This window comes from Sceloporus occidentalis, unplaced genomic scaffold (assembly GCF_023333645.1).
Source record: "Sceloporus occidentalis isolate IW3139 unplaced genomic scaffold, rSceOcc1.0.p SCAF_1, whole genome shotgun sequence".
NCBI classification, from domain to species: Eukaryota; Metazoa; Chordata; class Lepidosauria; order Squamata; family Phrynosomatidae; genus Sceloporus; species Sceloporus occidentalis.
In genome coordinates, this window is record NW_028316981.1 from 297,408,854 (window position 1) to 297,538,695 (window position 129,842).

The 129,842-nt window shown below is 40.9% G+C and overlaps 5 protein-coding genes across 6 annotated transcripts in view; 4 read left to right on the top strand and 1 right to left on the bottom strand.

The window, feature by feature from the left end:
• The window catches only part of C1QTNF3 (C1q and TNF related 3), a 21,220-nt gene extending 5,912 nt beyond the window's left edge, over positions 1 to 15,308 (top strand). For both annotated transcript variants that reach the window (XM_089513340.1, XM_089513349.1), the window contains exons 3-6: positions 3,448 to 3,602; positions 12,593 to 12,722; positions 13,947 to 14,046; positions 15,143 to 15,308. In XM_089513340.1, the coding sequence (XP_089369466.1) occupies positions 3,448 to 3,602; positions 12,593 to 12,722; positions 13,947 to 14,046; positions 15,143 to 15,302 (545 nt within the window). In that variant the 3' untranslated portion in view covers positions 15,303 to 15,308. The remainder of the gene's footprint in view (positions 1 to 3,447; positions 3,603 to 12,592; positions 12,723 to 13,946; positions 14,047 to 15,142) is intronic.
• A 7,479-nt stretch (positions 15,309 to 22,787) lies between these two features.
• LOC149324123 (alpha-methylacyl-CoA racemase-like) lies at positions 22,788 to 36,665 on the top strand. Its single transcript, XM_089513363.1, has 5 exons — positions 22,788 to 23,040; positions 26,382 to 26,525; positions 28,111 to 28,271; positions 31,289 to 31,475; positions 36,256 to 36,665. The coding sequence occupies exons 1-5, from the start codon at positions 22,788 to 22,790 to the stop codon at positions 36,663 to 36,665; spliced, it is 1,155 nt and encodes a 384-aa protein (XP_089369489.1).
• A 4,023-nt stretch (positions 36,666 to 40,688) lies between these two features.
• LOC149324124 (alpha-methylacyl-CoA racemase-like) lies at positions 40,689 to 65,360 on the top strand. Its single transcript, XM_089486572.1, has 5 exons — positions 40,689 to 40,947; positions 46,036 to 46,179; positions 49,574 to 49,734; positions 52,269 to 52,455; positions 63,702 to 65,360. The coding sequence occupies exons 1-5, from the start codon at positions 40,689 to 40,691 to the stop codon at positions 64,109 to 64,111; spliced, it is 1,161 nt and encodes a 386-aa protein (XP_089342698.1). The 3' UTR covers positions 64,112 to 65,360.
• Positions 65,361 to 68,388: 3,028 nt separating this feature from the next.
• Positions 68,389 to 103,589, top strand: SLC45A2 (solute carrier family 45 member 2). The gene is made up of 7 exons (XM_089513376.1): positions 68,389 to 69,731; positions 79,013 to 79,189; positions 85,405 to 85,727; positions 93,886 to 94,029; positions 96,164 to 96,287; positions 100,729 to 100,937; positions 103,353 to 103,589. The coding sequence occupies exons 1-7, from the start codon at positions 69,284 to 69,286 to the stop codon at positions 103,581 to 103,583; spliced, it is 1,656 nt and encodes a 551-aa protein (XP_089369502.1). The 5' UTR covers positions 68,389 to 69,283; the 3' UTR covers positions 103,584 to 103,589.
• An 8,840-nt stretch (positions 103,590 to 112,429) lies between these two features.
• Positions 112,430 to 115,761, bottom strand: RXFP3 (relaxin family peptide receptor 3). Its single transcript, XM_089496779.1, has one exon. It carries the CDS (start codon positions 115,425 to 115,427, stop codon positions 114,075 to 114,077), a length of 1,353 nt encoding a protein of 450 aa, XP_089352905.1. The 5' UTR covers positions 115,428 to 115,761; the 3' UTR covers positions 112,430 to 114,074.
• Between the last annotated feature and the right edge of the window lie 14,081 nt (positions 115,762 to 129,842).

Below are 129,842 nucleotides of genomic sequence, written 5' to 3' on the forward strand. Positions count from 1 at the left end.
ACTGTATAATTAATATTTCAGGGTATGAAATGGCCTGGACCCTCAGGCCATCCTATTTAGGGCAAATGATAGTTGGCTACTTTGGAAAGTCTCTTCCAACCACTGAAAACCTTGCTTGCATGGCTCCTATAAACTGTAATTTTTCCAGTGTCTGGCCTTCCCAGACTCTTACAATGCTGCCATAAGTGGCCATAACAACTTGAAGACTGAGAACCATGGTGCCTCTAATTCTGCCTTTTCCCCTTTTCCATGCCTTTGATTCATAACTCCTACACCAAGTACTTGCTGGGTCAAAGCTTTCTAGTATGCCATGTCTTCATGCTAACAGGTATGCATTTCTGGTCCTGATACTTCTGGTTTAGGGTGCATCTACACTGTAGAAATAATGCCATTTCTCACCACTTTGAAGTGGATGAAACATATGGAATCCTGGGATTTGTAGTTTTATAAGGTCTTTGCCAAAGAATGCTGTGCCTAACAAAACTACAAACTCCAAGATTGTATAGGATGGAATCATGGCAGTTAAAGTGGTGTCAAACTGCATTGTTTCTACAGTGTGGCTGTACTCTTTAAGACACATCATTTAAGTAGCAACCAAGTCCTTTCTTGGTTATTTAATTGTTCTTCTCTTTCTATTCCCCTGTGAGCCGCTGGAAGAAACAGTGATTTGAAGGCCCTGTCCATACAGCTCAGTAGATTTTCTTTAGCTTTTTGTCACTATTCTAATAATAACTTTTTCCAGTAATAAAAAGGATGACATAGCTGTATAAAGTGCTTTCATAAGCAGCTTTGGGTGGCAAAAATGTACAAATAGTATGGTTGTTTTGGCAAAAGTCCTAGGTGATGAATACAGTTTATTACTGGAATAACCACCAAACCTTTCATTCTATAAAAGGCTTCTTTTAAAGTATGGTATAAGATTTTAGTCATCAGCACAGCAATGACCATTAAGACCTGTCATGCATTGTGTGGGTGTCTGTCTGTATCTGAAAGTATCTGAAATTATGAGGGATTAGGCAACTAAAGAAAAAATGGTATAGTACTGTGGTCCACCAGTTCCCATTTGATCTTGGAAGCTAAGCAGGGCCAGGACTGATTAGTACTTGGATATGATACTTCCAAGGAATAAAAGATGCTGTAGGTTATATTTAGAGGAAGGCAATGGAAAACTGCCTCTGAGTATTCCTAGCCTAACACATAGTAACATTAGTCTATAAAAATGTTATTTTAAAAATGACTGAAAATGATTTGTTCAATTTGACCTCTTAATTTAGAAATATGGTGTGATTTTTTTCAGGCAATTACCTACTTTCCAAAATATGCAGCTGAATTAAATCTGTTTCTAGTTTGATGGATCAACTCTACACATATTCAGTATGCATCTCAATGTAAAGACTAACAACCTGGTTCAGGTTTGTTAGGAATAATTTAATGAAGTCACAACTACATTAATCACAATGCATTAGCAGTTTCTTCAGACGTGGATTAGTGGATAATTGTATTCCAGCACTTGTAGTATCCCACTTATTTCCTGAACATAGCAATGCAGTTGAAAACAAATCTGGATTTCAGAACCAAACCATCCTTTCACAGACCTCTATGGAGGTATGAGAACTTGGGACAAGTGCAAAAATGAAATTAACTATGGTGTGATAATTCAGTCTGCAACACTGGCTGAGGCCTCATGAACTTTATAGAGCATAATTCTGAAGGTTTGGAATACTTCCAGATTAGAAGCAAGGGAATTCAACCATAGCCATGTAAGGATAATTACCATGATAATTGTTTTATATTTGGTAGTGAAAACAGTTTTATTTCTTGTGAGGCCATTAGCAGGTGGCCTATGTGGGAATTTTTTCTTTGATACTGAGGGGCTTGACAGACTGGCCGTTAAGGCCGGCTTGGGGGCAGAGTCGGGGCATGGCATCCACATGACACACCGCGACTGTGCCCTCAGGCTGGTGTGATGCCATGCGCCACTCCACATGGCACACTGTGTCATGGCGTTCCTCTTTCAGTGCGTCTACATGACGCTGTGCCAAAGGAACGCGGAAAAGCTGTGCGCCGGTGGCTATGGTGCCTTTTCCGGGGCACAAAAAAGGAGCCACTTTTTACGGCTCCTTTTTGCACTGCGGAAAAGAGAGATCAGGGCCCCAGCGTGCTGTTGCCATGGCCTTGATCTGGCGCAGATAGAGCCGGCTGCAGGCCGCCCCTTAGGCCAATCAGTTTTACTTGTTGTCTTATATTCCCTTTCCCAAAGACCCTAAAAAACTGGTAGGAAAAGTAAAATCACATACAGCCCTTCATGAATATTTTTGTGGCCTTCACTAGGATTGCCATACCCCCTTGATAGAGAGGTTCCCCCATATTTTAGGCATGTCATCCAGTGCTCATTTAGGGGCTGTACAGATTGCCCCAAGGGGCAGCCTGCAGCCACCTCTATCAGCACTGGATCAGGGCCATGGCAACCACATGCTGTGGCCCTGGTTTCTTGTTTCCGTGGTGCAAAAAAGGGGCTGCAAAAAGCAGCCGGTGCACAGCTTTTCCATGCTCCTTTGGCGCTGTGTCGTGGAGACGCAGTGCCAGAGGAGCTCCATGACATTGCACACTGTGTGGAGCAGAGCACAACATCACACTGGCCTAGTGGCGGAGTTAGGGCATACATTATATGGATGCTATGCCTCGACTCCACCTCCAGGCTAGTCTTAATGGCCAGTCTGTCGAGCCCCTTAGACCATCACTTGGTCTGGATTCCAAGTTTTCATTTTTTAAATAGTAATTCTCCAGTCCTTGTAGAAATTATGGGGCAAAATATGGAGTGCAAATGCATGGGCAGGATACAATGGCCCAATCCCATCATATTCTGCTTGCAAGTCTAGCCCATTCCACCATCACCCAGCACTTACCTGGTCCAGTGTGGTGATGAGGGTTTGTTCAGACACCTGCCTGCCATCACACTATGAAGCCACCATCATCACTGCCAACTGTTTCTCCTTGCAGGTCCCTGCCATAGCCTATAAGGGCAGAAATGGGGCACCTGACCCAACCCAAGTGGCCAGGCATCCCCTTCCAACATCACAGGTCATAACTGGGGCCTGCAAGGAGAATGGCAGTGTCTTAGCATAATGTTGGGGAGCCTTATGCCAACCCTGTCGTGAGGTTTTCTTGGAAATATTTATCCAGAGGAGGTTTTGTCATTGTTTTCCTCAAAGGCTGACAGAGTGTGATTTATCCAAGGTCACCCAGTGAGTTTTCACAGTTAAGCAGGGATTGGAATCCTCATCTCCTGGAATCCAATATTACAATTGAAAATTATATGTGAGCCCTATTATAAATTAGTGTGATCGGAGGAGAATTAGAAATTGTAGACCATGGAAGATGAAGCTGGATGGGGCTGTCCCTTTAAACCTGACTTCGATGATCAACTCGTTCCTTGATTGTTTTAAGGAAACCATGGAAACAATGGAAATAATGGAGCACCAGGTACGGAAGGTGCAAAAGGTGACAAAGGAGACAAGGGAGACTTGGGACCCAGAGGAGAGCGGGGCCATCATGGACCCAAAGGAGAGAAGGGTTATCCTGGCATCCCACCAGAACTTCAGGTAAAAGCCTCATCATTTTTTAACAGGGAGGGCCCCTCAATCAAGGAGCCATAATATAATTATTAAATATGCCTATAAATTCAAAAGTGAGAATGCAGTCTAATTCCATTGTCATGTGGGCCGTCCTATTCTCTAGACCAGCTGCAGGAAAACATGAAGTTTGTGAGATCTAGATTGACATTTTGTTTGTTAGCCTCAACTAGAATAGACCCATTCAATCAACTGTAGAGTGGTGAGTCAATTCATAGGTAAATCTAATGGATTCAATGAATGAAAAGACTCCGCCCTCCATAACTGCCATCCACCGGCCTGAGAGGAAGGAGACTCCACTCTCCATAACTGCCATCTGCTGGCCTGAGAGGGAGTTCGCCAGGCAAGTCCAGCTCCATCAGGGCTAGCCTGGAAGAAGGAAGAGCCCCCCCTCCAATCCATTTGCCTTGGTCCAGGCGTCAGAGTGAGTGAAGAACCACTGGACCTCATCCCCTTTCCCTCCACCATTCCCTTCTCCTTTTGTTTCGTGTCTTTTAGATTGTAAGCCTGAGGGCAGGGAACTGTCTGATTAAAAATAATTGTAAGCCGCCCTGAGAGCCATTAGGTCTGAAGGGCGGGATATCAATACCTAAATAAATAAATAAATAAATAAATAAATAAATAAATAAATAAAAGCAGTGCTAAAATAGCTCTTTATTTGTGGAATAATGATGTGATTTTGGCAATGTCGCACGATGTTGCTTGATAATCTTCAAGCAATTGCGAGATAGTGACAGGAGCATCCCGCTATGCTCCCATCACTTTTCACTCTGTGAAAGAGTCCAATAAAAGATAGGATTTCCCTTTCAATTTTATTCCCTGCAAGGGAAAGAAAAACTGCAAAGTTTGTAGCTAGGGTTGCCATAAGTCAGGAGCTCCAAACCGGGACAAATGTAGGGCAACATTTTCAAATGTAGGACACATTTTTATAAAAATGGAGGACGCGCAAAAAATTGAGAGTTTTTTAAAAATGTTAATATAAATGCATGTTATTTAGGCATGATCAAAATGGAGGACATTTTGACATTATTCCTAGACAGATGGCAGAAATGTACTTGCCCTCGGGTTCAACTGTACTTCTCAGAAGTGTGTACTTGGGCAAGGGACTGTGGTTTTTCTTCACTGGGCATGAGCTTGTAAAAATCACAGCAAGTTACATTGGCCGTGCCTCAGAGGCTTGTTGATATCAATATCACCATCATCATCATCATCATCACTATAATTGTCCAGGAAAGGCAGACTTGTTAGCATTCAAAGTGCCATAAATACACAGAAAATGCACTTGCATATATTTAATAATAAAAAATAATGGGGAAAAAATAAAAAACAAGGCAGGGGTGTATATATTTCATAATAAAAATTAATGTAATAAAATAAAAAACAAGCAATAATAAAAATTAATAAAATAAAACAAAAACAAGCAATAATAAAAATTAAAGAAATAAAAAAATAAAAAGCAATAATAAAAATCAATAAAATTAAATAAATAAGTATTTTATATTTTTAAAAATAATTTAAAAACCCCAAAATACCAAGGCAGACCTAATGGCCACTGACTCAGCTTTCCTCCTCCTCCTCCTCCTCCTCCTCTGGCCCAATTCTGCCCTGGCCTTCAGGCACCCTTCCTCCGGCTCCTTCCTCCTCCTCCTGCTTAGGCTGGTTGGCGCGCGCGCGCGGAGGGAAGCGGGGCAGGCGCGCGCGCGCACACAGAAGGAAGCAGGGCAGGCGCGCGCACTGCCGCTGGCCCCTGCTGAGGCCTGAGTGGCGCGCGCCGAGGAGCCCGTCCTCTTTGGCCAGCTGGCCAATGGCTGGCTGGCCAAAGCAAGGGACGAGCTCCTGTTTTGGAGCCCCGTGCACGCGCGCGCGTGGGTGGACAAGCCCTGACGCGGTGGCGGCGGCGCTTCTGCCGCCGAGGAGGAGGAGGAAGGCGGAGCCGGAGGAGGAGGTGGGTTGGCACTGCCCAGCCCACCAAGAAGAGGAGGAGGAGGAGGTGGGTTGGCGTTGCAGCCAGCCGTATTAGCAGCAGCGGCTATGGCCGCAGGAGGAGCAGACCCCGAACCGGGAACAAGGCATGGGGGGCCCCCAAACCGGGCCGGGACCGTTAGGGACCCCCCAAAAGCGTGATTGTCACGGGGGCCGCCGGGTTATGGCATCCCTACTTGTAGCTGATGGAACTGTCTTCATTGGAGGAAGCAGGCACCAAGCTACTTAATAGGCAGAGACAGTTCCAATTAATCATCTGCAATTCCACTTTGTCACCTGCTTTTAAAATGTCCTCCTTCTCCCACTTTCCCCCTTTGTCTACTGCTTACTCCAATAGCTCCAAACTGAGTTCAAATTGCAAAAGCATTTTTGCAGTCAGTTAACTCAGCAGAAGAGAGAGGAGAGGAGGAACCAGAATCCTGCCCTTTCCAATATACTCAGGCTTTAGTAAACTGCTGCAGCCTCACCTAGTTTGTGCGTTCTCTCTTAATAACACTTGCCATTTTAAGCAAACTCTGATGTTGCTTGGCTACATGTATCCTGGTTTTCATGCATGGAATGTGCAAAGAGGAAATAGAGTAGACAAGAGAGAAACTCCCTGAAGGCCCTTGCTAACTTCTTTATCATTACAGCCCCCTGTAGGCACATGCACTATTCTGCAAAGCATTGTTGTACCTTTCTGAACCTCCAATAGTTCCCCTGCTCATTTTTGGATTGGGTGCATTATATATTCTCTTCTCTGATGCAGTGTTTTCCAACAAGGTTCTTTTTTTCTCACAGAAGGAAAGGGAAGAGACAGATAAGAAAGAAAGGTGATGAGACTCAGTGAATGAAGCTTCATTTGGGGACCAAAAGACACTGGAACCTTTTTTTTAGCGAGAATCATGCAGTCTTCATTGTGTTACTTAGTCTACCATCAGAGTAGACAAAAATTATTCTAAATTTTCTAGGAGAATGAAAGCAGTAGACATCTTTATTGTTTCTTTCATTTCACAAACAAAAGACTGAGCATGTTCCCTTTAACCATTGTTTCTGATATACACAATCTTTGCTTGTTGATTTATTGTCAGAATCCAACCATTCATATCAAACTTGTGGTGCCATATTTTTCCCAACGCCATCCAAATTGTTTCAAGTATTGATTTACCACGTTGTTTACTAACATCTAGTGCTGCAATTGCTGAATTCTGTCAGCTCTGAATTAACTACAGTACTACTGAATCCCTTGAGGCAGAAAAGTACATGGTGAACTCCTTGGAGAGGTCTATTGCTCAAGTCCTCCATAGATGTCTCAGTAGCACCTGCCCATACATTGCCGTGGTCATTATTTTGACACTGAAAAACAAAAGCAAAACAAATCCTTCAGTGAACCTGGAAAAATTTCCCTCTACCCTTGCAGTAAGTCCACAGAAGCTTGATGACATTAATAAGCATTCCCATTTTTACAAATCTACTCAGAACTGATGGCAGCCTTCTCAGTTTCACCATATTTAACCATCAATGTGATAACAATAATTGTTATTCTCTTTTAAAAATCCCTGCTGAAATTAGCAATGCTACTATCTTCCTGCCCCATTGCTTCCTGTCCCTCTTTGTAGCAAAATGAAATATTTCTGGACTACCTGATGAGGTGATGAGAAAACTTTCACTGTGACATTCCAAACAATGTGCAAACAACAAAGAGTCTTATGTCACTTTAGAGACTAACAAGTTTTAATGACCTCACCTTTCATGAATACTAGCTCACTTCACCAGATGCATGAGTATGTGCTATCCATGCAAGCTTATGGCAAATTAAATCTGTTTGATCTCACTCCAATTTCTAACCCAGAGTAGGTCTGTTGAATCAAAGAAGTTTACATATGTGCTGACTTCTCATTCTGCTGATATTCTTATGGGTCTATGCTAGTTTGGGTTAGGAATTTGATTTAGGACTTAGTCTTGAAGGTACCACAAAACTCTTTGTTGGTTTTGATGCCACAGACTAACACATCTACCTCCCTGGAAACTTCTAATAAAAATTAATGGTGGCACGAGAAGGATATGTGCAGATGCAGCTGTGGTGAGAGCATATTATCCTACATGTGCTCTCTTGATCCCGGTCCCTCCTGGCTGACCGCCCAGGGTGGTGATGCTGTAACATCATTATTGCAACGCATAATTAATGCATCATTCAGGGAGAGTAAATTTCCATCTGGTTTAAATTTAGCAACAGTTAAACCGTTGCTCAAAAAACCCTCCCTGGATCCCCTGGTGAGAAATATCTATAGACTGGTCTCATTATTGCCATTTTTAGGTAAGGTGATCGAGAGGGTGGTTGCCTTCCAACTCCAAGCAGTCTTGGATGAACTCTATTATCTGGACCCATTTCAAACAGGCTTCAGATCGGGATTTGGAGTTGAGACTGCCATGGTCGCCTTAGTCGATGATCTCCGTCTGGGCATCGACAGGGGAAGTGTGACCTTGTTGGTGCTATTGGACATCTCAGCGGCTTTCGATACCATTGACCATGGTATCCTTCTGGAACACCTGAGGGAGTTGGGTATCGGGGGCACTGCGCTCCAGTGGTTCTGTTCCTACCTCTTGGGAAGATTTCAGATGGTGCAGTTGGGGGACACTTGCTCCTCTAAGAGGGAACTAACATCTGGGGTCCCTCAGGGAGCTATTTTGTCCCCCACTTTGTTTAACATTTACATGAAACCGCTGTGAGAGATCATCCGGAGACACAGGGCGCGGTGTTATCAGTACGCTGATGACACCCAAATATGCTTCTCTGTGCCTCCGACTGCTGCAGTGTCTAAGGATGGCGTCTCTCCTCTGAAATGCCTGCCTGGAGTCGGTAATGGGCTGGATGAGGGAAAACAAACTCAGTTTGAATCCAGAGAAAATGGAAGTACTGGTGCTAGGTCCCCCAGGCCCGGGGAAGGAAATTTATCCACCTGTCCTGAATGGGGTCACACTTCCCCTGAAGGACGAAGTTCGCAGTCTAGGAGTACTTCTGGACTCGTCCCTGCAATTGACTTCTCAAGTAAATGCGACGGTCAGAAGTGCTTGCTATCAGCTTTGGTTGATACGCCAGCTGTGACCCTACCTGGGCCAAAGGGACCTTGAAACTGTGGTACACACTCTGGTAACCTCTCGTTTAGATTTCTGTAATGCGCTCTACATGGGGCAACCCTTGTACCAAGCCCGGAAGCTTCAGTTAGTACAAAACATGGCAGCCAGACTGGTCACCGGCGCATCCACGTTTGACCCCATAACACCTATTCTGAAAAATCTTCACTGGCTGCCCATTTGCTTCCGAGCGCAATACAAGGTGTTGGTTATTACCTATAAAGCCCTACATGGCTTGGGCCCGAGTTACTTGAGGGACCGCATCTCCCCATATAATCCGCCCCACACACTCAGAACATCCGGGAAGAATCTGTTGGAGATTCCATCTTCCAAATATGTCTCCACATCCCAGACGGCTTTTTCAGTGGCGGCCCCGCAGATTTGGAACAGTCTCCCCGAGGAGCTCCGTCTCATGACCCCCCTAGAAACATTTAAAAAGAGGCTTAAAACCTTTCTTTTTTGCCAAGTCTTCCTCCCCGAGGAATGAAGTTGAGTGCTCTTGATGCCATCGATTCTCTGCCTTACCCTATGAATGATTGTATTTGTATAATTGTTTTATTTGTTTTTATCTATTTTTATGAGATATTTTTAATAGTTTTATAGTCTGTAAACCGTTTTGATCCTGGGAAAAATGGTATACAAATAAAAATTATTATTATTATTATTATTATTATTATTATTATTATTATTATTACAACATTCCAAAGTATTGTCTTCCTCTTCACGCAGGATCTAAATAATGTGTAGTTACCACCAAGTAGGCCCGGTACTATTATAATATATTTTAAAGGTTCTTTCCCCCTAGTTGTCTGAGACCACTATATAGGGTTGCCAGATCTCAGGGTCTGGCCCTGAGTCTACAGTTTTTGTGTGTCATCTCCAAGTGGAATACAAGGGCATAAATTCTCCAGTTTTCGGGGATCAGCACCAAGCTAAAGGAAAGGCCTGTGTGTGAATCTCCAGCTCAGCTCAGAGCAGCACTTTGCCCTCATTCACAACAATTCATTGATTTGTTGCTGAAACTTCCAAACATTCTCCAGGGAAGTCTACACATTGTCTTAGCTTCTGCCTTCCCTCCAAGTTGTGGTGCCAAGATTCAACCTCCACTCTGCTCTGCATCCACTTTCTGTCTGGAAGCAAATAGCCTAGCTTAAATGTTCCTTATCCTATCTCCCTAAGGAAGTGAGAAGGATAGTCCCCTCATTTCACCTTGATTAGTCAAAAGGCCAGACTTTAGTAAAGACTTCTATCTTAATTTCCAAACAGGAAAATATGTTCTCTCCTCCACTCCCTCCTTTCTGTTTGAATGATACGCTGTGGCAACTGTGGTTGGTACTTAATGCATAATGCTCAGAGCTATCAACAGGGGTCTTCCTTAGGTCTCAGGTTTTGGCCCATAAATCTCAGGATCTGGGATGATTCTAAACTGGCAACCCTAGTACTATACCAGGACATACTAGGTGGAAGAACCTGAACAAATAATATTCAGACATTTGCATACCATATTATAGCACTAAGCAGTCTATATAACTAGCACTTGACTCTTTCACAGGAATAATCTTCACTTTTAGTAAACTCAGTACCCAGCCAGGACTTGACAAAAGACATTGAAACAGAGCCTTGGTAAAAGAAGAAGATAATAATATGCCAAGTATAGGAGTTTTGATTTAAATTTAAGAATCTGTGAGTGACTGTCATCTCCTGTGGAGTATTCTAGTTGCGCCACTTCAAGCAACTTTCTAGAAAACCTGAAATAGTGCATGTTATTCTAGCCACATTAAAGTATTATTAACCTTCGTCAGTGATACTCCTGGCCCAAATCCACATAATGGCCCTTTCTGGAATCAGTATGATTGTTCATTTATGATAGATTAATAAGATATACCGAAGAACAAAAACTTGTTAGTATGTGATGCATGGATGGGCAGAATTAAAAGTCTGTAAGTTGACTGAACTGGAGAAAGGAACCAATTTGAATACTATGGATGTTTTATTGATAAGAACAAAGTAAAATGCTTGTGAAAGGGCGTTAAACTTTTATGTTAACTAGTACATTTCCAAACCCTCTGTACTTGATCTACGAAAAAGAAATGGTGAAAAATCTGATGCTATGCTGGTAGAACTGCTACATTTAAACACTGAAAGAGCACTTTTGAATTTGTATGCTAAATTAGGTTTCCCCTATCTGGGGAATGATGACTAAACTACAAGGCTTTTAAACAGAGTTGTTTAAACAGATATTTATGCTTTACTATGACTAAATGTAACCAGAAAGGTGGAAATGTATTCAATTTAGGATTTATATTCCAGATAACCATACATGGAATTAGGCTGCAGTTATTCCCCCCCCCAAAAAAAAAAAAAAGAATAGGAAAGGTTGCCCTCTATGCTTATTGTATAGACTAAACATTTTTGAAAGTTATTTATGTGATAATGTGACACATACGTGCCTTGTTTTCATTCCATTTCACACTTTTGCAGCGTGCTAGAGGTAGTTTGGTTAAAGAATTGAGAATATATGGTAGGCACACTGTAAAAGGAGATGAAAACAGGCCCTTTTATTTGAGAAGTATAATGAACAGTGTTTGCTAAGACTTTCTACACTTAGACAAGAATTTCGAAGGTTTTACTTCTTGATTTCCCTTATCCAGGTTAAATATAGCAGTTCAATTAAATTTATTTCAGAGGTGTATTTTTGCTTAATAACCATAGCTAAAGCATTAGACACATCAACATAATGTTTTTCTAGCTTCCCCAGAATGAGCCTTACAGAATTATCTTAAAGATTTACCAAACAGTGTAAGCCTGAATGCAGAGGTACAAACCAGTGAGTAGGGGATGCTGCTAAATCTTATTAAATTAAGTAAAAATAATGTGAGGTGAGTCACTAGTGTCAAGGATTATGTGTCTGTTCCACACTAAAAATATTTTTAAAAGTGTGCCCACAAAAGCTGAATTCTGCAAACCCATGTGCAATGTCTTATGCAATGAAGCCCCATCCCAAAGCTAGCTCAATCCTATTCATGGGAAGTAAATCCCACATTCTTAGGAAGTAAATAAGTGTGCATAGGAATGCAGCTTTCTTATAATGGCCTTATAATGTTATAATGTTGTTATAATTTTGCACATAGTTCCAAAGGCTTAAGACAGAGACCTTTTTTGGAAAGGAGAATGCTGAAGCATAAAATAAGTCCCATTTCTTCATCCAGTTTTCTGTAGCATAATGGAGGCTGAGAAAACATTGGCCTGTTACAGACTGCCAAAATAAAGCTGCTTTGGGCCTTGTTGGAGGTATGCTATTTTAAATGATGCATGGGTCCTAAGAGTCCGGAAGTGGCGCCAAAGCCACACTACATTCCTAAGCACTGGAGAACAGCTTTGGTTCAGCTTCCGGATTCTTCTGATGCATGCATCATTTAAACAGCATACCTCCAAAGAGACCCGAAGCAGCTTTATTTTGGCAGTCTGTAACAGGCCCTAATTTCCTCTGAACTATTCAGTGGCTTAAATGGTATTTATTGATGTGAAGATTTCTGTAAGGAGCCAGTCATTACAGTGGTCCTTGTGTTGAAGTGCAACCTCCGACAGAGATGTTTATCCTTCCAATGTGCATCTATATATTTTCTTTCTGTACATGAAGAGGTCTCTGTCCATATGTAAATCAATGAGTCTTATGTCACTGGAGTCTGCTGAGAGCTGGCCCATATCCTAAAAGTACATCGATAGGAAATTAAAGCAAACATACCTCAGAACATACTGGAGAGGAAGCCTGTATGGAATGAACAGTTCCAAATATGTCTAGTAATTTGTCATTTTCCAACTTGCTACTTCCTGCTGTCTAATCATGAACTGTATTTTTATAGGTTGCATTCATGGCTTCAATGGCAACACACTTCAGTAACCAGAACAGTGGAATAATCTTCAGCAGCGTGGAAACCAATGTGGGCAATTTTTTTGATGTAATGACTGGCCGATTTGGAGCGCCAGTGAATGGTAAGTACAAAGAAAAACACAGTTGTGCATAGAAAACAAAACAAAGCCATTAGCTTGGAAAATGAAGGAATATCTGCATTACACAGATAAACAGTTTCATACCTGTTTCAGTGTCATCTTAAGGGATACTAGGCTTGTAGTTTGCTAGAAAATCTACTAGAGGGCTCTTGTCTACTCCCCTGAAATACAATTTAGGTACCTATCCCTGACTGCCTGTCTAAATTACAGCATTAAAACTGATTTCATTCTCAAAGCTGCTCTTCTTGGAGTACCTTGGGAATTGTAGTAGAGGAGAGTAAATGACAGCAATGGATCAAAAACTTTGGTCTTCCATGTATTTTGGTTTTCAACATCCAGACTCCCCAGTCAGCTTGATCAATGCTTAGGGATTCTGGAAGGTGAAGCCCCAGATCCATAGAGCACCAATGAGGACCGCTGGACAAGGCTTCTCTAGAAGAAAATTCTAAGTGTCTCAGCAAACTGTAAATCCCAGGATTTTGTAGGCTGGAGACATGGCAGTTAAAGTGGTACAAAATGGATACAACTGTGTAGTGCAGATACACTCCCAACTTTTACAAAGTAGCTGTTTGTTAACTTTTAAGAATTAATTTCTTGCCATTATTTGTGATTAAAATAATAGAATGCAACTAGTAAATTGCTTTGAAGATGCCTTAAAAAAAATCAAAATACAAAAATGACCAAATTCCCGCCCCCCACTCCCGAGCAAAAAGATTTGCCAAAAGCAGCATTATTCTTTGCACTAAAAGAGGCGGGGAGAAGAAATATTGCCAATTCTTACATTACTTTAAAAAAATATCACTGCCTGTCTCCACCACTACAAAAGTAATGCATTACAGGTAACTGTTCCTTGTAACACATTATTTCCAAGCTCTGGAAAAAGTCTTTGCCTCACAACCTGGCTTTTTGGGCTGGCTTCTTCCTGCTCAGAGTCTTGGACTGGCATCATGTTTCATCTCAGATATGAGCCAGAGGGCCTCTTTATCGGTTTTTCCTCCCTGAGGCCATAAAGAGGAATTCTCAGAAGTTCTTATAAAATTGTAGGATAGGTTCATGAATTTGTTAATGAAATGTTTCTTGGTAAGCCCTTTTGCAATTGTGATTCAGGCTGCAAACTGAAGGGAGGCTTACATAGATTTTAACTAGAATTGTCCTATCTCAGTAACCTTTTGGCACAATTTAATCAGCCGAATGTTCCTTTTTCAGGAGTGTATTTCTTCACTTTCAATATGATGAAGCATGAGGATGTGGAAGAAGTGTATGTTTACTTAATGCACAACGGCAATACAGTTTTCAGCTTATACAGGTGTGTTGACTGACATGGGTGAACCTTTTACATTTACAAAAATAAAAATAAAGTTTGGAAAGAGACTATACCTCAGTGGCAGGGCATGTACATCGCAGCAAACAGACCTTGGTTCAATCCCTATCATTGCAGGTTTAAGAAACGAATCAGGTGACAAGTGATGTGAGGAGTCTGGCTGTTAACCAGAATATACTGTAGAGGAGTGTGATAAATGGAACAACAGTCTAATTTAGTGTAAAACATTATCTTTAAGGCCAACATACCACAAAGGTACTAGATCCTATCTGATCCTTGAAGTTAAGCAGGGTCAGCTCTGGTTAGTACTTGGATGGAAGACCACCAAAGAATACCAGATGCTATAGGTTATATTTCAGAGGAAGGAACTGGCAAAACCACCTATGAAATTAATAAGGTTGCCCTAAATTGACTGGCGATTTGAAGGCAGGCATGGATACATACATTATCTTTAAATGTGGTTGACTGACACTGGAACTATCCATTGCTAGTGAGTTTATTCTGCCAAAACCCCAACCTCGTGTTTCCATGTTGCAAACCTAAATGTATCTGGGAAGAGTGATCTGTAAGTGAGAACAGGCAGAGAAAATGGGTGCTTAACCTTTCCTATATCTTTGAACTATATCCCAATTGCTCCTCTGTTGTTCCATTTTTCCATCTGCTTTAAAAATAGCCTAGTTTCTCTCCCCTCCCATTTCCCCACTTTATCTTCACCTTAATTCCATTGCTGAAAACTGAGTTCAAAGTGCAAAAGTAGTTTCTGCTCAGCAGGATGGAGACTGGTGGAATATTGCCATTCCCAGTGGTCTCAGGCAAAAACAAACTGCTGCAGCCTCTCCTACATTGCATGCACTTCTTGGTTAATAACTTTCCCCATCTTGACCACACTCTGAGGTTGTTTGATCACACGAGTCCCAGTTTTCAACTTTAAAATATTGAAGGGTGTTTTTTCTCCGATTCACTACTTTCCCCATAACCTCCTCATTGTTTCATTAGGATATTTTTCATTGGGAACTATTTGTTCAGTTTAAAACTGAAATTAGAAACAGAAAGTTGATTTTTGTCAATTCTTTATTCTTAGCTATGAATCAAAAGGAAAAACAGACTCGTCAAGCAACAGTGCAGTACTCAAACTTGCCAAGGGAGATGAAGTTTGGCTGCGGATGGGTAATGGGGCACTACATGGAGATCACCAGCGCTTTTCCACCTTTGCAGGATTTCTTCTTTTTGAAGCCAAATAGATAAACACTTTAGAGTAGATATTGCTGGGTTTTGTTTTTTTTTACTCCTGTTTTTGGGACAACATGGTAATAAACTAAAACTGCAGGTCCTTTACAGATACCAGTACTATGGGGGTCTGTGGAGTATGATAAAACAAGTGAGGCCTGAATGTATATATCACTTTGAATCACCTTATCTTGATCTAGTCTTCATAATTCCTGAGCAGAGTTCTTGAATAGTTTTACTAAGATTCTTTTCCAGAAAAGCTAAGAGTATGATGGTTATAGTCTATTTGTCCCAGCATATAAATTGTTTTGTTCATAAAGATTTCTTGCAGAAACAGGTTCACTGCAACTGCTGGATAAAATCATGTCGGGAGCTTCATATATACTCTGGAGAATGTTCATTCTTTAAAAAGAACAAAACAGATGCACACCCAATCTTGCAGTCATTCAGCATTCGATTCAACACAAGAATGTGCTGATGGAAGCTACTTCTGCAAATAAATAAGCCTTGCTTAACTGAAGCAAGCCTATCTAGGACCAGTCTTTTAACTGTCAGATTTTTCCTTTGCACTTGCTCATTATAAATATACTATGGCTCTTTAGGTAAGCCCAATAATTGTTAAATGTATTGCTAACCTGAGTATGAAGCTTCAGTTTACTCTAATAATAAATGATAAAGTCTTTTAGTTCCTACTAATGTACTCTACAACTACATTAAGTTGAACTGGGAAGATTAATCCTACATTGGTACTGAAAAAGTCTGTGGTACAGCAACCACCACTTCCCCAGTCCTTCTGCCATTTGCCAAGAGGAGGACACACTACTTTCTAGGCATAAACTAGTCAAAATAAAACCCCAGACTTCATAGCATTGTGGTTATAAGTGTATGTCATTTTTAAACTGTAGGCTTGTTTAAGTTGTATCAGATAAGAGCTTAATGTTTTAAATATAATAGGAAAATTTTGGCATGCTTTAAAAAAACCATAGAAGCAATATTGTTAATTCCTGTTAATATTATTTCTGACTCTAGTCCTCAGCGATATGAAATCTTTTTGCATTTGTTGTTATGATTCTGTTTTGTAAACTGAACCTTAATTAATTAAAGGTCTTTTTGGATAAGCGTCATGGATAATACTGCACACACAAAATTCAACTAAGAAAGTCTACAGATTTAGCTTTTGTTGGACTTTTCATAATATTCTAGTAGCAGAAGCGAAATTAGAAAGACTTTGAGTTTCATACACAGAAAGACATAAAGAACTTTGGAGAAAGACTGAAGGGGTGGCAGGAGGGAAGATTTCCACTGCAACCTAAGAGAAAAAGAAAAAAAAATGACTTCAATCAATATATAATTACATTATTTTGCTGCTAGCAGCAGGAACAGAAGGTGTTTTCAGACATACCATACTATGAGAAATGGCCAGAATTTGGGAAACGTACTTTCTGGGTTGTTGTTGTGGGTTGTTGTGTGCCTTCACATCATTTCTGACTGATGGCAGAGCTAAGAGGAACCTATCACAGGGTTTTATTGGCAAAAGTTTTTCAGAGGGGTTTGTTTTGCCTTTCTCTGAGGGTGAGAGAGTGTGACTTTGTCAAAATAACCCAGTGGTTTTCTTTGGCTGAGTAGGGATTCAAACCCTACTTTCCAGAGTCATAGTCCAGTGCTCAAACCACTACATCATGCTGGCTTTCTTGGTGGGAGGAGTCTATGCCCTGCACTTTCATCTAATTTTTTTAAAATTGCCTGATTGTATATTTCAATAAACATATTTCCAGGTTCTTTAATTTGGCTCCACCATACTTGTTTGTAAAAAAATAATAAAAAAAATAGTCTCTATGAAAAATAACAGGAAAATATTATTAAAGCCTGGATCTTACTGCCTATTGCATTAGTCAGGCATGGAAGAAGATACAACCAGCACAGAAAATCTTCTACCCAATTCTGTCCATAATAATTACTTTTACATTCCATGCACTCTTATCCCCTGGTTTTACGAAAACAATGAATGACCAGTGTCCTCACTGGTATTCTCACTGGAGAATGGTATTCTCTCTTATCTTGCTATCTTGTGTATTCTTTCATATGAATGCTCAGCTATGCATACCTATAGATCTGCTCTTCAGCTGGAAAACCTCTTTCCATGAAGCATGTTTGCCATGCACATTTCCTGCTTGCTGGGTTTTGTGGCTGAGCACACTGGCAGCATAAGGGCCATACTGGTGGGCACAGGTCTGAGACCCCATATCAAGGGATCCAAGTTGGTCCTAGCAGTGAACAGTGCCATCTTTTCAATTCCTTTTTTTGTTGCAGGGATCACAGGGCTATGCTGCAAAGGGAAGCCATTTGTGTTGCCCTATGAACAGGGTGACCCAGAGCCAAACTAGATATGATCTTGTTTCTGCAAACTATAATTGCATTTAAAAAAAGTAAATAGCAAAATAGTCATGTATGTGTGGAGATGAGGGAATTAACCTTTCACCATCATCTTGGAACCAATCTGGAAATCTCTACTACCACCATCACCACCATACACCTTGCTCCAGGCATTTGCATCAAGTCTCTTTGAAACAGGTTATTATCACAGCCTACAAGGGAAACAGGTTCTTGTCAGAAAAAGCCATCTATGTAAAATGAGCATTCTGCTTCTTCCAGAAATGCTACATTCTCTGACAGGCTGAGGGAGTGCTGATAGCATGCCAGATTTCCTCTTCTTTGTCCTTCTGAAAAATAAATAACTGCTACTGAAGGTTGGCAGATGGTTACTCCAGTCTTGGGTTGCCGCATTCCTTGCTTCTCTTCCTCTGCAACCCTGGATCCCCTGAGATCCCCACTAGGGGATTCAACTGTATATAAGAAATACTGAAGAGCTTGCAAAACTAATTAAAACATGTCAGATGGATTTTTCTGCATTGTAATAAAAAGACGAAAGAGAAAAAAAAGCAGGAAAGCACAGTGTAAGAATCAAGCAAAGCGGCTAAAAAGATTAGAAAATAGGTAACTATGGAAACATTAAAACAGATTCTGGTATCTGAGGGGAAAATAATAGTGCAATAAGGGTTCGATTTCTCATTGAACTTTAATAAGCACACACTGTTCTTTCTTCTACATCGCACATAGCATTGTAGGCTATTCAGGAGTGTATAGAGAGAGTTGAGACTAACTGAAATAAAGATGTTGGCAGCATAAGCTTTCGTAGACTTCAGTCTATTTCTCAGATGCATTTAGTAGACTGAAGTCTATGAAAGCTCATGCTGTCAACTTCTTTCTTACAGTTAGTCCCAAAGGTGCTACAAGAACTCGCTACATACTGATTCTACTGACTAACACGGCTATATCTTTGAAGTCATAATGTATGGCAGACAAGTTAGCTACTGTCAAAAGCCTTGAACCTTTGTGGAAAGTCTTAACACTGTTTTGCAAAATGGCTCATCTCCCTCTAGATCCTCACAGGGATCTAGAGACCTTTCTGTCACTTGATATCCTAGACACAGGACTGGGAATCATGCTTATTAGACTGCAGGTCCCTGGTTAGGATAGTCAATGGCAAGGAATGCTGAGAGCTACAATCCAAAATCATCTAGAGAACTGCATAATTCCTAATTCTTTACTAGACCTTTCTAGGGACAGAGCTAAAATAATATCCTTGCTGAGTGAGACTAAGGGCTCATTGCCATTGCAGTTTGCTCCGAAGCAGGATCCGAAGCAAACGACTCTCGTTCCCATTTGAAACCACTTCTGATCCTCATTGGATTGATTCCAGGAGGAAAGAAGCGGGGCAAACACAAATAACCCAGGGTTACTTGATAGTACTTTTTTGCAGTACTTTTTAGAAGAATCGATTCTGAAGCAAGGCAAAAAAGTGGGAAAGCCAGCTAAGGATCCATTTAACCCTGTATCCTGTTTCTTAGAATGTGATGGTAAGAAATGAAAGGGACCCAGGATTTTATCACATGTGGGTTTTAAACTGCATCTGCAGCAAGAGTATTTGGCAGTAATCATTGCACAACGTCACTTCCAGGCTGTTGCTGCTGTGCTGCTGAAGAATTGTTGTCTTTGTGTGCCTTTAAATTATTTCTGAATTATGGTGATCCTAAAGTAACCCTGTCATGGGGTTTTCTTGGCAAAATTTGTTCAGAGGAGGTTTGGCAATGCCTTCCCCTGAGGCTGAGAGTATGTGACTTGCCCAAGGTCACCCAGTAGGTTTCATGGCCGAACAGGGAATCGAACCCTGGTCTCCGGAGTCATAGTCAAACACTCAAACCACTATGCCATGCTGACAACTGGGACACTGTTAGAGAACATCCTTTCAATTGTGCTGCCATACCATTACTCCACTGATGTGATACATGACAGTCCACAGTAATCCTGATACTGAGCAGACACATGGAAGTTTATCGCACGAGCCCTAAACGGGCCCGTTGTGTTACAAAATGAGTGCGCGCAGCGGCACGCATGGAACAAAATGGGGCTAGGGCCGGCATTTTACTGCATATTGGAAGATTGCTGCTGCTACCAGGCGTTCCAATCGCATCCTCCCTCCATTCCAGAGGGTGTGATTTCTGAGAACTGTTCTAAAGCGTTCTCAGAAATTGTGTCCTCTGGAACGGAGGGAGGACACGATTGGAATGCCCAGCAGCGGCGGCGGCATTCCAGTGTGCAGTAAAATGCCGTCCCTAGCCCCCTCTTGTTCCGTGCGCGCCCCTGCGTGCACTTGCTTTGTAATGCAACGGGCCCGTTTTAGGGCCCGTGCAATTAACTTCATGGTGTCAATCTCCTTCTCATTCCCCTCCTCTTTCCCATAACTATTCCCAGGCAGCCTGTTTTCTTTTCTCCCCATTTTTTCCCTCTTTCTTTTTCTTTTCTTCTTTACTAAATCTCAATCCAGTAACTCTAGAATTACATTACAAATTAATAATAGAAAATAGAAATACATGCTGGATAGGCAAAGGGCAGGGAGCCAGGGTTAAGGGGAAGAGAAACATTTCCATGTCACTATTGAAGAGAGCTGCAATAATAAAATATCCAAACCTGGTATGTTTCTGTTCTCTTTAAATAATGCGGTTGCATCAAGACCAAGGCTTCTGTGATAAACTCTGTGGAGGCAATACCATTCCTCTGTTGTCTGTATACTTACCCACACTGACAACTAATACACAATGCCACACAGCTTTGGTTCTGAGTCAAAAATAAAGAACATCATGAGAATCATGCTTATTCTCAAGGAGGATTTTGACTCATCCCCTCCAAGCTTTCTGCTTTCTATCTTGAGATCTGGAATGCTGACCTTCTTGGATGCTGCATGGAAAAAGAGAGTAACAAAATTGTTGGGACAAGGAGGGCTTTGCGTTCTTGAGGCCTTTTCAATTCCCAACCACATCAACTGCTAAACTGGAATAACCCAATGGCAAAAAAACGATCAATTGTTGGGATAATTATTATCTCTGCAGTTTTTTTTGTCCCTGACAAATGGCTGGAGTTTGGTACAGGTGTGTACTGTGTGCCTTCAAGTCATTTCTGACATATGGCGACCCTGAGGCAAACCTATAATGGAATTTTCTTGGCAACATTTGTTCAGATGTTTGCCATTAGTCTCCCCTGAGGCTGAGAGCATGTGCCTTGCTCAAAGTCATCCAGTGGGTTTCATGGCCAAGGTGGGAATCAAACCCTGGTCTCCAGAGTCATAGTCCAGCATTTTAACGACTACATCAAATAGTGACAATGCCTTCAAAGTATCTGTCCTCTAGGTCTAATTCTGTGTGAATTCTGCAACAGAATGTGAATTTGGGGAACTAAAATATCCTGTTCAAATAGATAAGGTTTAAGCTACTAGCTTTGTGTGTACCTCTTATTACAGCTCTGTCTCTTGAAACTGATTCCAGCCACATTGCAAATGTGATAGGACCAAAGGAAGCTACCATATCTTGAGCTAATCCATTAGTTCATCTGGCCCACTATTTCAACACTAATAGACAGCAGGAACCATCTGTGTGCAAAACATGCTTTAATCTTTAAAGAGTGTGTGTGTGTGTGTGTGTGTGTGTGTGTGTGTGTGTGTGTGTGTGTACCCTACAACAAAAGATATTTCTGTTTCAAAGAAATCAAATGCTAACTTAACATCTGCAGGAGAGTTCCTGTAAACAATATAATTCAAAACTAATGAAGCTCTAGGCATGCAAATGATTCAGTCTCTTGCTTTGACTGTTTTTACTCCAAAATTTTACAAATACATAATGCCAGTACTTCAAAATATCACAGAACAACTGATTGAGCCCACTGGGCTATCAGATGAAGGGCTTCCGCTTTGTGGATTGACACCATAAATACATATATTTATGATAGAAGGAAAAAAGAGATAGAAAGGGGAGAAAACCCTCACCTGCCATTTTAACATTTGCCCAAACCCATGAAAGAAACCAGAACTCCATTTCCCCCAATTATTTGAGGGCCTCTCCACATATAAATATTTATATAATTTTATCATTTATCAGTGTTGTAATAAACAACATTGATTTGCCTTGGGCTACGTTTCTGGCAAATGTTAGTGAAGATATGAAAGTAAGCATCTTACAACGCATTCTCAGAAGGAACAATGATGCACCATCTCAGCTTTTATTATCAGTTCTCTATATAGTACCATGAATGTGCTAAGTCAAGGTTGGTCATGCCCTCCATTTGCTTGGACTTCCTCCATTTTGTGTTGTCTTGTTCTACTTTGTGGTTAGAACACTTGCTCACCTTGACATACACACACTGCTGTAAATATAATACTGCCGTAATACCTTATCAAATTAATACATATTTAGACAGGTGTTTTAAGGGTCTCTTTGGTCACGTCCTCCTCCATTTTTGTGGCACATTTTGTGCATTTTAAGGATCTTTTCTAGTTCTTTCATAGCTGCCTGCCCCATTCTTAATCATCTTCTGATATCCTGGCTGCAGGCCTCATTTCTGTCATCGCTGGATCCCAGGAATGAGAACTCTTTATCTATTTCTATTTCTAATTCAGTTGGTCATTATTTTTGGGTTTTTTTTTATGTTCAGAGGTTTGCACTTTCTTCCTTGATCTTCCCCAGTAGCTGTTTGAGGTCTGTGAGGTTTTCAGCTAGTATTATGTAATGCAATAGTGCAATATTTACATGCAATAGTGCTATAAGTATAATGCTGCCATTAAACCTTGTCAAGTGAATTCCTATTGAGACTGGTGCTTTGAGTGTCTCTTTGGTCACATCCTTCTCCACTTTGTGGCACCACTGGCCCCCTTTTGCTGGGAAGGCAAGCAGCTATCCCTGAGGAGGGATAACCCTCAGAGCAAAGGATTGGCAAAGGTTGGCCATCCTTCACAGAGGTCTGACTTTCTCAGGTTACAGCCTGGGGGAAGCCATAGCCCTTAACCTGCAGGACTTTAAGGAGGCATTTGGGCCAGCCTTTCTGCCTTTCCCTTCCCTCAGCTTTCATCTTCTCCCCTTCTTTGCCTGGGCCCAGTTCGGACAGTGGCCATAATGGCGCTGGGAGGTGTGCGGGTGCTGGAGATGGCAGGCCTGGCACCTGGCCCACTCTGTGGTCTCATCCTGGCCGACTTCGGGGCGGAGGTGGTGCGGGTTGACCGCACTCCTCGGATGGTGGCCATCGTGGCTGATGTCCAGGGCCGTGGGAAGCGCTCGGTGGCAATGGACCTGAGGCGGCCCGAGGGTGTTGCTGCATTCAGGCACTTGTGCCAAAAGGTTGACGTCCTCATCGAGTCCTACCGACCAGGTGCGTCCCATTGCAGGTTCAACCTTGGGCTACGAGCCCATCCACACTGCAGAAATGATCCGGTTTGACACCGCTTGAACTGCTAGGGCTCAATGCGATGGAATTCTGAGAAGTGTATTTTGTTGTTCATCAGAGTTCCTTAAGTAGAGCATAATCCGATTTTAGCATGCTTATTTAACTTTTACTGTATTTACTAAACAAAAGTTGGCGTCTCAACAGTACAAATTTGAACCAAAATGTCAGTTTAAGGAGAAAAATGCTCTTAATGTTTTTAGCTATTTATATTGAAAGAAATTCAGAGTTTTATGTGGACATTGTTTAATGAGTAGATTTGTCTGTAGGAAGATTTGGACTAGGATCGAGAAATGAAGCTGCTCTGGTGTCACAACAAGCTACACTTCCCAGAATTCCATCACATTGGCTGCATAGGCACTGGAGATATTCCAGTTTGGCACCTCCTCAGTGCCATGGAATCTGGGAACAGTAGTTTTGTGAGACATTTAGCCTTCTCTGTCAGAGAGCTCTGACACAGTGGACTACAAATCCCAGCAGTTCCCATCAGCCCTGAGAGCCAGCATGGTGTAGCGGTTTGAATGTTGGACAACTTTAAAGAGTAGTGTTCAAATCCCTGCTTGGCCGTGAAACCCATTGGGTGTCCTTAGGAAAGTCACACTCTCTCAGCCTCAGAGGGAGGCCATGGCAGATCTTCTCTAAACAAACCTTGCCACGACAGGGTTGCCCTAAATCGGAAATAACTTGCAGGCACACAACAACCATGACAACCTCACCATTGTGGATTTCTCAACCTTCCTCAATGCCTCTCTTCTTCATAATCCTATCCTATTGCTTTGTTATTTTTTTTATTCATAATTGCTGGAAGATTTTTACAGTGTTGTTCACGGTGCCTTCAAGTACCTACAATATTAACAGTTTTGTCGTTGATGTTATATGCCTTCAAATTATTTCCAACTTATGGTGGCCCCTATCATGGGGTTTTCTTGGCAATATTTGTTCAAAGGGAGTTTGCCATTGCCTTTCCCTGAGGCTGAGAGTGTGAGACTTACTCAAGGTCACCCTATGTGTTTCGTGGCCGAGCTGGGAATCAGACCCTAGTCTCCAGAGTCATAGTCCAATGCTCAAACCACAGTGTTAATGAGTTTCTAATGCTGATCTCATCCTGGGATTTGTAGTTTTGAGAGATACTTTAGCCTTGTCTTTAAGAGACCTCTGGTGCCACAATAAACTACAGATCCTAGGATTCCATAGGATGGATCCATAAGTGTTAAAGTGATGTCTATCTGCATTAATTATGCAGTGTGGCAGAATAAAATAAAATGGCAAAATCATTATATAAAATAGGAAAATCAAGGTTTCCTTTTTAGAATTTATATATTTTGGAATATTTTCAGTCTGTGGATGCTTGAATCCGTGGATGAAAAATCGATGGATACTAGAGGGCCAACTGTGAATTAAATGGAAAGAGAAAAGGATTTTTTCCCCCTCATGTCATCCCTAAAGTAGGTACTCTTCCTTCCCAATCTGGGTTGGAAATGATGGGGATCACAGGGACGTAGCCAAGGGGGGGGGGTTCTTGGGGTCCAGACCCCCCCCTTCCATTAGAAAAATGAATGGTGTGTGGTGCTGCACCGCCGCACCCAAGCCCCATTATAATGGTGGCACTTAGCCTGGACCCCCCCTTCCTAAAATCCTAGCTACGTCCCTGGGGACCAGCTTGTTCCTATAATTCATATACAGCCCTTAAGAAAGGGATATTTTCACAGGAAATCCATTAGCTGAGTGTTTATAACATTTATTTATAACATTTATTGCAGGGGCAGCACTCATGTGACCTTCCCAGATAACGTTGGACTGCAGTTTTCAGAATTCCTCACCATAGACTGTGGTGGCTAGGACTGTTGCGACATGCAGTTCAACAACAGCTGGAGGCTATTTTATTCCCAGTCCTGAATAGAAAAGTCATCTCTTTTCTATATTCTAGTTCTGCTTGCAATATATTAAAACCCAGTGACAGACCACAACACCATAAAACAATACAAATGGCAGATAAGTCAGCTGAAGACACTAACAGAATTTGAAATGTCTGGCTGATTTTTTAAAAGGGTTTTTGCTTGAATCAGATCCTGACTGATCTTGGAAACAAAAGGGCCTTGGTTAGTACTTGGACAGGAGACCACCAAAGAATATCAGGTGCTGTAGGCTTTGTTTCAGAGAAAGAAACTGGCAAACTACTTCTGAGCATTCCTTGCCTAAAAAAACCCAATGGAGTTCATGGAGTTGCCAGAATTCAACAGGTGTCATGAAGGCACATGTAAATGCACGCACACAGAGCAGTGCTGTTTTGGGGGGCATAGAATTCATTCAGCTGCTTCAGTGTGGTGGTGGTTTATTTGTGTTTCATTTTAATATCTTATGGGAAGACATCCGAGACAGATACTTTTCCTACTAACAGATGCAACTCCCACAATTTTCTGTTTGTCTTTGAAATTTTTATATTTAGAAATATTTGCACAGACTGTGACATTGCTCACATACATAGCCTGCTCTCTTGTACTTTTTTAAAATGCACGTGGATGGGCTTTTTCATCAAATGGGAATGTGAACTGATCACACTTTGCAAGTTATAGACAAGGTTGGAAAGAAAAGCTTGACTAGCATTCAGTCTGCTTCCATTTGTATGAAATGTCAAAAGCCACATAGAGAGCAAGTAGGAGGAAGTAGAAACAGCTTCACTTCTGGTGTCTGCCTTCCCTTGTCATGTTTGAAGTCAAAGTTTTGCATCTCTTCCTCCATGGGAATGCACTTGCTATTAAATCAAGAACTTGTGAGTCTCCCCATGGGAGAATGAGGATGTGGATGCTCTGATTTGGACATGCAGAGAACCACAGAAACAGAATGCTCAAAGGGCTTGTACAGTCTGTTCTTCCTATCTCAGTGCTATTCTGGGCTCCCTTTCTTGAATATTAAAAATAAGAATGACAGCAAAAGAACTGGCTATCTGGAATATGCCATTATAGGGCATCAGTGTTAAACAACTGGCCAAGCCAGCCAAATCAGCCATTATAATCCACCTATATGCATTTACATACTAATGTATTTAGTAGTAGTAGTAATAATAATAATAATAATAAGCAATAAAAATACAGAGAATACAATCAAATAAAATACAAAAAATAAATAAAATAAAAGAGAGCAATGTGACAGAATTTACAGTTAGACCTGATGGAATTGGGCCTGTCTTTTTCACTCCCTCCCAGGTCTGATGATGACAGTAGTGTTTTTACATTCACACTTATGGATATTAATTTTATCTTCCTGTTCAGGTGTCATGGAAAAACTGGGTCTTTCTCCAGATATCCTCCTTCAGGACAACCCCAAACTCATCTATGCTAGGTTAACTGGATATGGCCATGAAGGAAAATATGCCAAGTTGGCAGGTCATGATATCAACTATTCAGCAGTCTCAGGTATGCACGCACGCACACACACATGTAGATGTGCTAGATTGTAATTTAGCAGTGCTAAATTTTCTGTATTTGTCCAGCTGAGTAAATGAGCCAGTTTATGCCTGATTGTGATATCAGCTTTTTGACATGTTGGTAAAGTTTTGCTGGTGAGCACTGACCTTTGGACATCAGAGTCCAGCTGTCCACAGTTATTCCTGGAATAGTTGTTACTATACCTCAAAATGTTTTGGGCTATGATTCTATGCACAATGTTTTAGGAATAATCCCTGTTGAGATTTACTTTTAGTGGGACTTACTTTCAAATATATTTACATAAGCTTGCACAGGTTCCCCTTCCCATATCTGTTTTTATTGATACTGAAAGCAAACTGGCAAATGAAATCAATAAGTAAATATCTAGTGTCAACAGATTAAATATAAATAGATTTGACAGTGTACCTAATATAACCCATATTATATTATTACAGCCAATCATGGTCAACCCATAATTAAATATTTGAGAGAATAAAGCAAGTGATCCTCTGTCAGTTCCATTAATTATTATGAAGACTCCATCCTTCCCAAAAGGACTGAATAGCACTCAACCAGCCGTTCCACAACAGTTTAAAAACTGTGATTTTATGCACTAGTGGGAACAATACATCACGTGAGGACATGGGAGAACTCCTGCTATGGCATTCCAGTTGTGGAAGGACCCTAATTCATGCTGATGCTAGATGCCAGAATAGGATATGTCTTTATATGAAATAATATAAAATCAAATGATTTTGCCCAATTGCAGATGCATGGTTTTAAACTCATGTAATTTGTTTCAAATTTTAATATGCTTTAGAGTGACTGTTCAAATTATTCCTTAATGGTTAAATAATAATAACTTTATTACAGCCTTTTGGTCAGCACAATCTTAATGGTTAAAAAACCTGAACTGTCTGAAACTATTTAAAACTGATTCCATATGTACATGGCCCTGATAACTTGTGATATAGGTTGTAATATAATATATTTTATTAAATAAATAATAAGCATATCTCCCTACAGTTTTTCATACTGTTGATTTTACAGACCCAAAGGGGTGACTTGAAGCTGCCCCCACTGAAGATGGATTGGGGCCACAGCATACACACACCATGGCCCCAATCTGCCTTGAACCTGGCCCAAATAGGAGTGGAAAAGATCCGCTCCTATTGGGCTGGGAAAGAGGTGCCTTTCCCAGCCCTGCCATAGCCCAGGACAACTTCAAGATGCACTGGCAGCGTGTGGTACATAAAGGCCATTCTGCTGGAGCATCTCAAAGCTGGGTGGCTTCCAGATGTCTTTGGAGCATTTTGCTCATTTGACTCTACAGCGGCATATAAATGCCGTGCTCCTATAAAGCCTTTGAAGCAGGCTTTAAACGGCCATCTGTTTTGGCCCCTTGTTTATTGCCACACCTTAGCTAATGGCACATGTGCAACAATCAACACATACAAACTTATTTTGTAAGTTTTGGATATCTGCTTTGAAGTGTTGCCTAACAGTATTTTAAATGGATGTATAAATATAGCAACAGCATTGTGTATTTTAAAATGTGTTTAATTCCATATAGGTATTTTGTCGAAGGTTGGCAGAAAAGATGAAAATCCTTATCCTCCAGGCAATGTTCTGGCTGATTTTGCGGGTGGTGGTGTCATGTGTGCGATGGGCATCATTATGGCACTCTTTGAACGTACTAAATCTGGAAAAGGACAAGTCATTGATGCAAGTATGGTAAGCTGAAAAGGAAACAAAGTACAGACTCTAAAAGGGCAGGTAGAACTTTGTTTACTTGGAAACAAGAGCCTAATGTCCTTTGTTCTTATAATTTGTGTTTTAATCCAGTTCTGACTAATCTGGAAGATGTGATGCATAGCCCTAGATGAGGCTATACATTCACCTTCAGGTGCATTAGCCAGATTCTGTAGAATCAAATGAGCAAAATGGTCAGGTCAGTTGCTTACTTGGATTTATTGTATTGGCTGATTATTTGAAAGTTTCCTGATATTATTTTCTTTTGGTGGCAAATCGATAGAAGAGTAAGCAAAGTTGTTTCCTGGTCATGATTCTATTACAAGTTTTTTTGTAGATTACACTCTAGCAATAATTTTCTTTGGAGTGAGGCTATTTATACTAGTTCCATCCAAAATGTTTTTTCCTGCACTTGCTAAATATTAATGTGCATTGACTAGAATCATTGAATCATAGAATCATAGAGTTGGAAGAGACTACAAGGGCCATCCAGTCCAACACCATTCTGCTATGCAGGAACTCACAATCAAAGCATTCCCAACAGATGGCCATCCAGCCTGTTTCAAAACCTCCAAAGAAGGAGACTCCACCACTCCCTGAGGCAGCCTATTCCACTGTTAAACAGCTCTTACTGGTTCCTCCCACTGTTTAGGTGGAATCTCTTTTCCTGTACCTTGTATCCATTGTTCCGTGTTCTAGTCTCTGGAGCAGCAGAAAACAAGCTTGCTCCATCCTCAGTATGACATCCCTTCAAATGTTTAACAGGACTATCATATCACCTCTTAATCTTCACTTCTAATTAACTAATTAATTTCATGACAAGGGAAAAGAGACAGAAGATTCCATAACTGTAGCAATAGAGCTTGAAGCATACAGTCAGGATTCGGTATCCATGGGGGATCCATTCCAGCCCCCCCCCCCCTCAATGGATACTAAAATCCACAGATGCTCAAGCCCACATTGTTCCCAATAGTGGTGCAGCCATGTGGCCACACCACCATTAGGAACAACAGGGCTTCCTACCTTCCTCGCCATCGAGGCCTCAGAAGGCCAGAGAAGCCACTCCTGGCTGGAGCAGAAAAAGTTAACTCAGGGTCTAAAGGGCTGCCTGTGCCCCACCTCTTTCACATTCTCTTTAGCCAGTGGTAGGAGGGAGCCATCAATCACTTGGGGACAAGGACTGGGTGACTGACAGCTCCCTTTGAGCAGAAGCCGAAGAGAATGAATATTTTCACAGTGGCGCTTACCGTGGGTTAAGTGCCAGTAAAACGTCCCTGAAGTGCGAGGGTGTGAAAGCTGGTTGCGCTTCTGAAATGTCAGTGAAGCATCCCTTCGCCTCTAACATCCTTGAATCATTCATGGAGCAGCCATTTCCTATTCTGTGAACGATTCAAGGATAGTAGGGGCGAGGGAATGCTTCACTGACATTTCAGAAGCGCAACCAGCTTTCACACCTTCATGCTTCAGGGACATTTTACTGGCATTTTACTGGTGCTTAACCCATGGTAAGTGCCCGTGTGAAAATCTTCAATGTGAAAGAGGTGGGGCAGAGACAGCCAGTGGTAGGAAGGAGTCATCAATCACCTGAGGAGGAAGACTGGGTGACTGACAGCTCTCTCCAACCAGTGGCTGAAAAGAATGTGAAAGAGGTAGGGTGGAAGCAGCTCAGCAGACCCTGAGTTAACTTTTTCTGCTCCAGCCAGGAGCGGCTTCTCTTTTCTTCTGAGCTCTTGGCAGGGAGGAAGGTAGGAAGCCCTGTTGTTCCTAATGGCGACATGGCTGTGTGGCTGCACCACCACTGGAAACAATGTGGGCTTGCCATTCACAGATGCTTAATTCTGCAGATGGCAAGTCTGTGTATACCAAGTGCCAACTGTAGTTTTTAAAAAGTAATGTCTTGGTTATTACATGTATACGTCAGTTAATAAAAGGGATGTGTTCTTGGACATTATTTTTGTAAAATTTGATACCAGAGGTAGGAATAACAAGAAAAGAACTGAGAGGTTTCAGCATCACAAAGTAGGAAGAATACTTCTACATGTTTCAGCAAACTTTTTATTCTAAACTATCTATATGTACATGTCAAATGAAACAACCAAGTCAGGTATGGATTGCATAAGTAAACAAAAACATTTTGAATATTCTAACGATCACTTCAAGGCTTCTTCTGAAATGCATCCAGGATGACATTTTTCCTCCACTTTTCTTATGAATTCCATGGTGATATTATCGGCATACCTCAATTAAGAAAGCTTTGGACGAAAAAGCTGCTTTTTACCAAATAATAATAATAATAATACCTGTCCAGTCTCTGGTTCCTCCTTGTCTTCTGGCCACCAATACTGGGAAGATAGTGGAGGACTGGAGAAGCAAACATTTTCAGTGCCAGGTTGCAGCAGCATGTCTGCAGTAAACAGTGTAAATAAAGCTTGAGCTAGGAAAAAATGGGATTCTACTCTACCCAATCCTACTGTAGTTGTGTGCGCCTGCTTACGACAGATAAGGCAACAAATAGGTGCTCCAGAATCCCTTATTTAATATGCATTTGTGGTTTTTGGCTGAAGCTTCAGCTGACCAAGGCTGAAAAGGAGCAACCGTATTTTTAGATACCAAGGGTGGAATCCTACTATTTCCAATGGCAAGTAGACCCATTGAATCAGATGCTGAATGGTGAATCAGCATGTACTTTAATTAATATAGAAGCTCTACTCTAGGGATTTAAGCCCATGTCTTTCTGCAACAACTATACTTAATGCTACCGGCCAATAGAGAGTATTGCAAAAATTCAAAGGCAAGATTTAAAAACAATATGTACTTTTTAAAAGTTCAGGAAGCGTCTGGAGAAAGGTAAAGAAAGCAAAAAGAAAGTTCTTATCAGATTAGAGTGTTGATTTCAGTTACAGGAAGAAACATCTAGAAGAGAAATGCCCTGTTCCTATGAACACTATTTGCTGTATAATTTTACTGATTTATTATGATTTTTTTATTGTATCTTTAAGGTAGAAGGTTTAGCATACTTAAGCTCCTTTTTGTGGAAATCACAAAACCTGGGTCTTTGGAACAGACCTCGTGGGGAAAACCTGCTGGACAGTGGAGCTCCTTTTTATGAAACGTATAAGACTTCAGATGGGAAATACATGGCTGTTGGTGCTCTTGAACCACAATTTTACAAGCAGTTCATCAGTGGTAAGTTGTTCTACATCAAGCAATAGTAATAGCAAGTACATTTCTATACTGCTTATCAGTGAACTTGCACTCTCTAAGCAGTTTACAATCTATAAATCAATTGCCCTCAACAAGCTGGGTATTCATTTTACTGACCTATAAAAGGATGGAAGGCTGAATCAACCTTGGAGCCCTTCAGGATCAAACTGATGAAGTTGTGAACAACTTTGTAGCTGCAGTACCAGCATTTAACCACTGTGCCACCAGGGCTCCCTACATCAAAAGTGGTTTTAAGAAAGGAAGGATAGTTTGGCTTTTGTGTTTTAAACACATATGTGAATATTATTATTAATAATACTGCCAGCATTTTAACCTGCAAGTTGCTTTACTTTATCTATCAGCTGCACAAAAATCATTACTCCCATTTTACAGATGGGTCTACCGAAGTGTGAAATCCCTTACATCAAGACCACATAGCAAGTTTATTAGCTCATATTCAAATCCTAGCATTAAAAAATCTGTTAAGCTACTCAGGCTGAACTTCCATCTTCTCCAAACAAATGGGAGCTTTTATTTCAGTAACCAAGTCCCCCCCTAAAATCATCTTGTAAATGTGCACTTGCCAATGTAGAAAAAACAAGAACATTTGCAGTCCTTGTAAAGAGAGATCTTTATTATTTATTTAGATCATTTATATCCTGGTCCTTCAGCCAAAAAAGACTCTTGGGCAGTTTATAAACCTTTAATTTGACAGTTTCCTGCCTCACAGGCTTACAGTCGATATAACACAGGATGTATAAGGAAAAGTGGATGGCAGTGAGGAAGGGGACTAAGTTCAGAAGACACTGGCTGCTATTCCCTCTCTCAGAGGCCAAAGCAATGGTAATTATAATCTGGAGGGGCAACTCTCACCAGCCAGTGGGCAAAGACAAGATGGAATTGTGCCTGGCTGTTCCTCTCTCTTTCAGAGGCCAGAGAGAGAGCTGCTGGATCAAAGCATGATGGAGCTGTGCCTGGCTGCTCTTCTCCCCTCAGAGGCCAAAGTAATGGCAGTTGAAACTGACAAGGAGAGCCTGTCACCAGCTTCTGCTCTTCTCTCCTCCAGAGGCCAAGGCAATCATAAAATCCAGAAAACAGGCTCAGAATTTATTCTTTCTTGCATCACAAGAGCAGTGACCGAAAGGGAGCCTGTTGCAGGCATAGTGCAGTAGGAAATGCCGAGCAAAACCTTTGTTTGCTTATAAATAAAATCTATTGGAACTATAGAGGAGAAAGGCCATTGCGTATAAACAGGATAACAGTGCATAAAGACAAAAATAACAAGATACTATGCGTACAGTTCTACTCTTATTTAGGTAAATTCTGTGCTGGCTTCCTCGATCATGTTTAATTACCCTATCTAAACTAGAGAGTTTAATTACCCAATCTAAAGCAATTTGTTAAGAAACTTATCCCTCTCCTTACCATTATTGCTTTTTAAAAAGTTGATGCTTCTGTAATTTAAACAGCCAGTTTCACGCCCACCTGTAAAACATCTCTGTTAAACATACCTGTTTTGGTTTGTTTAGAATATTAAATATGGGGTAGCAGTAGCCTAATGAGTAAGCATTGCACGTAGAGTGTTTTTTGCCATTTTCTACTTCAAAGTAAAGCTTTCAGTTAATTATATTTTAAATGATAAAATGAGCAACTGCAAATAAATTGATGTTTTAAATGAGTAATAGAAGAGAGTAGGATGAGGACACAGAGGGTTGTTCAACATGGAGCTCCTGCCTGGTGTGCCGTTGCTTCTTCTGAGGGCAGAACAATGTGCCCCTGCAATCTATAAGGAGGGGGTAGCGGCTCCCTCTTCGTTGATCACATAACAGAGTATCCCATTCTGACCTTTTCATAAGCAATGACAAGCCAGGCATGCTCTCACAGGGAGCTTCTGCCCATAAGGAAATGGTGTTTACAAGGGGGACAAGCCAGCAGAGCCAATGTGGTGTTGGCCTGGGACCTGGGTGCACAAAGATGTGGCGTTACACCAAATTCAGCCTGGTGTGTGTGGTCGCCACTGTGGCTGCTCCAAGGCATAATGCTCCAGACTGGCCCCAGATTAAGTAGCCAATGTAGGCATGCATTTAGGCCTGATTTACATGCTAGAGGACAAGCTAATACAAGAATGCAACTTGACCTGTCAGATATCATTTCCATTTCTTTTATTGCTACAAGCCAACACATAACCTCTTAAGAGGTTGCTCCCTGACTGCCTTGTAACTGTAATAGAGTGGTAGTTTGAAACAAACAGATTCTTTTACACACACACACACACACAGAGTAATATCAAATTGGCAAGGAGTAATTGTATTGCCACACATCTTGAACCTAGCTCAGAAGTGGGTGTTTAATATCCCGCCTTGCTCTGTGCAGGTGGAGAGAATGTCTATTACATTCTCTGTTGTTAGTTTAGCTTTAAAGTAGGGAAGTTTTAGGTTGTAGATCAGTACCTACCTCTGTGACAGCAGTCCTTGGTGATTTCAGTGGAACTTTCATTTGAGACATGTTTAGGACTGCACTGTTAAAGCTGAGGGAAGAATGCCAATCAAAGAACTACAGGATAGCTCTGAAGGCCTTGGTGGGGTGGGTTAAGAAACTGGGCTTGATATATAGTGCCTTGCAGAAGTATTCACACACACATATCCTTTGAATTTTCCACATTTCTTTGGAAACCTGGAGTTGACATGGATTTAATTGGCATGGTTGCCACTTGATGTACATAAGACTCAACATTACGAAGATGCAAAATAATTTTATTATGATGAAAAAATCAAATAAACAAAAGCAAAATGGCGCCTCTCAGTAGTCTCTTCTCCAAGATAAACATATCCCACTTCCTAAGCCTTTCCTCATAAGACTTGGTTTTCAGACCTTTGATCGTTATTCCATGGCTCTGGATTCTGTAGAGGGACAGAGTAGGGAGGAGGCAGTAGCTTTCTTGCCCAGCCAAGGGAAAATACCTGTGACTTGGTATGTCCTCTGAAAAGAGCATTTGCAAATTTCCGTGAGTTGACTATGCGATGTTTACTGCAGTTTGGCTCGATTTTAATTGCTGCTTTAATAGATGCTACTGTACTTATGAAAGCTTCTATAGAAGGATAATTTTTAGTCATCTCATTCCAAAATGTTTCTTGCTCACTGCAAATATATTTTATAATATTTATCCACAGGCACTTGTGGCATGTTTACACTATAGACTGCTTTGCTTCCTTTCGGTGCAGTATTTTCAGGGCCAACTGTTCCTCTCAGCATTTCTGCACAAATAGTTCAGCCTGTTTCAAAATACATTTGGGGGAGCTGGGTATTCCTAGAAATATTGGGGTATGGCTTGCATCCCATGTTTTCACATTTAAACTATCTCTCATGGTTGGCTATGAGAGCATGGATCACTTGCAGAAAATGACAAAGGTCACTTGCAGAAATAACACAGTTGCGCAGAGCTCTGATATTCTCTAGGAGAGGGGTGGGAATCCTTTGGCCTTCCAGATAATGTTGAACTGCAACTCCAGCAGGTTAGACATCACAGCCAATGGTGAAGAATGCTGGGAACTGCCGAGCAACCCCATGTGGAATGCCACGTGGCTCCTAGATGAATAATGCTAACTTGATACCTTCAGGAAAAAGAAATGGCAAGCCTGGAAGTCTTTGACTTGGAAGCAAGACCTAAAGCTTATTTGTTTGCTTCAAGGCAAAACATCACAAATGTAACTGGTCAGCCTCTGTCCTGCACAAATAGAAGAAGACAGATATTGAGAACTAATCTCATCAATCACTGCTATAGCTCTTCTTTCTCAGAAATATGGTGAGGGAACAAGAACAGTGGTAACTGAAGGGCTTGTATCCTCTGAATGGAGTATTTGGAGTATTTTTGTTCAAAAAAGTTTAGTAGTGCTTGGAGTGAAAGTATGTTTTCAATATCCTCCCAATTTATGTTGTGAATAGATCAGCTATTATGGGATAATATATCCCAAGTTCATTTCAATTGGTCACTCATTCAAGAGATAAACCAGGGCTTGAAAGATGAAAGAAATTCAATGGATTACCTATCATTTCTGGATAGAATAATATATTTAGACATGTGTTCAGTAGTTTTGAGTGAGATTCATTGGTTCTTCTAGTTCAATAGCATTTTCTATGATAAGTCATCAGCATCTAAGGCTGGGGAAAGGTATGCAGAGCAGAATCTAGGGCACCAAGTGAGTGAACATCACATATACAGTAGCAGAATTAACATGACATGAGCTTTCATTTAGAGCGTGTTTTGTCTTCTGCAGTTGTATATATAACTGCGTTGATCTTAGTCTCTGAATATTTGTATAAATGTATTATCTGAATATTTATACCACAGGAAATGTATTAAAGATGCCACAATGCATTCTGCTTTGATACTATAGACTCTTCTTACACTTCCAAAATAGCAGAGCTCATTTTTCTAGTGGGTAGGGGCCATACTTTCCCTGAGAAGTGCAGTGATCTGGGAATGATTTGTAGATGATTCACGACACTCAGGAGGTAAAATAATCCAGACTTCTTTTTTTTTTTGCATGGCTAGATACGGTTGTAATATCATGAGTTCAGTATGATTGTGCAAGAGCATTGTGTATATTTACAGGTAAACATGCAATGTGCGAATACAATGTTTTTGACATTTCCACTGTCTTATTTAATCTACATAGTTCATACTCTTTCTCCCTGCTAATAAATGTAATCTTTTTGGCAAAGGTCAGTGAATTGTCTTTTTTCTTCTCATAATCTCTTTCAGGTCTGGGGCTAGATTCTCAGAAACTTCCCAGTCAGATGAGTTTCTCTGATTGGCCTGAAATGAAGAAGATCTTTGCAGATGTGTTCTCAACAAAAACCCAAGCAGAGTGGTGTGCAATCTTTGATGACATTGATGCCTGTGTGACACCAGTTTTGACTTTGGATGCTGCTGCCTTGCATCCACACAGCAAAGAACGAGGTTCATTTCTTAAAAATGATCAGGATGAGATAAGTCCTAGACCTTCCCCCATTCTTTCTAGGACTCCAGCTGTCCCTTCTTCCAAAAGGGATCCATTTATAGGAGAACATACCAAAGAGGTCCTCTTGGAGTATGGTTTTTCCAAGGAAGAGATTTCACAGCTCCTTTCTCTTAAAGTTATTGAAGTCAACAACCCAAAAGCTAACCTGTAACATAAAACTACAGATCAAGAGTCAATACAAAAATATTCTATTTTTGATGCAATTGGTGCTATATTCTTAGTAACAACAACAAAAAAGAGAGAAATGGACAATATGTTTTATTCGGACCTCTAAAGTCTTAGATTTAGTAACCAAAAAAGTATAGTGAAAAAACAAGAAATAGATGTATTTGTAACATTTTGGTGATCCTAATTTTTTCTTTGTTTCAGTTTTCAAAATGTCTCCAGGACATTTGGTTGGGTAATATTTAAAGATCCTGTAATAGCCTTCTCATCGTATGTCTGTGGAGCAGTGGAGACAGTGCATTTCATATTGCTTGTTTTATAGCCCTATAATAGGGGTGCATAATGTACAAGCATCAGATGTTGAAGGGATGTGAATAATGGCCCCTCCCCCTCCCTCCAAGCAAGGAATAGCTCCCAACATTAGCCACATGGCACTAGAACATGACATATATTTATGTGCTAGATTATGATTCTAGTAAATGATTTTATTCTTTACCTTTTTATTTAATGATCCCAATGAATGAGTTGGGTCTAACAAGTTCGGCCTTCCCTATTTTTGATTTTTATATTTAGAGTTTATTGTGTACATTGGTTATACCTTATGGCCTGAACAAACAACTCAGTCTACAACTTATCTACCACGCTGTTACAATGCTCCCAAAAACAAAATATTAGCTTTTTAAAAAAAATGAGTCCCTGGAGCTCCCTAAAAGCCTTTGTTCATGTTTAGGTGTTCAAACTAAAGCCGAACAATGCGTTGCACAAAGCTTTGATTCACCTCCACCTCACTCTCAGAGTCTACTGAACAGACAACTGGGCTTTAAATTTTAAAATTACAGTTGTCCCTCCATATTTGCTAGGGTTATATAACTCCTTTGGGTGTTTTACTACTTTACCATGTTTGTATATGTGGATATTTTAAAGACATTAAACCTGACACCTCCAGTTCTCTATTTGATGCCATTTAGAGACATTTAAATAAAAACAGGTAATTAGATCTTATTTTTCCCACTTGCTATTGGATGGCATTGCTCCATTGGCATGGCTGAGATCTCAAGAGGAAGGAGAGAAGAGACCCTGCCTGACTTTTTCTTCATTCTCTGCCTTGGAAATTTGGCTGACAGGAGCAGGCTTCGGAGGGTGGCATTCCCAGAGGCTGGAAACACAGAGGCTGTTCAGACATAATGCCGTAATGGTTTGACATTACAGGGAAGAACAGACCAAAGCTTCTAGCTTGTGGACTCCTTGCTTCTCTTTTACCTCCCACTTCTCCTTACATTATGAATTTCGAAATGAATAATTTACCTACAAAGTGACATAGCAATGCAAACCACACCTAAGCCATGGTTTACAATCCTGGTTTTCAGCCAAATTGTTGCTTACACAAACCAGTTTGACTTGATAAGCTGCATTTATGAGGAGTGACTAATGCAATGTGAAGTTGAAGGCTTTCATGGCCGGCATCCATAGTTTTTTTGTGGTTTTTTCAGGCTATGTGGCCATGCTCTGGAAGAGTTTATTCCTGACGTTTCGCCAGCATCTGTGGCTGGCATCTTAAGATGGCAGCCACAGATGCTGGCGAAACGTCAGTTATAAACTCTTCTAGAACATGGCCACATAGCCCGAAAAACCCACAAAAAACTATAGTGACTTATGCAACTGGGGATATTACCCTGCAGAAGAGTAGGTTAAGCTTAAATATCTGAAGGGGTGTGTCATTTGAGGGTGGAGCAAGCTCGTTTTCTGCTGCTCCAGAGACTAGGATACAGAGGATGTCAGGTTCTCTGCTCAGTCAGCTCCCTCATTGAGAATAACCAGCTCACTGGAAGGTTTCTCAGGATAGATTTATTGAAAAGAAAGAAAAAGGAAACATAGCAGGCATGCTAAGACTTTAGCACTGTTGGATCAGACGTTACAGTTTACAACACAAGCATGTATACAGTTCATTGAGGATCCTACTGCTAAAACCCAATTAACTCCCCCCCGTATTAATCTTGAATTAATAGTTCCTACAAAGACAATTTTCTCACCAATATGTTATTTACAGAAGCATTTCAAAACACCACATTCTTTCACACAGGAGAAATGTGTTGTTCTCATGTTCCCCCTCTCACTGAGATTAATTGACCTTTGAACATTTGGAACCATAAACATGTCTCTTGTTCTCAGGCTAACAATTTCACACCTGGCTATAAACCAATCCCACAGTCACACCAACATCCCCTTTATTCCAAGGATTGAATTAAACTTATAAGATCTTTAATTCACTGAATCAATCAAACACATATACTCATCCACATAACATATTACAGTTAAGCATCAATTCCCTTATTAAATATAATCAGACAATTAACAACCTTTATTTAAACCACCCTCCAACCATATATAACTAACTTATCTTAACACACTAATGCATACATCTTATCCCTTCAAAAGGCACTTATGATACAGGTTTGTTCTAATACATGGTCATCATTGGCTCATAACACTAAAACAAAACAGATAATATTGTTGTAACATTTAACCCCAAAAGCAACAAATCAAAACCATACAACATGTCAGCAAAACCTACAGCAGTCAACAATTACTTCAACATATTAATAAGCTCTTTTCATGATCCATCATCCCCACCTTGGAACAGACCCTTTACATTTCTATGTAAACACACAAAACCCTGTGTTAGGTTTTGAAAACACACAACACACACACACACACACACACACACATATATATACAATATACACACACACTCATTCCTCCACATTTGCTGGAGTAAGGGGCACAGGACCCCCGTGAATGTGGAAAAAACCACAAATAACAAAAACAGTACGTTTTTACCTAAGAGAATACCCCTCTAGGGATCTCTAGGTCCTCCAGTGCAACTCTGTGCTCAACATCTGCCAGACATGTATATACACACACATATACTCAATATAGATATATACACATGTATGCATTCACAATATACAATACATACATACACACACAAATATATATATATATATATATATACACACACACACATATATATATACACACATACATACATACACATACATACACACATGTATATGTTCACAATATACAATGGAATAGACATACAGTTGGCCCTCTGTGTGAGGATCCATTCCGGAGCCTCCTGTGAAAATGGAGGCTCACGCGTATTCCATCTTGAACAGGGTGTGCCCCTGTGCATATGGCCTGTGTGCATGCACCGGGCGTGTACACGTCTCCTTCCTTAGAGGTCTTTAAGCAGAGGCTGGATGGCCATCTGTAGGGGATGCTGTGATTGAGATTTCCTGCATGGCAGAATAAAGGGGCTGGACTGGATGGCCCTTGGGGTCTCTTCCAACTCTGATTCTGTGAAATGACAGAGGTCACCCCTCTGTGCAGAATCGAGGCTGCGGATCTCAGATCCACGACTTAGGAGGAGCAACTGTACAATATATGTACACACACAATATATATAGATATATACACATGTATGCATTCACAATATAGAATGGATTAGGTATACAGAACACACACACACGTATATAAACACACAATATAGATATGGACAGATAGCTTTCCTGTAACAGTGTTTCTTCGAATGGCATCTGCGAATGCACACAAATGCTCCCTTCTGCGCCTGCGCAGTAAGGCTGGGAAGGCTCTAGAGTAATAACTGGGCAAACTTGAGAGTGAGACCTTTTGGCAGTAGCTCCGCCCCCCTTCATAAAGCCCCGAGTGTGTACCTACACAGGGATACATTCACAGTATACGATGGAATAGATATACAATACACACACACACACACACACTGTGAATGTATACATGTGTATATATCTATAGTGTGTGTATCAGAAAGGCCTTGAAGGCCCCCCACATCAACCACCAAGAAGCAGAGTGCAGCCAGGGCCCTGTTGTGGCGGAACTTAGGGACTTGGGCCTGAGGCGAGGCGGAGGAGGCGGCGCTGGCGCTGGCCCTTTCCTCCCTCCCTCTCTCTCGTCTCCTCCTTCCTCGGCGATGTCGGGGCTGCTGGGGGGCGTGCGGGTGCTGGAGCTGGCGGGGCTGGCGCCGGCCCCTCTCTGCGGCCTGCTGCTGGCCGACTTCGGGGCGGAGGTGGTGCGCGTGGACCGGGCTCCCCGGGCGGCCTTCTCCGGCGCAGACGTCCAGGGCCGCGGGAAGCGCTCGCTGGCCCTCGACCTCAAGCGCCGCCAGGGCGCCCAGGCCCTCAGGCGCCTCTGCCGAAGGGCCGACGTCCTCCTGGAGCCCTTCCGCCCAGGTGCCGCTCTCAGGGGCCGGGCGGGATTAGAACCCAGGACCCCGCGCGGCAGGGATAACGCCGACAACCCACTTCGAGGCCGCTTCGACTGCCCTGGCGCCAGGATTAGGAGCTCTGGGAACTGTAGTGTTTGCGAGACATTGAGCCTTCTCTGTCAGGCAGAGCTCTGGGCCACTATAAACTACACTTCCCAGGATTCCCCAGCACTGGAGCCAAAGCAGCCTCAGGCTGAACTATGTCATCTGCGGTGTGTTTTGGACCCAAGAAGGCTAAGGACCTTATCGCACACAGAAACATAAACGTTGTAGGGACGGGAGCAGGACTCTCGTGTGCGCGCGCGGCCGCCCAAAAACGGATTTTATCGCACACAATTCAGTCCTCCAAGGAGCCCCGTTCCGTCCCCCGTCGCGCACCCGTTCGCGTCCAGTCCTGATGGGCGTGATTTTTGCCTGACGGATTACCTTCCGTCGGCAAAAAATGGCGCCCGTCAGGACTGGATGCGAACGGGTGCGCGACGGGGGACGGAACGGGGCCTCTTGGAGGACGTCTGCGTGTGCGATAAAATCCGTTTTGGGGCGGTCGCGCGCGCACACGAGAGTCCTCCTCCCGTCCCTAGAACGTTTATGTTTCTGTGTGCGATAAGGTCCCAAGTCTCTCACAGAAACTGCAGTTCCCAGGATTCCTGGCACTAGAGCCAGGGCAGTTAAAGCGGGTTTTGGACCCTCAAAACGTCCTCCCTTTTGAGCATGACTTAAGAATTTGTTTGTTTATATTCATATATGCATGTATTATATATTATATTTATTCATTTATATTTATATATTATATTATTTGTTGTTGTTCTTCGCTGCTCTTCAGTTGGCTCCAATAGATAATATGAGGCAGAATATATATATATATACACACACACACACACACTATGTAATATATATATATATATATATATATATATATATATACTAATTATATAATTAGTATTAATATATCTATATCTATATCTATATATATATATATATAATGATAATTATATATGGTCAGTGCAAGGGAATCCTGGGAAGTGTTGTTTGTTGTGACACCAGATTGCTCTGACAGAGAAGGCTAAATGTCTCTCAAAACTACAGTTCCCAGAATTTTTATATACTATATATAGCTATTATAGTTATTAAAATATATTATAGTTAATATAATATATTATACAATATAATATGTTGTATAATATACCAAAGCCTTCACTTTCAGAGAGCTCTGGTGCCATGGCAGACTTCAAGTCCCAGGATTCCATAGCATGGAGCCATGGCAGTTAAAAGTGGTGCCAAACCGGATTGTTTCTGTAGTGGGGATGCAGACTACAAATCCCAGGGTTCCATAGCATGGAGCCAGGGCTGTTAAAAGTAGTGTCAAACCAGATCATTCAGTGGGGATCATGCAGCCTCTATCAGAGAGCTTTGGTGCCACGGCAAACTACAAATCCCAGGATTCCATAACATGGAGCCATTTCAATTAACAGTGGTGTTCAATCAGATTGTTTCTGTAGTGTGGGTGCAGCCTCTGTCAGGTAGCTCTGGTGCCACAGCGGACTATAAATCCCAGGATTCCAAAGCATAGAGCCATGGCAGCTAGAAGTGGTGTCAAAGTGGATTGTGTCTGCAGTGTGGATTATTATTATTATTATTATTATTAACCTTTATTTATGAAGCGCTGTAAATTTACACAGCGCTGTACATGCAATCTTTTTAGCTAGACGGATCCCTGCCCTCGGGTTTACAATCTAAAAAGACATGACACAGAAGGAGAAGGGAGTGGTGGAGGGAAAGGGTAAGAGGTCCAGCAGTTCCTCTCTACCTCCGAGGCCTGGACCAAGGCAGATGGACTGGAGGGAGGGCTTGGCTTCATAATGGATGGTTAATCATTTTCCAGGGAAAATACATACTCTCAAGTAGGATAATGCATATACAGTACATAGCAATACAGGAAATGGTTTGATAAACAGGCACCAAAAGAACATCAAATAGTAAGCGACAATTATGCAATGCCTGGGAAGGCTTCTCTGAACAGGATGGTTTTCAACTCCATTTTGAAGCTGGTTAAAGAAATGATGGCTCTTGCTTGTGGGGGAAGAAGGTTCCAAGAGTGAGGGGCAGCGAGTGAAAAGGGGCGAATCCGGGATGGGGCAGAGGAAATCTTGGGCTGGGACAGTGGATGCAGCCACCTGTGTGTGTGAAGTTGTTTATGACAAGCCTGTGAGAAGACTCCTTACTGGGAAGGAGTTGTGTGGCTGTGGCAACATTTACCTCAAGAGTTGTGGGGGTCTGGCCTGCCAAAGAAGAGAAATGTGTATTTGTGTGTGTGTTGTGGTTGGCCTTCACACACAGGAATGGTCTTTCACACACACACTGCACAGTTGTAGGATACTATGCATAGACTCCAGCAGGGATTCCAAGGTCCAAAAATACACTACAGAGATAATCCAGTTATTCAGCTATTGAGGAAAGTTGAGAAATCTGCAGTGTTGTTGTTGTTGTTGTTGTGTGCCTTCATGTTGTTTCTGACTTATGGTGACCATACTAAGGCGCACCTATAATGAGGTTTTCTTGGCAAGATTTATTCAGAGGAGGTTTGCCATTGCCTTCCCTTGAAGCTGAGAGGTGGCCTAGTGGGTTTCATAGCTAAGCTGGGAATCGAACCCTGGTCTCCAGAGGCATGTTCCAATGACCAAACCATAGTGTTAGTTTAGTTCTAGTATAGATCTGATCCTAGGATTTGTACTTTTAAAGAGATATTTTAGCTATCTCTTTCTCTGTCAGAGAACTCTAATGCCTCAGCAAACTACAAATCCCAGGATTCCATAGAATGGAGCCATGACAATTACAGCACTGTCAATTTGCATTAATTCTGTCGTGTGGCAGCAACCTTTCTAAACTGCAAATCCCAGGATTCCACAGGATGGTACCCTAATGATACAGCTGTGTAGTGTCTTTTACTGCTTTTCTACTCTTCTGTTTCCAACTTTTGCTGTGACAGGCCTCCTCTCTGCCATTGAAAGCTGCGCAGGCCCCTTTGCATGCCTCCTAGTGCAGCCAGTTTTGGGGTGTGAGCTTTGAACCTTTAGATTGTTGGATTACAGCTCCCAAAAATCCTCACTCCAGTCAGGGCTTTGGTAGGAACTCTTCTTTCCCAATCTGTGTTGGAAATGGTGTGGAACTACTTGTTCCTATCATTCAATACTGCCCTTAGGAAAGGGATAGTCTCACAAGAGTTCCATTAACCCAGTGTTTATAACATTTATTTATAGCATTTATTGCAGGGGTGGCACTCATGCGACCCTCCAGATAATGTTGGACTGCAGTTTTCAGCTTTTTTCACCATAGACTATGGTGGCTAGGACTGCTGGGACATGCAGTCCAACATCTGGAGGGCTGCTTTATTCCCATTCCTGAATAGAGTGTCATTCCCTTTCTGTATTCTGGTGCTGTTTTCAATAGATTAAAACCCAGTGATAGATCACAACACCATACAACAATACCAATGGCAGATAAGTCAGCTGAAGTCCCTAACAGAATTTTAAATTTGGTTGATTTTTTTAAAAAGAGTTTTTGCTTGGACTTTCAAGAAGAATATGCTCTGCATACAGAGCATCCCAAATTTAATCCCTAGCGTCTCCAGACAGAAGAGGAAGGCTGCTGACTGAAAACCTGAAAAGCTGCTGCTGCTGCTCTGCTTAAGCCGAAGTGTCATAAATAGACCTTATTCAGTATAAAGGAGTTTCCTCTGTTGGCATAAGTGCAGATCCTCAGGGAGGACATTTTATATACCTGGGGTGCTACATCTGAAAATACTGTCTTCCATCTGCCTAACCTATGTTGGTTGAAGCACTGGAAGATGAAATTTGTTCAGTGATTTCATTTCACAGGTAGATTAATTAGGCAATTTCCCACATACCTGGAACCCACATTGTTTATATCTTTAAAGGGAAGGGCCTAATAACCTAAAAGCACCAGATCCTGTCTCATCTTGGAAGCTAAAGCAGTTAGCACTGGTAAGTACTTGGATGGGAGACCCTCCAAGAATACCAGGTGCTGTAGGCTTTATTTCAAAGAAAGGAACTGGCAAACTATTTCTGAGTATGTCTTGCCTAAGAAAACCCAATGAACTTCTAGAACATGGCCACATAGTCCGAAAAACCCACAAAAAACTATGAAGTTCAAGGAGTTGCCATGAGTCAACAGGTGTCATTAAGGCACGCGCACACACACACACACACACAGCAGAGCTTTCTTTCGGGTGTGGAATTCGCTCAGCTGGTTCAGTGCGGAGGTGGTTTATTTGTTTGTCAGTTTAATATCTGATGGCATGACACCTGAAAGTTTGGAACAGATACTTTTGCAATTAGAAAAGTTGCATCAGGTTTTTCCTCTTACTCACAGATGCAACCCCTACAATTTTCTGTTTGTCCTTCAAATTGTTTGTGTAAAGAAATATTTGCAGTAACGGTTACATCTCTCACATACATAGCCTATTCTCTTGCACATTTTTAATTGGCTATTTCATCATATGGGCAAGTGATGAAAGTTATAGGCTTTGCAAGTTGTAGGAAAGAGAAGCTTGACTAGTATTCAGCCTGCTTCCATTTGTGTGAAATGTCAAAAGCCACATAGAGAGCAAGTAGGAGGAAGTAGAAATGGCTTTGCTTCTGCTGTCTGCCTTCCTTTGTCATGTTTGAAGTCAAAGTTCTTCATCTCTTCCCCCATGGGAATGCACTTGCTATTAAATCAAGAACTTGTGAGTATCCCCATAGGGGAATTGGAAGGTGGATGATCCACTTTGGACATGCAGAAAAGCATAGAAACAGAATGTGGAAAGGACGTGTACATCTTGTTCTTTCTACATCAGTGCTACCCTGGCCTGCCTTACCTGAAAGTTAAAAATAAGAACGGCAACAAACAACTGGCTATCAGGAATATGCTATTATAGAGCACCAGTGTTAAAACAACTGGCCAAACCTGCCAAAATCTGTCCAGGAGACAAATCAGCCATTATAATCCATCTACACTTGCAGATCTAACTTCTTAATTTTATCTTCCTGTTCAGGTGTCATGGAAAAACTGGGTCTTTCTCCAGATATCCTCCTTCAGGATAACCCCAGACTCATCTATGCTAGGCTAACTGGATTTGGCCATGCAGGAAAATATGCCAAGTTGGCAGGTCATGATATCAACTATTTGGCGGTTTCAGGTATGCATGCATATATATGTATACGCAGATGTGCTTGATTGTAATTTAGCAGTGCTAAATTTTCTCTTTGTCCAGCTGAGAAAATGAGCCAGTTTATGCCTGATTGTGATATCAGCTTTTTGACATGTTGGTAAAGTTTTGCTGGTTAGCACTGACCTTTGGACATCAGAGTCCAGCTGTCCACAGTTATTCCTGAAATATTTGTTACTGTACCTCAAAATGTTTTGGGTTATGATTCTATGCACACTGTCCTAGGAATAATCCCTGTTGAAATTTACTTTTAGTGGGACTTACTTTTCAGTATATTTACATATTTACACACTGTCCTCTCCCTGTATCCGTTTTTATTGAGATTCAAAGCAATCTGGTAAATAAAACCAATAAGTAAATATCCAGTATCAATATATGGAAAAAAAGGCATAAACAGATTGGGTACTGTTACTATTATAAACCATATTGTGTTGTTATAGCCCATATGGTCAACTCACAATTAAATATTTGTGAGGAAAAACCAAGTGGGTCTCAATTCCATTAATTATTGGGAAGATTCCATCCTTCCCTAAAGAACGGAAGAGCATTCAACCAGCCATTCTACAACAGTTTAAAAACTGTGATTTTATGCATTAGTGGGAACAATACATCATGTGAGGACAAGGGAGAGCTCCTTCTATGGTGTTCCAGTTGTGGAAGGACCCTGATTCATGCTAATGCTAGTTTCCTTCTGGTGCCAGGATATGGCTGCAAATGCATAGTTTTAAACTTTTATAATTTGTTTCAGTTTGCTTTAGAGTGACTATTCATATTATCCCTTAATGTTTAAAAATATTATATTGTCCAAAATAATTTTAAACTGATTCCATCTGTACACTGCGCTGATATCTTGTGATACAGGGTACAACATATATATTTTATTAAATAAATAAATAATAAGCATATCTCCCCACAGTTTTTTGTACTGTTGATTGGCTGTAGGCTTGTCTGTTGCCACACTTTAGGGAATAGCACATGTACAACGATCAAAAAGCCATTATTCTACAACTTTGGGTGTCTGCTTTGAGTATTGTAACTGGATGCAGTTGTACATTCACATTGGTATTTTCTTGATCGTAATTACAATCATGGTTCAGCATTGCTTTATTAAAGGGCAGCACCACCAAAAATAATTTTTAAAAATGTACAATTACTGTTTCTACAGTGCTATGCCAACAGTTTAGAGACAGTTGGAAACAGTTTAGATATTTTGACTGGAGTATGATACCATCTGTACTTAATAAAATTAACCCATGAATTAACATCTAATACATAACAACAACAACAACAATTTTATCACTTACCCGTCTCTCCTCACGGCTCGAGGTGGGTTATAACATAGTTAAAACACAATCATTACATAAAATACACATATTAAGATGCATCTTAAACTGTACCTGGTTAGACATAGACTAATCTGTCTGTACAAATGCTTTCCCATCCTTCTTGAAACACTTCTGTCCCTGTTGTAACACCTCAAACCTGAAGTTTATTTATTTCCAAGACCATATAATAAATTTTGAAAACAGGCCCTTTTGTAATCAAGAAATAAATTGTTACAGAATGTAATTACAGAATGTAATCTGTAGACACAGCCATTCCTTCATTTGCTTTCTGAACATCACTCCTCATCTGAAAGTACTAGAAAAATTGCATTCCTTTGGGTCAATAGAACATGTGAATTATAAAGTTAGATTGTCCTTTAACTAGAATGAATGAATACACACACACACACACACACACACACACACACACACACCCCAGTTAATGAAGTAGATGTATTCCTGGGCATTAGTTTTTTAATGGAAAATTTAGTGCCAGAGACAAAGGTAACATGAAAGGTGTAGGGATAGGTTCCTGCACCACAAAAAAGAAGAGCAGTTCATCATGTTTTAGCAAATTTTTAATCCAAAATAAACACTATGCACATGTGAAATGAAGCAACCAGGCAAGCATCCTCTGAAGATGGCAGCCACAGATGCTGGCGAAACGTCAGGAAGAAACTCTTCTAGAACATGGCTACATAGCCCGAAAAACCCACAAAAAACTATTCATTTTTTTTATTTCACCAAAATCCACTTTTCTTATGATTTCCATTTCAGTGGCCAGCCTTAAAGATCTGTGGTTTACTGTTTTTGTTTTCAATATGCTGCGGGCACGTGGTGATTCAGGTTTATCTGCTTTCCCCCCTTTTTCCTCTGTTTTGCTGTCTACACACAGTAAGGGATTTTGGATACAGCTGCAGTTTACCTTGTTTGTTATAGCAGGCACTCAAGTTACAATAGGATTAGTTAGAGTGGATTATCACTCTTTCCCAGTTTAAACTTTATTGCATTGTTTACTGCAAATATTCTGCTGCAACCCAGTATCTACAGCTTGTGTTTCTGCAGTCCTCTTTTACATTCTCCCAGTGCTGCTGCTGCTAAAAATCTTCCAGCTGGACAGAGGGAAAAGAGAAAAAAAGGATTTGGATGGGTTTAAAAACATTTTGTAAAAAGGAGCTTCTTTTTCAGAAGCTTTGTTAACTGAGGTATATCTGTACTTATCTTTCTCTTGGCTCTTTTGAAACACTCTGCTTTTAATAATGGAGCAACACAAATCTATAATAGAAGATAACACTGATCTGTAGTTGCTTCATACCTTGATTACAAAATTCCCAGTTAGATTTTGATGTAAAGTTTTTTTTATTAGCTAAAAATAGATTTCTGCTAAAGAATATTCTTTGGTTTTTTAAGCTAAAGAATAAATAATAAATCTGTATTCTTTAGCTAAACTATATCCAGTCTGATAATTGATATTCCATTCCCATTTGTTGGCTCAGCCATGGTGGGGCTTTTAAATGATTGAAGACATATTGCAGCCAACCTAGATACATGGTAATAATATAGAATACTGGGCAAGACCAAACCACCTTTGCAATTCTTTCACTGTAAAATACTAGACTTTTCTTCTGGTGGTTTATAGTTCCAAATGTTCTTATTGGTTGATTATTGAATTGTATTTAAAAGCATTGGTAGAGCTTTAACTGGTAATGTAAGGAAGAAAAATAATGTTTTAGATGATCATAGGATTGCACTGTTGATTGGTAATGTGTTGTGTTGTAATACCATAATAAAGTACCAGTAATATTTTATATTTTCAAAAAATGTACCATGCCTACTGATTAGGATAATTAATTTAGATAGGCTGCTTTTTAATTTCTGTTAATTAGGAAGCAAACTGTAGTTATTGATTTGTCAGTGAAAAGGCTGGATGTCAGAACTTAATTGTCTTCTTAACTGTCTTTATTTTGTTATTGCATAAGGAATGCTAATACCATTATTACATTGTCTATGTAGTTTAAAATGTGCTTAATTCGATTTAGGTGTTTTGTCGATGCTTGGCAGGAAAAATGAAAATCCTTATCCTCCAGCCAATCTTTTGGCTGATTTTGCTGGTGGCGGTGTCATGTGTGCAATGGGCATCATTATGGCACTCTATGAACGTACTAAATCTGGAAAAGGACAAGTCATTGATGCAAGTATGGTAAGCTGAAGAACAAACAAAGTACAGACTCTAAAAGGACAGATGGAACTGTGCTCACTTGGAAACATGTGTCTAATGCCCTGTATTTTTATAACTTGTGTCTTAATCCAGTTCTGACTGTAATCTGTTAGGTGTGACATGTAGCCCTAGATGGGCTTCAGGTGCATTAGTCAGATTCTGTACTGTCAAATGAGTAAAGTGGTCAGGTCAGCTGCTTACTCAGATTTATTGTCGGCTGCTTATTTGGAGATTTCTTGACATCATGTTCTTTTGATGACAAATTGATGTACTGTAAGTGTAATCAAAATTGTTTCCTAAAGCAGTGCACCTGGTCATGATTTTATTACCAGTTTTTTGTAGATTACACTCTAGCAATAATTTTCTTTGGAGTGAGGGTGTCTATTCTAGTTCCATCCAAAATGCTTTTTCCTGGATTTGCTCAATATTAATCTGCACTGAATAATTACATGACAAAGCAAAGCAGACAGAAGAATCCACAGTTGTAACAACAAAACTCGGAACATGTTTTTTTAAAAAAGGAATGGGTTGCCTATTATATGTATAAGTCAGCTATTATATGTATAAGTCAGCAATAAAGTGGGTGTGTTGCTGGGCATTATTTTTGTAACAGAAAATTTGGTACCAGAGGCAGGTTTCCTTTACCACAAAGAAGATTTGTAGTTTTACATGTTTCAGCAGATCTTTTATTCCAAATCTCTATATGAAAATGTGAAATGTAACAACCAAGTCAGGTATACATTGCATAAGTAAAAAACAACAACAACATTTTGAATATTCTAAGGAACACTTCTTAAATGCATCCAGGGATGACCTTTTTCTCTCCACTTTTCTTAGGATTTCCATGCTGATATAGTAAAGGCATACCTCAGTTAACAAACATTCTGGGGGGAAAAATAAACAAACCAAACAGCTTCATTTATATACCACTTCATACTGAACTAACAGTGTCTAAACAGATTTACAACTGTAAGTTCTTTGCCGCCAACAAGCTGGGTACTCATTTTAGCGACCTCAGAAGGTTGCAAGCCTGAGTCAAGCTTGAGCCCTATCGCTGGTATTGAACTCGCAACCTTACGGTTTTGAGTGAGTGGCTGCAGTGCAGGCATTTAACCAATGCACCACCTGTCCAGTCTCCCCTTCTTCATTGTCATCTGTCTAGCTGGCTATATTTTTTAAGCATTTGGGAGGATAGTGAAGGAGGGATGGAGAAGCACACATTTTCAGTGTCAAGTTGCAGTCACATGTCTATGTTTAACAGTGAAGTAGAGCTAGGAAAGAATGGGATTCTACTCTATGCAATCCTACTGTAGTTGTGTGTGCTTGCCTACGACAGATAAGGTAATCAGTAGCTGCCTCCTTTACTTAGCATGCTTGAAGAAAACAGAGAGTAAAGGGGGAAACATGCCACACCAACTACCCCCAACATATTAAAAAAAAGGATAGATCTGTAAATTTGGCTACTAAAATGGAGATCATGAAAAAAGTGGAGGCTGATAGAAGAAGGAAAGCATCATCCCTGGATGTATGTATCACCACTCTCGGGGGGGGGGGGGGATTAGAAGGGTAATTTTGATTCATGCTATCGCCTTTGGGGTGTGTTTCCCAGGGCCATGTGTTCAGAATCTAAATTGGGAAGGTTTGTTAATTCAAAGCTTACATAAGAGTCACTCTTATCACAGTGTGTTATTAGGTTGTTCATTTATGGTTTTTGGCTGAAGCTTCAGCTGACTAAGGCTGAAAAGGAGCAACCATCCTTTTGGCTGGAATCCTGGTAGTCGTGCAGTAGACCCAATGAATCATTGCTTAATTATGAATCAACGTATTTAAATGTAATTAATTCAGAAACAATACTCTAGAGATTTAGGCCCATGTCTTTTCTGCAGCAACTATACTTAATGCTAGCAGCCAGTAAAGAGCATTGTGAATATTCAAAGGCAAGATTTAAAATACTGTATATACTCATGTATAAGCCTAAAAACTTTAGTCAAAAAATTGCCCCAAAAACTGAGTCGACTTATCTACGGGTCAATGTAAGAACTGTACTTTAACTCTTATTTAAAAATGGAACCATCCCTTGGTGAAAGGCAAGAATATAATCTGTCCTGGAAGCCCTGAACCTGCTCTACTGTCTTATTCGGCCAGACTTTAGTGTGAGTACAAATAGTTACGCCTGCTGGAATTTTGTAAGTTCTTTGGCATCATTTCCCTTTGTTTCATCCTTCAGATCCTTTGTTACATGCCCTTATGTTTTAACCTTGACTTACCCATGGGTCATTTCAAAATCCATGCCCTTGACTTATACACGAGGTTGATTTATAGTTGAGTATATACAGTAATATGTACTTTTAAAAAGTTCAGGTGGACTCTGGGGAAAGGTCAAAAAAGCAAAAAAGAATTTCTTGTCAGATTAAAGTGTTGAAGCAATGTCTAGTGGAGAAATGGTTCTGTTCCTATTAACATTATTTTCTATATAATTTTACCCATTTAATATGGATTTTTATTATATCTTTAAGGTGGAAGGTGCAGCATACCTAAGCTCCTTTTTGTGGAAATCACAAAACCTGGGTCTTTGGAACAGACCTCGTGGGGAGAATCTGCTGGACAGTGGTGCTCCTTTTTATGAAACATATAAGACTTCAGATGGGAAGTACATGGCTGTTGGTGCTCTTGAACCACAATTTTATGAGCAGTTCATCAGTGGTACGTTGTTCTACATATTTATTTATTTATTTATATCTCACCTTTCTCCTACAATGGGATTCAAGGTGAATTGAATCCAGCAAGAGTGGTTTTAAGAAAGGAAGGTGACTTTGGATTTTATGTTTTTAACGCATATGTGAATATTAGTAGTAGTAATGCTGCCAACATTTTAACCTGCAAGTTGCTTGCTTTACTTTATTTTATCTGTTGTCTACACAAAACATTACTCCCATTTTACAGATGGATCTACTGAAGTGAGAAATCCCTTACATCAAGACCACAGCAAGTTTTATTGCAGCTATACTAGCTCATGTTCAAATCTTAGTATTTAAAAAAATCTGTTAGGCTACTCAGGTTGAACTTACATCTACTCAAAACAAGTGGGAGCTTTTATTTCAGTAACCAAGTTTTTTTTAAAAAAAATCATCCTCTAAATGTGAATTTGCCATTGCAGTCCTTGCAAAGAGAGATGTTTATTATTTAGTTAGAACATTTACCATATATACTCGACTATACGTCAATCTCACGTACAAGTCGAGGGCAAGTTTTGGGGCCAATATTATGGACTTTGCTATGACCCGTGGATAAGTCGAGGGTAAAACTTAGGGGCATATAGCAAAGGATCTAAAGGATGAAGCAAAGCAAAACAATGTCAAATAACTTATAAAATGAACTCCATGTGCTTACTCTTAAGACTGGATGGATGAGAGAGTAGAGGAGGTCAGTGCTTCACATATTATACTCTTGCTGGTTCCTTCTTTTAAATAAGAGTTAAGATACAGTATTTACATTGACCCGTGGATAAGTCGAGACAGTTTTTTGGGTCAATTTTTTGACCTAAATTTCTAGACTTATACATGAGTATATACAGTATATCCCGCCTTTCAGACAAAAAGGCTCCCGGGTAGTTTATAAACTGTTGATAGTTCCCTGCCTCACAGGCTTACAGTCTAAATAAGACAGGACATGTACGGAAAAGGAAATGGCAGTGAGGAAGGGGATTAAGTTGTTGTTCCCTTTCTCAGAGGCTAGAGCAATGGCAGTTAGAATCTGGAGGGAGCAACTCTTAACAACCAGTGGGCAAAGACAAGATGGAGTTGTGCCTAGCTGTTCCTCTCTCCTTCAGAGGCCAGAGAAATGGTGGTTGGAAGGAGGACCTGTCACCTGCTGCTAAACTAAAGCATGATGGAGCTGTGCCTGGCTGCTGTTTTCTCCCTCAGAGGCGAGAACAATGGCAGTTGAAACAGGCTTGTCACCAGCTTCTGCTCTTCTCTCTTCAGGAGGCCAAAACAATCATAAAATCCAGAAAACAGGCTCAGAATTTATTCTATCTTGTGTCACAAGTGCAGCGACAGAGAGAGCCTGTTGCAGGCATAGTGCAGTAGGAGATACTTAGGAGAACCTTTGGCGCGTTCCAGACATGCCAATAGTAAGTGCTCGGCACGTACTAGGGTTACGAAAGGGCGTCCTTTCCTGATGCCCTAACCCTAGTACATGCCAAGCACGTACAAAATGGCGGCGCCCATTCTACATGGGCACCGCCATTTTGATGTAGCGGACGCTTAGCGTCCAGACGTCGCGGTGCGGAAATTATGCCACAAGTGTGCCATTGGTGCCTTGTGTCATTACTGCGCCGCAAAAAGAACCAGCTTTTTGTGGGTTCTTTTTGCTGCGCCAAGGAATCGCGCGGTTTGTCCGGTGCGGTTCCCTGGTGCAGCAAACACCGGCGCTGGCAATTCACCCTTTTGGGCGGTCTGTAAAGCGCCTTTGTTAGCTTATGCAGTTGGCCTTCCATATACATAGCTTTTTTTATCCACAAATTCAACTATCCACAGCTTGAAAATATTTAAAAATGATAAATTTCAAATAGCAAGCCTTGATTCTTCCATTTTATATAAGGGGCGCCATTTTGCTATGTCATTTTATTTAATGGGACTTGAGCATCCACTGATTTTGGTATCTACAGAGGGTCCTGGAACCAAACCCCTGCAGATAGCAAGAGCTCACTGTAAATGAAATCCTCTGTTGGAACTATAGAGGAGAAGGGTCAATGCATATAGACAGGATAATGGTGCATAAACCCAAAAATACCAAGATCCTATGTTCAGAGGTTTACAGCCTACACTTACTGGTAATTGGGTAGCTTCTATGCCGGCTTGGTGGGTCACATTTAATTAAACTGTGTAAACTAGAGAGTATCGTGTTAAAAAAAAAAGCAATTTGGAAATAAACTTGTTCCCTTCTCTCCACCATTATTGCTTTTAAAAAAGTTGATGCTTCTGTAATTTAAACAGCTGAGCTTTGTGCCCATTCTGTTAAACATACCTTCTTTGGGTTTTTTTATAATATTAAAATGCACATGTGGTAGCTTAATTAATAAGCATTACAGATAGAGGGCTTTTGAGCATTTCCCCCTTCAAAATAAAGCTTTCAGTTAATTATATTTTAAATGATAAAATGAGCAATTTGCAAAGTAACCAGTGTTTTACATGAATGATAGAGGAGAGTAGGATGAGGACATAGAGGGTTGTCCTACATGGAGCTCCTGCCTGGTGTGCCATTGCTTCTTCTGAGGTCAGAACGTCGTGCCTTGTGCCCCGGCAATCAATGAGGAAGAAGTTAAGAGATGCCTTCTTTGTTGATCACATGACAGATTGCCCCATTCCGACCTCAGCAGAATCAATGTCATGCCAGGCAGGTTGTTGCAGGGAGTTTCTGCCCATAAGGAACTGGCAGCAACAAGGAGGACAGGCCAGTGGGGCAGATGTGGTGCTGGCCCACATGCACAAAGATGTGGCGTTACACCAACTTCAGCCTGGTGTGTGTGGCTGCCATCATGGTTGGTCTGGGGCATAATACTCCAGAGTGGCTCCAGATTAAGCAGCCAATGTAGGTACACCTTTAGGCCTGGTTTGCATACTAGAGAACAGGCTAATACAATAATGCAACTTGACCTCTTCTGTCAGATCTCACTTCCATTTCTTTTGTTGCTACAGCCAACATGTAACCTCTTATTGAGGAAAGACTAAGAGGCTACTTTCTGACATTCTTGTATCTGTGAGTGGTAGTTTGAAACAAAGAAGTTGATCCTTGTAGAAGACAGACAGACAGACAGACACACACACACACACACACACATTAATATCTGATTGACGAGGAGTAATTATATTGCCACACACGTCTTGAACCTAGCTCAGAAGTGGATGTTTGTTTATTTAATATCCCACCTTTCTCTGTGCAGGTTGCTAGTTTACCTTTAAAGTAGGGAAGTTATCTACTTCTGTGAGAGCAATCCTTGGTGATTTCAGTGGAACTTTCATTTGAGACATGTTTAGGACTGCACTGTTAAAGCTGAGGGAAGAATGCCAATCAAAGAACTACAGGATAGCTCTGAAGGCCTTGGTGGGGTGGGTTGAGAACCTGGGCTTGATATATAGTGCCTTGCAGAAGTATTCATGCACACATATCACTTGAATTTTCCACATGTCTTTGAAAACCTGGAGTTGAAATAAGACACTCAACACTGTGAAGGTGCAAAGTATTTTTATTGTGATGTAAAAAGTTAAATAAACAAAACCAAAATAGTTTTTTGTAGGTTTTTTGGGCTATGTGGCCATGTTCTAGAAGAGTTTATTCCTGACGTTTCACCAGCATCTGTGGCTGGCATCTTCAGAGAATGCCAAAATCAAAATGGCACTTGTTGATTGCACAAGTTTTCACCTTCTTTGTTGTGACATCCAAATAAGTTCTTGTGCAACTCACTGTCTACAGAAGTCCCATAAGTAATTTAATTAAGTTCATCTGTGTGCATTTCAAACAGCTGTCCAACTTCATAATGGAGGGCTCCAGATCTTCCAGGAAGATCCTTTGCAAAGAAGGAGTTTTAAAATACATTTTAAGATGAATATAGCCCAGTTCTGATGCTGAATGTGCTGAAACAGAACACCTTTGGGCTACGTGTCATGTGGACTCCCTCCAGAGAGGACGGGGGCAGACTGCTTTATTTGGTCCATGCAGACAGGGCCAAGGGCATTAGAAACAACCAAGAGGCTGATGAGAACACTGTCCACATAGGAAAATATAGTGCTGGCAGTATCATGTTATGAAGTTACACAGCAGATGTTAAGAAACTGGTCAGGATTGAGAGTAGGACTGATGAAGAAAATACAGGGTAATTCACTCTGCAAGCAATCTGAGACTGGGGTAGAGGTTCACCTTCCATCAGGACAATTACTTTGAAGATTCAGCAAAAGTAACATTGGTGTGATTTAAAAACAAGATCATAAATAATCTTAGAACAGTCCAGTCAACTCCCAACCTGAGTTCAATTGAAAATACAGTATGTGGCAGGATTTGAAATTTTTTCTTCATCAACAGTCTCCATCCTATCTGATAAGAGCTGGAACGATTTTGACAAGAAGACTGGGCAAAAATTGCTGGATCCAGGTCCACAAAGATGAGAGAATCTCATCCAAGAAGACTTACAGCTGTGATGGTTGCTAGAGGTGCTTCCACTATGTATTGATTGGGGGGGGTGTGTTGTGTTTGTGTGTAAGAGAAAATACTTGTGAGGCCAACAAGTACAGTACTAGTTTATTTTTTGTTAACGTTTTTGCCACAATAAAAATATTCATGGTGTTGAGTATCTTATGTATCTCCAATATCAACAGTGACAGTTGAATCCATTTCTATTCCAAGTTGCACAACATGTGGAAAAATCAAGTGGTGAGGATACATATTTCTACAACCTATTATAAGTGGAGCTACCAGTTATGTCTAGGTGGACACATATGATATACTTAACCTTGCATTTGATTTTTAAAAATTACTTGCATTGTGCACTTCATGACTCAGATGCTGACAAGATGGGATGGTGAAGACGTAAGAAAAAAGGAAGAATGGTGTGGGGGAAATAATGGGAACACAGGGGTACAAGGAGACCTTGGATTCCTGGGTGTTGGGATTAGCCCTTTGTTTTATGCTTGAAGGACATGCTCATTTTTATATTGATATCGATATATGTATAGTTGCCCCTCTGTTTTCATGCACTTCAGATCCTCAACCTTCACCTACTCACAAGGAGCAAACAGAGGGAGTTGAAATGGGGCGTGTGCCCGAGATGTGCGCCCACTACCACTCTCAGGCACACATCCCCATTCACGCCTATGGAGCTTGAATATCTGCGAGTTTCTGTTTTTGTGGGAGGAGGTGTCCGGAATGGATCCCCTGCGAAAATGGAGGGCTGGCTGTATTTTGGATTGTTTGTAAGCAGAATAGCATGTACCCAGGAGTTGCATGAAGGAACAAATTGATGATTAATCAATTTGAGCTACAAGAGGAGTGAAAACAGTAATTTCCAGTGTTTAGATGAAATCTCTTTTCATGTAATTTGAATGCATTGGTTAGTGTTCTAGTCTCAGGAGCATCAGAAAACAAGCTTGCTCCTTCTCCTATGTGACATTTCTCAAATATTTAAACACATCCACTATGTCACCTCTCAGTTTTCTCTTCTCCAAGCTAAACATGCCCCGCTTCCTAAGCCTTTCCTCATAAAGCTTGGTTCCCAGACCTTTCATTTTCTTCCATAGCTCTGGACTCTGTAGAGGGACAGAGTAGTGTGGAGGCAGTAGCTCTCTTGCACAGCCAAGGTAAAGTGTCTGTGATTTAGTATATCCTCTGAAAAGAGCATTTGCTTTATGAATGGAATAGAAACCTCCGTGAGTTGACTATATGATGTTTAATTCAGTTTGGCACAATATTAATTGCTGCTTTAATAGATTCTACTGTACCTATGAAAGCTTCTATGGAAGGATAATTTTCAGTCGCCCCATTCCAGGATGTTTCTCGCTCATTGCAAATATATTTTATAATATTTATCCACAGGCACTTGTGGCATGTTTATACCATAGACTGCTTGGCTTCCTTTCGGTGCAGTGTTTTCAGGGCCAACTGTTCCTCTCAGTATTTCTGTATAAATAGTACAGCCTGTTTCAAAATACATTTGGGGGGAGCTAGCTGTTCCTAGTAATCTTGGGGTATGGCTTGCATCCCATGTTGGTTATGGGATAACTACCTCTCATGGTTGGTTATGATAACATGGATCACTTGCAGAAAATGACAAAGGTCACCTGCAGAAATAACAGTTGGGCAGAGCTCAGACATTCTTTAGGACAGGGGTGGGAATCCTATGATCCTGAACTGCAATTCTGGCAACTTTATTCATCATAGCCAGTGATGAAGAATTCTGGGAACTGCTGACCAACAGCATGTAGAATGCCACGTGATTCCCATAGTTGCTCTTGTAGATGAATAAAGCTAACTTGACTTGATACATTCAAGAAAAAGAAATGACACATCTGGCAGTCTTTGAATTGGAAGCAAGACCTACAACTTATTTGTTTGGTTCAGGGCAATACATCACACGTGTAACAGGCCAGCTTCTGTGCTGTCACAAATAGAATAGCATAGAAGTTGACAACTAATCTCATCCATCTCCAAAAAGGGAAAGGAGGAATAGTCAGAAAGGGCCTTAGTGCTACAGAAGTCTGCATGAAGTTAAAAATATTCCAGGAGTGCTGTGGCCACTTAAAGACAAAAATTACATAGGTTTTCTGTAAACAACCTCTTACTCGATTCACTTTGTGAACTATGTAAGTGTGATATTATGGCTGTTCATAATATAACATACATAGTAACACTTGGCATTTGTATAAAACATTTCACCTTCTAAGCTATACAGCATCCCTGCAAGGTAGCATAGTATTATTATCCTATATTTTGTGGAACAGAGCATTGGCATCCTGCTGAAAAGTTACCTTGTGTTAACACAGCTGAACATAATGGTGCTAGATAACTTTCTTTTAAAAGATGTTTGTCTGCTAGCAATTCCTTTTATACTACTTTCAGTAACTCCAACATATAGAGCTGCAATCCACTCCATAGCTCCTCTGAATTACTCAGTTCATCTAATGCAGTGGTGTCAGCAAACCCTGTCTAGTGAATTCAGCAGATCAGTACTGTATATAAATCTTATACAAAGATTCACTAACATGAACTATAATTAAGATTATATTTAGATCAGCTCCCTCGGTGATGTCTTATTCTACTTCCCCATGGGCTCAGTTCATCTTTCTTTTAGTGTGCGTCCTTGGCTAAGTTAGATTTATTTGTCTCAATAAATGAGTAGATGCTCATTCCCATAGAAGCTTTGGTCTGCTGATGACTTCTTGACATCCCATGAACACAAATTGCATATTTTAGATAGTTCACTGCTTATTGAGAAACTGTTGTGATCCAGATTTCCAACATAGAATCATAGCATTGGAAGAAACCACAAGAGGCATTCAGTCCAACCCCCTGCCATGCAGGAACTCACAATCAAAGCACCCTTGACAGATTACCATCCAGCCAAAGGAGACTGCACTCCGAGGAAATGTGTTCCGCTGTCAAATAGCTCTTACTGTCAGGAAGCTCTTACTGATGTTAAGGCGGAATATCTTTTCCTGTAGTTTGAATCCATTGCTCTGGGTCCTAGTCTCTGGAGCAGGAGAAAACAAAGTTGTCAATCCTCAGTATGACACCCCTTCAAATAGTTAAACCGGTTAAACTGGGCGGTCATATTACCTCTTAACCTTCTCTTCTCCAGGCTAAACATACCCAGCTCCCTAAGTCTCTCCTCATAGGGCATGGTTTCCAGATTCTTCACCATTTTGGTCGCCTTCCTCTGGACATACTCCAGCTTGTCAACATCAATTTTGATGTTGATGTGGTGCCCGAACTGGATACAATATTCCAGGTGAGGCCTGATTAAAGCAGAATTGAGTGGCACTATTACTGTTATTGATCTAGACACTATACCACTATTGATTTAGCCAAGAATCACACTGTTGACTTATGTTCAACTTGTGGTCTACTAGGATTCCTAGATCCCTTTCACATGCAGTCATGTTAAGCCAGGTGTCCCTCATCCTACATCTATGCATTTCATTTTTTTCTGCTTAAGTGCAATATCTTACATGTGTTTCTGTTGAAATTCATTTTTTTTTTAGTCTTGGCCCAGTTTTCTAATTAAGGTCATTCTGAATTTTGATGCTCTCCTCTGGAGTATTAGCTACTTGGTGTCATCTGCATGCCCTTCTGTTGAAACTCCTATGGAAACCTAGGCCTTCAGTCTTATTCTGTGAAGTTTCAGAGTTTGGCAACTGAGCAGAGAATACAGATGGCTGGCAATTATAGTGGAAATAAGATTACCTGACCATAGCCCTCAGCTTCTGATTCAGGAAAACATCTTCTAGGAAGCATCTTCCAGGTGGGCAAGGGGAGGAAATGAAGATACTGGAATTTTTCCACCTGGAGTAGGCAGTCAATGTGCCCCACCTGAGTGATTTCTTTTTGAAGTCTGATTTCCTGTATAATTTGTATTAATTTCCAACACACTAATCCCATATTAGCACAGGTTTCATATAAGGAAGCAACAGAACTTTGGTGCAAGTTACACCTGCCTCAATTTGGCATTAGTTTTTTCTTCAAATACACAAGTGATATTAGTAACTAAGGAGAGAAGCACATGGTTGTCTTTGGCAGCCTCAAAACAGTGTCTGGCCACTTTCTTTTGGGGGGGGGGGGTGCATCATGTAAACCCCATGCCCCCAAAGTGGCCAGAAGCTGCTTCTTTTGACCTGTATGTTTCAGGCCTTAGATAAGGTGTTGTGGACAGAGCTGTCTACCATGGCATCTTGATGTTCTTTTTTCAAGCCTGTTGCTAAACTCAAATATATAATCATCGTCCTTTTTTTCATAAACATGTTTTTGATTTTTAGCACAGAATGACATTGTTGGTGTCCACACATGAATGAAAGTGGTAGTGTATGCTTCTCTCTAGAAACCAAGATGGCTAAACTGAGACTGTGATATCATGAGAAGACATGACTCATTAGAAGAAAATAATGCTTGATATGGTAGAATTATGGAATTGTGAAATTCCTGCCCCCTCAAGGTGTACCTGGCAAAAACATTGCAGTTCTTTGGGTGGCAGCTCACCCCTCCCCATTTTTTTTGCCACCGTATTTTAATTGACTGTTGTCCCCCCCCCCCCCCTTAGTTTTTCTTTGTTTTAATTCTGAGTTACAGGGTTTTTATGGTTTTACTTCTGTTGTTCTAGCCCTCTTTGTCCACCGCACTGGTATTCATAAAGATGAAGTGTGATTTTAAAGTGTTTTAATAAATAAAACCTATCTATTTTATTTATTTAAAATGTTTGTTTCCTGCCTTGCCATTCAGAAGGGTCTACAAAGAGGTGTAACATCAGTATGTAAGTCTAACAAAACAGTTACAGAATCAACAGCAGTAAAACAGCAAGATGTGAATAAAGCCATATAATAACTATTTGTCGATAATGATATGTTTCTTATCCCTGAACCTGGATGACAAATCAGTGGTATGTCTCCCAAGGAAAGAAATATTTTTAGCCATTCTTTCCCAATCTCTCAACATCTGTGAAGCTAATATAAAATAAAATAAAAAGCAAACTTAGAGCTTAAGAGCTCCTGGCTGATTTATTTTTTATTATATGTTTGGAACATTGCACCGGTTATTGGTCAATAAATGTGTCATATTAAAATCTTTTAGTGTGGTTTTTTCCTATTTCCTATTTACAACATGACTGAAAATAGATTCTGTAAGGCTTTCTTCCACAGTAATTTTTATATAATTGCACAATGGTATCAGATTTATATAGGTAGGAGATGTTGGCTTATATACAGCAAAAAACCAAATATTTAATATTTAACTTCTCAGTTTGAAAATGCCCTCATAACAAAAACTGCTATTTTAAATTAGAGGTATTTCAGGCACTATAATATGTATCAATGTGTAATTTATTATCACTTTAATTTCCTGTTGTCTGCTTGTACTGTATTGAATAGTAGAACATGAAAACTGATATAGAAATATTAAATGTAACTTGAAGATGCATAACACCAGTAAACAAACCTGTGATTTTCTAGATTTTTTTGGACTGCCTCCCCTATAATCCCTGATCAACAGTTATCTGGAGGGCCACAGATTTTCTACCACCACTGCATAATCCAGTACGTTCCTTTTTGTTGCAGGCTGTTTTGCAAGCTCCACAACATGCATTTCCCCTTTTAGCCATGGGGATCAGCAATAGAATAGGGCTCATGCAGCATTCCATATACCTAGACCTGTAGGGATTAAAGCAGTTGCAATACCTGATTTATGAAATCAGCATCATTCGAATATTCATTAAATTTGTATGGACTGGAGGAAAACACTACAGTCCAGGAAGGGTCTTTCTCTTCTTCCACTGCTCTAGCTCTCCTTTCTCAGAAAGGTGATGAGGAGCAGTGATGACTGAGGGACTTGTTTAGTGTGTTCTTGTTATCCTCTGAATTTGGCATCTTCTTTTACAGAGATGTTCAAAAATGTTTAGAAGTTCTTGGAATTAAAATGTGTTTCTAGTATCTTCCCAATTTATGGTGTGAATAGGCCAGCTATTATGGGACAGTGTCTCCAAAGTTCATTTCAACCTTTGAATTGTTCACTCATTCCAGAGATAAACCAGAGTTTAAAGGATTAAAAAAATTCAACAACTACTACTAAATGGAATACCTATATTTTCTGAATGGAGTAATATATTTAGAGGTGTGCTCAGTAGTTTTGAGTGAGACCATTGGTTCTTCTAGTCCAGTATCATCTAATATCAGCTGTGAGGGTCCAGGCCTATGGAGAGCAGAATCTATGCCACCAAATAAGTGGTAATATAAACAGTATCAGAATTAATGTGACATGAGCTTTCATTGACTAAAGTCTGTTTTGTCTTCTACAGAATCATATCTCTAACAGTGTTGAACTTAGCCTCTGAATATGCATGCCACAATAAGTGTATTAAAGGTGTCACAGTGCATTCTCCTTTCTTACTATAGACTCTTCTTACATTTTCAAAATAGCAGAGCTCATCTTTCTAGTGGGTAGTGACCACAGTTTTCCAGATAAGTGCAGTGATCTGGGAATGATTCCAGATACTCACGGGATGAACCTGGATTTTGCTTGGGAGACACTTTTTGCTTAGGCAGATGATGTTGTATCATGATAATGAGTTCAGAATCATGATACAGTTAAACATGCAATGTGCGAATACAATGTTTTTGACATTTCCATTGTCTTATTTAATCTACGTAGGTCAGTGAATTAAATTGTCTCTTTTTTCTTCTCATAATCTCTTTCAGGTCTGGGGTTAGATTCTCAGAAACTTCCCAGTCAGATGAGTTTCTCTGATTGGCCTGAAATGAAGAAGATCTTTGCAGATGTGTTCTCAACAAAAACCCAAGCAGAGTGGTGTGCAATCTTTGATGACATTGATGCCTGTGTGACACCAGTTTTGACTTTGGATGCTGCTGCCTTGCATCCACACAGCAAAGAACGAGGTTCATTTCTTAAAAATGATCAGGATGAGATAAGTCCTAGACCTTCCCCCATTCTTTCTAGGACTCCAGCTGTCCCTTCTTCCAAAAGGGATCCATTTATAGGAGAACATACCAAAGAGGTCCTCTTGGAGTATGGTTTTTCCAAGGAAGAGATTTCACAGCTCCTTTCTCTTAAAGTTATTGAAGTCAATAACCCAAAAGCTAACCTGTAACATAAAACTCTGCAGATCAAGAGTCTTACACTGGCATATTGTATTTTTGATGCAATTGGTGCTATATTCTTAGCAAAAACAAAAATGAGAAATGGGCAAAATGTTTTATGGGCATATGTTGGATATTAAGGGGTGAGCTGTGGCCCTAATTTTTAGATGGATAGGAAACATGGGGATCTTCATGGGCCACAAAAATGGCCTTGGTGGTCACATGAGTTAAGATATGGGAAATAAAGCAGCATTCAGATGATGCACAGTGACTCATGTTGATTTAGAGATAGTATCAAGAACTGCACTATTGATAATATAGCTGCTGCTTGTTCTTGTGATTACCTGTGTCGAACTTTAATTGGTTTGCCTATTAATCTCATGAAAGCACAATTAATGCCAAATGGAAGCAGAGTCTCTTGCTTTATAAACTGATGAATGAATTGGTAGAAACCATTTTTATTGATAGATCTGTGCTGTTTTTAAAACTCAACCCTTGCAAGTGTTTTGATAGGTTTTTGCTCACAAGGCAGACCTTAAAACCTGTTTTTTTCAATAACTTCATTTTGTGTTAGCCTTCCCCACCATGGTTCTTCTCAGCCTTATTTAAATGGCCAAGGGTGAGGAATCATGAAAATCCAAAATGTTCCCAGGGCATCAGGTTGGATAAGGTTTACAGGAAAGGTGCTGTAATCTCTTTCTCATTGTATGTCTGTGGAGCAGAGAAGACAGTGCATTTCACATTACTTGTTTTATAGCCCTATAATAGAGTACATGATGTACAAGCATCAGATGTAGAAAGGATGTGGATAATGACCCACCCCTCCCCTCAAGCAAAGAATAGCTCCCTACCTCTTTTTACACCAGAGATGAGGAGCATTTGGCCCTCCAGATTTTATTGGATTTAGCCATATGGCACCAGAACATGGCATATATTTATGTGCTAGATTATTATTTTAGTAAAGATTTTATTCTTTACCTTTTTATTTAATGATCCCAGTTAAGGAGTTGGGTCTAACAAGTTTGGCCTTCCCCTTTTTTGATTTTTACATTTCCAGTTTATTATGTAAGTTGGTTTTACTTTATGGCCTGAACAAACAACCCTTTTAAAATTAGTTGATCTGAATAATCTACAATTTATCTACCAGGGTGTTATAATCCTTGTGCTTGTAATTTATAATATAATTACCTAAAGAGAAATGGTTTTCATAAAATGTGTTAATATAATTTTTAAAACTTACAAATAAAATATAAACTCATTTTCTTTGTGTTTTGAAAAATGGATTATATGATTAGTCTGTCAGTATCATGAACACCTACCTCTTTTTACACCAGAGATGAGGAGCATTTGGTCCTCCAGATTTTATTGGATTTAGTTCCTTTAAGCCCTAGCCTACATAGCCAATGGTAAAATTTTGTAAAAATACCTTATAGTGGGCATGTTATGGAGGGTCCTGATTAAACCTTGGTTGGACATCCACTTGCAGTTTGGGTTGGATTCCTGTTCATGCCTTATACTAGTGTAACAATCTTGTCAATCTGATGGTGCATGAAGAAGTAGGTGGTGATGGCAGGAACACAGCAGAGAAAGCCATCAACATCCAAGAAAGCTATTTTGGCTCCTATTTTCAGTGTGTCAGGGGTTATAGATATGGCCATGTGGCCTCCAATTTGCCTAACCTTTTTTATTTAATTACTTTTATATAAATCATTGGGTTTTGAGGAAACACACCAACCAGCAGAAATAAGGCATTGCAAAACAACATGAATCCAGAGGCCTCTTTATTCTGAATAACCACCCTCCAAACTGCTTATTGTTCTGTATTTCTTGCCATTCTCAGGCAAAGTCACATGCTATCCTGTCCCTTTTGAACAAGTTCAGCAGCTCTTTGGAAGCATGCATTCTGTACCCAGCATTCTAAATTTCGTCTCCCTTTCCTCCCCACTGCAAGTATCTGTACCCACTGAAAATCACTTCCAGAAGGTTTACCAGATCTCCAGGGCTATCTGGGAGCACATGGAAGCTTCAGTGGAAGCAAGGGCTATCCCCTCCTGGTTCTATACGAAGCTGCTCTGCCAACAAAAGTTCATCATTGCTTCCTAGGTGTGCTCTTTTATTTCTTTCTGACTTATGTCATATATTGTTGTATGCCTTCATTTCTGACTTAGGCCAGAACTTTTCTTGGCAAGACTTGTTCAGAAAAAGGCTGCCATTGCCTTTCCCTGAGGCTGAGAGCATGTGACTTGCCAAGATCATCCACTGGGTTTCATGACTGAGCTGGAATTGAGCTCTGCTCTCCAGAATCATGGTCCAACACTGAAACTACTATGCCATGTTGGATTCTGTCATACATACATACGTATGTATATATGACAGTTCTGTGCATATATTGAGAGAGAGAGAGAAGGAGACGGAAAACGAATATGTTTGTATGAGAGTGTATGAGTGAGTGAGTGTTTCCTGTGATTGATCTCTGTGTGTGTGAGGGCCAGAAATACATACAAATATTTTACAATACAGGAGTTCTGCTAAACACACAAAATTTTGATTTCTCTCCCCCTTTAATTTTTTATGTATGAGTCGAGAAATTTGCCACATGATAGCCCAGGTGTGAGCATTTGTCTTTTGGGTTTGACAAATTTGAATCCAGTCCTTTGCAAAAACAATAAGAACACACCATTTTAACATCCTATGTTGCTTGCTAGACCTTTCCAATGTGAAGATGCACAGACTCTTGCATCCCAGCTGTTTATGCACTGAACCAATAAAACTTCCAGAACATCACATTTCTAACAGAATTTTCCACCACTGATTGGAATCTGTGAGCTCTTCCCCTTGTGAGGGATAAGACATTGTAATTATTCCACACTTCTCATGCGGGAGAACAATAACTTTATTTCCCACCCTTCTTTAGGACCGAGAAGAATTTTTCAGGGGCTGTACAGACCAGCCATTAAGGCTGGCCTGGGGTTGGAGTCAGGGCATAGTGTCCACATGACGCATGCCCTGACTCTGCCCCCATGCCAGCGTAATGCTGCATGTTGCACCACATGGTTGGCAGCATCATGGCACTCCTCTGGCAGTGCATATAGATGATGCAGTCCCAAAGGAGTGCTGAAAAGCCATGGTGCCTGTGGCTATGGCACCCTTAACATGCTGCAGAAAGGAGCCACTTTTTGTGCTGTGGAAAGGTGAGATCAGGACTGTGGCATGTAGTTACTGCAGCCCTGATCCGGAGCTAAAAGGGGCGGCCTGTACATCCCCACAGTCATTTCACATTATTAATAAATGAAGTTCTTAAAATAGCGATGGGGAACGTGTGATGGTTCATAATTCTTTGAAATGCAGCTCGAGCTCCCATCAGGCTTAATCTATATAGCCATGGGTGAGGGATGGTAGAAGTTGCAGTTTAAAAATATGAAGAAGCCACACACTCTACAATTTCTACTATATAGTCTTATCAGTGTACAAATGGCTTCAGTAACCATAAAGTAGAATAAGATCATTCAGAGAGAAGTATAATTCCTTTTAACTCATTGACCAGACATTACTGGAAATTTGAGGGCACCTTCCTTTTTTATTCACCAAAGCTCACAATCTTTTACTTATTCCCAAAGTTATTAAAAGGATTTTTAAAAAAGGATTAGCATGTATATTACAGTATTATCATTGGTTGTGCACATCAAGTCATCTTAAGTCAGGAAATAATAAGACTGCTGTATCTAGCAATATAGCACCTAGTAATAACTCCATGTTACATAATTTCTCAGTTGTGTATTATTTATGTTTTTGATAATTTTGATAATACATCCTAACTTTAAGGCTTTTTAAAAAACAAGCAGTTGGGGTAGAATACTGCCTGTGTATTTTAGTTTACTTCAATGAAAATAGGTCAAGGTTTTTGTCTTTAAATGTACACTGAGAATATAGGGGAAAGGGCTCCAAGTATTCACAGGAAATACAGACCCCAGGGAGCATGAAAGCCAAACATCAAGGCATCCCAATCATCAAAGCACATGGGATTAAATGCCACTGGAGGGCTTGCAGAACTTGTATTTTTTTCTTTCTTCCACAGGTTTAAGAATATCTGTCAAGCAATTTAGCCCTGTAAACCCACTGTTGCCTGAAACCAAGGCGCAAGATGCCCCCCCCCCCCATTGACAAATGCCTCAATATAATTGCCAGTTTGGAAAAGTGAATTTGTGGACCAACAACTCCCTCAAATTCTCTAGCCATCATTGCTAAGGGTATCCTGGAATCTGCAGCAAAAAACAAAAAAGGAATCTTTACAGATGGTCTGTATCTTTATTGTTATTGTTGTTGCATGCCTTCAAGTTGTTTCTTACTTATGGTGACTTTAAGGTGACCCTATCATTGGAGTTTCTTGCCAAGATTTGTTCAGGGGAGGTTGCCATTGCTTTCCCCTAAGGCTGAGAGCCTGTGACATGCCCAAGGTCACCCAGTGGGTTTCATGGTGAAGCAGAGAATCGAACCCTGGTCTCCAGAGTCGCAGTCCAATACTCAAGTCACTACAGATAAACTATAAATTTGCAACTCTCCCATTTTCTTACTACCTAGGCTAATAATTCAAAAGCTCACACCTAGGCTAATAACTCAAAAGCTGTATTCTGCAGCTGATCCTAATAATGCCATTGCCTACCTGTGGATTTTGGATTTTGTTTGCTGCAAATTGCCAAAATCCTGGGAGACAGTTCAAAAAGTAACTTTTCTAGTGCAGGCTTGGTATTCTGGGAATTGCAGTAATATATATATATATATACATACACATTCAAACTCTGATCCTGGCTGCTTTACTGAATGAAAGGAAATGTCTTATGTCATTTTGCAAAAAGCAGTTTAAAACAGCCTTCCTTTAAAGTAACGCTGCATCCTGGCATGTGAGAATTGTCCATTCACATGAAACATTTCTTTGCCCTTTTGGAGATAATCCTCCAGTCATAGGGAGCAGAGAGCTCTCCAGTTGGCCTGGAGCTCTAATTGCATTAATCTTCCATCAGAGAGACACAGGCACATAGTACTTCCCCCACCACTCCCCCCTGGCGGAACTTGTGATTCTGAAGCCATGAAAAGTATGTGTGCCCCTCCTCTGGTTCTTTTTATTTTTCCCTAGTCTTAACCAAGATCTATGCCTGGTGGAGCACCGGCTTCCACAAAGAGGCCTGATGACTCTAGCCAAACCAGATTTGGCTGGGCTTCTTCCACGAGCCTGTGAGATGGACATAGCCAGCATGGAATGCAGCAGTGAAAAAGAAGAGACCATGCTAAAGTCCTTGGCTGGGGGAGACCCTTTTGGCCAAGTGGAGCCCCCCAAGAAGGCAACAGGGAAGTTGGTGATGCACAGTGTGGTCATGTTTGGCCGAGAGTTCTGCTATGCTGTGGAAGCTGCTTTTGTCACCCCTGTACTCCTCAGCGTGGGGCTCCCCAAAAGTTTGTATAGCCTCGTGTGGCTCATCAGCCCCATCCTTGGCTTTGTTTTGCAGCCCGTGGTCGGCTCTGCCAGTGACCACTGCTCTTCAGGTTGGGGCAAGCGGAGACCTTTCATCTTGGTCCTTGGCTTGATGATGTTGGTGGGGATGGCTTTGTACCTCAATGGAGACACTGTTGTCTTGGGTGAGTATGCAAATGCTTTGTGGAGCCAGGAAAAACAAATGATTTGTTGAAGTAGAAAACGTGTTGAGGAGGGAAGAACTTTAAAAAGGTACTTTTTTGGACTTTGTTGTTGTTGCTAACTGTCTTGGAGTTGGTCCCAACTCATGGCAACCCTGTATATGAGACATCTCCACAACTTCAGCTTCCATTGCTATGCTTAGCTCCTGCAAATTCAGGCTTATGACTTCCCTGATTGAGTCTATCCGTCTGGCATGAGGTTTTCCTCTTTTTCTGTTTCCCCCCACCCTTTCTAGCATTATTGTCTTTTTAAATGACTCATGCCTTCTTATGATGTGGCCAAAGTACAGCAGCCTCAGTTTGATCATCTTGGTTTCCAGGGAGATTTCTGGCTTGATTTTTTTCAAGAACCCATTTGTTTGACTTTTTGGCTGTCCAAGTATCCTCAACACTCTTCTCCAGCACCACATCTCAAATGAATTGATTTTCTTCTTATTCATTTTTTTCACTGTCCACCTTTCACATCTATATATGATGATGTGGAATACAATGGCTTGGACAACTCTAACTTTGATGCTTACTTGTCTATCTTCACTTTTAAGGATCTTCTCTAGCTATTTCATAGCACAGGTGCAGAATCCCCCAGACAGTTTGGCTACCATTTTGGCTGGGGTGTTCTGTGAGCTATAGTCCAAAAAAGTAACTTTCCCAAGCACTGATGCAAGGTTAGAGAAGCCGTACATATAATATTAAGGTAAAATGGTGGGATGAATATACCAGTATCTATTTTGTACTTTCTTCACAGAAGAATTGAGAAGAGTTGAATCCTTAGTCACAGGAAATACTTATACTGAACAACTGTAGCCATGTTGTCCATGGAGTCTGTGGAGTCCAACCGAGAAACATTTCAAAATTTGAGAAGAGGAGTAAAATAATTCTTAATTAGTTATGGATTCAATGTTGGTTATAGGCCTGCCTGCTATAAACTAGCTGGCATTACTTTTAAAAAAGATTTGGGATAAAAATTCTAGAAACACAGTGTTAACTGTCTTTCAAGCAAACTGCATTTGCCTGAACATTTGCAGCAGGCTGCTTTGCTTGATACAGAGTATATTTGTATTCTGTAGGCATGTTCAATATGTGTGTTGGCGACATTATTGCACAAAGGTTCCAGAACAACAGAGGTAGGTGAAAAGCTAAACCGATGATTCACCCGGCCTTGAAATTAATTCATTTGTATTGTTTATTCAGACTCAACTACCTAAAATGGTGGACTGTAGGGATTAATATTCTATCCCTCTTTTCCAGGTAGTAGTAGAAAATTATTTTTAAAAATGATATTTCTGTTTCAATATTTAGGTGTTCACAGTGCAGTTTGGTCAGTCATTATAGTATTCTTTTAGGACAGTACAGTCAATCTTCTGTAGCCACGGATGTTCTATCCATGAATTCAACCATCCATGGTTTGAAAATATATATTTTTTAAAAAATAATAATCCCAAAAGCAAACTTTGGTTTTGCCATTTTGTATAAGGGATATTATTTGACTGTGCCATTGCATTTAATGGCACTTGATCATCCATGGCTTTTGGGATCCATGAGGGGTCCTGGAACCAAACCCCAATGAATACCAAGGGCCCACTGTGGTATTAGGATCTGGAGATACACAGCAATGATCCTTGTACCTGCAAAATGAGAAGTGAGCTCTGCCTTGATCTGGCCTATAGAGCTCCTAGTCCAGGCCACAGTTTCCTGGCCACCTTGTCCCTTTCCTAGAGGTCTGGAGAGAAATGAATATCTCAGCAGTCAGCATTACTTGCCTGTTGCCTTCCCCAAGCAGAAAATATGAGTGGCAAGAATGGTGATGCTGTCATTTCTACAATGGATTCTGAAGGCTCATGAGATTCGTTCTGGCTGCCTTTAAAAATTGCCTTTTAAAGGGCCGTTTCTGACTGTTTCCCAGAATCTCCCAGCTAGCATGGACACTGGAAATTGTATTCAAAAACAGTAACTTATCCAAGCTCTGCTTATAAGGAAGCTGAGTTCTGACCTTTGGACCCAGCCTGTTCTCAGTGTACCAGCTGAGTGCGCCTGACTCTCCCCTTGCCAGCTCAACGCAAGCAGCCATGCCTCAGAAATATTACTAAGATTAAGACCAATTCAAACTGTAGCACATTCCAAGCTCTGGGAACCTTGTAAAGTAAACTAGTCATTTCCACAATGGTTTCTGAAGGTTCATGAGATGTCTCTGGCCACCTTCAAAGCCAGTGTTTCAAAGTCCTTGAGATTTGATCTGTTCAAGGACTCGTTTGTTTGTCTTTTTGGCCATCCACGGTATCCTCAGTACTTTTCTCGAGCACTACATCTCACATGAGTTGATCCTATTCTTATCTACATTCTTCACTGTCCAGTTCTCACATCCTTACATGATGATATAATGGCTTGGACAATTCTAGCCTTGGTGTTCAGTCTATGTATATGTAAATATGCCAAAATATTCCAAAAATCCAAAATGCTTCTGATCCCAAGCATTTTGGTTAAGGGAAACTCAGCCTGTACAATCCTAATCATTTTTTCTGGAACAGCTGTGCACAAACCATAGGACTATTTCAGGAGCAGGGAGGTTGCAAAGCAATTTACAGAGTGCGAAGGCCTTGGACTGAAAGTGGTTTTGACCCACAGCAGTCAATGGAATGAAATGGCTTTCAGCGTAAAGTGCTTTGAAGCTTGCCAGACTTATCCCATAAGAGTGAAGAATCTGTGATGGAAAGGAATATATAATCCCACACCAAAGTAAGTCTTTTGGCATGCTCTAGTTCACAATGTAAATTCATTCTGAGTAAAATTAGGGCTGGGAGTTCGTAAGCCAAAAGACTTTACATTCCCCAGTGAAGCACAGGGTTAAATTAAACATGGTATTATATGTGCAAATTTCATCTTAAAGCTTAAGTCTTTTTTTTAAAAAAAAAAATCATACAAATGTGTGTGTGTGTGTGTGTGGGTCAGGCTCACCACTTTCCTGTTATTTTCTTTAACATTTTCAATAAACATTTTTCTAAATAATGCAGAAGTACTTTGAAAAGAGTAGTAGCACTGTGCAGGAGAGGGGAAGTTTCGAGCTGGAAGAAGGTGTGAGCGATTCTGGGATTTGTAGTCTGATGACACCCAAATCTATTTCTCCATGTCTCGTTCATCGGCCTCGAATTCTAATGGCATCTCTTCTCTCAATGAATGTCTTCAGGCAGTAATGGGCTGGATGAGGAAAAACAGATTGAAGCTGAATCCGAACAAGACGGAGGTGCTCACGGTAGCAGCCCCGAAACCAAGAATTGGGTTGCAACCACCAGTCCTGGATGGGATCACACTCTCCTCCAGTGACTGTGTTCGCAGTCTGGGGGTGCTCCTTGACTCGTCGCTCCTGATGACAAATCAAGTGAATGCGACGGTCAGGAGCGCCTGTTATCAGCTTCGTCTGATACGCCAGCTGCGCTCTTTTCTGGAAGTAAGGGATCTCGAGACTGTTGTGCACGCGCTGGTACCCTCACGCCTTGACTTCTGTAATGCGCTCTACATGGGGCTACCCTTGTGCCTGGTTCAGAAACTACAGCTGGTTCAAAACATGGCAGCCAGGCTTGTGTCAGGAACATCTAGAAGGGACCACATCACTCCGGTTCTGAGGTCCCTCCACTGGCTGCCTATTGGTTTCCGGGCCCAGTACAAGGTGTTGGTTATTACCTTTAAAGCCCTAAATGGCTTGGGTCCAAGCTATCTCAGAGACCGCCTCTTCCCATACAATCCTCCCCGCGCTCTCCGGTCCTCTGGGAGGAACTTGTTGCAGCCTCAAAAACTGAGGCTTGCGGCGACCTCCCGGAGGGCTTTTTCTGCTGTCACCCCCAGGCTCTGGAATGACCTGCCGGACGAGATCCGTCAATTAACATCTTTGGACAGCTTCAAAAAGGCTGTGAAGACGGATCTCTTCAGGCAGGCCTTCCCAGACTAAAATATCCCGGCCTCAGGATCTCAGGATCTCCCCCCTCCTCAGTAATGTCTCCAAAGCCCCCTTTTCTTTTCTTTAGAACTGAAGTTGCAGTGGTTTATCGGTTGGTATTATTTTGTTTAATTTATTGTTGTTCTAACTAGTTATTGTGGTTTTAATTTAGATATGCAGTTTAATAACTTTTTAAGGGGGGAGGGAAATATATTGTTTTTATGCTGTATGTTATTTTAATGTTGTAAACCGCCTGGATTGGTTTGCCACAGGGCGGTATATAAATAAAATTTATTATTATTATTATTATTATTAGTCTAGAAAAGTAATTTTTCCAAGATCTGTTTATAACAAGATCATGTAAAAGGATCCAGCTTTTGTCCCATCAGTAGAAAGAGAAGTTCTGACTCTTTCTTCTCTTTTCCTTGCTTCAGCATAGGGCTCACTGGATTCCCTACCTCTTTCCCCCACTAATCTGAACACTACTTTTAATGTATGGAAATATTAATTGTTAGAAAATCAGGGGACCTCCAGATTTCTGCTTGTAGTAATGCCTCAGCTCCACTGCTAGTTACTTCTTGACCATACTCAACATTCTTGAGGAACACAGGATAGACTGCATGCAATGACCAGTTCCAATTGTGTATTTTGCTTCCTCACAGAGGCATATGCTATAACCAGAACTTGGGAAATTATGCTGGTTGATGCTGGGAAATTGGTAACTTTTCCAAATTCTGCTGAGACTAAAACAAATAATACAGGACCCATCCCTTTGTCACACACCTTCTCTTTTGTATATATGCCTGCTAGATAAAATACTACATGGAATGCACTCACCAAAAGTATTATGTTCAGAAAATGCATTGCCAGCTTGCATCTGTCTTTGACTCTGAACAGCATGACCAATTGAAATAGTGGTTGTTGTTGCTGTTGTTGTGGGCCTTCAACTCATTTCCATGTTATGGCTACCCTAAGGCAATCCTATCATGGCATTTTCTTAGCAAGAGTTCTTCAGAAGAGGTGTGCCATTACCTTTGCTGAAGCTGAGAGCATGTGTCACCCAGTGGGCTTCATGGCTGAGATGGGAATTGAACCCTGGTCTCCAGAGTTGTAGTTCAACAGTCAAACCGCTATGCCACACTGGTGGTTATTCAGAATAATTGGTGGAATACTGGAATGGGCCACATGCCAAATTGTATGCAACTTGTCTGCACTGGAGGTTGCAACAGATGTTAGTATGGGCTTTAGTTTTTTGTGCGTTTTTCGGGCTATGTGGCCATGTTCCAGAAAAGTTTCTTCCTGACGTTTCGCCAGCATCTGTGGCTGACATCTTCAGAGAAATTCTCTGAAGATGTCAGCCACAGATGCTGGCGAAACATCAGGAAGAAACTTTTCTGGAACATGGCCACATAGCCTGAAAAACCCACAAAAAACTATGGATGCCGGCCATGAAAGCCTTCGACTTTACATTAGTATGGGCTTCTTTTTCATTTTTAGTTTGAGTCTCAGATGCAACTGAACAGCAGTTCCCATCATTTTGTGGTAAGAGATGATGAAATCTATAATCCAGCAACATCTGCAGGGCCACATCTCCCTAGTTCCTGAGCTATTGGATGACCAATGTCTCATTTCAACTGAATGCTGAGAGATTATTGAGGTGTTTGTTAATAACAGCTTCTTTAAACATAGATCTGTGCCCAAGCATGTGGAAAGAAAGATTGAGAAGAGAATTCTTTCCTTCTCTATAATTTTTATATTTACTTCCCTGAAACTTCAGTGTGCATTTCTTCTCAGCTGAGCTCCCAGTGTCTTTAGCTCAGATAAAATGTTCCAAGAAGGGAGTTACGGATGGATATGAAGAAGGCAGGACAGAGACAACAGGTCAGCTAAATTTTCTTGCTGGTGATAATGGGAGTCAGTTGCACTTTTCTTAGGACTTGGAGATAAACATATATATCTCCTAGTATTCTACTACTTTAGCTCTAAAATCCCTAACATTGAGCCATGACAATTAAAATAATATTAGACTTGTGGTTGTTGAACCATATGGTTGCTTAACCATAAAAGTGCCTAGGATGTTAATTTGCCAGGAACTCACACTGTGTGAGTGATGAAACAGCTAACCATTATAACCAAGACTTCATCTACACATCAGAAGTAATGCAGTCTGATATTACTTTAACTTTCATGGCTCGTGTTATGGAATCCTGAGATTTGTTTTTGTTGTGGTACAAGAGCTCTCTGACAGAGAAAGGTAAATATCTCACAAAACCACAAATCTCAGAATTCCATAGCATTGAGCCATGATGGTTAAAATGATGTCAAGCTACAATATTTCTGCATGCAGATACCCAAGTAGCATATATATATATATATATATATATATATATATATATATACCCACCACCACCACCACCAAGCATGGAGAATTATATTTTCAATATGTTTTGGACTATAACTCACAATTTTGGACCATTTGCCATGATGGTGGGTGTTGAAGTTCCAAACACCTGGAAGGCGTTTTTCAATGAGTTTCTTGTATTAGCCAAAGCCCATGAAAAATATATTAAAATATACAAAAGTATTAAAAAATGTACAAAGTTCAACAAAATTACAGACAGTAGAGACAGTAACAATAATGTTAGAAACAATAATATGAGATAATTTCAGAATTACCATTATGAAATCAAATACTCTGACTCTCCAAGACCGTTTGTGTCCATTCTTTCTTTCTATGTAAAGGGATCCTGTAGTACCTTTGAGACTAACTGTGTGAAAGAACTTGTAGCATAAGCTTTCATAGACTAGGTTACTTCCTCAGAGGCATGAAGATGCCCATGCATCTGAGGAAGTAGACCTAGTCTATGCTACAAGTTCTAGTAGATACTACAAGTTCTTTTGCACAGTTAATCTCAAAGGTGATACAAAATCCCTTTTTATACTGATATTCCAGATTAATGGCGCCAACATGGTGTAGTGGTTTGAGCACTGTACTATGTCTCTGGAGACCAGGGTTTGATTCCCGGCTCATCCATGATACCCACTGGGTGACCGTGAGCAAGTCACACTCTCTCAGCCTCAGGAGAAAGCTGAACAAATCTTGCCAAGAAAACCCTATGATAGGGTCATCATAAGTCAGAAATGACTTGAAGGCACACAACAAAAACAACAACAACAAATTCTAGACTAAGCCTTTGTCATTCCCTCCTCTCCCAGTTCTGGTGTTGTCCTGTTTGGATGATGTACAGCCCAAACCCTGGTTCTGATGCAAGCAATCTGGATGCCATCCAGCACACTGCACATCAGAACTAGGCTATAACAATGTTGAAACACATTTTAAAAGTTACCTGTTAAAAAAAATTAGCTGAAGTCCTCCCTTCCTGTGCCATGGCACCTGTCTGCATGGGCATCCTGATGGGCTGCCCACTGCATCCACCACTACCATGTATTGCTCATTTTGAGGTCAGAATAAGGTGCCCAGCCATATGATTGTCACTAGCCACCTTGTTCTGACCTCTGAAGTGAGTGGCTGGCAGTGGCAGCAGACTCACCAGGTGGCCCAGCAGGAGGCCTCTGCAGACAGCTGCTATATTGCAGAAATGGAGGCAGAGGTAAAGGTTGAAGCCAGGATACTCTAGGCTTGGATACACTGGGCTGTCCCCATAGTATCTTGGTCATTGCAGGCGAGGCTTAACATGGTTATGTCTCTGAGTTCTCTCTAATCATTTAGTACCCAAGCCAAAAGAGCCAATTTATGGGTCACATATGCGCTGCAGAAATAATCTGGTTTGACACCACTTTAACTGCCACGATGTCTGCAAATCGTAGTTTTGTGAGACATTGAACTTTCTCTGTCAGAGGGCTCTGGTGCCACAGCAAATGACAATTCCCAGAATTCCACAGCATTGAGTCATGGGAGTCAACGTGGTGTCAAATTGGATTATTTCTACAGTGTGGATCATTCAAAATAACTCAAACCAATGCAACAACATGAATCAGCAAGGATTTTGAAAGTCTTTCTTTTGGGTTGCTATACAGGACTTGATGGCCTTTGTCATCTCTTCCACCTCTATGATTCTATCATTATATACGAACAATGCCTTCCACCTTGCATTGGCCAAATGGTCACTTATTATAGCCCCCATTTAGAACTACAGTTGGCATAACTTAACATCTCAGTTCAGTTCAGTGAAAACAAATCTTAGGGAAACTGTTCTAAGCTTGGTCAAATAACGGGCTCTGAAATATTTTGCCCCCCTTTTTTCTTTTTAAAAATATAAACATAGAATTTTGAGCTCATGATTAATTGTAGTTCCTTTCTGCAATCTATACAGAATAGCCGGTTTTTTTAATGAATCCATGGCCAAGAGATTTCAGCTCAAAATAGTAGTATCAATGTGGGAGGTTGTAAATTTGGCTTTCAGAGTTGATTATTCTTTGGTTTTATGTAATACAACCCTTGGAAATGTTCATTTGATAGAGTAGCAAGTCATTTAAGGAACTGGGAAACTACCTCTAAATACAGTTGGACCTTCATATGCACAGATTCTTTATTCATGGATTTAAGCTCCACAGCTTGGAAATATTCCAAAAAGATATACATTCCAGATAGCAACCTTGATTTTGCTATTTTGTATAAGGGAGATCATTTTACTATGCCATTGTATTTAATGGGATATGAGCATCCATGGATTTTGGTATCCACAGGGGGTCCTGGAACCAACCCCAGTGGATACCACAGGCCCACTGTATTCCGCGCCTAAGAAAACCCTATGAAATCCATGAGGTTGCCATAAGTCAACAGATACCTTAACGGCACATAAACACACACTCACACAATTAGGAACAACGTATTCTTGTCATAACATCAATGGCTAACCAGATTCTAATCTATGTGTACCTGGAAGGTTAAAAAAAACTTGCTGCATATGCTCATGTATAAGTCTAGAAATTTTAGTCAAAAAATTGTCCCCCAAAAAACTGAGTTGACTTATTTGTGGATCATTGTAAGTACTATACTTTAAATCTTATTTATAGATGAGCCATCCACTGGTAAAAGACAAGAGAATAATCTGTCCAGGAAGCACTGACCTTCTCTCTGCTTTCTCATCTATCCAACCTTTAGTGTGAGCACAAACAGTTATGTCTGCTGGCATTTTGTAAATTCTTTGGCATTGTTTTCCTTTGCTTCATTCTTTCTATCCTTTGTTATATGCCCCTGGGTTTATCCTCGACTTTTCCATGGGTCACATCAAAATCCATAATATGATTCTATGACTAATTTCTTCTTTTGTAGCTTTGGTCTCTGACAGAGCCACCCAGAGGACCTGGGCCATTGTCATCACCATGTTGGGAGTGGTGCTCTTTGATTTTGCTGCTGACTTCATTGATGGTCCCATCAAGGCTTATCTCTTTGACGTCTGCTCTCACCAGGATAAGGAAAAGGGGCTCCATTATCATGCTCTCCTGACAGGTAAAACAAGGCTTCCAAGACCCTTTTTTAGGTCCTTTACACATCTGACAACTAGATGGCAGGAGGGTTTAGGGAGGGGAGGAGGAGAAGGTTACTGCATAGAGTTCTCTTCTCTCTATTCATGCCTAAACTCCCTGAATGAATTGATCATCTGATCCAGTGTTTTGGTCACGAGCATTGTCTAAAGATGTCATCTTGTGACCACAGGAACTACAAAGAAGTTCCGGAAGGAAGGCTTCTTTTAAAGAAACCATCTTCCACAATTAAAGCTGAAGTCAGTGTAGCTTTTTCTTTCTTTCTTTGAAAAAACTGGCTGGTGTGAGGATTTTTCTTTTTATTGTTTGGTGTGTTATTTGGGGGTTTTTTTGGTAGTGTGTGGGATTCCGCCAACCCACCAAATACTGTTATTACTGTGACAACTGTTCTATGAGGGTCCCAGGAAGATGCAAGAGCAAAGGTTTTTGTTTGTTATGTTTATATTATATTATATTATATTATTTTCATTCATTCAGTTTATATTTTGACTTTCTCCTGTCAAGGAACAAAAGGCAGCTTACAAAATTTAAAATGAGAACTTAGCTAAACATATACTATTACAAAAGTTAAAAAAGCAATTAAATATATATGCTATTTAGAATACATAGACAAAAATTTAAAAATACATTTAAAGCATGATTAAAAAACATAGCAAATAAAAACAGAAGTACTTTAAATACTACTCTGTTGTTGTCGCATGCCTTTAAGTCATTTCTGACTTATGTTGGCTCTAAGGCAAACCTATCACAGGGTTATGTATGTATGTATATGTTTACGTGTTTACACACACACACACACACACACACACACACACTGTATATTGTACATCTATTGTATTGTATATTGTGAATGTACAGTGGTCCCTCCACATTTGCTGGGGTTAGGAGTAAAGAACCCCTGTGACTGCAAAAACTGCAAATAAAAAACCTCACTAATCTTACAGTAGACAATACTTCCCATTGAACACAGGCTACTGCTCCACTGAAGAACTGATGCAGTTTGACACTGCTTTAACTGTCATGGCTCCATCCTATGGAATCGTGGGATTTGTAATTTGTTGTGGCACCAGAGCTCTCTGACAGAGAAGGCGAAATATCTCACAAAACTACAAATCCCAGAATTCCATAGCACTGAGACATGACAACTTAAGTAGTGTCAAACTGCATTAATTCTGCAGTGGAGATGCAGCCCAGAACTTTTTCTGATTAGTAAACCATATGAGTTTACGCTGCATCTGTAAATATTGCTTAAAAGTGGACACAAATGCATAAAGCTGCATTCCTTTCTTGTAACACAAGGGAAGGCAGGAAGCAAACTTACCTATTCTATTTGTCAATAATGTCATTTTTATCTATGTAGGCTTTAGTTTTTTGTGGGTTTTTCGGGCTACGTGGCCATGTTCTAGCAGAGTTTCTTCCTGATGTTTTGCCAGCATCTGTGGTTGGCATCTTCATCAAAGATGCCAGCCACAAATGCTGGTGAAACGTCAGGAAGAAACTCTGCTAGAACATGGCCACGTAGCCCGAAAAACCCACAAAAAACTATGGATGCCGGCCATGAAAGCTTTCAACTATGTAGGCTTTGTAATTTACATATAGATTTCTTACCCTCCATCTAGGCTTGCCATATCCCGCCTGGGGGCGGGACTTTCCCGGTTTGGGGCGGGGCCGCACGGTCACGGCCCGGTTTGGCCCCGTCCCCGGGATTGCCCCTGCTCACGGGCGAGATATAGCAAGCTGAGGGAGGCTTTCCCTTGCCGCTTGGGCCCAGGCTTGCAGGGAAAGCCTCCCTGAAGGGGAGGAGTCCCTCTCCGCCTGGGCTCCGCCCCCGCCAAGGGCGGGGCCCAGGCCCAGAGGGAAAGCCTCCCTGAAGGGGAGGAGTCCCTCTTCGCCTGGGCTCCGCCCCCACCAAGGGCGGGGCCCAGGCCCAGAGGGAAAGCCTCCCTGAAGGGGAGGAGTCCCTCTCCGGTTGGGCTCCGCCCCTGACGAGGGCGGGGCCCAGGCCCACAGGGAAAGCCTCGGAGGCTCCTATTCAAATGTAGGACACACAAAAAAAGTGTCCTACATTTGAACATTTTGTCCTACATTTGTCCCGGTTTGGAGGTCCTGATGAATGGCAACCCTACCTCCATCTCTCCTAATTTAGCAAGGGTGGTCCCGATAAATCTTCTGCTGTCCCACTCTTTTCGCTGCTTTTAAAACGTCCCAGTTTCTCTCTTCTTTCCCCCATTTCCCCCTTTGTCCTCAGTTACTGCAAACAGAGTTCAAAGTGTAAAAGTAGTTTGTACTCAGTTAACTTAGCAGGAGAGGAGGGGGATAGGCACAGCATCTTGCAGTTTCCTGTAAACTCAGGCAAAAGCAAAGTGCTACAGCTCCTCCTAGCTTTTATATTCTTCCTAATAAATAACCTTTGCCCTCTGGTGTGGTTTGGCCACCTGTGTACTGGTTTTCATCTGTGAAATGTTGCAGAGTATGAGATATTGTAAATCTGCTTGACATGGACCCTCTGACACTTTATATGAATACATGAGTGTGACATCTCTTAACCAAGGCTAGAAAATTTTACCTTTTTCTACTGCAGTTCCCAGAATCCCCAGATCAGCTTGGATGAATTCTGGAAGTTGTAGCCCATAAATTTAACTTTTTCATGTTCTGCTCTTAATGATCATCAATACTGACTTTACAGTCCTTGATAATGCATGGCTTGGCTCCATGTGAGAGTCATATATTCTCTGGTGATCCATGGACTTCTGTGTCTCTGAAAAAATCAGGGCCACATCTTAGGTGGGAATCATGTTTCTTTTCAAATATTGTTAGACTGTGAGTCTTAATGCTACAAGCAATAAAGGAAATAACAATACAATGAAAGAAATAACAATACAAGTAATAAAGGAAATAAATAACACTACAAACAATAAAGGAAAGAAGAGAAACAAAACAAAAAGGAGATAGGAATAAACTAAGAACCATGAATGCAACAGTACAACGGCTAGTGCGCAAAGATAAAGAAAATTACTACAATGACAAATATAGAAAAATAGGAAACAACAACACAAAGGGAAGAATGAGAGACCTATTCCACAAGATTTGAGACATTAAGGGAGAGTTCAAACCAAAGACCGGGACGTTATATGACAATAAAAATAACATAATTCAAGACCAGGAAGGAATGAAAAGATGATGGATGGAATAGACAGAAGAGTTATATAAAAGAGATGACGGCATGAAGGACACATAGAATGAAGACCCATATGAAGATGAACCTCAAATTCTAAAAACTGAGGTGGAAGCTGCAATAAAGAAAATGGCAAAAAACAAAAATCCAGGAACAGATGATATTCCAATAGAACTGTTGCAATCCACATTGACAGAGTCAACTCTAGTGCTAATCAACATATGTCAACAGATATGGAAAACAAAACGATGGCCAACAGATTGGAAGGATCAATATACATCCCCTTCCACAAAAAAAGGAGACAAAAGAGACTGCAGCAACTATAGAACTATAGCACTAATCCCATGTGAGCAAAATCATGCTCAAACTTCTGCAACATAGGCTCCAACCGTACACGGAGAGAGAAATCCCAGAGGTCCAAGCAGGGTTCCTAAAAGCCCTAGACAATGTGACCAGTGATCAGGGATGCTGGGAGTTGCAGTCCAACATTAGACAGACCACATGGTTCCTATCCCTGCTTTATATTCTCATCTTGAACAGCACTGTGATGGACATTTTGCTGTTAATGTATTAAATGCTGGTGGGGTAGAACCTAAAATACCTTAAAATCATCAAATTCTGTCTGATCTTGGAAACGAAACAAGCTGAGTCCTGGTTAGTAATTGGATGGGAAAACACCAACAAATGCTAGGTGCTGTAGACTGTATTTCAGAGAAAAGAATTAGCAAAACCACCTCAGAGTATTTCTTGTCTCTGAAATTTATAGGGTCACCATAAGTTGACAAGTGGCTTGAACGCACATACATACACATGGGGCAGATAGCGACATAGGCTATCTTTGGTGATATTAGTTGGTGAAATATTAGACAATCAGTTAAAAATTCTGAAAAGGGTTTATTTTTTATGTCACGAAATAAAAAGCATTACTGTTTCCTGCTTGGAATTTATTTTTTCAACACTGTTCTTTACCCTCGGATTGTAAATTGAGGCTTTTCCCTCCCTCAAACCTAGCAGCTCTTATGCTCCAAGACTTAGTGTCTTCTGACCTCCAGACTAATCTTTCATGTCAGGCTGACATAGGCCATAAGAGATGGAAGGAAATTGCACGTGATCAGAATCCCTGCTGATCACACCACCACAAGACAAAGCAGAGTTTGTGCTGCATTGCAACCCCAGGGGCAGTAACATCAAAAGCACCTGGCATGTGGGTTCTGTCAAGAGGATATCTTAGATGTTACTCCTTCAGCTAGTTACAGGATGTGTCTGTCTGTTTTGGTAGCTGTCACAAATCACAGTGCTCACTGTATTTATCTTTTCCCAAGGATGTAAGCTGTTGATGAAGGCATCTTGTGTTTATGATGGACACATTCCCAAATTCTAGCCAGTATTTTAGAGTAGCCTGACTAATTGTAAGCAAGGCCATCCTTTATAAGACCCACACTTTAGCATTTCTTATTTCCTAAAGCTTCCTGTATGCAGAGGGCTTGTCTACATTGACCAAAAAATAATTGACCTTATCTCACATTTTCTTGGTCCTAAATGACCCCATAGCAGCTCTGTTAATGCCAAATACTAACTGACCAAACAAAGTGACATTGGCCTAACTAGCCACATCTTTCCTCATGGTGAACTCACTTTGGTGCAAGGGGCATCCACAGGTCCTCTCCTTTGTATTATTTTCTACCACACAGCTGTATCTTCTCTGCTGTACTTTGCCTTCTCAGCATACATCAACCTATCAGCCAATAGCTGTTATTGTTTACCTATCAGTCTAGACGATCTTGCATTCTGGATGCCTCCCCATCCTATCCCCTGTCCCCCTTTGCTGCCCCAATGAGTGAGGTAGGTGATTTTAAATGTACATGTGCACACACACACACACAAGGGGGAGAAAGAAAAAATATAATTTGATTTATTTGATTTATTAAAAATGTTCAGCAGTGAGAGGTTAGATACAGCCACCCCATCCCTCTTCCTCTCCCTCGCCTAAATGTCACATTTGTTTTTACTGTTTTTACTCTAACCTCCTCCAGTCGTCCCACCCTAAACCATCAGCATTGTATCAGCTTTGGTTTTACTTCAGTGAAATGAAGAGCATACATTCCCTCTTCTCCTGATCCTCTCTTTCCCCTGCCATTCACTGGCTCACTCATTCACTTGTGTGGAAATCTTCCACTTTGTTCCACCAGCCCCCCTCCCCACCATTAACTCACTTGTGCAGAGATCTGCAGACATACATTGCAGATCTCTGCACAAGTGAGTGAGTGAGCAAATGATGGGGCTATCACTAGATAGCCTGGGCCGTAATAGCCTGAATAGGGAATTCCCCCCTTCCTCTCTTCGTTCCCAAATCTTCTGTTTTCTTTTTCCTCTGGCTACACAACATCCCTAGTCAACCATTTGGAGGTGGTTTTTTGTTCCCTTCAGATTTCTTCCATATAATTCCCCCCCCCCCCCGATACCTCTATCTTTATATTCAGTAACCCTGTTTTGGCTACAATCCTGTGTGCTTTCATCACCCGAGTTTGTTGTTAAAGGGAATGATATCTTTTTCATCTGTTTGAAATTGTTTTATCTATGTATTGTTAAAATAGGATGTTCTATTATTTTAGCTCTGTTAGGTATTATATTTATTATTGAGCTCTTCAGGAAAGATTGGCCAGATGCAGGGGGAAAAGATGGTTTAATTTTTAAATGTGGCAATCATTAATACATGTTTGTGTTAAGCAGACATCTACTAGCAATAGCATGTAGATTTCTATACCACTTATCAGTGCACTTAAGCACTCCCTAAGCAGTTTACAATCTGTAAACTAATTGGCCCCAACAAGCTGGGTACTCATTTTAGTGACCTATGAAAGGATGGAAGGGCTGAGTGGACCTTAGAGCCCTGCCTGGGATTGAACTCACAACCCTGTGGCTGCAGTACTGGCATTTAACCACTGCACCGCCAGGTCTGTCTACTGTCTTTTTGATGTCAATAGAATGTCTCTTTTTCTTTTTAGGTCTGGGCGGGGCCCTTGGCTACCTTACTGGTGCCATTGATTGGGGCCACACTGTCTTGGGCACATATTTGGGTTCAGAATTCCAGGTGATGTTCTTCTATGCAGCTCTTGTGTTCCTGATTTGCCTTACTGTACATCTGTGCAGTATTCCTGAAGTATCTCTCACCACCATCAAAGTAAAATCCAAAGCCTTTCTGAAAGCGTCTAAGCCCCAGCAATATGGATCCCTGGGGAAAGTGAAGAATGGTTATTTCAACAGTGGATATAGTGAAATACAGATTGTATCGCAGCAAGGGAAGCCTATCATAAACAAAGACATTCAGGTAATTGTGCTGTTTAAGAAGGCAAGCTTTTCATTTGATTCTTATTGACAAATCTTTTTGAGTAGATGCTACTGAAGCTTCATCTGCAAGAGAAAGTGCTACAAGTAATCAGAAATGTTAGGTTGTTGTTACTCCCAAGATACCAAGAGAAAAGAGTAAGGAGCTGAGTGGGTGCAGATAATACACTGAGGGGTGCTTACAGCCTGTGAGTTGTACAATCCTAGATTAAATGGATGGGTGCTTCCTTTCTACTTGTTTTGGGAGAGAAGAAGTAGGGACAAGGAGTGTAGCTCAGTGGGAGAGCACCTGCTTTGCCTGCAAAAGAGACCATGTTCAGTCCCAGGCATTGGCACATAGAGCTGGGAAAAACATCAGCCTGGATCTCCCAAGGGTTGCTACCAGCCAATATTGGCAGCCTTCCTCTGAGGCTGAGAAAGTGCGACTTGCCCAAAGTCACCCAGTGGGTTTCCATGGCTGAGCAGGAACTTGAACTTTGGTCTCCCAGTGTCCTAGTCCAACGTTCATATCGCTATACCATGCTGGCTTTCAAAAAGCAGCTTACAATATGTTAAAACAAAATAGTTATGCACTACAACAGTCAGTCCAGTGAAAACATTAAGTCTGAACAACAAAAAAAGATTCTAAGCATATTACATATTGAGTGCCTTGAGTCCTTATATCAGGAAAAGAGTGAGTTATAAATAAATTTTGCAGCCTGCAGCAATCTGTGCAGCCTGATCATGTAGACACAATCTTTGGAGTAGTGAAGGCCACCATGAACATACTGGATCCTTGCCCTACCAGGCTCCTGAAAGCTGCTAGAGGGGGATTGGCCAAGTGAGTAAAGGGAGTGGTGAATGCTTCACTGCAGCAAAGCAGATTCCCATTCTGCCTAAAGGAGGCTGTGGTGAGGCCATGACTGAAAAATACCTCCTTGGATCCCACCATCCTGGATAACTATCCACCAGTCTCTAATATTCCATGTGGTGGCCTTCCAGCTCCAGGGGTTTCTGGGATGAAATGGATTATCAAGCTCCATTTCAATCTGGCTTCAGACAGCTTTGGTCTCCTTGGTGGATGATCTCTGCAGGGAACTGGACAGTGGGGGCATGTCCCAGTTATTTCTCCTGGCTCTCTCGGTGGCTTTTGATACCATTGACCATGGTATCCTTCTGAGCCGCTGTCTGGGATGGGACTTAGGGGTACTGTTATGCAGTGGTTTCGGTTTTCTTGGAGGGGCGGACCCAGAAGGTGGTGTTGGGGGACTCCTGTTTGACTCCTTGGCCTGTGGAGTCCCACAGAGTTCCGTTCTGTCCCCCATGTTACTTAACATCTACATGAAACCCCGGGGAAAGGTCATTCGGAGTTTTGGGGTGAGGTGTCAAAAGTATTCAGTTGACGCCCATCTCTATCTCTCCTTCTGCTCTGATTCCAAGGAAGTTGTCTCTGTACTGAACCAATGTCTGCAGTCAGTAATGGACTGGATGAGGGAAAAAAATTGAAACTTCATCCAGGCAAGACAGAGGTGCTCCTGGTCAGTTGTAAGGCAGATCAGGGAATAGGGACATTGCCCGTGCTGGATGGGGCTACACTCCCCTGAAATAGTGTTCTCCTTGACTCAACTCTGAGCCTGAATGCCCAGGTTTCAGCAGTGGCTAGGAATGCATTTCCACAGTTAAAACTTGTGATCCAGCTGCGCCCATTCCTTGAAATGTCAGATCTGGCTACAGTGACACATGCCTTGATTACATCCCATTTGACTAGCGTAACAGTGTATGTGGGGCTGCCTTTCGAAACTGTTCGGAAACTTCACCATATGCAAAACGCCTCAGCTAGAATGCTGAGCAAGGCCAGTTACAGGGAGCATGTTAAAACAGCTCCACTAGCTACTGGTTCATTTCCAGGCACAATTCAAAGTGCTGGTCATGACCAATAAAGCCCTACACAACTTAGGTCCAGATCATTTGAGAGACCATATCTCCCCATATGACCCTGCTAGAGCCCTCAGATCTTCAGGAGAAGGCTTTCTCTTGGTCCTGCCACCATCACAGGCTCGCTTGGTGAGGACATGAGAGAGAACCTTCTTGGTGGTTGCTTTCACCTCTGGAATGCTCTTCCATGAGAAGCAAGGCTGGCCCCCTCCCTGCTTGCCTTTCGTTGGCAAGAAAAAAAATCTTTATTCAGGCAGGCTTTTGATGTATAATCATGGGATGGCTTGGGTGTTTGTTGTATAGAGTGGGTATCATGGTTTTAGTTGGGTTTTAATGTCTGTAATTTTATATGGTTTTTAGATGATAGTTTTAATTTTCTAGAATATTTGTGAGCTGCCTTGGGTCCCTTTCAGGGAGAAATGTGGGATAGAAATCAAATAAATAAAAGAATAAATAATGGAATAATAATAAATAATACAGTTGGCCCTCTGTATCCACTGATTTTTTTTAACCATCCACGGCTTGAAAATATTCAAAAATAATATAAATTCCAAGAGCAAACCTTGTTTTTGCCATTTTACACAAGGGACACCATTTCACTGTGCTGTTGTATTTCATGAAATTGGAGCATCCATAGATTTTGATATCCACATGGGGTTCTGGAACCAAACCTCAGTGGATAACAAGGGCCCACTGAAATATTAAAAATACAGTATATTGAAACTTCTTTCCAACCAGTTAAAGGCTGAAGCCCTGTTAGAAGATTTTTGTCCATGGAAAAAAGGAGAAGCAGGGGAGGAACCAAGCTTCCCTTGGGGAAGTGTTCCACAGTTTGGAAGCAGCCACCAAGAAGGCTCTTTCCGGGGACATTACCAGAAAAGCCTGAAAGTGGTGAGGTGGTGAGATAACCTTCTCCTCAAAATCCTAACACTAGGGTAAGCTCATGGGGAAGTATGAGCTTTCAGATAATTTAGACCAGTGATTCCCAAACTTTGGTCTTCCAGATGTTTTTCACTTCAGCTCCCAGAATTTTTGTTAGCCAAGCTGGCTGGTGATTCTGGGAACTGAAGTCCACAATAGCTGGAGGAATGAGGTTTGGGAACCACTGGCCTAGATCTAAGCAATATAGGACTTTATAAGTCATAATCAGAATGCTGAATTCTCTCTCTCTGTCTCTGTTCCACTGGCAGAATGCTTCATAACATTTCTTAGACCTATCGAGTCAATACCTAATATTTGACAATGCTACATGAATGCATCTTTCCATTCGGAAATGGAGACTCCCCTGATAATTAAAAAAAACCCTTTAGCTTTTCATTTGGAAATTTAAGCTATGGACATTGATCCCAGAGAGCGATATATGTGCCCCTGCCCAATTGTCTGAGTTCACTGATCTTGATTAATTTTGTTCTAATTTCATGTCTTGAAATTAAGCCAAGAATGAACTTGGCAAGTTGGTGTTATGTTAAAGCTGACTTTGTATAATGCCAAGTCAAGATAACACATTTAATGAAAAGGACTCAGACAACCCTGATAAAGTCAGAAAAGCTAAAGCTCAAAATGAACTCAGGCTTGCTAGAGAGGTTAAAAACAATAAAAAGGGCTTTTTTGGATATGACCGCAGCAAAAGGAAGAAGAAGGAAATGGTAGGGCCACTGCGTGGAGAAGATGGCAAAATGCTAACAGAAGACAGAGAAAAGGCAGAATTCCTCAACACCTTCTTTGCCTCAGTCTTCTCAGAAAAGGAAAAAGGTGCTCAACCTGAGGATAATGGAGCAGAGGACAGATTAGGCGAATTTCAGTACAGAATAAGTAAAGAGATAGTAGAGGAATACCTTGTTAATCTAAATGAATTTAAGTCTCCAGAACCAGATGAACTCCATCCAAGGATATTAAAAGAACTGGCAAATGTAATATCGGAGCCATTGGCAATAATCTTTGAAAACTCCTGGAGAACAGGAGAGATCCCAGCAGACTGGAGGAGAGCAAACGTTGTTCCCATCTTCAAAAAGGGGAAAAAAGAGGATCCCAACAATTATCGTCCAGTTAGTCTGACATCAGTTCTAGGAAAGATTCTGGAGCAGATCATTAAACAGAGAGTCTGTGAACATCTAGAAGGCAATGCCATAATCACAAAAAGTCAACATGGGTTTCAGAGAAACAAGTCATGCCAGACAAACCTGATCTCTTTCTTTGATAAAATTACCAGCTTGGTAGATGAAGGGAATGCTGTGGATATAGTATATCTTGATTTCAGTAAGGCCTTTGACAAGGTTTCCCATGACATTCTTGCAAACAAGCTTGTAAAAGGTGGGCTAGACAAGGTAACTGTTACATGGATTTGTAATTGGTTGACCGGCCGAACCCAAAGGGTGCTCAACAATGGCTCCTTTTCATCCTGGAGAGAAGTGACCAGTGGGGTCCCACAGGGCTCTGTCCTGGTGCCAGTGTTATTCAACATCTTTATCAATGACCTAGATGACAGGATTGGGAGCATACTTATCAAATTTGCAGATGACACCAAATTAGGAGGAATAGCTAATACTTCAGAGGACAGGATAAAAATTCAAAATGACCTGAATAAACTAGAAAGCTGGACCAAAGCTAACAAAATGAAATTCAACATGGAGAAATGTAAGGTACTGCACTTAGGGCAGAAAAATAAAATGCACAGATATAGGATGGAGGACACCTGGCTGAATGAAACTACATGTGAAAGGGATCTAGGAGTCCAAGTGGACCACAAGTTGAACATGAGTGAACAGTGCGATGCGGCAGCTAAAAAGGCCAATGCAATTTTAGGCTGCATCAATAGAAGTATAGTGTCTAGATCAAGAGAAGTAATAGTGCCACTGTATTCTGCTCTGGTCAGGCCCCACCTAGAATATTGTGTCCAGTTCTGGCACCACAATTTAAAAAGGATGTTGAGAAACTGGAGAGTGTCCAAAGGAGGGCGACTAAAATGGTGAAAGGTCTGGAAACCATACCTTATGAGGAACGACTTAGGGAGCTAGGTATGTTTAGTCTGGAGAAGAGAAGGTTAAGAAGTGATATAATAGTCCTGTTTAAATATTTGAAAGGAAGTCATATTGAGGAGGGAGCAAGCTTCTTTTCTGCTGCTCCAGAGAACAGGACCTGGAACAGTGGATGCAAGCTGAAGGAAAAGAGATTCCACCTCAGCATTAGGAAGAACTTTCTGATAGTAAGGGCTGTTCGACAGTGGAACACACTCCCTCGGAGTGTAGTGGAGTCTCCTTCCTTGGAGGTCTTTAAGCAGAGGCTGTATGGCCATCTGACGGGGATGCTTTGATTTGGATTTCCTGCATGGCAGGGGGTTGGACTGGATGGCCCTTGCGGTCTCTTCCAACTCTATGATTCTATGAACCCACCAGATATTCTTTGCATTATAATATAACTTTCACATGGTTCTCACTCTAGTGGCAGAGAACTTCAGATTTGATTAATCTAGTGTATTTTTCCTTAGAAAAAGGAACAATTCCAAGTCAACCTACTTGGATTCACTCAGAGTCTAAGACTGCTGTCAATTAATTAATGCAGTTTGACACCACTTTAACTGCCATGGCTCCATCCTATGGAATCCTTGGAAGTGTAGTTTGTTGTGGCACCGCTTTCACAAAGGCCAAATATCTCACAGACTTTCATACATTGCGCCATGGTAGTTAAAGCAGTGTCAAAATGAATTAATTCTTCAGTGTAGATGCTGCGCAGGACTATACACGTTGTTTCCTAAAGAAGTTGATCAGATTATGTTGCATATAGATCTGAAAATGCCACCATTTCTGAACCATCTCAGCACTAGTGAACCTTGGCCAGAAACTTCTGATATGTTTTTGTTCAAGTGATATCTACCTACAAAAAAAAAAAAAAAGTGGTTTGTAACAGGTGTATCTAGAAATCAGTGCTATGATCCAAGGTGGGCTGTCCAAACAAAGAAAGGGATTGTGCAAACCTTGTGCTGTGATCTGTCAGCTTGCTACACATCACTAGCAATATGTACCTTGTGGAGCTACTGACAACTAGTATGTTGAATACTGGGCTAGATGAACCACTGTAACAACAGAATTGCTTTCATATCTCTTAATTGGATACAGAATAGAAGTAAAAATTGTGTGACAAGAGGTTCTGTGAAATTACTTTTGCCTGTGGGCACACTCATTCTCCAGTGCCCAGCTTGTGGATGGTGGTGGTGTAATGCCAAGAAAAGAAATAAAAAAAGATTTTTTTTGGGGGGGGGGGGGGGATGTTGGGTACCATAGCAACACTGAAAATGAATACATGCCGCATGATCTAGCCATAGCTGTTGCTGCTGCTGCTGTTGTTGTTGATATGTGCTTTCAAGTCATTTCCAAATTATAGTGACCCTAAGGTGAATCTATAATTGGTTTTCTTGGCAAGATTTGCTCAGAGGAGGTTTGCCATTGCCTTTACCTGAGGCTGAAAGAGTGTGACTTTCCCAAGTTCACCCAGTGGGTTTCATGGTCAATCTGGGAATCAAACCCTGGTCTCCAGAGTCATAGTCCAAGGCTCAAACCACTATACCACACTAGATCCTGGAGACCACTGCAAATATTGGCTTAAGTGAAACTTCCTTCAACATACATAAAAAAAGCTCACTGAACTAGACCAATGGAATCTAATTTTGTGTGAGCATTCCAGTGTGAGTTGCAATAATAATAATAATAATAATAATAATAATAATAATAATAATAATTCTTCTTCTTCTTCTTCTTCTTCTTCTTCTTTCTATCCTGCCTTTTCCCCAGATTGGGAATCAAAGCAGTTTACGATGACTAAAATGGTTAAAAATCCACAAAATATAGAAGTTAACACAACTAAACAATGAAAATAATTCTATATGATCCCCTGCACCAGCATTATGGATTAGAAGGCTGCTTCTGTAAATTGATCTTCCCTGCTGAATTCAGACAGTTTAGGGGCACAGAGGAGAGAGAGAGAGAACTTACAACACAAGCAAACTGTGAACAAAGTGACACAAAATCTAATCAGGATGATGACTTCATGTCCAGATTTGCGCCAATCGAATCTGATATTCTGGAAGTGAACCTGTAGTATTTGGTTCAGATAGACATCACCATCAGCATACCCATGTTCTGTTTTTTTCTTTTAAATGTCTTTATTTCTTTAGCCCATTAGAAGCAATTCAGATGGGATAGGATTTCTTGCATCATTTTTGCAACCATCCAAAGGCACAGCTACGGTGTGCTTCTAATGCTACTTTGATGTGCTGATTCATTTACCTTGACGCAAGTCATCCAGCCCTTCATCCCTGTGTCTCTGGAGAAGAAAATACTGTCGCCTTTCAATGTTTATTCAGTACATTTATAGCTGGGCTTTATTCTGTCATAGAACTCAAGGTAGCATACACCCTGTAGATCCTATACTTCCCTTAGCTGGTGGCATACATGTTATAGATCCTATACATCTTACAGCAAGATGGCATACATCTTATATAAATCCTATACCTCCTATAGCAAAGTGGCATACATCATATAGAGCCTTTACATCTTATAGATCCTACACATCTTATAGATCCTACACATCTTATAGATCCTACACATCTTATAGACCCTATACATCCTATAGCAAGGTGGCATACTTCCTATGGCGGTCTGTGATTAAATTGGGATTCTAGTGAATCTCTGCCCTTTCCTTTGTGCTATCTCTCTTGTTAAGGCTCCTAATGCTATAATTTTATATATTATCAACAACAACAACAACCCTCCTCTTCCTCCTCCTCATCGTCATCTATATCCCACATTTCTCCTGATAATGGGACTCAAGGCAGCTCATTGATTCATTACTTTTTGGTCTCTCTGAGCCCGGAACAGATTTTGACATCAAAGGCCAGATGGGATTTTACAGTTTTGCACACCTGTTGGAATTTCATTACAGGTGGAGCCAGCCTGGCTTGTATTATCCATGTAAGGAGATGAAAGAAAGGTGCCTCTTACCATCTGCCTTACGTTCAGTCCACAAAGCCCAATCCTGAGTAATTCCAGTGTTAGAACGGTATGTTTTGTCTTGACAATTTTGTTTTAGGCAGAAAGTCATGTATTGATTTGATTGACTGTAGTTTTTAAAAAGCTGAAATTGCTGGAAAGGAAAATGCCATGTTCTGTCAATGTTTTTTAATGATGTTTTAAAACCAAGCATTCCATTTAGTTCTATCCTGTTCATCCTTTCAGGTTCAGAGGCAGATGACCATTAAGTCCCTACTAAAAGCACTTCTAAGCATGCCATCCCACTACCGCTGTTTGTGTGTGAGCCATTTGATGGGATGGACAGCTTTCCTCTCCACCATGCTCTTCTTCACTGATTTTATGGGACAGGTAAAGAAAGGATATCACCAAGGATGGATGTATCCAATTTTATAGAACAATGGTTCTCAACACTCAGTTCTTCAGGTATTTTGGACTTCACCTTCCAGAATCCCTAACCAGCTTGGCCAGTGGTCAAGGATTTGGTGACCTGAAGTCCAAAATATTTGGAAGATGAAAATTTGGTATAAAGAACACTCCTTTGCTTGAAGTTCTCATCTATCTTATGCAGTGCCCAGTCCAAGTCCAGTGTAATAATGAAAAGTAAGAAGGGAGAGCCAAGGATCCTTGAAGATGACTATTAATGCTTGATAGTCTTGAACAGCAAACTCGCTCATCAAGCACATGGTTTTCATGGTCACATTCTTTCCCACTTTGCTGAGATATATTGTATTTCTGTCTAAAATGCAGGTAGACAAATTCTAAATAATAGTAATTCAATTTGCATTTATATGTACAAATTAGTCTAATCAAATGTTACAAAAATCTGCACACACACTCCTTTGGTCTCATTTTGCATGATGCATTCCTCCTCCTTCTCCTTTGGCAATTTGTAAATGGCTACTCTAAACAATGCCCTCGAATCCGAAATTTTTGATTCCAATTATTTCATGCACTTACATTAGCATGATGGCCAGCAATTCAGAGTTGTTGTTAATATTCCATGAGATGCAGACTGAGGGATTTCAAAGAACAAAAACAAATGCCTTCAAGTCTTCATTATAGAGTTGCCTCTGTTGTATAGCTAGATATTTTTAAAGAAGCATTTTATGTATTGTATGCTCCCAAAAACAAAATATTAAAAAAATATGATTCCCTGGAGCTCCCTAGAAACCTTTGTTCATGACTAGTTGTTTAAACTAAAACCAAACAATGCACTGCAAATGTGTGATTCACCTCCTCCTCAATCTCAGAGTCTACTGAACAAACAACTGTGTTGTATGTTTTAAAATTATAACTCCTTTGAGTGTTTTACTACTTTGTTTGCCACATTTGTATATGTGGATATTTTAAAGACATTAAACCTGACACCTCCAGTTCTCTATTTGATGCCATTTAGAGACATTTAAATAAAAACAGCTAATTAGATCTTATTTTTCCCACTTGCTATTGGATGGCATTGCTCCATTGGCATGGCTGAGATCTCAAGAGGAAGGAGAGAAGAGACCCTGCCTGACTTTTTCTTCATTCTCTGCCTTGGAAATTTGGCTGACAGGAGCAGGCTTCGGAGGGTGGCATTCCCAGAGGCTGGAAACACAGAGGCTGTTCAGACATAATGCCGTAATGGTTTGACATTACAGGGAAGAACAGACCAAAGCTTCTAGCTTGTGGACTCCTTGCTTCTCTTTTACCTCCCACGTCTCCTTACATTATGAATTTTGAAATGAATAATTTACCTACAAAGTGACATAGCAATGCAAACCACACCTAAGCCATGGTTTACAATCCTGGTTTTCAGTCAAACTGTTGTTTATACAAATCACAGTTTGATTTGATAAGCTACATTTAGCAGCAGTTGGGGTCAGTAGTTTCTAATGTGTCTGGAGGAGATTGGAGAAGAGGCAGAGAAAGATGCAGACAAACCCAAAGCTCATTTTTGAAACATCAGAGTATGCCTTAATGGTTGGAGAATGCAATGTTAAATGTAACCACTTCCCATGATGGCTGGGGGATTCTGGAAGTTGTCGTCCAAAAAATGTAACTTTTCAGAGTTCTGGTTCCAATCCACAGTTGTACAAGATGACAAGATGAAAGAGATGATATATTGGCTGCTGCCACATTGCAGAATTAATGCAGTTAGAGACTTGCTTTATTTGTCAAGGCTCCATCCTGTGGAATCTGAGATTTGTAGGTTGTTGCGGCACCAAAGCTCTCTGATTGTGAAGGCTAAATCTATCACAAAATTACAAATCCCAGAATTTGAAAGCATTGAGCCAGGGCAGGTTAAGCAGTGTCAAACTGTATTAATTCTGCAATGTGGATACAGCCCTTTTGCTGATAGGGATATGGCTTTTTTCCTCTTAGTTTTCTTTCTTTTCCATTTCAGCATGACATTTCCTTTGTCTTTTGAGTCTTGTTTCATTTAATGAGGTCTGCTGGCATATTAACAAAACCTGTTCTTCTCTCTTTTTGCAATGCCTTGCAGATTGTGTTCAATGGTGATCCTTATGCACCTCATAATTCCACAGCCTATCTGACCTATGAAAGAGGAGTAGAAATCGGCTGCTGGGGGATGTGTATCAATGCAATTTGTTCCTCACTCTATTCATGTGAGTACTACGAAGAAACTGAACTCTTACCTGAACATCTGAATAAGCAAGCGTAAGAGACAGCGTTGTGTAGTGGATTGAGTCTTGGCCATGGAAACCCACTGTGTGACATTGGGAGGGTCATATTTTCTCAGCCTCAGAGGAGGACAAAGGCAAACCCTTCTGAAAAATTTTGCTAAGAAAATGTTGTGATAGGTTTGCCTTAGGGTCACCATGAGTCAGAAATGACGTGAAGGCACACAACAACAAGAATAACAAACACTGGTTTGGGTCTTCACCCATTGCTGAAATATAGCCCACTGTATGAATAAATATGGCCCATAAGATTTGGAATTTGGCCTCTAAGCTGAAAATTGTTCCATGGCGTTATCTCAGTGAATTTACACTAGCTCTGTGTTCTGTCCATATTATAGATGTGGAGTAGAGGATGGCAATGAGATTTATCTGGTATGCCAGATGTCCTCATTGAGTCCTTGCATGGCATCTGTAATATTCCATCACAGAGCTTGCAGATTTGTAAGACGGCCCTACCGTTCCTCATGTTACAGCCCATGCTTTGCAAGCAGAGGCCCCTAGGATGAATCCTAGATGTCTTCAGTTAAAAGGATTTCAGGAAACTTCTAAACCTGGCTACATTTGTTTTACTTGTTTTTATAGGCACCTACACAATGTTGGGAACTTCCTCCTCTGTTTCCATTGTCCATAATCAATTTTTAAAGGCTTAGAAAATCTATTTTTTTAAACATAAGGAACTGCTGTGCAGTCTTAGCAGGTGCAGATAACCCTCTGGACAGCTCTGTAGTAGCATTTTCTTTCTCTGTGGTCTGTCAAGGAACCAACTGCATCATTTTAGCCCTTCTTTTTCCACAGTATTGCCATTAAACCCATTGAGTGACCTTGGGCAAGTCACACTCTCTCAGCTTCAGAGGATGGCAATGGAAAAACCCCTTTGAAGAAACTTGCCAAGAAAAGGAGGTTTCCCATTGCCTTCCCCTGAGGCTGAGAGCATGTGACTTGCCCACAATCGCTAGGTGCTACTTCATCCCTCACATCCAGAGCTTTGCAGAGCTGATAAAAAACATAGCCTTTGTTTTTGCATTTTGGAGAGTGTCTCTCAGTGGGAATCAAAGGTGTTCCCTTAAGCAGTGGAAGACTTCTGTTTATAGTAGTCCATGATTGCCCTCGTATTGTGTGTTTAGAATCCTGTCTTCTTTAATTGCTCATTGGAAGCTAAACATCAGCAGAATTTGATGGCTGAAGGACCTATCTCAGAATAAACTCCATGATGAGATAAAAAATGTATTAACTGCAAATAATACATATTCCCTTTAATAGCTTATTTGACCCTCAGTGTGAAGCAATGCCAAGCTTCTTTTGTTCATATGTGAAAATGCCAATGTAAAAATCAAAAGGAAAGTGCAGAATGAAATTCCATTTTTGAAACTAAAATGGTCTCTGACCATAAATAGTACCTGAGATGCTCCCTGAAAGCCAAATACAAGTCAGTCTTAATTCCTTGGATCATGAGGCAAAATGTTATTAGTAATAGGGCTGCATCTACATTGCAGAAATAATCCAGGTTGACGCCACTTTAATTGCCATGGCTCAATGTGATGAAATTTTGGGATTTGTAGTTTATTGTGGTACCAGAGCTATCTGATGTAGAAGACTAAATGTCTCACAAAACTACAGTTCCCAGAATTCCATAGCACTGATCCATGGAAGTTAAAGTGGTGTCAACCTGGATTATTTCTGCAGTGTGGATTCAACCTTGTTCTTGGCTAGTACTTGGATGGGAGACCACCAACAAATATTGAGTGCTGCAGGCTATATTTCAGAGGAAAGACCTGGCAAAATCTGAGTATTCCTTGCCCAAGAAAACCCTATGAAATTGAGTTGTCCTACATTGACAGATGACTTGAAGGTATGCGCGCGCACACACACACACCTGAAGAAAATACATAATACATAGTCAGAACATATGGTGAATGAGGACAAATCCCTATGAGGGAACTATGAGACACAGGTAAAATAAATATGAACATATGCAGAGTAGTCAACAGGATTAGCTTAACTCATTTTGTTGTTTGAGACAAAGAACAAGATGGCCTTCTGTTCCATCTAGACCAGCAGATCTTTATACATCAGTGGACATGAGACACAATTTTCTACCTCACATGAAGGCATCAAGCCCACTTAAGAGGTTCTAGGCAGGTCAAGTAATATGTGACAGTTGTTTCTCAGCATCTGTCACCTGAGGCACACACCTCACTCTGCCCCAAGGTAGGGCCAACACATATGAAATAGCAAAGTTTGGAAAAATCTGGAAATTTAGCAAGTAGATTCATGAACTGTACAATTGTGCCCTGCTACGTAAAACTCAGAAATGTTTTGTATGACATATGTTTTAATACATGTTATGTCTTTTTTTCTATTTGTTTCTATTTTATTTACTTACTTTATTTAAATGATGTACTTTTGAAGGGAGTGGGCAGAAGAACAGGTGGAGGAAAGTGAGAGAGAGGCTATAGGTATTGCTTATAATTTTTAATAATTAATAATTTGTTTTATTTATATACCGCTATTCCAAAGATCATAGCGGTGAACAGCAAGTAAGCTAATTTGCCCCCAACAGTCTGGGTACTCATTTTAGCAACCTCAGAAGGATGCAAGCCTGAGTTGAGCTTGGGCCCTTTTGATGGTCTTGAACTCACAACCTTGTGGTTTTGAGTGAATGGCTGCAGTACAGGCATTTAACCACTGCGCCACCAGGGCTCCTATAGATATTAAATTGATAAGAACAGATGTATTATTGTTATTGTTGTCATGTACCTTCAGGTTGACTCTCATTCTGGTGAACTTCTAGGCTTGGCAAGATTAATTTGGATTAGGTTTGCTATTGCCTTTCTCTAAAGAGAGTGTGATTTGCCCATGGTCACTCAGTGGTTTCCATGGCTGAGCAAGAATTCAACCCTTGGTCTTCCAGAGTCCTAGAATTAAAAGATATAGCTGTCTTAGTCTGGATCAGTATGCAGAGGGATATGTAACATCTTTGAGACTGAAAGATATTTGTAGCATAAGCTTTCATAGACTGAATCTGATGAAGTAAACTCTGTCTACAAAAGCTTAGGCTACAAACATCTTTCTCTCAGCTAGTCTCAAAGGGCGTGAACAGACAGGCCAAAATAAAGCTGCTTTGGGTCACTTTGGAGGTATGCTGTTTAAATGATGCATGCATCCTAAGAGTCCTAAAGCCACACCAAAGCCACGCTGCAGTCCAAAGGACTGGAGGGCAGCTTTGGCACAGCTTCTGGCCTCTTAAGATGTGAGTGTCATTTAAATAGCATACCTCCAAAGTGACTCGAAGCAGCTTTATTTTGGCCTGTCTGTTCGGGCCCAAAGATGCTACAAGATCCCTTTGGTTCCAGAGTTCTAGTCCAACACTCAAACTAGTACACTGAATTGGATCCTTCAATAAAATGACAATAAAAAGTATGCCGTCCAAAGAGAGTTATTTGGAGCTGGTTGTGGGGATCATACAGTTCCCCTGCTCCAACAGTTGAACTGGCTGCCAGTCTGTTTCTGGGCACAATTCAAAGTGTTGATTGTGATATATGGCTTAGGTTCATGCTATCTGAAATACAACTTCCCCATAACTCTGTCCAGACACTGAGATCCTCAGCAGAGGCCCTTCTTTCATTTCCACCACCTTCCCAGATACAGTTGGTGGGTACCTGAGTGGCTGCCCATAGGCTCTAGAACTGGCTGTGCAAAACTGCAATGTCTCCCTCCTTGCTATCCCTCTCTTAGAGGGCAAATCTTTTGTTTTTTTAAAAAAAATTCTAACAGGCTTTTAAAACTGAAGGTTTTTGAGTAAAAAAAAGTATTTGAAGAGGATGCTTGTTTTAAACTATACTCTTTTAAAACTTCTTTTTATCATGTTTGCAATAAAACGTTTTAAATTGTTTTAATAGTGTTCAAGGCTTGATTTGATTAGAGTGTTTTGTATGTTTTTAACAACAATATAATAATAAACATGCAAAACATTCAAATTAAATCAAGCCATCATGGCTTAGTGATTTGGGTGTTGAACAATGACTCCAAAGACCACAGTTTGATTTCCAGCTTGGCCATGAAACCTATTGGGTGACCTTGGGCAAGTCACATGCTCTCAGCCTCGGGAATGCAATGGCAAACCTCCTCTGAACAAATCTTGCCAAGAAAACCTGTGATGGGGTGCCATAAGTGGGAAATGACTTGAATGCACACAATAATATCAAACAAAATAATCATTATAATTTGCAAGCCATCTTGAGTCCCAGTGTCAAGAAAAAGGCAGAGCATGAATAAAGATGATGATGATCATGATATGCTGTTTTGAGACTTTATGATATGGCTATCTTTTCATAAAGCCCCTCTTTTCCTGATCTTCTTCCATCAGATTTGCAGAAAGCCCTCCTACCTTATATAGGATTAAAGGGACTTTATTTCATTGGATACCTGCTTTTTGGACTAGGCACTGGGTTCATTGGACTCTTTCCCAAAGTGCATTCTACTCTGGCTCTGTGTTCCCTCTTTGGAGTAATGTCCAGCACATTATACACGGTACCATTCAACCTTATTGCTGACTATCACAAGGAAGAGGAAGAGGTAAGTTAGAAAGAATAGTGGTTACAGTAACAATGAAATGTTACTTTTGAGATTATAACTCCTAGGGGCCAATCTCTTCTTCTTTGAGTATTCTGAGAATTGTACCCAGTGGAGTCACTAGGGGGTGCGGCAGGTGTGAACTGCACCAGGTGACAACCTACGGAGGTATGCGACACCACTGGTCCCCAAACATCTGAATTTTGGCAGAAAGAGGCTGTGAGATTTTCCTGTATCTCGTTAAAACACTGTCAGTGGGGTGAAGGTCAGTGGGAAGAGGAAGGAGAGCCCCCAGGTTTTTTTTTTTAAAATAAAAATTTAAAATTCAACATTCAATTTTTTATTTAAAAAAAAATCACATTTTAACCAAATTTTCACTTTAATCACATGAAACTATGTTTATGCAATCACATTTATTCTATGGATATGGTATTGTAATTTAAAGATTATTTGAATTTTGTCAGTTATTTATGCCACAACTGTTACCATTAAATTCAGTGATATCTGGGAATTACCATTTATGAGTAAATTAGTATAAAAAATATTACTACGGATTCTGTATGATGAGGTATGGGAGGAGGTCAATTACTGCACCAGGTGACACCAGCTTTAGTGACGCCATTGGTTGTAGCCCAAAACAATAACTGAGTTCTGATTTCTTAGTATATATCTGTCTGCACCTATAATACAAAAACCACTTGTAGATTCTGATTTGTAGAGCACCTCCTCTCTTCAGCCAGATGAATCTGAAGCCTCCAGTGAGATCATGGTTATGTGGGGGGTCTCCAAGGAATCTGCCTGATATTACAACAGGCTCTTGATCCATTTAATTACGGAATTCTGGGAAGGGACAGTGCTTTTTGGGGAAATGCAGTGAGCTAGATTAGGCCTGCCTGCTGGAGGTTCCCATCCTCTGATGTAGACCAGTTTTATCTACTGAGTTCCAGCAGCTCTGTCTACCTTCAAGCAAAGGTCTTTCCCAGCTTTGCTTCATATCTACCAGGAATTGAACCTGAGGCCTGCATGGAAAGCATATGCTCTAATACTGATTAAAATTGCCTCTTCTCCAAAAGATGCAGTTGTGAGAAGAGAACAGAGTCAGACTTTGGTATTAGCGAAACAGCTGGTTTTTTTTTTTTTTTTTTTTGCCAGCTTTCGAAAGAAAAGTATGGTTCCACAAAGAGAATAGCTAACAAATGACCCCAGTTGTCAACTGATACATTTGTGAAAAATGTCTTTCAGTTAAGATACTAAATCCTGACCATGCAACGCTTGTAATTTATTATTTACAAAATGCACTTGTTCCTTGTTAAGTGTGAATTGTAACTTGTTTGGAAGACTCTTCAGTCAAGGGGCCTTGACTGATACATTTTAACTGAGCATAAAAACAGCATACTCAATTCCTAAAAGCAGTGGAAAATTCTGAGTAATTTAATATCTGCCCATCCACTAAAAGTGTGCTGGATTCCTTTGAACTGCCACCTATATATACCTACCTATCAGCCAAAATATGGGCCTAAATGTCCAAAAGGCACCAGATCTTGTCTGATCTTGGAAGGTAACTAGGCTCAGCTGTGGTTAGTATTTGAATGGGAGAGCACCGAAGAATATCAGGGGCTATATTTCAGAGAAAGTACCTAGCAAAACCACCTCTCAGTATTCCTTGCCTATGAAAATGCTATGAAATTCATGGGGTCAGCATCAATTGACAAGCAGCCTGAAGGCACACATATACACACATATCATCCAAGATGAAAGCCAACCCAAGCCAGATCAGTGAGTCAGGCAAGGAAAGGTGGCTGTAATAGTGGTAGACTAGCAGCTTTAAGCACTGCCATTATCTTGTATTATATATCTGTCTGAGTGCCAGAAAGGGCAATGGCTAACCAGTTAGACTCCTTTAGGGATTTTTAATGTAGATGTTTTATTGCTTTTTGTTTGAGCCACAGTCCAGGAAAAATGGATCTCTTGCCTCTGGTTTATGTTATGAGCCATGTTATGTTATGAGCCATGTGAAGACCAAAAAAAAAAACAACCCACCATAGTAGTGAGTACAGGTACGCCTCAGTTAATAAAGCAGATGTCTTTCTGGGCATTCTTTCTTTAATAGAAAATTTGGTATAGAGGCAGAAATAACATGGAAAGAATAGGGATACATTCCTTCACCACAAGAAGGGAGCGGAGTTACATGTGTTTCAGCAAACTTTTTATCCATCTGCAAATTAGAAATGAAACAACCAGATCATGTGAGCCTTGTGGAAGTAAACAAAAACATTTTGAACCTTCTGGAGATCAATTGTGGGCTACTTCCAAAATGCATACAGAGATGACTTTTTCTTTCACCAGTCTGCACAATTTCTTGAACCATGGCTTCTGTCTCATTGACTGAGTTCCATTTCTTTTTCTCTTTGTTTTCAGAGTCAGAATGGAGGAAAATCTGAAGATTACATCAGAGGAAAGGGAGTTGACTGTGCTGCCCTCACCTGCATGGTGCAGTTGGCCCAGATCATTGTCGGGGTGGGCCTGGGTTTTCTGGTCAGTGCTGCTGGCAGCGTGGTGGTGGTGGTGATCTCTGCCTCCGCCATTGCATTATTTGGCTGCTGTTTTGTAGCATTTTTTGTTCGCTATGTGGATGAGAACAATAAATAGTTGAAGTTCTGGAGAAGCCACTGGTCTTTTATTACCGGGCAGAAGGCATTGTCATCCTTTATCTAATTGCATCTGTGTTGAGGAAAAATTGAGGGCATCCATTCTCCCATATAGCTGGGGTACACCTGTGCTTTGGGATAAAGCTGGATTAATAGTCATCCCCTTATCATGTGAGAAAAAGAATCTTCAAGTCAGGGGCAGGTTAACATGAATTTTACATGTTGATCTTCTGCTTCTTCTTCCTCTTCCTTCTTTTACCTGAGAACATCTGTTGTCTTTAAACTTTACCAAGCAATGGTACATATTCATGTTCTCTTAAACCGCTGGGGTATAATTAATCTACTTTCTTGAGCTGGGTAGTTTTGAGGTAGTTTTACACCAGGCTATTGCTTGATCTACCATGTAGGTCTTTGCCATTCCTGAGAGATAAATGCTGTCAGGCCTTATCCCTTCAGTGAAAACGAATCCACCACCTTCCAGAGCAAACTGTCCCATGGCTGAAGAGCTCTTATGGGTAGAAACCTCCTAATGAATAACCAGAAGCTACTTCCTTGCAATTTCCAACTCTCTGCAGTAAGATAGAACAGGTCTGGTTCATATTTCGCATGACAGGTATTTGAAGAGAAACATGTTTCTCCTTAATCTTAAACTCCACACTAAACTTGCCTTTCAATCTTTCTTTGTGGGACTTGGTTTAGGACTGGATATGCTAGGTGGCCCTGTATATGCATGCTTCTTTAAGAAAAAAAAATCTTGCTGGAGGGGACCAAGATTTACTTTAATTGGTATTTCTGTATGAGCAGATGCTAATCGGTCCACTGGAAAATGGCTAATAGTCACTTAGGAGGCTTTCCTACCTGTCACATTCATTCATTCATTCATTCTCTCTCTCTGTGGGTGGTTGTGTGTGTGTATGTGTGTGTGAGAGAGAGAGACAGACAGAGACAGACAGACAGACAGACAGCGAAAACTTCCTGGCAAGCCTGTACCCTAACATCTCTTTGTATAAATCAGACTACAAACTCAAAACAAAGACAGATTTTTTAATACTGTAATGATGATGATGATGATGATGATGATGATGATGATGATGATGATGACAGACAGAAAATCTGATGCTGTACATAAGTGCATCTTATTGACTTAAATGTTTTTATTTTAGTTTTAAAAACAGCTACCTGCTGTTAGAAGTCCTACATTGATCTCAATGCCTTCTCTCTTTAAATGTGCCCTTGACAAAGAATCTAGCTAAAATTACACCAGTTTGCCTTCTGTAATTAAATATTAAGGGATGTGGTGGCTTAGTGGTTAAGATGCCAATTCTGATGATTGGAAGATCAGAAGGTTGGCAGTTCGAGGCCTGAGTGTTGCTTGATGGGGTGAGCTCCTGTCACTAGTCCCAGCTTCTGCCAAACTAGCAGTTTGGACAACGCTGGCTCTTTGGTTTAGAAACAGAGATAAGCATCACTCCCTACAGTCGGTTACAACTAGACATTCCTGTCAAAGGATTACCTTTAACTTTTTAATTAAATATTTCAAATGAAAAATATATGCAGGCTCAAGAAAATGAAATGTCACTCCCCAAAACAAAGCGCAATCTATTACAGTAGGATTTTAATTTGTTTTTTTTAAATGATGGTATTGAATAAATGCATCAGTGTCAATAACTGATTGAGTGATTGCAGGAATCTGAGGATATGGGTGCAAGCTCCCTATGTGCACATCATATAGATTCCTTATGACAACTTCTCTGTTAGACAAATATTTTCCCAATATTTAGTATGCACATAGCTCTTTAGAAAGCACTTCCCATCAAGAATAATTCTGCAGTCTTTACAACCCACCCCTTGTAAAGTAGGATATAATGCCAACAGATAAAGGGATATCATTGTAAAAGAGTGGTTTGATGGTGGTCAACACCACCTAATGAATTTATGACAGAGGCACGATTTAAGATCAACTAAGTGGTTTGAATGTTGAACTATGACTCTGGGGACCAGTGTTCAATTCCTAGCTTTGCTATGGAACCCATTGTGTGATCTCGGGGGAATCACACGCTCTTAGCTTCAGTGGGAAGGCATGGCTTGCCAAGGAAACTCCATGGCGGGGTTGCCTTAGGATCACCATAGGTCAGAAATGACTTGAAGGCATACAACAATAACAATGTTATAGTTAATGCTTAAATACTCTGAAGGCATCAGTTACTGTCTGAAGCTAAGCAGATTCAGTACTGATTAGTATTTGGAAGGGAGACTGCCTCTAGGCTGTATATTCAGAGGACGGCAATGGCAACACTCTGAATAAATTTTGCCAGTCCATAGCAGGGTCATTGCAAACTGCAGTTGATTTGAAGACACATAACAACAAATGTTCTAATTAACTACTACATTATCTTTCAAGACACTCACTGCCAAAACTTAACTGATCTCTAATGGAGGCTGTGTATGTCAGTATTTATACCAGTTTGTCCAATTGATATGAAATACATGTGAAGACAGCAGTAGCAGCTGGTGGCTGTGAGGCCAGGAGATGGTAAATCTGTTCTGAGTTTTAGGGTGAAGATTCAGCTCCTTGGATAGCTTTGCTAAATTTTCAACTGGAACCCAGAGCATATCCATCTCCTCCACTGACAGTGGTGCTATTTTACTTTGTACTGTATTTATTGTTATTGTGTGTCTTCAAGTTGTTTCCGACTTCTGGTGATCCCAAGGTGACCCTATGACATGGTTTTCTTGCCAAGATTTGTTCAGAGAGGATTTGCCATTGCCATTTCATGAAGCTGAGAGAATGTGACTAATCCATGGTCAACCAGTGGGTTTACATGACTGAGCTGGGATTCCACCTCTGGTCTATAGAGTCATAGCCCAATGCTCAAACCACCAAGTGGAAAGTGTATTCTTTACTCCTAAGAGGAATTGTGTTCAGGGTTATGGCTAGCCATATCCTCCCTAAGGATGCTAAGTGTAGGAAACATTTCCCACTCTGAAGTCCAAACTCTATTTCAGATATGTTCTGGGGTGAGGTGCATTCCAATGGTAGATCTGCCCAAATGCAAAAGGATGGGACCAAAAATACCAGCATATTTTAGTTTAAAGCATTTACAGCTAGTAACTAAGCTTTAGGATAATAGAATCATAGAGTTGGAGGAGACCACAAGGGCCATCTAGTCCAACCCCCTACCATGCAGGAACACTCAATCAAAGTACCCCTGACAGATGGCCATCCAGCCTCTGTTTAAAGACAACCAAAGTAGGTGACACCACCACACTCTGAGGGAATGTGCTCCACTGTCAAACAGCTCTTACTGTCAGGAAGTTCCTCCTAATGTTGAGGAGGAGTCTTAGGTGAGGCATTCAGCCTTTCAGAATGAGAACCCACCACATACAAATGCTGGAAACTATAAATGATGCTTTCACGGGGAAGGAGGCGAAGCTATCTAGAGAAATCCTCTAGACCAGACTGGGACGCAGTGAAGGCCATAGTGAGGTCCATGGCCTGAGGTTCCCAACCCTAGCTATAAGTTACAAGAATCTCAAGAAGAGGACTCCACCCTTCCCAGTTTTCAATTTCCAAGTGATAATTTCATTCCAGCTTGTCTTTGAGAATATATCAAAATTTGTGAATTTATCTCAATTTCAAATTCAAATTCTCTCAGTGAGAGAGAAAAAAATTACTCACCAAAGGCTTTAAGTTGAAGGCATAGCAAATGAATGCAAATGCAGAGCCTGACAATGTTACTGTTTGAACTACAGTTCCCAGGATTCTGCCAACACAGACACCATACTGGCTGGAGGATTCTGGAAGTTGTAATCCAATAAAGTAACTTCCCCAAACTTTGGTGCTAGGGAAGCGAAGCCACAAATCCTGTCTGAAGGCAGAATTGTGGAGAACATGCCACATAATCCACAGAAGTCACTCTGTAATTTCTTCATGGATGGAATGAGTATGATTGAATTCTCAGTCACCTCTCTGCCCAGCAGGCTATATCCACAGCAGAAACTGATAAACATTTTCTCTGAGAACACTGTTAGCCTCTTTTTAAGAACACTACTCAAGAGAACACCTGTTCAGGATGGATGGCTGTACGGTAGAATACATGCTTTGCACTCAAAAGGTGCCATCCCAGTTCTAGATGGGATTGGGATGGAAGCAGTGGAGGAGTGGTAAACTTCGAAGTATAGGCCTTCATCACAACAACTCCCATAGTGATACCCCCATGGAGAATCCAAAGATGCAAGTGGCTAAGTTGATCTGTATAAAAAAGAAATTTCTTGGAAGTGTTTATCTCCCACCAGAAGCAGGCCCTTGTTTTTAAAGCCACATGTTGTGCACATTTAAGACCAAGTCACTTTGAGTTATTTTGGATTACAGCAAGGCTAGCTAACAATAGTTCCCTGTTGCTGGGAACAGCTATTTCGCTTGCAACTCAAATAGGGATTGGAACTAAAATCAGATAGGATAGAAAAGTCTGGTTGTAGGTGGCATGCTATAGTCCCTGATAATCAAAACATCCTGGGACGTTGATCCTGCAAGCTCTGGCTCCACTACACCATTGGATGGAAGAACTCCTGTATGAAAAACTGCATATCCACTGCTTGTGATTCTGAAAAGGAGTGGGTGGGTGAGTGTCTTTCTGAGAAGGTAGCATTCCCCTGAGTAATTGGCAGTCTTGAGGTAGTAACAGATGGTGCATGAATATATGGGTGAATATATGTCTCCATCTCTCTCAGACAGACATAAAAACACACTTCCCTACAAGATTGCAAGGAAAGAGACAAATTGCGATTGCCAGAGGTCAGTCTGAAATTGTTTGAAAGCAGGCTGCTGACCTCTGCTGTACACAATCATGGATGAGATCAAGGTGTGTGAGGGGTGCAGGTCAAAAAACCCTCTGCCTATTTTTGTGCCCCCTCTTTGTGCATTTTGGCTTAGAAAATCTAACAACCTAGAAGTGAATGTCCAATCACTGCCTGTTTAACACACACATGCTGAAAAATACATAATCCAGAATCCTGTAACATGGCATACGTTTTGTAACTTTATGTATATTTAGCTATGTAGCAGAGGTGTTAAGAAACTTTACTGAAAAGATGTGTAAGGGAACACCAGCAAGAGTGCCTTGAGGCTTATCAGCACTCAGTGTCCCAATGCACAAGGGAACCAATGTGCATTAGTCCGGAAAGAAGAAACCCTTGAAGTGAACAAAATTTGGCTACCAGTCCTGAGGAATAGCAAAATAAGGACTCAGCAAATGCAAATGGGAAACCACTCAGAGTCAGGGGCTTTCCCAGCAGATAATGATCACCAATTAGCAGACACTAATCTTCTTTTGCATTAGCCTTCTAGTCTGAGGCCTGCCATCAGCACAGAACAATACACATGCAAATCACTCCTGCATTCCCAGGCTCACACAGTGTGTGTGTGTGTGTGTGTGTGTGTGTGTGTGTGTGTGTGTGTGTGTATACACATACACACACCCACTTTTTTCTAGGCAAACATTCTCTGAAGATGCCAGCCACAGATGCTGGTGAAACGTCAGGAAGAAAATCTTCTAGAACATGGCCACATAGCCTGAAAAACCCACAAAAAACTGTGCATTAGGCCCATTGTGCATCAGCCACAATGCACATCTGTCACCTTATCTGGATGCAGATGTTACAGAACTGCTCAGTTATAACTGTTGCAAATGTAAGTCTATTTATGAAGATGTAAGCACCCAACAGGATTTCAGCCATATTTTAAGTAAAGGGGTAGCAGTCTGCAGAGCATTCCGGGGAGGCAAAATTGACCTCTGATAAAGCAGAAGCTGCCCACCCTTTATCTAGGTGGGTTAATGATCCATCTTGGTATAATACAGCTGCTTTTGCTGCTCTGTTTAAACAATTGGGAGCCAGAAATCCCTGAAAATTTACTGCAAACCACTCAGAAATCTATCAGTAGAGTGTATGTTCTTACACTTAACTTGCTCTGCTCTGAAAATTAACAGTTACCTGAATCTTGTTATTAGTCCCAACTAGAGCAGACCATCAAATCAATGGGATTTACCTACATGTTGACTCACCATTCAACCAAAGAGAACCAATGTGATGTAGTGGTTTGAACGTTGGACTAGGACATGGGGAGATCAGGATTCAAAATCAGCCATAGAAACCCCCTGGGTGACCTTGGACAAGTCACACTTTCTCAGCCTCAGAGAATGGCCATGGCAAACCTCCTCCGAAGAAACTTGCCAAAAAACCCCTATGATATATAGGGTCACCTTAGGGTCACCATAAGTCAGGAATGACTTAGAGCACACAACAACTTTAACTGGAAGTAACCAGTAGGATTCAGGCCAATGAATGCATGTTTATCAACAGAGGATTAGTATTCTTTCCACTTAAAATGTCTTGGGTATTTTAATTCCAAGTTTTCTTTCTTAGTCCAGATGTATAATAAGTGCAGTGAACAGAGGGAACTATATACAAGAAAGAGGAAAACAAACTCTCCATTTTGTCTTCTTTTTCTTATTCAGAGAAGCTGATGGGCACTCCAAACCCTCCCTCCCTTGCTCTGGCCAGAGAATAGTGCACAGCTTATAACTAGGGAAAACCAAAATTAATGAAATGTCAATAATTTGCTGCAGGATTATGTGACTTGTTTCAAAATTCACAGAGACTACATTTTGAAGGCATGCCTCTACCTTCTCCAATCGGACACCCTCAAAACTGGTTGGACTACAGATCCCACCATCTCCCAGGCAAAAAGCCTACCTGCACACTTGGGGATGATAATTGTTGCAGCTCAACATGTCCAGAGTGTATCAGTTGAGGAAAGCTAGCCTAAACTTTCAGACTGTTCTGTACACTAAGGTCTATATAATATGTATGCAAGTCTTAGAAAAGTTACTCTTTTCAATCACAACTCCCAGAATTTGCCAGCCAGCATTAAGGGTTATGAGCATCATCAAGTTTTTTTAAAAAAATTCCAAGCTCTACATATGCACATAAGTCCACAAAGAGACATGACTTAAACTAAGTGAGATACACTGGGTAAATTCACTTGTTTCCAATTTACACTGAGTGATCAGTTCTTTCCAAGTAGTTTTGCATGCAAAGTCCTTCATGAAGTAACAACAAGATTGAGATAGTATAGGTATAGTGATTTAATCATCCACAAAAAAACAAAGCACAGTCTCTTGATACAGAAAATGTAATGCAAAACTCTCTTGTCTGAAGCCTCCGTTGTGTACAATCTTGGAGAGTCATTAGTGAATAGTAATTTACAGAAGTAGCATACTTAGATATAATGTCAGTCTGCCTTGAGTGCAATTCCATTCCATTTGCATGACCACTGTGTCATTTCGATTACAGCAATAAGAGTCAGGGAAAAATAATAATAGTGAGTCACGTATAAATCAAAATTGGAGAGGATGAACACTTTCTCTACATGGAGGCAAAGAGTGGCATAACAATCTAAGAGTGAGATTTTTTTTTAAAAAAAAAAACAAAACAAAACACGAAATCTAGAAAGAAAGGTATCACCAGAGAATATCCTATTGCTTAGGTCCAGTTAATTTACAGAACTGATGATGGAGAGATGGATGGAAAAATCCATATTCAGATGTACTGGAGAAGAAAAGTCTTCAGGAGCCAATCACACACACACACACACACACACACACACATATATAATTTCAAATCCATGGAGCAGGATGCCTCTACCTATGCCAGGCAACTAGAACCTCCATGTCCAGAGGCAGTATATCTCTGAATAGGTTGCAGGACAAAAAACAGGAAGGAAAAGGTATCTTTCTCTTGTTGACTTCCCAGAGACACCTGCCTAACTTCCTGACCACTCATGGAATCAGGAGCTTGGAAAGATTTTTTTCTGAGGGGAACTAAAACTCCCAGAATCTCCCAATCCACATAGTCCTCCCCATCCAGGAACCTCTTTGCAAAGGACTTCTGGTTTGATTTATCAGAGATTTTGTTATATTTTTAAACCCAGGCTTGGCAAGGCAAATCTATTGATGTCAGTTCCTGGATGCTTTGCAACTTTTCTCAAACAAAGGCTGCATCCCCATCTGGTCCCCCATCCATCCCACAGCTTGAATAACTTACTTTGTGGGCTAAAATTTCCAGAATTCCCAAGCTAACCAGGCCAGCAGCCATGGTGACTGTAGTCTTAAAAGGGAACTTTTCCAAGCTCTGATCCATCCCATCTGTACTCACCAGAGCTAATGGAGAAATTCTGACAGTGGAAGGACATTCTGACTACCATCTCAAGCCCATCATTTCTACCCCACCCTTGCAAACTAAATGGTCTGATTAGAAAAGTTAGATGTCTGCTTGGATACTGAGCAGCAGAATTCTAAAGCCACAATTCCAGGTTCTCTGCTGATTTAAGGATTTGCCCCAGGAGTATAACAACACCTTAGACCTGCTATCTCTTGCTCCTTCTCCGTCATCTTTGGCAACTCTGAAGTGATAAAACCTCTCCCCATTTTAGTCCAAACTGTAAAGGTACTATTACAGGTATAGAATTTTATCTCCCAAGGTTCCTTTAAAGTTCATATTAAAACCCAGAATGGATTCAGAGACATGGAAGTTGCCAGCTACCAATGTTATTTTTCACATAGTAGTTGTATACATTCATAGAATCCAAGTTGAAAGAGGCCACCAGTCCAACTCTCTGCCATTCAGGAATTAACAGTTGAAGCACTCCTGAAAGATGACCATCTAATCTCTACTTAAAGATATCTCAAGAAGGAAGATTTATTACCTACCAAGGCAGTCTATTTTCATTCTTGAACAGCTCTTACAAGTCAAAACCACTCTTCCTAATGTTTCTGTGGAATCTTCTTTCTTTCTTTCTTTGTAATTTGAATCCATTCACCCAGCACCCTAACCATAAGGCTTGGGTTCCAGATAAATATCAAAGCATGATGCACAATTAAATATTAAATTCACAGAACTGAAAATAGGAGTGCTGTAAAAACTGTCAACTGTAAACACAACTTGAACTGAACCATGTGAGGGCTCTTCCTCTGTGAACAGACCCCAGTCTCAACCCACCAATGAATTCTCACTTCACTGACCATAAAGTAGATAAGACAAATACAAATTCTGGTGTGACAAGCAATTTCCCTGGGAGATCCCTAGAATTAGAGAATCGTTTTTTGGGCTGAATCCTATTAATAGTCCAAACTATTGAAAGGCTTGCTGAATCGTGAGTCAACATTTAAGTAAATTCTATTGAATCTACTTTAGTTGGAAGTACCAATATGATTCAGAGCTTTGTTTTCTCTGGACTAGGAACAAAAACTCACTTTCTTAATATAGCCATACTTGTATTCCCTTCAGTAATAGCGACCCTCTCATAGAAACATAAACAGAGCCCTGCTGGGTCAAACCAAAGGTCCATCTGGCTCAACACTGGTTGTCCCAGTGGCCAAACATATACCCTAATGGGAAGCCAACAAGTTACATGTGAACACCATGTTTCCCTCCTAGTCATGTTTCTCAGCAACTTGCGCTGACAGGCATACTGCTTCTGATACTAGGAGGTAGTATATTATATATATAGCTATTGCATGCTGTTTATTAGTTCTAGTCTAGGAACCCTTTTTACACTACACAGTTATAGTACTATGATTACATGTTAACTGCCATGGTTAGATCTTATAGAATCTTGGGATTTGTAGTTTAGGGAGGAGGGTTTAGAATTCTCAGCCACAGAGCTGTAGCACCTCATGAAACTAAAAAACTTGGGATTCACAGGATGCAGACAAGGCAGCTAAAGTGGAATCAAAATGTTATAATTGTGTAGTGTGAATGGGTACTTTATCCTCTATGAATTTGCCTAATCTTCTGATAAAGCCATCCAGGTTGACACCCATGTCATGGTAGCAAATTCCACAATTCAGTTACACACTGTTTGAAAAAGTACTTCTTTCTGTCTCTCCTGATTCCCCTTCCATTCAGCTTGATTGAATGACCCTGGATTTCAGGGTCTTATGGGAGACAGAAATGCCCTAGGTCTCCACGCCATGCATCTCCCCCATTACTCACCTTTTTCTAAGCTGAAAACCCCCAAACATTGTAACCTTTCTTTCTAGGAGACATCCTGCATCTCCTTGATCATTTGGCTTCTTTTTCTTGCACCTTCTCTCCAAAGGTGCAGTGACCACAGCTGTACACACTATTCTAAGTGTGGTTACACTATAGTGCCATAGGTTCTCACCTTTCTTAATGCCATACATACATGCCATAGGACTTTTCTACTTTGGATCATGGAAAAATCCTACACAAATTCTTCCCTTTATGCTCCTCTTCTAGGGGAATACAGTTCTAGGGGATGGAATTGCCCTACAGACATTTTCCTACTTTCCCAATTTCTAAGATATGGGCAGTTCAAGTACATCACTCCAGCACAATCACCCACCAATCTCTACAGACCCCAGGGCCAGGAACCAGTTGCAAGCTTCATACATGGTGATGTTCCTGAGGGCTAACAGTGATGCTCAGCAGAGGGGCTGGTGGGCAAAGCATCAGAGCGACTAGTGTACACCACTACTCCAGGGGGATATGAGATGATATCAGGTAGAGTTACTGCTACAGCTGGGGGAAGATGAGGAGCAGGAGCAAAACGACCTGTTGGGTTAACAGGCATCAGGCTATGAAGTACTTGCTCCTCCTGCTCAGGTTTAGTGGTGGCTGTGAAAGGGCGCATGGTGGTGATGGAGGGCGATGTGATTCTCCAGAGCAGTTTCTTGAGTGCCTTGCGGAACTCCCTCCGCATCAGGCAGTAGAAGATGGGGTTGAGGCAGCTGTTGGAGTGTGCCAGGCACACGGTGATGGGGAAGAGGTATGCCTGAGAGAGGAAGTAGGCATGGCTGAAGTGCAGGGCGTTGAGTTTGATGAGGATGCCCCAGGTGGTGAGTGCCTGGTTGGGCAGCCAGCAGAGGAAGAAGGACAACACGACGATAGTCACGGATTTGGTCACTTTGGCCCGCCGCTTAGTGCTTGGGCCACAGGAGCTGGCACCCACATGCCTGTCACTGATGAAGCGCACCAGGAGGAGATAGCAAAGAGTGATGATGCCCAGTGGCAACAGAAAGCCCAGCAACACCTTCTGGGCTTGGTAGAGCCCCAGCCGAGTATTGTTGCCTCCACTATCAGGGATACGAATTAGGCAGAATTCCTCACCAAAGATCCTGGCAGTTGTGGAGAAGATACCAGTGGGCAAGGAAGCGAGAATGGCCAGGATCCATATGAGGATGCACAGCCATTTGGCTGGAGAACAGGTGCCTGAGAGTCCACCTTGGCTTCTGGTTTTCAGGGCAGAAGCCACAGCATGGTAGCGGGCAATGCTCATGGCGGTGAGGAAGAAGACACTGGCATACATGTTCATGGCAGTCACATAAGAAAGGATCTTACACATTGCATTGCCAAAGAGCCAGGTGTAATCCAGAGCATTCTCCACAGCCCAGAAAGGCAGCGTCAACACAAACTGGAAATCAGTCAGGGCCAGGCAGGTCACAAAAAGGTTGATGGAGGACTTTTTCCATTTGCTTTTCATCAGGTAGAGTACCAGGACATTGCCCACCAGACCGAGTGCGCACACCACGGAGTAGACGATGGAGATGAAGATCCGCAGGACCACAGAAGCGCTCCCTTGCATGCCCTCGCTCCTCTCCAGGCTGAGGAAATTCCGCCACAGCTCTTGCAGGGACTCGTTGGTCCCATTGCTCAAGAGCCTTTCCTCCAGGAGACTGGGGAAGGAGTCCAGCAGTTCTCCCATTCCGGCTTCTTTCATGCTGGTTGCCAGAGAGCAGTAGCTGTATTCACAGAGGGCGTCCATCCCATGGCAGAGAAAGCCACCTATTAGTCCTCTCCCAACAACTCTGGAGCAACCGGAAGACCAAAAAGAGAGGGGACTCCTTCACGTCTCAGTCCAAAATTTCCCTGGAGCTAGGTGACTCCTCCAAAATTTTCCTGGAGCCAGGGGACTTCTTCAATTTTTCTCAATACAAATTTTTTTTGGGAGACAGGTGACTTCTTCAGTCTCTCTCTCCAAAATTTTCCTGGAGCCAGGGGACTCCCTCAATTCTCTCCATCCAAAATTTTCTTAGAACCAGGAGACTCCATCAACTCTTTTCCCAAAATTTCCTGGAGCCAGAGGACTCCTTCAATTCTCTCATTTCAAAATATCCCTGTGTCCAAAATTGTCCTGGAGCAAAAAAAAAAAAAAAAAAAAAAAAAAGCAGCACATCCAAGGAGACCTTTCTCAGAGGATTGCTGCTGAGGATCCGAGGTGGGCTGCAAAAAAATTCCATGCCCAAGAAAGCTTCGGATTTAAAGCTCGGAAGAAGAGAGGAGGAGGGTTCCTTTGAGAGCAAGAGGGAGGAGAGTCGAGGGAGGAGGGGGGGAAACCAATGCTGGAGAAGAAGAGCAGATCCCAAGGCAGAGAATAAGCATGGATCCGCCCTGCTAAAGGTTGGAGAGAAAGGGACCCAGACGCAAATCTGTCCTTTGGTGGATCTGGCAGCAGATCTTCCCCAAGGTCGTTGTAGGAGCTGGAGCAGGAATTGGAGATGTGATCAAGTCCCAGCGCCTGTCAAAGTCAGAGAAGATCTCCTTTAAGATGGACTTTTGATCAGGCTGGAGCTCCAGCGGAGATGGACTGGACTGATTGCCTCGCTGGAGGATGGAAGGGACGCGCAGCAACGCCCCCTGGAGCTCTCCTTGGTGCTGAAATCCAGCAAGTGGCCAACCTTGGAAGAAGCCCTCGCCTCTCCTCATCGGCTCCCCCATTGCAACCAGATGAGCCCACAGGTCTTCTGTCCTTTTCCCATTAACTATTTTCTTTCTCCCCCTCCCCCATATTTTTTATTTCTCATGCCAACTTTAAAATTCTCCACTATAACCAAACCATCTCTCCATTCATACATTCTTCCCCTACCATCCTTTTCTTCCATCTTTTCTGTTTTCTGTTTTCTTCTTATTATTATTATTATTATTTAGATCAACCAATTGACATGTATGTACATTTAAAAAGAAATCCAGAACTGTGTAAGGAAGTTAGAGAAATCATGAAGAAGATCACAGAGAGGATGAGGAAAAGAAAGGAAGGGAGGAGGTGTAAGAAGGCTAAAAAATATGTTTGAAGAAGGTGAATTATTATTATTATCATTATTATTATTATTATTATTTCATTTTCTTATATCCTGCCTTTCTCCCAACGTAGGGACTCAAGGCGGTGAACAACAAGTATAAAACAGTACAATTAAAAACAGTACAAGGATATTAAAATATATAAATGTAAAATGAACAATTTTAAGAGTTAAAACAGTTATAAACTAAAAATAACATTTTAAAATAAACACCATTAAAATGTATAATGTTGCACAACATTAACAAACGAAGGCTGGAAGAAAGAGATGAGAGAAATGTAGGATGGGGAAATGGGCAGGTCAAAGGAAGGGTAAAGGAAAGAAAATAAGGGGTTAAGAAAGTTAGAAAGTGTGGATGCTTGTGACAAGGAACAGAAAGTGTTTAGTAAGATTTGGAGGGATAAGGAGAGGACTGAGTGAAGCATGAATGAATATAGGGGGAAAAAGAGGAAATAGATAAGGAATAGCATAAGTGAAACTAGGAAATCAAAATGGAAGAAAGGCAAGTCATGATAAGTAAAAATGTAATATATGTGATGTATGTATAATTGGTATTATGTGTTATATGCTATGCTGTATGTGATTTTATGCTTGTTGAATGTATTTTTTAATTAAGAAAAACTTTATTCAAAAAAGAAAAGAAATCCACAACTCTCTATATGACAATTTTCCTGGATAATATTCAGTCTTTATTTGAATGCTACATTAATTCCACCATTAAGTACTCATGTTACAGATGAGTTCAATTAACTGTTTCCTAACAGAATTTTTCTTTCTCCTCCTCTTCCTCTTTCAAAAAGCCTCTTTTTTCCCCGCAGGGCGACCAGATGTCCTCACCGGCAAGGAGGACCAGGCACTGCAAAATGCAGGGCATTCTGGGAAAACAGTGATCCAAAAAAAGCTAAGTGCACTCAGAGAAATGTCAGTTCGCGCTTCTTCATCATGCTCCATAATGGAGGACATTTTGAAAATTCCTCCTAGACAGAAGGTTGAAATCTAGGATACATCCTGAAGAAGGAGGACTTTTGGTCACCCTGCCCTAACTGCAAAGGAAGACAAAGCAGCACACAATGCAGGACATTCAAGAAAAATGGAGGACATTACCAAATAAAAGCTAAAAAATCTCATATAAATATAAATTCATTTCATATGGTTCATGTACACTATAATAGATCTACTGTACTTTAATATGTACTCAGCCATATTTTTCTGATGAACTCACCTTTCTTAGAATGCCTTGTTCGCTTGCAATATACTTATAGAACGCTGAAGCAAGACACCAAAATTCAAAAAGCTGGAGCATGTCCAGAGGAGGGCAACCAACATTGTGAAAGATCTGGAAACCATAAAGCTCTATGAGGAGTGACTTAGGCAGCTAGGTATGTTTAGCTGGAGAAGTGAAGGTTAAAAGGTGGTCTGATAGCCGTTTCAGTATTTGAAGGGGTGTCATATTGAGGACGGAGCAAACTTGTTTTCTGCTGCTCCAGAGACTAGGACACCAAGCAATGGATGCAAGCTACTGGAAAAGAGATTCCACCTCAACATTAGGAGGAACGTCCTGACAGTAAGAGCTGTTTGACAGTGGAACATACTGCTTTGGAGAGTGGTGGAGTCTCCTTCCTTAGAAGTCTTCAAACATAGATTGGATGGCCATCTCTCAGGGGTGCTTTGATTGTGAGTTCCTGCATGGCAGGGGTGTTGGACTGGATGGCCCTTGGGGTCCTTTCCAACTCTATGATTCTGTTATTCTATGAAATGCTTAAAATTGTACATACAGCAACAAACCTTTGACTGAATCTACATTGTTTCCTCAAGCAGCGCATTGCCTAACACGTTTGCTGTTCTTTTTCAGCTCAAGCAACAAATGCATCCTGATCTCTAAGGACAAATCTTGTCTGCCATTCTCTAAGGCTGAGAGAGTGTGACTTGCCCAGGGTCACCCCGTGGGTTTACGTGGCTCAGCTACGTGGCTCAGCTACAATTCAAACCCTGGTCTCCAGAGTTCTAGACCAAAGTTCAAAGCACTACACCATGCTGCCTCTCTTTGAACAGCACTTACTTACCACTAAATAGGTACAGTGTTACACTCTTAAACTGCAGTCCAACATACATTGCCTACTCAAAAATAACTAGGTTAAGTGACACTTATTTCTAGATAAGTGGGCATAATATTATGGCCTTCTTGTTCTTGTGTCCATTCAAGTCATTTCTGACTTATGGTGATCCTAAGATGAACCTAGCAGGGTTTTCTTGGCAAGATTTGTTCAGAGGTTTGCCATTGCCTTCCCCTGAGGCTGAGAGAATGTGTCTTGCCCAAGGTCACCCTGTGGGGCCAATCGGGGAATCAGACCCTGGTCTCCAGTGTCCAAAGTTGTAGCCTAACACTCAAACCATTACACCACACTGGATCTTAGTGGCTGTAATGTGAAACAAATTCTATTTGCAAGGGTTTGAGCTTGGACAGAAAGAGGGCTCTAGACACCACAGGAAAAAATAGTGGAAACAGGGTTTTAACAAACATATACAGTCGGTCCTTCTTATACACGGATTTTTTATACACGGATTTAAGCATACACGGTTTGAAAATGTTCCAAAAAAGTATAAATTTACCTTGATGTTCCATTTTTTATTAGGGACACCATTTTACTATGTCATTATACTTAATGGGACTTGAGCATACACGGATTTTGTTATACACGGGGGATCTTGGAACCAAACCCCAGCGTATAACAAGGATCCACTGTACAGTATTCTTTCCATTGTCTCAGAGGAATTACAAGTAGTCTGCAGGGCTATGATCAATCAAAATGTTTCCAAGACAGATGTATGATATTCCTGTTCCTGTTACATCTTTTTAGAGATTTTTTAAAAAACTTGTACATGACACTGCATTTCATTTAGTTTCATTCTGAAAAACAAAATCTTTGCCACAGCCCTAGTCAAAATGTGCCAAACAATCTATCTTAATAAATAAAACTAGCTTTTCAAATATTTTCTTACAGTAGCAATTGTTTTTTAAAAACCCAGGTTAGGTTTTGACGATTAAAAAAAAAAGCATTTATTTACAAAGCATTAATTTTAAAAATTTATAGCTCTCTTTCCCAGAAACTCAAGTAAAGCAAATAAAAAAATTGTAGAGACACACTGCAATATTTTTTTAAAAACCCAGTCTTAGCATAGGTATCTACTAGTTTTTAGAAAAAGCTCTTGGGCTAATCAGAAAGGCATTTAGATGCCAAAACTATCCAGAATATATGCAAGGCAGTTATAGAACTGCAGGTTATCACTGGCAAGGGACAGACCGTCCGAAAAGGGCGGTCTTCCAGTGGCCTAATTTCCTCCGGAGGGAAGCCGCAGTCACCAAACCACGTGGCTTCTCTACTGAGGAAAAAGAACCCGGGGGAAAAAAGGGTTCTTTTTGAGCTGCAGGGATAGTGTAAGAAGTGCACCACTGGTGCACTTGTTATGTAAGCGCTGCGTGGCAACGTGTGGATGCCACCCGGCAGTTATGTAACAATGGTGGTGCCTGTGTACACAGGGTGCCACCATTGTTACGTCACCTGCATGTACTAGGGTTAGGGACCATGTAGTTGCTGCGCAGTCCCTAACCCTAGAATCGGTGCTGGTACGCCGCTTGTTGGCGGTATGTATCGCACCATTGTTGCTGAAATATTGTTATATGCATATGAAATATGCAATGGGGCCATCATGATAAGGGTCTTGCTTTCAATAGGGGCGGTCCATCCAGAATTTAGTCCAAACTTTAAAGAGTTACGCAAGGCACTGAAGCTATTTCAGGCATAACATTCAGAAACTTGTATAGCTCTTTTCCAGTTACGGCTAAAACCCAGTGTAGATTCACTATATCACTGAGATCAGAACGACTACCCTCCACTGGCCTGAATGGAAGAACACACAAAAAAGGATCTGTATTCACAAGGGTGAAATTGATATGAAAGAGGTTTAGGGAGAAAGACTCTTTAAGGTAGGGGTGGGGAATCTCAGGCTCTGGGATCAAATTGAGCTCTTAGGGCTTCCCCAGATGGCCACACTCCCTTCCCCTGACCACTTTTGCTGATTTCCCTGTTTTTTTATGAGATCTTCCTTATTCTCAAAGTTCAAAATGCCTAAAGCCTCAGTTACTAGCAATAACTAAGGCAAACCTCCCTTGAACAAATCTTGCCAAGAAAACCCTGTAATAAGTTTTCCATAGTGTTGCCATAAGTCTTATTGCTACTTATCACTAGCAATAAGTAAAAAAGGCGGGTGGGTACATTTATTTCCATCTTTGGCTTGTGGCCCTGCCAACCACTAGAATATTCCTCCTGAGAAGGACACTGAAAGAGATTCCCCACCCTTGTTGTTGTGTGCCTTCAACTCATTTCCAATATACGGCAACCCTAAGGAAAACCTATTACAGGGTTTTCTTGGCAAGATTTGTTCAGGGGAGGTTTGCCTTTGCCTTCCTTTGAGGCTGAGAGGGTTTGACTTGCCCAAGATCACCCAGTGGATTTCTGTAGCCGAGCAGAGATTCAGATCTTGTGGTCTCCAGAGTTGCAGTCAAATGTGGAAACCCTTACACCATGAGATATTCACATCATAAAGGTTAAAAGCTGTACTGAAAGATTTGCACTGCTTCCAGTCTGTTTCCAGGGAAATTCAAAGTTTTAAGTTCTATGTAACCAAAGCAGGTCATGGCTCTCTAAAGGATTAATGACTCCCAGGTCATCCTTCATATTTTTTTAGTTCTTCCTAAAGGAAGCTTAAGTCCCCCCCCCCCCCAATACCAGGCTGGGGAGTAATACTTCCCTCAAATGAACAGGCAAAATTGGACCACCAAGACTTCTTTTGTATAATTTTTAAATGGTTGTATACGGCTTCAGTGATTTTAAATTGTTTTTCAAACTGTTTTTGTAAATGTTTTTAATTTGTTCTTTTGGAAGCTGCCTTGGATCCCATTCTGGGAGCATGGTGGGATATAAATAAAGTAAATTATAAATAAATAAATCTATGTAGTTGTTCCTCCTCAGGCATTATCAATCCGAAGTGGAATACATGCTAAAAAACATTAAGACAGTTGATTTTGTTGAACAAAACCCCAATGCAATAAATAATAAAGACAGCCTGAAATCTGCCCTATACTGAGAACTTACTTCTTACTTGGAACCTTCCCAGGCATTGCATAATTGTTGCTTACCATCTGATGTTCTTTTAGTGCCTGTTTATCAAACCATTTTCTGTATTGCTATGTATTGTATTTGTATTATCCTACTTGAGAGTATATATTTTCCCTGGATGAAGATTAACCTTCCATTTTGAAGCCAAGCCCTCCCTCCAGTCCATCTGCCTTGGTCCAGGCCTTGGAGGTAGAGAGGAACTGCTGGACCTCTTACCCTTTCCCTCCACCACTCCCTTCTCCTTCTGTGTCATGTCTTTTTAGATTGTAAGCCTGAGGGCAGGGAACCGTCTAACTAAAAAGATTGCATGTACAGCGCTGTGTAAATTTACAGCGCTTCATAAAGGTTAATAATAATAATAATAATAATAATAATAATAATAATAATAACGAAGTGATAATGAACATATGAAGGGAAATTCTAAGGAGAAGCTGTGTTTATGTCTTCATATTTAAGAATATTTGAACAATAATAGGAGGGAGGGATTAATTTGTCCTTTCCTGCAAGTAGAGACCTGCCAATACTAATCTCATCCCTTTAAAACAATTCTGGGGTCTCTGACTCTTCCAAATTAAACAGATAGTAATGGCAGCCAGTGCTTTGAGTATTGGACGATGACTCTAGAGATCAGGGTTCAATTCCCTACTCGGCCATGGAAACCCACTGGGTAACCTTGGGGAAGTCACATACTCTCAGCCCCAGAAAACCTCATGATAGGTTCACCTTAGGGTCACCATAAGTCAGAAATGACTTGAAGACATACAGCAATTGCAAGGGGCTTCCTTGTTGCAACACTTCAAATCTGGAATATCATTTCACATGTGGGTTGCCCAGGACCAGCATGATCCCCATTTTGATGCCATGGAAAGGCAAACCTATCATATTGAACCTAAGATGCTATCAGCCATGGCACTGGCTCCAGTGTCAGTGGGACAGTCAATCAATTTCAGGATTTTCTCCAAGGCTTCAAGGAGTTATCCAAGGTGTTGAACCTATTTGAGTGTGCTGGCTTTTGATCTTTATGCTTTAAACACCTTTAAGTTAATGTTTAAATACATTTTAATAGTATTTAATCAGTTTTAAATGTCTGATAACATTTTAAAATGTATTTTAACATATACTGTAAGCAGATTTTGGTCACATGTTGGGAAAAAGGCAGGATATATAGATATCAATCAACCAATTAATCAAATAAACTGTTTTGTTGATATTGCTGGTTTTAGCTTTAGTATCTGTTCTTAAGTATCTGTTGGTGTTTTCTGTAGTATTTTAAGGCATCCAAGCATCACTGGAGTTTTTAAATGACAAAAATTGAATAAATAAAGCCAATGGACTGGATACAACATCACCTCTGGTAAAAGTGTTTCCACAACCTAGGGTATATCTACACTGTAGAAATAATGCAGTTTGATGCCACTTTAACTGCCATGGTTCCATCCTACAGAATTCTGGGATTTGTTGTTTTGTGAGGCACCAGCACTCTTTGGCAGAGAAAACAAAAGACCTTGTAAGACTACACATCCCAGGATTCCATAGGATGGATCTACAGAACTTAAAGTGGTGCCAAACTGCATTATTTCTATAGTGCTGATGCCCATTCAGAATGATCTCATCTTTCTTCACCAGTTTTCCTTCCTTCTACATCCCCAAGAGCCACCAGTCCGATACTCTGTAGAGTATCTTCCAGCCCTCTGGAAGACTTTTATTATTTGTGGGGAGGGACATAGGGGGTCTGCAGTGGAGGGGGAATTGATAGAAATCTCTGTCCGAGCCCTTCTGCATCCAACAAATTGAAGGCACCCTTTCATTCACAGAAGAAACATATTTGATTCAGCCCAAAGTCCGAAACTACAGCTCCCAGATAAAAACCCAGTCAGCATGGCCATGCTGGCTAAATAAGTCTAGGACTTGCATTCAAGATAGCAACTTCTCTAAGCTCTGCATAACACAGGCTGAGTATGTTTGCAACACCTACTATTAATAAAAGCAGCCATATTTTATACTGGTTGTGGAGGGACACTCAGAGACACTCTGCAAGCTTATTTCTTTTTCTTTGTGAGCAAGGACAACTCAGATGTGCTCTTTCTCTCACAGATTGATGCAGATGATAATGCTGATGACAATGAGAATGCAGCTGAACGCTGCACGGCCCTGACTAATGATGCTGCGACAATATGCTAGCTGATAAAATGACAACAAATATAAATATCCTATGCAGAATAATGTGGTAATGAAGAGTAATGTGCTAAAAACTGTAGACTGAAAGGGCCATGGCTTGGATCTTTAAGCAGCTCAAGAGCGAAGCAACCACTGAAATTATCAATGTCACTTCAGTATTGGTTTCATGATATGGAATCTGGTTAGGAAACATTGGGTGTTGTTCTAACACTGCCCACTAGAGAGCGCAGGAGCTACAATGGAAAGTGATGCTTAATAGACAGGTTTTTAAAATAAATCCCCTTGTCACACTCTTCCATAGCATCAGCTACTGATAAGAAGATTACAATTACTGCTGCACTTGAACCGGAAAACCTTGATGTGCATAATTTATTGCTGCAGACTTGAAGGTACGAGAGGAAGGTTGAGTACAGGCTGTGCTTGGTGTCACTCTTGATCAACATTTCCGAAACTATCCTAAGGGGCATAGATTTCTTGGCACTCCAAAGGCAAGGTCCTCTTTGACATTGGCAGAGAATAACATGCCATCAGTGTACATAATTATGAATGAAGTCCAGGAAGGCAACAACTCTCTTTGCACACACATGCATACCCAGCCAATCTGTGGCCATTAAGGTTAGGGAGTGGAGCTGCTGTTGGCATTAAGCAGCCACAGTGAAGAACTAATATACAGAGCTCTTGGATACCTTCTCGTGCCACATCTGAAAAAGTATGCTGGCATAAGCCCTTGCTTACATTAGTGAAAGCTACAAAGCGGATTCTGAATCTGGTAGCACAGTTGCCATATTCACCTGTGGTAAAGAATCCAGACATCTTCCTTCAAGACTACAGCTGAGATCCTACACCAGAAGCTATGATGCAGAACATTACAATAATGTAGCTATGTGTCTGAAATGACACAGAATCCTACTAATGAATTGTGAAGATGTGTATTGGCAGACAATCCCTTTGTGCAACAGGACCCATAGAACAATATGACTGTTGAGCAGCGGCCATGCTGACAGCTCTGCTTGCACAGTGATCTTGATGTTGCAGCTACAACTCTGCTCCTTTCCTCAGAATACAATGTTGTGCAATGGCACAATTCAACATTACATGACTGTAAGTTGATTTATGATGCTGTGGCTTCCTAACAGTTTGATCATTTTCCCCAAGTGCTCAAAACTGCAATATTATGTCACAGACAAAGTATACTATTTTGTCATGAGAGAAAAATGCAATATTTTTCCCCTGGGAAAATATAACCACAGCTGTCCCTCCATATCAATGGACTGTTTCTCCATGAATTCAACTATCAATGGCTTGTAAACATTCCCAAAAAGTATTTCCTCAAATAACCTAAATCTTGATTTTGTCATTTTATAAGAGTGACCATTTTACTTTGTTGTTGTTATGTGCATTCAAGTCATTTCTGACTTACAGCAATTCAAATGCAAACCTATCATGGGGCTTTCTTTGTATGTTTTGTTCAGAGGGGTTTGCCGTTGCCATCCTCTGAGGTTGAGAGAGAGTGACTTGCCCAGGGCCAGTGTGTTTACATGACTGAGCTGGGATTTGAACCCTAGTTTCCAGACTCATAGTCCAAGGCTCAAACCACTACACCAGCCTGGCTATCACATTACTACCCCACTGAATATAATGAGAGTTAAGCATCCATGGATTTTGGTATTCATGGGGGATCCTGGAGCCAAACCCCAGCAGATACTGAGGGTCTACTGCATTATTAGCATGCAGAGATTGGGTACATCCTTTTTAAAAATGTCAATTTCCAGAATCTCTCAGTATGACAAATGGTCATGGTGGCCAAGGGAATCTGAGAATTATGACTGTAATCCTTTATATTCAGCTCAAGATCGGGGAAGCTATGGGGAGTTTTCCCATAGTAGCAACATTGTGGGAGGAAGCAATCACGTCACTAAATTTCATTTTTGAAAGTTCCTTGATCTTCAGGGATGTGCATGTTCTTTGAATCATTTACCTGTTTCTTGGAAATTAACAACTGGTCAATGGAGTGGATTTTTTAAATACCCTTTTGACTGCAAAATGATTGATACTTTCTTACTGGAAAGATAAGTATTCTCCACCTGTGATCCAGTGGATAGAAGATCTAACACTTGCAACATGTGAAGAATTGTGAATAGGTGAAATTTACAAATGGATGCATATTTGGGCTTTTATAGACACTTACAACTAATGTGGTTATTTTTTTATAACTAATGAGGTTATTTTTGTTTAATATTTTCATTAATATTTTCATCAAACAACAAAACACTAATGAGGTTATTATTATTATTATTATTATTATTATTATTATTATTATTGTCCACTGGTCAAACTAGTGCAGAGAGGGAGTCTAATGAGCCTCCCTTGGGAGGGTATTCCATAGCCTAGGAACAGCCACCAAAATGGCTCTCTCCTATGTCCTTATTGGACAAGCCTGGATGGGGAGAGAAAGCCCTCCTCTCAAAACTGTAGGAATCAGTCAGATTCCTATTCAGAGAGACAGGTTTTCAGATATTTTGGACCAAAGCCATATAGGGATTCATGGGTCATAACCAGCACTTTGAATTGTGCTTGAGACTGATTGGTAGCAGTTAGAGCAGTGACACTATTTCAAAAAGGGAGATATATGCTCCCTGTAACCTAGGATCTCACCTTCTGTGTGTGAGGGGGCTAGATTCATAGAATCATAGAGCTGGAAGAGACCATTCATTCCAGGGCAATCCACAACTTAGGGCCATCCATTCCAACCCCCTGCCATGCAGGAACTCACAATCAAAGCATCCTCAAAAGATGGCCATCCAGCCTCTGTTTAAACACCCCCAAAGAAGGAGATCCCACCACATTTCAAGAGAGTGTCTTCCACTGTCAAACAACTCTCACTATCAGGAAGTTCATCCTAATGTTTAGGTGGGATTTCTTTTCCTTTAGCTGGCATCCATTGTTCCAGGTCCTATTCCAGTGGTGGCAAACCTATGGCATGCGTGCCAGAGGTGGCTCTCAGAGCCCTCTCTGTGGGCACACACACCATCGTCCCAACACAGAGTTCACTAGAGTTTATCACTAGAAAGCCAGAGGGATGCAGCACTTTGCGATAAATAAGTGGGTTTTGGGCTGCAGTTTGTGCACTTGGTCTCTAAAAGGTTCGCCATCACTGTCCTATTCCCTGAAGCAGCAAAAAATAAGCTTTGTCCCTCCTCAATATGACATCCCTTCAAATACTTAAATAGGGCTATCGTATTACCTCTTTGCCATCTCTTCTCCATGCTAAACATCCCCAGCTCCCCAAGCCTCTCCTTGTAGAGCATGGTTTCCAGACCCTTCAGATTAGATTCAGATGTAGATTTGAAGACTGTTACTTTTGTGACAGACTTTATCTGGATCAAGCAGATGGCTTCCCAACCACGAAGAGCAAAATTTCACAGGTAAAAAGATGTTCACAGGTACTGTTTTTCACAGGTACTGTTGGCTGGAGACTAAAAAGCCTTTTTATGCCCAGGATTGCTGACGTTTGGTTTGTTAAATAATAACAAGGAACACATTTAAGATTCAAGCCTCCAGACTACCATCAATAGTAAATATCAAAGTTCCCAAGTCCATTGTATATTTTTATTTGTCTTTTAGCTGACAAAGTATAGCATCACTCCAGCCTAGTATATCCACCAGTAGAGTTATGTTATGCAATTGCTATACTGAATACCAATGTAGTGCAATATAATACAAATCAATCGGCAATGAACATGTCTGACAACCCATTGTGAAATATGCAAAAGCAATGCATACAGGCAATGTGCATTCACAATCCACTCTGTGTACTTTAATGCCACAGCTTCAGCTCTGTTTACACCATAGTTATCTGGAAATGGCCTTTATGCATTGCCCCCCAAAATCACTCTGCATGAGTATGGCAATTTATACCTGCATATACCACAAAGTATTATGTTTCAGATGTCCTCTAAAGACACACTTGGTTGCTCATGTGTTAATTTCTCCCGGCTCTTGTTTCTGAGTTTTCATAGAGGTTACACATAGCATTCATAGAGACAGATGTCTTAGATGTCTTATGCGGCTTCATATTTTAAAGTCATTTGTCATTTTATTTTTGTACACTACTTGTTTCATGATTACCACTCTAGACGTTATGCTAAATAATTAAAATAAACAAATGCCAGCATACACACAGTATGGGCCTAGACTATGACATCAGTCACGAAGTAGCTTCCTTCTGTCTCCAGGTTTACAAGTACTAACTGGGTCTTCTCACACTGCCTTACAATTTCATTAATTATGAAGAAGCTATTTTGGGTGTATTTAATTAAAAGAGTCCCAAAGTACTTCTGGTTGCCTTTAACATGATTACACAAGTGAATAATTTGCTTGAAAATTATCATCATGATTGGTGGTACATGCATGAATGTGCAACTGATTTTAGCTCATTCCATTATCCAAACATTTTTAAAAAGTCAAGCATTTTTTGGGGGGTGGGGGTGATGAATCAGTTCATCTCTTTGTTGAATATTAATTTTCCTCAAGTCTAGAAAGTACTTCTTGGCTTTCTTAGACTGAATTACAGTCAACCAGTGCTTGGTAGAAATACCATTTTTGGATTGTTCCTCCAGAATCTCTGTCTGAGCACATATGACTATGTTGGCTGAAAAAAATCTCAGAACCTTGCAATTGTATTAAGCTCTACACCACAATCTAGTCAGCAAACTAATGCTCATTATAGTGAGCCACAGAATTACAAAACAACCAAGAGAGGCCCTCTCTATGGGCCAACGTGGCCCCACACTTCAGCCTATTGGGTGTCCCAGACACTATCCTTGCTGTAATTATTTCCAGGTTTTGGCATGAAAACAATGATTTTTGAGTTTGTTCTGGGGATGGGAATTATGTGGGCCTCTAGATGTTGGTTTAAAGGTAAAGGTACTGTATTCCCCATTGACAAGGTTGTCAAGTCATGTCCAACTATAGGGGGCAGTGTTCATCTCCATTGCTAAGTTGAAGAGCCAGCATTGTCATAGACTACTCTGTGGGTCATGTGGCCTTCATGGCTGATAGAACACTGTTTACCTTCGCACCGAAGTGGTCCAAGTAGACCATAAGGTGAATATGTGTGATGCTAAAAGGGCAAATGTAATTTTATGCTGCATCAACAGATGTATAGTATGTAGATCAAGGTAAGTAATAGTGCCGCTGTATTCTGCTTTGGTCAGACCCCACCTGGAAGATTGTGTCCAGTTCTGGGCACCACAATTCAAAAAGGATGTTGACAATCTGGAGCGTGTCAAAGGAGGGCAACTAAAATGGTGAAGGGTCTGGAAACCATGCCTTATGAGGTGAGACTAAGGGAGCTGGATATGTTTAGTCTGGAGAAAAGAAGGTTAAGAGGTGGTATGATAGCCCTGGTTAAATATTTGAAGGGATGCCATATTTTCTGCTGCTCCAGAGAACAGACCTGGAACAATGGATGCAAGCGATGGGAAAAGAGGTTCCACCTAAACATTAGGAGGAACTTTCTGACAGTAAGGGCTGTTTGACAGTGGAACACACTCCCTCTGAGAGTGGTGGAGTCTCTTTCTTTGGAGGTCTTTAAGCAGAGGCTGGATGACCATCTGTTGGGGATGCTTTGATTGAGAGTTCCTGCATTGCAGGGGGTTGGACTGGATGGCCCTTGTGGTCTCTTCCAACTCTTTGACTCTGTTTTTATAAAGCTGCTTCATTTGTCAATTCTCTTTCCTCAACATT

Coding starts and splice junctions, on each gene's coding strand:
- SLC45A2 (XM_089513376.1), top strand. CDS start 69,284: ATGACTCTAGCCAAACCAGATTTGGCTGGGCTTCTTCCACGAGCCTGT. Junction 69,732..79,012: donor TGGAGACACTGTTGTCTTGG/GTGAGTATGCAA, acceptor CTTCTTTTGTAG/CTTTGGTCTCTGACAGAGCC. Junction 85,728..93,885: donor TCATAAACAAAGACATTCAG/GTAATTGTGCTG, acceptor TCATCCTTTCAG/GTTCAGAGGCAGATGACCAT.
- RXFP3 (XM_089496779.1), bottom strand. CDS start 115,427: ATGGACGCCCTCTGTGAATACAGCTACTGCTCTCTGGCAACCAGCATG.
- LOC149324124 (XM_089486572.1), top strand. CDS start 40,689: ATGTCGGGGCTGCTGGGGGGCGTGCGGGTGCTGGAGCTGGCGGGGCTG. Junction 46,180..49,573: donor CAACTATTTGGCGGTTTCAG/GTATGCATGCAT, acceptor AATTCGATTTAG/GTGTTTTGTCGATGCTTGGC. Junction 52,456..63,701: donor TTATGAGCAGTTCATCAGTG/GTACGTTGTTCT, acceptor AATCTCTTTCAG/GTCTGGGGTTAGATTCTCAG.
- LOC149324123 (XM_089513363.1), top strand. CDS start 22,788: ATGGCGCTGGGAGGTGTGCGGGTGCTGGAGATGGCAGGCCTGGCACCT. Junction 26,526..28,110: donor CAACTATTCAGCAGTCTCAG/GTATGCACGCAC, acceptor AATTCCATATAG/GTATTTTGTCGAAGGTTGGC. Junction 31,476..36,255: donor TTACAAGCAGTTCATCAGTG/GTAAGTTGTTCT, acceptor AATCTCTTTCAG/GTCTGGGGCTAGATTCTCAG.